The sequence below is a fragment of the Typopeltis vanoorti genome, chromosome 15, assembly GCF_054136105.1.
Source record: "Typopeltis vanoorti isolate ZY-2024b chromosome 15, IOZ_Tvanoo_1.0, whole genome shotgun sequence".
NCBI classification, from domain to species: domain Eukaryota; kingdom Metazoa; phylum Arthropoda; class Arachnida; order Uropygi; family Thelyphonidae; genus Typopeltis; species Typopeltis vanoorti.
This window is the reverse complement of record NC_143563.1, coordinates 31,300,439-31,422,334: the sequence shown is the minus strand read 5'-3', so window position 1 is coordinate 31,422,334 and position 121,896 is coordinate 31,300,439. Positions and strand designations below refer to the sequence as shown.

At 35.6% G+C, this 121,896-nt stretch overlaps 1 protein-coding gene and 1 long non-coding RNA gene across 2 annotated transcripts; one reads left to right on the top strand and one right to left on the bottom strand.

Annotated features, from left to right (window-relative positions):
* Nucleotides 1-2,238: 2,238 nt before the first annotated feature.
* On the bottom strand, nt 2,239-59,965 carry LOC150098565 (locomotion-related protein Hikaru genki-like). Its single transcript, XM_090405081.1, has 9 exons — nt 59,605-59,965; nt 39,398-39,604; nt 21,722-21,979; nt 21,444-21,603; nt 18,613-18,761; nt 8,311-8,487; nt 3,844-4,020; nt 3,407-3,577; nt 2,239-3,195 (listed from the first exon to the last, which is right to left on the bottom strand). The coding sequence occupies exons 1-9, from the start codon at nt 59,708-59,710 to the stop codon at nt 2,996-2,998; spliced, it is 1,605 nt and encodes a 534-aa protein (XP_090261207.1). The 5' UTR covers nt 59,711-59,965; the 3' UTR covers nt 2,239-2,995.
* Nucleotides 59,966-71,847: 11,882 nt separating this feature from the next.
* Nucleotides 71,848-102,441, top strand: LOC150098564 (uncharacterized). The gene is made up of 3 exons (XR_016549441.1): nt 71,848-71,982; nt 88,139-88,264; nt 102,124-102,441. It is a non-coding gene; the product is annotated as an uncharacterized LOC150098564 (long non-coding RNA).
* The last annotated feature ends 19,455 nt before the right edge of the window (nt 102,442-121,896 follow it).

The window sequence follows — 121,896 nt, the reverse complement described above, 5'->3', positions numbered from 1 at the left end:
TTAGCCAATTGCTACAATTGACTTCAAAGTCACAAAGTCATATTATTATTATTATTATTATTATTATTATTATTATTATTATTATTATTATTATAAATATACAAACCTAATGAAACCCAATATAGTTCTTTCAGCAACGCGTCAAGACATTCCAAATTATCCTGTGTGTGTGTGTGTGTGTGTGTGTGTGTGTGTGTGTGTGTGTGTGTGTGTGTGTGTGTGTGTGTGTGTGTGTGTGTGTGTGTGTGTGTGTGTGTGTGTGTGTGTGTGTGTGTGTGTGTGTGTGTGTGTGTGTGTGTGTGTGTGTGTGTGTGTGTGTGTGTGTGTGTGTGTGTGTGTGTGTGTGTGTGTGTGTGTGTGTGTGTGAATTTCTCAACCTACGGCTGTTGTGGTCATCAGACCTATCACACATCAAACACCAGCCTACTTCCAACTCAGCGATCAAACCAATAAATAATAAGTAACTGGTGTCATCCTCAGATAAGCTTAATCAAAAAGCTTCGAGCATGGAAGCTGAGAAATTACATCTCAACCAAGATCAACAAAAAAGGGGGAAAAAATCCATTTATTACATTTAAGTGCTATAGTTATAGCGCTTAAATACTATAAATAAAAAACTGTGTGTATAAATGCTGTAAAAACCAATGTTATTTAACCACAGCCATAAATTACCAACTACAGTAACTATTATTAATACATTATACAAAAAAAAAAAGGAAAATTTGTACGAATTTCATTGTTACAAAAAAAAAAAAGAAAAGAAATTAACTATATCTGTTGTAAATATGTAATTACAATATTATTATTATTATTATTATTATTATTACGTGACACCTCCATGGAGTCCAAGGACTCATCGTGGGATGGCACTCTACTGTACTTCGCTAATACATCTCATCCTCTCCACTACTAATTAATCCTCCAATTATGACACTACTACCATCAGCACCATCTATCGCCCATCATCACCAGCAACGGTATTTTTTGTCTGTAAATTGAGTGTGTTTCTGAAGGCCGATTTGTCTATATGCGGGATTTCTTCCGGAAACTCGAGTTTTCCGGGGATAAAAATTATATATATATATAATTGTTATTTGACATTTGGAAAAAAAAAAATCCTCTGTTTCATAAGTGGCGTGTTAGCCTAAATATATATATTTTTAAATATTTATTTTAGATATCCCGAATAATATATACTGCATATTTAATCTATTTTATATATATATATATATCTCTCTCTCTCTCTCTCTCTCTATATATATATATATATATAGATATAGATATATATATATAAAATAGATTAAATCTATATATCTATATCTATATCTATCTATCTATCTATCTATCTATCTATATATATATATATAGAGAGAGAGAGAGATATAGATATATATATATATAATAGATTAAATATGCAGTATATATTATTCGGGATATCTAAAATAAATATTTAAAAATATATATATTTAGGCTAACACGCCACTTATGAAACAGAGGATTTTTTTTTTTCCAAATGTCAAATAACAATTATATATATATATAATTTTTTATCCCCGGAAAACTCGAGTTTCCGGAAGAAATTTATATATATATATATATATATATATATATATATATATATATATATATATATATATATATATATATATATATATATATATATATATATATATATATATATATATATATATATATATATATATATATATATATATATATTATTATTATTATTATTCCCCGTGTCACTAAAATTCCCTGTTACAATTTTACAAACTTTTATCCTTTGTGTTTGGATAAAATTAAATGGTAGAGGTCGCTAGTGTTTGTTTAGTCCTATCATTAAACTTAGTCGTTTCTGTATCGAAAAGAAGCTTTTGAGAAAATTGTTCAGTTTGCAAGATACGCGCTAACTTTGGTTATAAATTATGTGCCAAACGATTGTTGTGTGGCTTGGAGAAATAAATACACACACACGCACAGGCTAAATGATAACAAACATACTAAAACGACAGTGGAAAGAAAGAACCAGAAGCAGCTAAACTAAAATCAATCATGTTTGTTCACAAGTTCCGAACCATTTATCACAAAAGTGATAAGTTTTTTGTTTTTTTTTTGCGTTGTCGTTTTACGCTACTTGAACAATTAACCACGTTCGTGGCTCGATAATGGGAACTACATTTAACTGGGTTTACGAAGCGTGAAAAGAATTTCTGGTAATAGGAAAATAATTGACTTGAACATAGTTGAAGTTTATTTTATTATAAACAAAAAACATAAGATAAAAAATATACAACAGGGGGAGGAATCCTATGGAAAAAAGTCAAAAAAATTTCAAATTTAGTATCAGATCGTTCCACACGGTAAAGATAGTAGATTATACACATCATTCAATTACAGATTTATTTTCACCCTGACGTCACTAACGCATGCGCTCCTCTTCATTTTGGTCATCCAGGTAGAAATAATGAGAATGAAATACTTTGAGTGCTTTTGATAAGTTTTAGCCACACCGTGACTAATTAATAGGCGTTTTTCTTCCTTTTACTGGTCAACCGGACTACAGATATGCTTATGGTAGCTGAGAAAATATTATAGAATTTTTTCCTTCCATTTTTTTTTTTTTTTTGCATAGAACTGGGTAGGATTGATATCTGTCCTGTATTACGAAATTAGGACGGGGAAACCACATTTATTGTCGGAAATATCCGCGGGATTTAAAGATCGAACTTGCCAATGAGAGGAATCACCGAAGACAACAATCACAGTAAAGATCTTTTTTTTTTTTTTTAGATTTCTTTACCACAATTAAGTTCCACAGTTTTTCCATCCTTCCCATTCTTACACCTTCTCATGGACAACTTGGAACAGTGGAACAGGTTACTTTCCTGGCGATATTTTTGTTTCCTGTTGGGAATATGACCACCCACCATCTATCCATTATAGTGGACTTTACACGGGATTGTTTCATTGGTGGAAAAAAGGATTCAAGTTCCAATCACGGAATGATATAAGGGCGGCAGTGAGGAAGAGGATTTGACCAATGACCATTGGATGTGCAACGCAGACGTTGAGAACCAAGCAGACGATAACCACTTGAACACTCCACAGCCACCATTTCTCCGATGTCATAGTGAAACTTTGTAGGGATCACGTGACCGTTAGCCGGTTCTCCAGGAAATTCGCAGGCTGGCTTACCTAGAATAAAATTCACGCAATGAATTGGATATCATAGGTCAAATACTTTATGAATCAAAATAAATGTGAAGCCCTTAAATGTTTAATAGATGAAAAAAAAAAAAAAAAAAACTATCGCATTACTAAATTTCTGATAGAGTCTCGTATATTTGCAATTTTTTTTTTTTGAAAATATAGATTTTTTTTTTTTTTAGGTCCTCAGCATACTTACAAGTAGGAGGAAGTTGGGACCATTCGCCATGATCGTTGCACACGGATACAGATTCTCCTACGATAACGTAACCCGCGTTGCAAGTATACTGTACAAAATCTCCAGTCAAATAACGACCAGTATCAAGGATGCGCCCATTCGGTGGTACAATTGGAGGTTTGCACTGGATGGCTATATGAAGATTAAGAGAGAAAAAAAAAATTATTAATAAATTTTTTTATTCTTATTAATATTTATTTCTATTTTATTATTTTATTTATTTTATTACCGTTTATCTATCTCTATCAGTTCCATCATCTACATATCGTATTATGTATACGTTGTCTTTGACTAAGAACGAGTTAGTTTTTCGTAATAACTACATTTTTCCTCGCGACATTATTGGAATGCAACGCTAGACAAAATAACAAATGGTTCGATTAGATCTGGTAGCTTACCTTCACAGAATGGTGAAACGTCTGACCAGGTCTGGTTTTTCAGGCAAACCACCGCTAACGGGCCAACCAATCGATATCCTGTCGGGCAAGTAAAAGATACTCTTGATCCGTATGTTCTGTTATGAGAACCTAGTCGGAGGTGGGAATCTTCGGCTGCTAAAGGTGGACACTGAATTACTGCAAAACGTGTATAAATATAAAATGAATACAAGCCAGACAGTTACTAACCTTTCTATATTTATATATGCACATAAAGCTTCAAAACTATAAAATAAATCGCTGTCTTATTCATAATAATATTGATTTACAAATATAAAGTAGAATATAATTGTGTTATTAAATTATTCCTAATAATAATCACAATAATAATTTACAGTGCAAATTTACACGAAGTAAATACTATTATTACATTATTAATAATAATAATTTTTGAGAATCAGAGAGTTTATTACTATACATAATATTGACATATATACAATATTAAACATTATTTCTTTTGCTATCTGTGCAAAGATTCAATATAAAGTGTTGGGTACATTTAATATTTCAATAAATGTATGCAATTCTTTTTAAAATTTTATTCAAAATTAATCATTAAAATTACTAATAATCAATTATATTAATATAATTATTAATTATATTAAATTTTATGATAAATTTTACATAAAAGATTCGTACACCCTTTTTTCAATAATCATAATTTTTATTAAAAATGAAAACTTTGAAGATAACTTTAGTTCTTTAGTTGGAATCATTCTATGGTATAAGATTATTTACTTGATTTAACTGAATTATTAATTTTTAAGGTGTCAAACGTGAATTTCCACGATATTCATTCAACCAATTAAACTCACAATATAATTGCAATTAAAAATACCGAAAGAGAAAGTTAAATACTTTTCATTAATATTTATTCCATATTAAATTTAAATATAGTTATATGTTTAATTTAATTTCAATAAAATGACCAATTTTTTTTTATAATTTGTTTATTTGTTCAGTGTATAAACCATTACCTATATTTGTTGTATTAAATGGATTTTAAAATATTGTTTGCAGAACTTTTTTAATACCGTTTATAGATTTAAAAGAATAATATTATTATTCCTTGAAATTAATATGAAATTTATAATATTAAATATTTTAATATTTTTTGTTTTCTATTTTTATATTAAAATATTAACTATTTTAATATTCGTTAATATTTATTTTTATATTCTCTCTTATTAAATTGAATATTTGATCATTTTGTTTCCTCCCATGGAAGCGGAAATGGCCTGCTTATTTGAGCATTGCTAATACCGGAAGAAAAAGTGCGGCTGTGAAAGAAAGCTACTTAAATTTTGATTTAATTTGACAGGCTCCTTGTAGAACTACTTATTTTGTTAGCTTAATTCAAAATTGTTTTCAAAGTTGCTAAGAGTTAATTTACCCGTTTCTCGATATCATTTTACTTTAAGAAATGTACAAAAATATTGATTAAAGGAAAACAGAGCGAGCAATAAAATGAAATAAATACCCACCATCACAGAAAAGACAAGCCAACAAAACTTAAAGAGATACAATTCAAAACTTAAAGAGATACAATTGTGCTGCCATCTAGTGCTGTTGCGCAAATATTTTTCTTCAAATTAAAATTAAATAGAACAAATAGTATAATTTTTATGCAGGTATTTTTAGTTATTCGTAAACTGCACTTAATTTACTAGATGACTTATGTTTACCGTTGCGATTACTGCAGTTACGATGACTTTTACCGTTGCACAGAGTGACAATAACATAAAGATTTGCCAAACATCAGTATGAAATTGTTACAACTCAGTCCATTGTAATGATAAATCAAATACATGGATTTCTAATTATTGCTAAGAATATCGAGATTCTATAATAAACAGGTATCTTGTTTAAAAGTGGCTTCGCTTTTGCAATGCCATTACACTTTTATCTTTTTATAGTACAAAGTATTATATCGATAGCCGATAACTAAACTTTCTATATTTTTTAAATTTATTTATTTCTCCTTCACGAAGGAGAACACAAAATTTAAGCTGTATCAATTCTGCATTTCTATAAAAATCTCTTTATTATACGTCATGCGCCACCTAGAATATTTATAATCATTACTTATATTTTTATGTATTATTATTTCTATCCTATTTTATAATATTGAATTTCTATTCTATTTTTATTTTTCATTGTCTCGCCATAAAGGATAAATTATATTTAATTACATTTTAAGTATAATTTATCCTTTATGTCGAGAAAATGAAAAATAAAAATGGCAACGAGAGTAGCTATTATTGTTTCAGTTCCTTCTCACCTGGCTAACATAAAAATAAATAATAAAATAAAAAGCAAAAAAAAAAAAAAAAATGAAAAGCAAAAAAAAAAAAAACTTCTAAATTTGTTTGAGCAATAATGTGTAGGTTTGATTTCTCGTATTAATTAATAAAACACAATAGAAATAATTTCAGAATAAATATCCCCTTAAAATCTGAATAGTTTGCATAAAATATTTCTTGCGGTAAATTCTACGCATGACCACTGACAAAGCAAACGATAGGAATGGGAGTGGGATATTTACACGTGTCACATTAAAATGGTGTCAGTTACATGAATGTAATTTAAAAAATGCCAGTTTAAAAATATTTGAAAAGGTGTCAACTTTTTTTTCGGTCAGCCATTTTTCGATGGCCTTGATCACGAAACTGTGGGTGGAAAAGGTTTCGATTTGAATTATATTGATCAGTTTTCGTTTCTGGAAATTGATGTGGTCGAAGATTTCGGCGGATGGGGAAATGATAGTTGACAGGAAACCGAATTCCAGAGGCCATATTGCAAAAATTTGAAAAACATTACAGTGGATCACTTTAACATATTGAACTAGAAGAAATGAAGACGTTATATCCTTTATAAGGCTTTGATACGCTCTACATCTGGACTACTGTGTTCATTGGTCCCCTGAGTTTCCCTTAGGGATCTAGAAATGGATGAGAGGATTCAGAGGCGGGTGACCAAGGTAGTTTGAGGTCTGTGGAATGCTTCATATGAGGATTAGATTGAAGACATATGGGTTACAAAAATTGATTGATAGACGGAAGAGAGAGAGAGAGAAAGAGAGAGAGAGAGAATATGAAAACATATAAGCAGCTAAAAGGGTTTTCTAGGCTGGATGAGGGAGAAAATGGCATGAAGGGAATGAATAAGGGGTCATCATTGCATATTGAGTAAAATTGTAGTAGGATTTAGATTTTTTTTTAATATATATTTTGCTACAAGGGTAGCATGAGTTGCCTACAATGGTTGTCTGTGGATTGTCGACCAATCAGTTTTTAAGGAGAGATATTGTGTGAATAATTTTGAGTCTTTTGGCGTATTGATAATAATAACTAATAATGATTTACTCGGAAACTGGCAATTATAACTGTTCATTTAAAATATGACACGAGATTGCAACATTATACACTGGTGTCCAAAAGCTAAGGACGAATTATTACCTGTACATGAAAAAATTTTCATGATTATAGCCAAATGTGGACATAAATTTATTGCCAGCATTTACACAAAAAATGTGTTATAAATTTCGTACAAATTAAATTGCAATACGTTTTTGGCAAAAGTTATAAATTTTCTAAAGTTGTTAAGGAATTAATGTGCAGCTTACAGAAAACTATGCGGAGAAAAATTTCAGTATGGAATATGTCCAACCCCAACTGCGATGCAGCTCTCACGACGTCGTACCATGCTTACTCCAAGTGATTCGGGAGTTCTTGAGGCAAACTGGCCCATTCCTCCTTCAGAGGAAGGATAAGGCTCTGCTCGAAATTCTGGAGGGGAATTTCGAGCAGCAATGAGTCACCCTACTGCATCCCAACTATAGGGTTCAGATCTAGGGAGCATTCTCGCCACTGAATTCGATTAATATCCTCGTTCTCCAGAAGTATCTCCACTGCGCGTGTATGATGCGGTGTAGTGTAACAGTCATCCATAAAAATGAATTCTTTGGCTACAGCACCACGGAACGATCGAGTATGGCCTTCAAAAACTTCGTTGTGACATTGTTCACCAGTCATAGTCCCTTTTTCCAGTACTTGTAGTTCAGTGCGTCCATTAAGCATAATGCCTCCTCGCACCATCACCCAAGCACCTCCTCGCACCATCACCTAAGCACCACTGCTTGGGTGATGGTGCGAGGAGGTGCTATCTATGATGATGTTGCTATCCATGATGATGAATATGATGCAGTCAATAATGATTTTATTATAAAATTATTAATATAAAATATATTTATTATTATCTATGCTCCAAATAATTTCCCATCTCTCTCTCTCTTTTTTTTTTTTTTTTAATATATTCATGACTAAAGTTTGGCTGGAAAGTTTACTATAAAAATCACGGTATATACAATCTCGTCACAAGTAATGCATTTTTTTTTGTTAATTTTTACAATTCGAACTCCTAAAATACCTGTGCAGTGGGGTGGATCATCAGACCAAGTTCCAGAAGCAGTGCATGTAATTTCTTCTGGACCGATAAGATTGTATCCTTCCATGCAAGCGAATTGGGCCTGGTTATGCATCTTATTTCCTTCAATGGTCATCACTCGATTAGTGTCCAGTGATTCCACAGGGGGACACTGAATATCTGAAAAAAAATAAAAAATAAAATAAATATATATATAAACTTTTTCTTTGTTTTGTATTTTATAATAATTTTAATTATCATTTTATAATTATTTTTATTGTATATTTTTAGCATATTGTTTTTTTGTTTATTTCTATCCATTCCTTCTACAAAAAAAGTTTCTGCGAACCACTCTTCTGTCCTCTTCCTTTTATTTTTTAAATTTTTTTTTATTAACTTGTTATACAGATTTTTTTTTTTTTTTTTTTTTCTGTGTGTGTTACGCATACTGAACTAATCGTGAGCTGGAACATGTTCATACTAGCGAACTCTGCGACCTCTTGCGAGTAAGTGGTAATTATTTATAGAAATGAAAAAATAATAAATACCTGCAGAAGGAGTGAAACAGAAAGCTCTGCAATCATTTTTTAAATGAATCGTAAAAAATATATATAATTTCCAAATGACTAAATTGAACGAGAGAAATGTCGAAAATTGAGACTAGTCAATTAAAATTAAGTGCGCTGTTTACAGACACTCGCTCACTTAAGCCTAAAAAAAAAAAAAAAAAAAGTACCAATTCCACGAAGGTGCCAAAAATAATTAACAAATTCTAAAGAAAAAAAAATATAGGAGCAACTTCATTTTAACTTTAATTGAGCTACGTATGTGAACTTAACGAACAAATTATGTTTTTGTACCACGTATTAAAACAGTTTTTGCTCACAATTAGAACTGCGTGTGCCTCGAGCAGACGATTTTTACGTTATACTGTATGCTAATGACGTCATCAGTGTATACGAAATTTCATGTTTATAATTAATGATGGAAAGAACTGCTGCTGATGTTAGTAAACTCGCAGGTATTTTTAAACTCCGTATTTAAATAATAAAAAAGAGCTCGATGTGATAATAATTGCAATAAATATTTTTACCTTCACGCTCGTGTAACAGTTGAAGTTTAACAATCTTTCATCCAATTAAAGATAAATAAAAATGTACTTACGATCAATAAGAAGAAAATAACGAGAGAATGACTGCACAGCACTGGTTAAAAATAAACAATCCCAATATGCCATTTTGTAAGCGATATAAAAAATACATTAAAGTAGGTGGCACTACTGTAATATAAATCTTTATTAATGACATCTTTTTAATATTTTTGTTGTACAGAGTACTGTCACCATTTTTTTGAGAGTGAAAGGCATTTTGTTATCTATCTACTTCACTAGTTGTTTAAAATCAAGCCAAAGTAATCAAAACACTGCGACAAGTATCTCCTGCCTGATAATTGCATGCATTCGCTTGCTTGTTTATTCATTTTGTGTGGGTGGGAAAGGGGCAAAATCCAGTTTTATGGAGAAAAAAACGTTGTTACCTCCGAGGAAACATATCAGCAATGCTTAAGATCTTTGATACTACGAAGAATTCAGGCTTTTTAAAGTAAATAATCTATAGACGACGGGAATTATTTAAAAATAACAATCAGTTTTACAAAAATTGTAATAATCAGTATTCAATTATTCAAAGTAATCAATTCTTTTTTTTTTTTCCTTCTTATTTGGGGAAAGTGTTTCGTGCACTCTTGGAAGCTTCTGCTCCCTCTTTTATATTAATCCCATACACAAGAGGCCGAAAAACCTATAAGCACATCACCACCGTCAGTTGCACTAAAAAGGGATGTTGGTTGTTTGGTTATTTTTAGTTGTTTGCTATTTGGTTGTTTAAAACTAAGCCAAAGTAATCAAGACACTGCGACAAGTATCTCCTGCCTGATAATTGCATGTGGAACCGGGGAGAAGTTTACTATCCGAAAAAACAAAAATATCATCATCATCAAATTCCTGCCATGTACCCTCAAGGGGTGTACAGGATATGACAGTACTACATGAAAAAATTACATCATTACCAACTTCCTATCTACAATTTTCCTCCAAATAACTTGTCAAGACTCCAACATTATCAGATCTTATATTTCTATCGTCTAAGGCACTTTGTACCGTATCAATCCACCTATATCTTGGTCTTCCTCTGGGTCGTTTTCCTGCCAACCTGGCAGACAACACTTGTTTTGCTAATCTTTCCTCTCCCATTCTATTTAAGTGACCATACCACCTGAGATTAGCTCTGCTAATGCATTCCTGGATGCTGACAATGTCAAGTTCTTTCCTAATATCCTCATTTTTAATATGATATTGCCATTGATGCCATCTGTTCATGCCTCTAATCTTTCTCAGGACTCTCCTACGTGTATCTGCGGTCTCTAGTCTTTGGTCAAGTGTTTTACTTCTGACCCAGCTCTCAGATCCATAAGTTAAAACTGGTTTGAACACTGTCTTGTATGCTAATTTAGTGTTCCGACTAATTTCTCTCTTATTCCATATGAATTTATTCAATTGACTTCCCACCATACCAGCTTTGTTGATTCTGTTGTCTATTTCTATATTTAATTTACCATCTTCAGTAAAAATCGTGCCTAAGTAACTGAAATGTTTTACTTGTTCCACAGGTTGACATTTTCAATGATTCTGCCTATTTTCATTGTCTTTGTCTTTTTATTACTGACCTTCATACCACATCTATTACAACAGCTATTCAATTTAGTCAGAGAATCTTGCAGACTGGTAACTGATTTATTTAGGAGTATAACATCATCCACATAAAGCAAAGAGCTGACATGAACATCTCCAATTTTGATATCAGGTTTAATACCACTTTCCTTCATAATGTGATCCATATAGATAATGAATAACAGAGGGGATAATGTACATCCTTGTCTCAGAACAGATTTAACATTAAACCATCTTCCTGTACTTCCTTCAATTCTAACTGCTGACTTACAACTCAAATAAAGGCTAAGTATTGCTTGATATAATGCCCCATTGACACCATATAACTGCAGCGTATTGAATAGCTTCTCTATTGGAACCTTGTCATATGCCTTTTCCAAATCGACAAAACTTAAATACAGATCTTTGTTATATTCCCATGCTTTCTCGACTATTTGTCGTAAAGTGAAGATCTGATCCTGACAGCCTCTATTTGGCCTGAATCCAGCTTGTTCTCCACCAAGCTTTTCTTCCACAATTCTTCTCAACCGTTTCTCAAGTATACTTGCATAGATCTTGCCAGGAACACTCAGTAAGGAAATACCTCTGTAATTCTCACATTCAGTTTTATTTCCCTTTTTATATATGGGTACTATGAGAGCTCTACTCCACTCATCGGGAATTCGTCCCTCAGTCCAGGCTTTCTGAACTATGCAGTGCAGCCACTGTAAGACTCTTATACCACCATACTTCAGCATTTCTGGTCGAATATCATCTACTCCTGCTGCCTTTCCACATTTCAAGCCTTTGATGGCTTTTTCTACTTCAAGTATGGATATGTATTCCTGACTGCATGCCTGGACAGTGTTTTTTATCACTGTGCTGTCATCACTGCTTGTTTCATTTAGCAGTTTTTCAAAGTAATTACTCCATACTTCAAGAATATCTTTTTCTCCTGTTTTCAGGTCACCTTTATCATCTCTAACTCCTTTTACAGCACTCTTTCCTCCATTCCTAAGCTTCTACAACAACCTTCAGAATATTTTGCCACCTTCTTGATATTTATTTTCTATATTCTTGCCAAAGTCCTCCCATGACTTTTGTTTAGCTAGTTTTACACAGTGTTTCGCTTTCTTACATTTGTCTCTGTATTCTCTAAGAGCACAATCTGAATTATTTGCCAGGACTTTTGATATGGTTTCTTCTTTTCCTTCACTGCCTCTTTAACTTCCTGTGTCCACCAGGGAGTTCTGGTTTTTTTATCTTTGCACACAACCTCACCACATGCCTCTCTGGCTGAATCAATCAATGTTTTCTTCAGAGTTTGCCACTGAATCTCCAAGGTTTGATTCCTGTTCTCGAACTCTTTCATTTTCTTTTCAATAATCTTTCTGTATTTTAGTCTACAGTTCACATCTGAGAGCTGCTCAACTTTTATTCGCTTTAAAACTTTCTTACATGTTATTCTTTTCAATATGAAATTCAATTTTATCCTGCTCAAGACTAAATAGTGATCGCTTCCAATTTCAAATCCTCTGTACACTCTGGGGTGGTTTAGGACTTGATGCATGTGTTAATGGGATGGCCCTCATTTCAAACACTTGTATTCAGCTCTACATAACTTTTGAGCATGTCTATATTTCTAACGTCTGTGACATTGACTAGACGAAGCTTTTTTCCTAAAATGTTCAGATGTGATCCTGAGCTCACCGATTAATGTTATATGGTAAATATTTTTGTAGGAGTTGTGAATCTCTACAAGGACTAGTGGCATCGGGCTCTTGTTAGCTCTTAACATTCTGCTAACTTTAACTGGAGGTAAATCGTGGTACAAAAGATCTGCTGCTATCTCCTCCGTGGTGATATCCTCTGACACACCTCGGAGTACCACCTTTAGATTTTTCTGAGAGTTAAGGGAGGATGTGTGATATTGTATACCCATCCATCCAGCGTTTTGGTTAATTTATGGTAGTCTTTTACTATGGCGGGCTGCCGTCATCCATATTTTTAACCCCTGAGTCAATAATGGGACCGTCTTCCTAAATCCCGTCGTCCCTGTGTTTCTGTTGTTTTACGCTTCTTGCGCACACGAACATCTCTACAATCTGTGGGCGCGGAAACCACAAAATCTAACTTTTCTTTCCCTGGAGTTGTGTCTTCACCCTCCGTGTCATGGAATACAAATTCAGGAAACCAGGCCACCCAAGTTCGTACTTTTTCAGTAGTTTTAATGCCAGTTTCTTATCAAATGTTTTTATGAAATTGTGGGGATTAATTTCACCCCTATTTATTGAATTATCTGAGATTTAGTGGAATACAAGAGTGTTGCTCCGTGAATAATCCTATAGACCCGAGAGCCTACTAGCAAAATCTCGTAAATCGAAAGACCTACCTGCAAAAATCCTGTAGATCCGAAAGTCTACTAGCAAATGTCCATGGATCAGACAACGCGTAGCGTAGAAGTGGGAATGTCGTGTTCCCATTTTGGTCTCAACTCAAATTTCCTACCTCCCTATGAAACCAAGTATCCATCACTGGCCCTCTTAGCGGGTGGGGCCTACACAGCCATTTGACCTCATGCACTTTTCGTGCAGAGGGGGAGAAAGTAGGTTTCGAGTTGGGTCGTAGCCAGTGCAATGTGAGGATCAATCACTAAGCATCTCTGAACATAAAAACGTGAATTGGATCCGCATGATCCAATTCCCAACCAATCTTTAGAAATCGCACAATCGACTCTTTCCAAATTCCCACCTCCGTGAATTTTTTTTTTTTTTTTTTTTTATGTGGGAGATGCATTTCATTGCCCGGTGTGCGAACACTTCCTCGCTTATAGGAGGCCTGAAGTGACTTGAAGAAGTCCCATGTTTGATCAGCGTTTCCGAATTATGTAATAAGTAAATAAATACAATAAAAATAATTACGGAAACCCTTGACCTATTGATGGTGCAATCAGAAAGTTATAGGGTCACCGCTAGGCGACACTGCTGCATTTAATAGCTCGCAACTGAGAAGCCATACTTCGTGAAGTATTGTACGCCCACAGTTCATAGAACCGGGGCTGGTAGATTGTAAGAATAGTCGATTCATGCTGAAGGGGAGAAAGAAATAAAGAATGTACGAATTGGTCACCAACACGCGAAATCACGTGCTTCATACGTAAAATTTTCCAACTGTTATACAAGCAACATAGTTAACTACAATGATCATAAAAGAGAAGTTAATTTTCCGACGTGGAATAATAAACAATTCATCCCACAAGACGGATTGATTACCCTATTATCGGAATGGATTCTCCTTCTTCTGACATGCGCACAAGTGTCAAAGGATTTCGCATTTGTAGGCGTACAGTACGTTTTGTGTTATTTGATTTTTTTTTTTTTTCCACAATCAAAATTTGACATTCAAAGAACAGAAAGAAACCTCTCAGATAATAATAATAGAAACCTGTAAGATAATAATAATCACTATTATAATTAATTAATTAATTAAAAAGTGACATCTATTCACATTTTTCTCCTTGTGTGTTGAGTTTACTGTAAGATGTATACAAAATACGTTCCGAGAAGCTTATGTGTTGTATGTGTTACCTGGTTGCAGGAGAAAACCTTTCACAACTGGCTGAGACTGATTAAACTTAACCGGTCAAAATGAAATGAAAATCAGACCGAATATGTCAATTTTCGGCAACCATTTTGAAAATTTTTATACCTACAATTTTTTTTCAAATTATCAAAGTTCATTTTTTCCCCGTTTCATTTAACTTTGAATAATGTTTATTGGTTTCGTTTTTTTTTTTCTCTTTCTACTGGAAATTATTATTAAACAATTTACACGCTCCGAATAATGCTTTTTAATTTTTATCATATATTCTCATTCAGTACATATGCGTGTAACAGTTGAAATATATTAAAAATAAGAATAAATAATAAATAAATATACTGTAAATTAAAAATAAATTGTATATTTTTAAAATTATCCAAGCAAAATCCTAATCTTAAATAGTTTATAAAAAATATGCAACACATAAAACATTTAATTAGAATAGGACAAACGTAATGTCATTTTGTATATTATCTTCATCTGCAAGATAACAATGCATGGTTGTACTTTTACCATTTAATTTATTATTTTCAGACGTCTGCGTTTTTGTTGAGAGTTACAGCAAGACTCTTTCGCTGTTTTTATTCTTACTTCATAGTTTCATACCCCCACCCCCACCATCGAATTAATTTCTTTCATACTTGGCACAAATGCACTTGGAAGTTTCCCAGAAAGAGACACATCGGTATACAGTATGTTTGCTAGAAAAACAGGCATTAGATAAAATCCTTTTTCTTTCTTTTCTTTCTCTTACTTTTTTTTTCTTATCAACATTTTAAATTGCAAATTAAAGTAAACAACAACATTCTTCAAAACGAGTCCTGTTTGATCTCGAATATATGCTGATTTTATTTTAAAATGTAAATCCTACGTAATGAATTTCTGGTTCTAAATTCTTTTCATGGAATCAACTACTTTTAATTCAAATACCGAATTTATTTCAAAACATATTTCGATTCCACATCGTGTTTAGCGATTTTTTTTGGTTCCAGTCCTGAGGAATAATAATAATAATAATAATAATAATAATAATAATAAAAATAATAATAATAATAAAATTAAAGAAAATATTTTAAAAATGTAATGTAACTATTTTTTATAAAATAACGTAGATTTTATAATTATATCTAGATTGATCAAATGGGGTACCTAAACTGGGTACCTTGTCCCTTGAAATGGATAAAATTCAGTATCGTGCAGTTATAAAATTCTTTGTAAAAGAACATTTAACGCCAAAAGAAATTCATTCAAAGTTCATAAAAGTTTATGGACACTCTTCTCCTTCGTTTTCGACAATTAAGAAATGGACTACAGAGTTTAAACGTGGCCGTACCAGCCTTGAAGATGATCCACGTGAAAGACGTCCAAAAATTGTAACAACACAAGAAATCATTGATCAAGTGCACGATGTGGTATTGAATGACCGAGAGTCAAAGTGCGTGAAATTGCTGAGACTATACGCATTTCAAAATAACGTGTAAGATATATTTTGCATGAAGTATTGCAAATGAAAAAGTTTTGCGCAAGATGGGTGCCGCGTTTGCTCACAGTAGATCAAAAACGCCCTTGCAAGAAAATCTCTGAACAGTGCTTAGACTGTTTTAACAAGAATAAAACTGATTTTGTGAGTCGATTTATCACTATGGATGAGATTTTGAATCACCATTACACACCAGATTCCAAACAGCAGTCAAAACAGTGGACAGAAATCGGTTTCAGCACCAAAGAAGACAAAGTTGATTCCATCAGAAGGAAAGGTCATGGCATCGGTGTTTTGGGATGCTAAAGGCATTTGGTTTATTAATTATCTTGAAAAGGGTAAAACAATAATCGGGGAATATCCGATCTTTTAACCAGACTAGACGAAAAAAAATTGTAAGGAAAGACCCAGTTTGCAGTAGTAAAAAATCATCTTTCTTCAGGACAGTGCACCTGCCAACAAAGGTATTTTGGAAATGGAAAAATTAAGGGATGTGCACTATAAATTGTTAGAACATCCACCCTATTCCCCAGATTTGGCTCCCTCTGACTTCTATCTCTTCCCAAAACTACAACTCTTCCTCGCTGGTCAGCGTTTTTCTTCTAATCAAGAGGTGATTGCGGCTGAAGAGGGGTATTTTGCTTATCTTACTAAGAACCACTACAGGAACGGGATAATGGCGCTGGAGCATCGCTAGTATAAATGTATTAGTCTTAAGGGAGATTATGTTGAAAAATAAAAATAATTTTGAAGTTATAGATTTGTTTTTTCATTGGTAGGCCGAGACCTTTTCAGATCACCCTCGTATAACTATTGGCAAATAGTTTGGCTACGTACAATTTACTTAGAAGGCAAAAAAATCTGTTGAAACGAAAAATCAAAATTGCGTTGATTATAGTTTAGTAGATGTGTTTCCATCGTTCAAATGGAACGACCACCCTGCTAAAGGGTTTTCGTTCTTGTATTATGTCTTGAATCGATGATATATGTGTTACTTAATATATTTTGGCTTGTTATTTGACCGGTTCGGTAAAATTCCTAAAAGGTTGCTCATGATTTTGATGAGATTGAGATTCGACCCAGGTCTTTCCAACGAAGGACATGCATCGTGCCTACTTCTCCAAGTTTGATTTAATTGTATTATATTTCGAGACTCAAAGAGTGAATTTATTTCTAGTGTGGACCATAAATTAAACTAGTTGTTATGTATATATATATATATATTTTTTATTTATTTATTTTATTTTATTTTTTTTTAATTTGAAACTTTTCTCTTCCATTATAATTCAAAAGTTTCTACGAGAAAACGTTTTTCAATTCAAATTATACTAAGGATTCCTTAATACACCATAAATGATCATAAATAATGAAAAAAGTAACTGTGTGTTTTGCATTTGTATATAGAAATTAATAGAAATTAACATTAACAAAGCTGTAGCTTTGGTTAATGTAGTACGGTTTTGTTCTTCTAGAAGTTTTTTTTTTTTTTTTTTTTTTTTTAACTTTAGAAATCAGAAAAATCAACCATGAAACTCCAGCGATTTCACATAAAAATAGCACAAAGAATGAGGAACACACAGTGGAAGTTATCTGCTGTTCTCTTGGGTCTATACACGCAGGACTATAAACATCGTAGCAATCTTTCAGCTATGATGAAAGTGGAGACTGTTACTAACCGCTTTATTTCCAAATAACTTACGGTTAGAGAGCGCTGCCGATTCCCTTTGGTAAATAGAAGGCAATAAGATACGATTATATAAAAAAATAAAGCCTGAAGTATAATTTACTGAATTTTTAAAATAAAAATACAACCAATGTATTTATTGTTATAAAGGCGCTATTTATAATATTTATTAATGAAATTATAAAGGATTTCTGTATTATTTTATGTTATAATTAATAATAAAATATTCCCTGTTATTTAGATCATATTCCAGTTTGTATTGGTTTAGAAAAATATATAAGAAACTGTATGTTCGACGCCTCTGTTGTTAGACGCAATATTTACATTTACACACTTTAACAAACGTAATGTTTACTTGTCATGCGCACTGATAATTTCGCGCATGCGTACTTTCTTGTAATGACGTGTGTTAACAGTTGGGTAATATTAAATTTCAAGGACTCGTTTTGCTTACTAAGAGGCCTTGATAATGCAGTATGCATAGATTACTTTCCATATTGCTTGTCATTTGATATGTTTGTTTTTTTTGTCCACTTCCTGTCTATAAAAAGTCAGAATAAAATAAAACAAGCAATATGATTGAAATAAATTTCAGTAATGTTTAAATGTCAGTTCGTTTCTTGTAAGAATATTTTAAATTTATATTTATATCCCTTTACATACTTCGTTTCATTAAGTTCTTCGTGCAGTATGTTTTCATTTATTTATATCAGCAACCACAATAATAGACTGTTTTTCCTGAGGGAATAGGCTTAAAAAACTCGCTGATTAATGGTTGTAATTTTGACAATAAATGGATTAGCTCTCTCTTTATTATAAATTAAGGCAACTTACTTCTTACTATCAGCCTGACGTCATTGTGTAGTCCTCGTGGAGTTGTACATGTGAATGAGCCCGTATCGTGCTCTTTAGCATAATAGACCGAAAGGCGATATTTCCAATTGTGTTCTTCAACAGCAATGGACCATCCACTGGGATATTGCCTGAATAGATAAATTATAACATCGTTTAACACTTGCGAATTACAAGAATAATAACAAGCATAATTACAGTGACGTGCATAAAAAATCACACCACAAAAATAAATAAAAAAAGAGGGAGAAGAAACATGAAGAAAATGCGAAAGAAGCGAATATTTACACAAGACTTATAAGCCATTCTAAATTGATAATTTATTTATATTATCATCATCATCTGTTCGCGCTATTGACTACACCGTATAGACTTTTTCAGGGCTTTCAAAAAAGAAATATAGTAAAAATATTTTCAATTTTATTACTATATTGTTTTTTCAATATTTTCAAATCAATTTTCAATAAAGAAAAAATTTCGCTTTTGTAAAGAAGACAAAAAATCTCATTTGTAAATAAAACAAATCAGTTTTCTTTACAGTTTTTTTTTTTAAAGATGGGATAAGGTGCTGTTAATCCATATTCTACCTAAGATTATATCTATACATGCAGGTCACTGAATTAAAAAACATTTGCAGATGCACGTAAAACGCCATTTACGCCATTTGCATATACGCCACATTTTGCAGCGTTTATGCAAAATGCTTAGTCACGTGTTTTAGGCAATGTTTAAGAACGCTACTGGTCAGCAATCGTCAGTAGCGTTGATCAATGGGAAAAACAAAGGATCTTTTCGGGGTTCGAAAAAGGGTTTATTGTGCCCATCTGTTGGAGCCACGATTTTTAAAACAGCAGAGTTGACTGATTTTTCAAAAGGTGAGATATCCCGGGTGTTTAATCAGTAGAAAAATAACCCGCATTGTTTGTATAAAAAAAAGCGTAACTGTGTTCCTAAGTCAGTCTGTCAGGAACGAAATCGCTATCGTCTGAGAAGGCTTGTATGGACAAACAGAACTTCCTGCGTGCAGCATTTGACTGAAGCATTTAATGAAGGCTGTTCTCGATTCATCTCAACAAATGATGCGCAGGGAATTGAAGAGTATTAGCAGTCGCATGCCTATACGGAAACCACTGATTTTTGCGACAACTAGAAAGTTCGTCTACAGTGGTGTCAGGAACACCGAAAGACTTTAAAAAAAAAAAAAAAAACTTATGTGGTTCAACGAGTCATGGTATAGACCTTATTTTGTACCTACTGTAGGCACTAAGTTTGGCGGGAGCCCCGTGAAGCAAAGAACCCAGCTTGTCTTGTAAACACGACTCAAGGTTGTGGTGTCATGGTGTGGAGAATGTTCTTTTGGTACGGAACGGGTCCCCTGATATTGGTGGAAGTTCGGGTATCCTCCAAGGAATATCTAAACATTGTTGTCAGTCAAGTCCATCCTGCAATGTTGATTTTTTTATCCAGCAGGTGACGATTGTTTCATGGACTACTGCTCCTGTCGCACAAGAATCGTTCAGCAGTGGTTTAGAGAACATAAATCCCGGATCTTAACCCCATTGAGAATGTATGGGATACGTTAGAAAAACAGATCCTGGAGCAAAGTCATTTCCCGTCAAATCTGAGCTAATTAAGGGACTATCTGGTGAACGCTTGGTATTCTGTAGATGTAGATGCACTCCAACACCTTGTGGAATCTATACCAAACTGCATCTGTGCTGTAATTCGGGCTAAACGTGGTCCAACATGATATTGAATGAAGGTTCTAATTGGTATGTGAATGGAAGTGGCGATATTAGGATCTTTTGCATTTAAATGGAAAAATATTCTCTTTTGACTTAATATGGAGTAAAATTCATGCTCATGCGCACAAAATCATTTCTTTTTATTAGACTTACTTCTAAAGAATTAATTAAAAATAACTGTTTTAAAAAATTAATTAAATAAAAAAGCAGCCATTCTGCTTATTCATGTATGCTGTTAAAAATCGCCTCAATAGAATACTTTTGGATTTACATGAGCATTATCGTCATGTATCACAAGAATTAAGTTTGTTGTACTCCGTTCCCTCTTCTAAATAAGTCATCGGCAAGTCAATCACCTTTTTTCCGATTGGTTTATATTTGTTTGGACAAAGTTTCTATTTGCATGTTGGGATCATCGGCTATTTCTTTTAGGTTTAAAATAACTTTTTTATGAATTTTGTTTTCCGAATCAGTAATTATCACCTTCCCCCCCCCACCCCCCGAAATGACCATTTGGTGGGTAGCGTTTGAATTCACACTAGAGGAATTCAATATCCTTAAGATTATTTCTATTTCATTTAAATATAATGTACATTAAATAGAGTGGCATCCCCGTCTAACTCACTGTTTTCAGATAATTTCTTCAATGTCAATTCAGAGTATTCAATATTCAGAATTCAATAAAGATACTAATTCAATTCCATCAAATTAGTATCTATATAGCATTATGAACCAAGGCAACTCTTTCATAAGCTTTTCTGGTAATTTTTTTAAACTTTTTTTTAAGTGTTTTATTATAGTTGGTTAAAAAACATGCCTGATCCATAATATCCTTGATTTTAATTTCGTACTGTATTTATGTTTTAATTAAATAATAAGTGAGAGATCGAGTCTATGACTAGTTCTGTAAGTTAACGAGGGTTATCGGGTTTACTAGACATTATTTTTTTTTTGGGGGGGGGGGATGTTTCACTGCTAAAATTTTGACGTCGACTGGAAAGAAAAAAAACTTTTTTTTTAAAAAAAAGTTATTATAACTGTTATAAAATTTTTCGATAATAATTTAACCTTTTCGTAGCTGTCCACGTCCACTGAGGATTTCCGTTTTGTCGCTGATATAGGCAGTCAAAATCGACGATGCTTCCTGGAAGAATGACCACTTCCCCGGATGTAGTAACTCCAGCATCTCCTGATACAATGTTGTATATTATAGTGGGCGGAGCATCAGCTAAATATATGAGAGACAAACTTCCTTAATTAACATAATCTACTGATTAAAAGATTATTGATATAACTATTTTAAGTCGAAAATTTATATTTTCTAAAAGCCTCCACGAAATACTTACTTGAAAAATTTCGTTGCAGCGTGGTAGGGACACATTGAGGCATAGCTGCACTCCATTGTCCATTCCTACATTTGATGGTAGAATTCCCAATAAATTTATACATTCCTACTTCCACACATCTTAGTTCTAACACACTACCGTGAGGAAGAGACATGTCGGATTCAAAAGACAGCAACTTTCCTTCGTACGATATTATGACTTCGGGATCTGGAGGTTTTAAAATGCAGTGACGGAGCATGGGTTGAAACCTTCCACTATCTGAAACACGAACGTTATAATTACACATCGATCGACATTAAACACAAGTGGAGAATTTATCATTTGCATATTGATTCAAAGTTAAGCTATAATTTTCAAAGAAACAGGTGTGTACGCATTGATGAGAAAAGAGCTGACGTATCAGACTGTGGTTTAAAGTTCCTCCGAAAACTGACACTCACTATGATCAAAGTTTGAAAATAAAAGTGAAGGAAGCGGTTTTAAACGTACTCCAGCTGACACAACAAACGTTTATTCATGATTGATGGAACACTTCGATGTCAGAAATGCATTCAATCTTCCCTCAACGTTGGATTACAAAAGAAGGTACAAAATAGCAGTCAGGATATTCCATACCGCTTTGAATGCCCTTTTTCTCAGAGATAACAGCCGTGCACGAAAGACGTATTTTATTAATGACTATTTTTGTTGTTCACATTATCAGCTTGTTTTTTTTTGTGTGTGCGTGTAATTTTTAGAACTACAGGCAAATACATATTTGTAGAGCATGAAAATATACTATCATAACTTAGCGAAAAATTTTCACTACATATTGTTGTATTTAATTCGCGTTCATACACTAATTATTAGTCATTTGTATTATTTATTTATTTAGTTATTCATTTTTTTACTCTCACAACTACCTATGGCAATCCGTTCCCCTCATTCACCACTCTCCAGGAAAAAAGTCTAGTCGTAACATCCTTACTAACGACACTCTTACACAACTTTCTAGGGTGACCCTTTTCCTCTACCTACTCTCCATGTATTGGAAAATAACTTTCACGTCAACTAAACTTTGCAACCCACACGCCATCAATCTATCCTCATAAGGAGCATGTCACCAGCTTGGTCATTCGCTTCAACCTTATTAAGAAGGATAATAATCTCTCTATCTTTACTTGTCAATGTATTCTTCAATATCCATTTAATCCTTTGAGCTATTTTGCCAACTTTTGCAATACGTCCTCTGAACTTCAAATTTCTGTCCACCATCATTCTCCCCCCCCCCCATTAGATGCCTAGCTTCATCAATTCTCTGTAATCTAATACCATCAATACAATACAAAGCATGTAATATTTTCATCCCGAAGTGGATTACCTTATATTTTGCAACACCAAGCTGATTACCATTGTCCTTTATCCATTCTACCAATTAATTTAAATCATCCTGCAGGATATCTACATTGCCTTTATCAAGTTTTGCACCGTCAGCAAACAAATGAATATCCCCCATCCCTTAAATCTTTCCCTATATTATTAATATACAAATTAAATAGTGGTCCGAGTAAGCCCTGGGTAGATTTCTCGCAAAATTGTTCTCAGAACACTTTTATATAAATCTAGGAACATGATAAGTGACATACGTTATATAGTTTTGCAATCATTACATTAATGCAGAGAGCATAACAGAAGCCTGCAACGTTTTAGCAATCACAGGCAACGTTTTGTTTATTTGTTTCGTACATGACTGTATGAACTCTCTGATATTACATGGCACCGCGATCGAACTTGAAAAGACAAGAAAAAAAGTAAAATAAGATCTCAATCTTAACAGAAATAAGTCATTCATATAGAATATAAGATTAAATATGCGGAATAATACTTTTTAAAAATTAAATGAATGCAAAAATTTTAAGAGATAAAAATAAGTTTTATAAGTAATTTTTTTTTTGTAAAATATTACTAGTAAATTATGCATTGCTATTTTGTAATTTAGAGGTTTTCTTACTGGTTTATTATCATTTCTGGTTTCGATTGAGAGTAATATTGTATCTAAATAATATTTATAATATTATTTCAGCTTAAAAAAAAAAAAAAAAACGTTTAGACAGAGCATTCCACTATAACACCTTAAACAGATTTCTTTACGATTTTTCCCTAAATTATTTTTCGGTTTATATGATCATTCTGCGAAAACTAAGCTAACACATAAATAAAACAACACACTACATATTTATTTAACTGCAACGCTTTTTTTTTTTTTTTTTTGGAAAAAAAAATAATCAGATTAGCGTAGATTCTTTTAGATTGCAGCGAACAGATTTTAGATTACAAAGATGTGTTTCGTTATATATAAAATTAAAATTTCCCTCACAGATTGAAATAAAAATAAAAATAATACAGATTAAGGAAAACAACAAATTCTAATTCAGGTATAGGGTCCAAAAGTCATCGTTTCTAATAATAAATATTTAACGGAAAAAAAAAAAAAACGCGAGGGTCGAATGTGACCTACATTTTCCGAAAGATGGCAGTGGAAGCACTAGATTTACTAAGATTAATTATAGTGCGCTCAGATGGGATTTAAAACGAATTTTTGGATGTCACTGAGAAATTAGTCTTACGAGCTTATTTCAAAGGGAATAAGAAATAAAAATGCGATAAAATACAATAATTTCGTGGGGTAAACGGGAAATCCAAGACTAAAGTTTCGAAAAGCACGTGATGTGTGATATTAAGGAAGATGTGTATATATGTGAGAAATGTAAACGTTGAAGATGTGATACATGAAAGCATAAGGTAGAATATGCATGAAAGTGACAATGATTGAGAAGGGCGTTGATGAAATGGTAGCTAGGATGTGTAGGAAGGGAGGATTTGAGTACGTCGATGTATGGGATGAGTCTGATGGGAGAAAAGGAATATATGTTGAAGATGGGCTGCTTTTAAAGCATGAGAGAAAGTTACTGTTTAAAGGCAAGGTATGATAGATACTGTGAGAATGTCGTATAGTTGTGTGGACATGAGGGCCTCCCTCGATGAGTCTAAGGACTCGGTGGAGTCGCCCGAAATAATAATAATAATAATAATAATAATAATAATAATAATAATAATAATAATAATAATAATAATAATAATAATAATGAAAATATGTGCGTATTAGATCAGGGAAGCGGACGTTATTAGGATGGCTGTTAGAAATAACATTGACAGAGAGGAGAGAAAAATGAAAAATTAAGGGGGGAAGTTTAAAAATACCGGCCTCTGTTTATACACCAATTCTAAAAGTATAAGGAATAAGTCAGAAAAGTTTATAGCATTGGTTATTACAGTCCAACCTCAGATAATAGGGTGGTTAACTTTTAATATGTTGATTGAAATTGAAGTTAATGGTTATAGCATTTTTAGAGAAGATAGAAATTATACAAAAGAGGGAGTGTATTAATGATGATAGCAAACGAGTTGTGTCCATGTAAGCTTGAGGAACTAGAGGATAATAGTGAGAGTGATTTTTAAAGTGCTTGATGTGAAATAAACATAACTAGAGAGAGATAGAAATAGAGATTTAGTTGGGTCTCTTACATACCTAGAAAAAATGAACAATGTGAGAATGAAATGTTTAGGCAACTTAGTTTAGCTAGCGTAAAAAACGTTATAATAATGGGGAATTTCAATTTTCGAAAAATAAATTAAAAAGAAGAAATGGGAGAAAGGACGGAGAATTTCTTGAGTTCTTAAGGGATTACTATCTCATGGAAGGAACCCTTGGATAAAATGTACTGGATTTAGTGATAGCGTCGGATAACGTAATTGTTAACAGCATATCAACATTGCCACCAGTTGGTGACAGTGATCATGTAGTCCTGAACTGGAAGGTCCGAAAGCATGCAGAGGCATCTAGAAAGCACATGTGGAACTATAGGGCAGGATATTATGGAAAACTCAGAAAACTACTTGAAGGAAAAGAGATTAATATGGCGTGGGTCATAGTTAAGGAAGTATTTGATGAATGCAATAACAGACTGTGTGCCTAAATTAAAAAGGATTAACAAAATAAGTGCTAAATGAATGAGGTAACAAGAAGAGTGACAAGCATAACAAGAAGGGCGAAGTTAGATTATGAGAGGAGATTAGTGAGTCAGGCTAAGAAAAATCCCAAGGAGTTTTTCCGTTATACAACTATCAAGAGAATGAATGACTATGGGAAGATAACTCTGCTGAATGGAGACGACGCCAAAGTGACCAAAGCAGTTACGATGAAATTTGCCGTTGATTGTATCAATTGGAAACGACAGGACATTGTGCCCCCCCACCCCTCGATCTAAGTTCAGTTATCGTCGTGAAGGGAATCGAAGTTATGATGTCCCATGATGAAAGCAATCTTTTCGTGGACTCTATCAATTGAAAAAGTTAACCCTTCTCATATGGCGGTAACAAATTTTTCTCCCCTCGCGGAAACTCGCGTTTTTCATCCGGCATGTCGACCAATCGACTCTAATACACACGCAGTTTACGGACAAAAGATAGATGGCGCTGTGTAAATTTTAAAGTAGTGTAGACCAGCGCTTCCCAAATTGTGGGCCGCGGCCCCCTTGGGGGCCATAGGTTTTGTTGAGGGGGGCCGTGAAATAATGAAAACAAATTTAAAATGTTTTAAGACTAAGTAGATTTTTTTTATTTTAAAAGAAACGTATTTAACTTTTATTATTTCTTTTTGTTATTTTTTATATTTTAATGGAAAAATTCACACATTAGTGTTGGTTCACAAACTTTGCTTCCTGCGTATTTCGGCGTTTAACGAATATTAGTAAATATTGCTTATTCATATGTTTCATTTCAAAGCAGTGGTTAATTGTATTTACTTCGAATGCTCTCCAGGGAAGCTCCAAATCTTCCTGTCCCTTTCATCACGGGGACTGTTGATATTGACTTTATATACATATCAAAACTCGTTTTATATTATCACTGTCATCCGAGCTAGTTTTCTGTTACCAATAAAAGTTTCGCATACTTCATACATGAAAAAAAGCTTAAACAAGTTCATGTGGGGAGATAGTAACTCGCTTGCAGTGGTAAACAACACGCGCTCCCTAACAGCAACTATACTGCAGAGGCAATAAAAACAAGTACTTTTATTATGCCAGTGAATAAGGTATGAGGAGTCTGTGTAATGTATTTCTCAACAAATAGTGCAATTAGAGACAACTGGGTTAAAAACACACTAATTAATGAATCACATGTCCCCTCATACAGAAACTATGCTGTATAGACTGAAACAAAACCATATGTTGCGTGGGCAAACACAGTAGCTAACTAAAAACTATTGTTATTAATTAGATGTGTGTGAGTTCGATTTCCCAAGGCAGCAATAAAATTCAACCGAACGTGTTAAAATTCGTAAAAGTGTTAAAACTAAGTAATATATATATATATATATATATATATATATATATATATATATATATATATATATATATATATATATATATATATATATATATATATATATATATATATATATATATATATATAATGAATGTTATGGCAGTTTCACATATGGAATTCGGTTGAAGAAAGTTAGCATTTCAACTCAACTGTCAGCTATGCTTTTATCTTTCGGTTGCGCGATCTTTTGTTAATACCGCACCAATCATATGCACGTTTTAATAACCTGCCTTTGCTGTCTGTTTCGCGTTAGGCTTAATTACCTTAAAGGGAGAAAAGTCACAAAAGAGAAAAATGTTCCTGGTCCGTAATATTCACTAATTGCATGTTATCAGTCTGTGGTGTGCCAGTATCGGTAAGTGGTGATATTATTTGATCTATTCTACGTTAAAAAATTTAACCCTGAGATGGATAAGTGGCTGATAAAAAAATAATAAAAAATCCCGCGAACAATCAGAAGAAGCAGAAACAGACTCAAAAAAAGGACAGTATTTCATATTTTACCAGAACAGCCCTCATCGTCTTCAGAACCAAACGGTAAGAGGCAACAAAATGTACTATATGCATTTGATTTTTGCAATACTCGCTGTGTATGTTTTATATTGAATATAAATACAATAAATATTATAATAATATATCTCTCTATTACTATTTTTTTTCGAGGGGGGCCGTGAAATATTTTAATTTTTGCAAAGGGGACCCTGACATCTAGAAGTTTGGGAAGCACTGGTGTAGACAATAGGTTGTACAAAGTGCCCTTCAGTGATGAGTCCTTGAACTCTTTACGTAATAATAATAAGTATACATGAGTAATGATATTATTAAATATGTTGTTTTATATATATGTTATGGTATGTTAAGTTATATATTTGTTTTAAATAATGGCATTATTATATGTTACGTTATATTCTTAATAATAATGATATTATTATATTAATTACATACGCCATATATACACATTATTATTATTGGCTTTCCACCAGGAGACTTAAGTCCATCTAGAGTGGGAACGTCATGATCCCTACAAAATACCCAAATTCATATATTTACCACTAAGGACACTTAACCAAAATCAAAATGCGTTTCCAGTCGGTTTTATGTTTCACAGTCCAAGACCGACTAACTCAACATTAAAAAGACAAAAGGTGGCCAGCAGGTGAGCCATATAACGACTGATCACTACTGTAGCCAAACTGATACGTGTATTACGAATTTCACCAGCCCCCCCCCTCCCGTGCAGAATGATTTGTGCATATTCACTCATCTATTGCTCTAGTACTCATTCATTCTCTCAAGTTATTTATTTGTTATTTTTGTACATATTTATATACAAAAATAACAATACTGACATATTCACTAATACATAGATAGTCAATACTTTAATTTTTATTAACATATCTTATAATCATTACACCTGTCTAATGTTGTCTGTAACGTTACATAAACCTCACAATCCGGTGTTGAAGTCTATTCCACATATAAAAGCTTTTAATTAATCCCACAATCTGCTGAGCTTTTCTAGTTGCCTAATAATACAGATTTTTGAACTTAAATTCCTTATCAACCCCAAACACTGAAATCTTTTTATTCATTAATGTTTTTACGAAGTCTGGTTATTCAACTTTTATCCATCTAATGTTATCTTTTTATAGGATATACTCTCATTCGTTCACATTAAATTTTAAACTCTACTTTCCCATCTACACTCCCATACATTTGAAACTCTCATCATGGAAAGAAGTTACATCATCACTGATGAGAACAATTAAATACGCTGTCCAACTTTAAATCATTAGCAAAAGGAAAAATTTTAGCACTGACTCTTGGGAGACTCCACTCCATAACCTGGCGCGGACGACTCTAGGTGATCATCAGTAGCTATTTAATACATTGTAACGCTATCAAAGTCTTTGCTTAAATTCAAACAAATAACATCGAAGACATTTAGCCAAGAACTATTTAATATATACAGTAGGAAACAAATTAATCCGAACAAGCCAAATTTTCCTGAAGTTTTTTGTTTGGTTTATGTTTCAGTAATTTTGGTTTTGGATTTAGTTTACTATTTTGGTTGAGTGCTGTATGTATGTGTTTTTAACTGTCTTGACGATGTTTATTAATAGTGTTGTGCGTTTTTAATAGTGCAAATAAGTTGACATTTGTAGTGTTTTATTCATTTTGTGTGGCTATAAAATATGTCGTCTTTCTCAGCACGCATCCATGACTCAAAGATAAATTGCCAATGAATGTGGTGTTGGTTTGGGTACTATAAATGCGATTTTAAACAGGTTTAGGGAGACAGTACTTTTTCTACTGAGAGAAAAGGCAAATGTGGGCGTAAAAGGGAAACTGCAATTACTCAAGATCGTTTACTAGTTAGGAAAAGCAACATGAATCCAAGATTGTCTGCTGTAGACTTAAATAGAGACTTGGCAGCTGGGATTCATGTTTCTGACATGACAGTACATCGAAGATTTTTGGAAGCAGGGAGGACTGTCCACAGACCCAAAAAGAAACTTTTTCTGGACTATAGTGAAAAAGAAACTTGGAAAATTAAATTATTATACAAACAATAACTTAATACAATCCGTTATAAAAATATAGTTTCGAGATGAGAAATAAGAAAAATGTGTTCTACCTTGGTAGAGTCCATGACTAAGCGAATTAATGAACTTACTAGGAACAGAGGAGTACACAGTGGCGCACCCAGAGTGGGTGGGCCAAGGGGTCCGGGCATCCCCCAAAGAAAAAGGAAAAAACACTAGAAGAATTTCCTAAAATCTTTTCCTGATGAATAAAATAAATTTTTTTATTTATGTTGTGTCGTGTCTTCTATTTCTGTACTACTTACGAATTAGCGATCATTGCAGATGCTCAGTCCTAGGTCGTATGCCCCCCCCCCTCTCAAGATTAAATCCTGAGTGCGCTACTGGGAACACATAAAAATGATTACGTAAAGTTGGAGTTTAATTTTTGTACTTGTTTTTTTTTCTTTAAAATGTGAGTGTTCGTATTAATTTGTTCGCTTTACCAGGCCCAGAGGTGGTATCTCCACCTCTGGGCATAGTAAAGATGACCTGCCATTGCTTCTGCCCGGTATCTCCACCTCTGGACCTGGCTCCCACTGAAGAGACCTCAATAAAGGTCAAAGCTAGTCTGGGTAGTGGCCCTTCCCTTAATGCATAACATTAGACATATCCGCAAGGAGATGTGTTTTGCATTATGGGAGATACTGAGATAGGAGTGTTGGTTGCTTGTTCCACCTTTGCAAGGAGTTGCCCGGTGTTGTACCACTTTACCCCAGTCCCGAAGATACTTTCAAGCGCAAACTTTGTTTGCACACACTTGGATAAAGGATTAAACTAAATTTATTATATTATAAAATGATATTCGGGAATAAAGTAATGTATTATATATTCCAATATATATACTGTATACAGAATGCAAAATGTATTAAAATAACTTTCGTACATCAGAATCAAGTAATGCGTGCATGTATTCATGAGAACATTGTCAGAATTCATTATTGAACATTTAAGTTAGAGAATAATTAGTTTTAGTGGGCTGTCTGTTGTTTCAAAAGAGTGATAAGCCAGAGTTGATAATAATCGGAAGCTGGTATTAACTCCGAAAATGATTAGTGCAGCAAAATAGGTACGTCTGTTCGCTGATGAAAATGGTTAGGTCATCCTAATGGAATACACCAATCACAATAAGTGTCCTTAACAGTTTATGTGGTAGTTGATGCTAATCATATCATCAACTATGTTTTCCACATGATGGGAGAATAAAACTGATGAATGAAATAAATTTAAAAAAAAAAGCGTTTTAAACCCAATAGGAGTTCAACTTGGAATAATAGCTAATGTTGAATTTGAAATATTTTTTCATAATTCTACGTGTGCTAAATGCATTGAATTTATTCAATAATTATATATTTGTAAATACTTTATGAAAGTAATTTTTTAAATAATTAAGAGTAAATATATTGTTCCGCGTTAAAATAGATTTGATGCTCAAAGTGAGTTAACTTAAATCTACTATTTGCGTTGCAAAAATAAGGAATTAGTAATGTAGAATGTAGGAAAGTCCGACAGGATTAAAATAACATCCTTTCTTTGAATTATCTAGGTTATTATAGAGTTTATATCGTTGTCTTATTCGTTAAAATAATAATAAAAATTAGAATAATATTAAATGTTAATAACGAATACTGGCAGGAGAAATTTCTTGGAATGTCACCAAATTGAAATCATTGCTTCGCCAAGGATCCAGTGTAAGGAATCTTTTTGTTTTTAAAATCTCCTTATTTAATACACATAAAAGTAAAGAAAGAAAAAAGAGAGGTTGATTGAGCAAAACTAAAAATACTAGTTCTAAAGATCATGACGTGACATGTGGAAGAGTTAAGTATTTTACATATAAATACTTTATATGTAAAACACAATTGCGCTCTAATGGTTTCAAAAAATTAAAAAAAAAAAATCAGCTAACGCCTTTTTTATTCCCGTATACGGGGAGTAGGCGAGGCCATTTAGCCCTATCTAACTTTTGGAGACTGAGTGGGCAGTTCAATCTCCACTGGTACCAATCAGAGATAGATGGCCCAAGGCTATCACTAGTTAAGCGGTACACAGTGAAGAGAGACGGCTCAAATGTGCCGCCATCTCGTGGTCCCTAACCCTAATACAATATATTTAATGTCTGAAATAATGTGGGTTCTACGGTCGATTTTCTTGAGTTTAAAGGACGAAAAACCCGAGTTTCCGGGAGGAAAAACCCACTTGCCCGTGCCAGAGATCGACTAACTCGGGAACCGGTCGAAAAAAGGCTTAGAAAAATTTCCTCTAGTCGCCGACTAGACTCGAAACCAAGTCTTCCTTCGTGCGGCCTAGCGCGGTGGGGTGCAAACGCCACATCCACTGAGCTACACATTCAAAAAATTAGGAAGTAGAAATTTTAGCTAATTCTAATTTTTAATTCCTAATAATATATCAATCAATAATCTCTTAACAAAACAAGTTTATTTTTAATTTCTCAATTGTTTCAAAAATGGCTTTATTAAAAATATCTTTTTTTTTTTAACCTGACAATATAATCTTGCACACGGTTTCATTACTCGTCGATAGAATCTCTTTCTATAACAATAATTAAAACAAAATCATAACTCAGTTATGTGCAATATACAATATGTACATAATAATTTTAGAATTAATTATATTATGATTTAAGAGGCGACTAAAATGGGGCGCAGAGTTTCGCTCTCTCAGGTTTCTCCCCGAATTTTTCTCCCGGTGAGGGAGGGGGGGGGCTTAGATTTCGGGGGATTTGCCCTGAGAGAGCATTTTGAGTCTCTGGGGAGGATTTTCTCCACCGATAGGGCCAGTTGCTTGGCCCTATCGGTGGATGCTTTTCCCTGGAATAGGAGTGGTTCTTCTCAGTAGTGGGGGGGGGGACTTCACTGAATGGAACCAACTCTGAATTGGATGATCTTTCGGACGCTTGTGAGGAGTTGAAATCCCGAAGGAGATTTCAACTGCCAGTCTACACTTGGTGGAAGGAAGGGACAAGGCAGGTCCTGAACCACTCAAACCCCCCCCCCCAATCAACACCTACGAGACTTAACAATGAACGGAATAGACACCGACGTCCTGATAGAAACGCTGGACAGAGAACTGGCGCTAAGCCTACTTAAAAAACTACTAAAAAATGTTTGATGTGGAATGGCCATGCCCCTTGAACCTGTACTCCACAACGAGAGGGATGCCGATGAAAGCGAGGATACCGCCATCACAGAGGAAAAATTTGTTTTGGTGGTCCCCCCCACCTAGGTGAGACCCACACGCGGAAAAAGCGCAAAACACAGACTACAGAACCATCCAAAGATGAAGGTATGAGCGAAGACTGACACAACTCTGACTCCCCTGCCTTCACTAAAGAGAAAGTTCCCCCAAGCATCCTAAGAGAAAACAGCAGGTGGACGACACTAAGGGTCACCATGGCTGGCCTGCAGATAGCGTACAAAACAGCTAAGAATCTAGACGACGGCATCAAAATCCAGCCCGCCACTATATTCGACTAACGAATACTCACGAAGGAGCTAGACACCAAAGGTGCACAATACCACACCTTCACCCTCGACTCGGAGAGGAGAGGAGCCTGAAGGTGGTTTTATTTTTATTTATTTTATTGTGGAGTATCAGAGGACATACCTACAGAAGACATAGCCGCCAATCTCTGCTAGCAAGACCTACCACCCATCAAGGTCAGCAGAATGACCAGGTCGGACAAAAGTCCGATGCCACTCGTCTTGGTAGAGATTCACCACGCATACAAAATCATATACGACTTAACACCAATTTGCGAGCTAAAAATCAGACCAGAACGACTAAGAAAAAGAACCTCATCAGGATAGTGCCACAGGTGCCAAAAGTTTGGTCATGCCCAGGCATTGTGTAAAGCAAAATATAAGTGCTTAAAATGCGATGAGAGCCACCCAACAAACACCTGCACCAAGCTGAAAACCACCCCAGGATAAATGTGCAAACTGCGGTAGCCCCTCACCCAACAAACTACAAATGATGTATGCAACACCCAAAAAACAGACAATCTTCCTCCTCTACCGATCTACAACACCCCCAGAGGTCGATAAAATACGACAGAGGACAAACTGCTGCAACCTGAAGCCCCGATCGGACCAAATCACAAACGGCAGACGAAGACCTACGCCATCATTACAATCTCTCTCGCAAATATACTGCAGGACTTTAGCAAATCCAACTTCTCGTTGGACTCCAGAAAAGATTTCTATAAGAAACCCAATCCATCCTAACAGCTCTCATAAATGCATAGAAGCAAAATCACCCCAGGTTCTCTACAGATCATCGCGTGGAACGCGAATAGACTTAGAAACAAGGTTCTGGAACTCCAGGAATTCACTGTGAGATACAACCCAGACATCATCCTAATAAACGAATCCCACTTAAGACCAGCAGACAACCCCAAAGTTAGAGGATACCTCCTCCACAGAAATGACAGAATAAACTACAGAGGAGGTGGCACCGCCATTTTCATAAACAACCACATCGATCACCATTCTGTAACCAGCCCCTCAACCAAAAATCTAGAGCTCACAGGAATAGTAGTACCCACTACCTCAGCTGGGAAACTAAAACTTTATGCAGCCTACAACCTACCATCAAAAAATCTGCTGCATTCAGATCTGGATGGCGTCCTGAACAATAGAGAGCAAGTCATCATTGCCGGTGACCTAAATACGAAACACCCTGCATGGAACAGTAAACCACCAATAGAAACAGCCACATCCTCTTCAGCTAATCCAGTTCAAACTACGCAGTGGTGGCAGGCCCCACCGAACCCACACATCGCAGTACGTACGGCACAGTTAACATACTTGACATAGCTATCCTGCAAAATATTAAGCTACATAATAGCCTAGACTCTTTAAACGAGCGGACATCTGATCACAACCCAATCCTGTTCCAGCTGTGAAAGCAAGAACAACTGCCGCCTCCCATCCACTCTTTCATCTCATGGAAAAAACTATCAAAAGTACTACCAGAACACATTAAACCTGTTCCTCACATCAGCTCCAAAAAAAAAAAGAAATTGGAAATGCAGTCAAAAATCTGACCCAACAAATCAACACAGCCTTAAAGGCTGCAACCGGTACTACAATCACCTTTAAGCCGAATCGACTACCTGAAGACATCATGAATTTAATTAGGGACAAAACCAAAGCAAGGAAAAGGTACCATAACGCTCGGGCACCTCAAGACAAAAAGATCCTCAACAAGCTAAACGATGAAGTTAGAGAAGCACTTAAAGCTCACAGGAACGAAACATGGGAAACCAAGCTAGCCTCTACATCACCTGTCGAACACTCCATCTGGAATATATTAAGAAACCTCAGAAACAAAAGCAAATCTCTTCCCCCACTCAAGTCAGAGCGGGGCCTCATACACACGGACTCAGAAAAAGCGAAAGAGATATCAAGAATTTTAGAAAAACAGTGTAGCCCTGCATACGACAACTTGGACTTCAAGCATGTCTATAAAATCCACCTCCATGTCAGACATGCACTGAAAGTCACCGATACCTGCAACAACATACCTCCAAACACCTCACCAGCGGAAATCTATGAAGTTCTAAAGAAGCTAAAGAATAAAAAAGCTCCTGGCCCAGATGGCATATCAAATAGAATAATTAAACTGCTGCCCCGAAGAGCTGTCGTATATCTCACCACCATAATCAACGCCATGTTCCGATTTAACTATTTCCCCAGCTATTGGAAAGTCGCAGCTGTGGTCCCAGTGCATAAACCAGGTAAAGAGCCACACCTGCCCGAAAGCTATCGACCCATCAGCCTAATCTCAAACTTAGGCAAAATTGCCGAAAAAATCATTCTCTCCAAACTCCAAGCGTAAACGAGTTAAATATCCTTCCAAAGGAACAGTTCGGCTTTTGACAACATCACAGTACTACTCGACAAATTCATAGACTCATTAAGTACATCACCACCGGCTATAATTGGCATCAACACACTGGAGCAGTATTCCTCGACATAGCAAAGGCTTTTGATAAAATATGGCACTTCGGATTACTACATAAATTCATCGCAGCGGACCATCAGGAATAGTCCACCTAATTAAATCATACCTCCAGGGCAGACACATACAAGTCAAAATAAATGGAACAGTTTCAAATCAACGACGGATCTCAGTGGGAGTTCGCCAAGGGTTTCTACTGGCACCGATCTTATTCTCGATATATATGGCAGACATCCCGAACAACCAGTGACGGCTCGTGGCTTGAAATTTTACCATAATTTGAATAAAATATCAAAATTATGGTAAAATTATCCATAAAATTATACAGTTTAGTATAATTCAAAATGTCTTAAAAATTAAATCCATTCTTCTTGTTTTGTTTCGAGCGAAAAAGTCAATAACTTTTTCCTTCATGTTTGTGTGACTTGAAGATTTTTTTTTCTCCGTTGAAATCATCGCAAGTGCATTTAATCTATCCTGATTCATAGTGCTCCTCAGAAATGGTTTTATTCTCTTTAATGTTGAAAAACAACGTTCAGGCTCTGATGTAATCATAGGAATTGTCAAGAGAATTTTTATCAATACAGTAATTTCACTAAGAACACATTCTAAATTATTTTCTGTTATAAATTTTAACAAGTCAATTAACTTACAATAATCATGCATGTCGGGTCTACTGTAGAATACTCGAAGTTCAGCTACAATGATCATAAAAGAGAAGTTAATTTTCCAACGTATAATAATGAACAACTCATCCCAGAAGACGGATTGTTTACCCTATTATCAGAATGGATTTTCCTTTTTGTGACATGCGCAGAAGTGTCCAAGGGTGTCGAATCCGTGGGCGTACTATACCAGAATCAAAGTACTCCTCTAGCAGCTGACGATCCGCCCCCATAGTAACATACGCATCGCCAGCTTGGAGTCACACATCCAACACCAACATCCTGAAGCTACAGAGAGTGCAAAACAAGTGTTCGCGCATGATCCTACAAGCACCATGGTTTGTAAGAAACGTCCAACTGTATACAGATACAAATATCCCTTACATCTACTCCTTCCGTCAATCTACTGCGGCAAAATTCTTCTTAACGATCTCTACACACCCGAACGATCTAGTGAAACATGCTCCAAGCTATGACGAAACAGACCTCTTCAAACACAAGAGGCCAAAAGCCACCCTAAATATAGAGTGTCCCAAAATTCACGCAAGAAGTAATTCGATAGAAAACACAGGTTTTTAATTAAAAATTGTAATTTTTTATTGATTCATAAAGTATACAGTATAGGGTTTTGCATGGAATAGCATATCGGGTAAATGGCCTCCACGGCTTTGCTGGCACATACGCACTCTTTTGTCGAAATTTTCCATGACCGTTTTGCATAAATGTGGCTGAATTTCGTTGATACAGCGCTCAATTTCTTCCTTCAAGTCCTGGGTGGTCGTGGGCTTGTTGGCATAAACCTTAGACTTCAAAAAACCCCAAAGAAAAAAGTCCAACCGCGTTAAGTCACATGATCTGGGCGGCCAATTCTGATCACCAAAACGGGAAATTACACGACCAGGAAATGACTCATGCAGTAATTGAATTGTTTCTCGGGTTGTATGGCATGTGGCACCGTCTTGTTGAAACCACATGTCATCCACATTCATACCTTGCAATTTAGGCACAAAAAACTGGATTATCATGTCGCGATAGCGAGCACCATTAACTGTTATTGCCTTACCAGCCGCATTTTCGAAGAAGAATGGACCGATGATGCCTCCAGCCCAAAATCCGCACCAAACAGTGACACGTTGTGGATGCATTTGTTTCTCAACAATCACTCGTGGATTTTCTGAACCCCAAACGCGACAATTTTGTCGATTAACGAAGCCATCAAGATGAAAATGAGCCTCATCGCTGAAGATGATTTTGTTCGAAAAATAAGCATCCACTTGTTGTTGTTCCATAATCCATTCAACGAACTCTCTTCGCTGTGTGTGATCAGGTGATCAGTAGGCTTCAGTTCTTGAGTCAATTGAACTTTGTAAGCATAACGATGCAAATCTTTCGTGAGAATACGCTGTAGAGTGCTTCTCGAAATGCCCAATTCAAGACCACGGTGCCGAATTGATGTTCCTGGACTCTCAGCAACACTCTCACGAACTGCTTCGATGTTTTCTGTTGAACGACTTGTTGAAGGACGGCCAGAGTGTATAAGATCACTAATTGATCCAGTTTCCTTGAATTTTTAAATTAATCTTTTCACAGTTGAAGTTAAATCACTATTCCGACCATATTTTGTACTAAAATTGCGAACTGTAGCTGCCAAACCTTCATTATTTTTAAAATGTTGCTCAACAATGAAAATGCGTTGTTCTTTCGTGTAGCGCTCCATTTTTAATAACCCTGAACTGTCAGCTGTCACGCTGTCTTTTTTTTTCTCGTTGGCAACACTTCACCGCACAAATGGCGCTAAATTTAAATCTTGCATGAATTTTGGGACACCCTTTACTAGCAACGACGAGTAATCTCTGTGCCCCCCCCCCTCCCTCCAGGGCGAGCTTACAACTCATAAATTTTTCCTCTTCATTTCGTCCTTATCAGACAACGGGAAATAAAAAAAATGCATCTTGCTTCACCCTCCTGGCCATTGATGTTATGGTTATGGTTATAGAATTCGTGTGTTGGTTTCCTGTTCCAAGGAATTTAGAGTCCTAGACTCTAAGAACCTTTCTTCACCTTCTGAGAATTATTTCTTCACCTTCAGAAGATTTAATTCTCATAAAGGTCCCTCAAATCCTAGTTGGGATTAGAATCTAGATCTTTCCAAGGGCTTCGTAGATACCGAACACGATACAAAGGCTCAGTGATCAAACATGCGCATTTCGAGAATGAAAAAAAAAAAAAAAAAAAAAAAATTCGATACAAGCTATTTGGGAAAAGACTTTATTCTTAATTTTCAACAAACGTGGAACATTTCAGAGAAAGAAAAAAAACCACGCAAGTTGAAAATTGGGTGGAGAAAGAAACATTTGATCGCCATGAACTATTTCCGTGATGGGATTACAAAGTGTTTGGTCTTTAATTAATACAAATAACGGATAGTCTCCAAATGAGGATTATTTTCCCGCTCTGTGGAGAGACGTGATTAGCTTCCTCACTAGGATTATCGTTGACGAATGGACTGAAATGTTGGGAAAGTAGTTAAGCTATGGGTATTATGGTCGTTTTTTTTTACAATTTGGATGTCTTTCGCTGTGTTTTTCCTAATCGGATCATTCATTTGAATAGTGGATTTAGTTACAATACTCGTGGAAAGATTCTGAATTAAAAATTTCCAGGAATTCTACGTTAAAAGTCTAATATGGAATATCGTACTGAAGCTATATATATACTGAATTCAAGTCAGAACAAATAATATAGCGGATCGTGGAAAATAGATGGCTTTTCGAACTACAATTAAAATGATTAAAATTAAAATTAAAATTAAAATAATTAAGATTATTAAAAAGCCTATTAAAGTTAGTGGGTCAGAAAAAACGCAGCGTGGATTGTTATAAGTTTATAACAATTCGGTGAGATTTAGGCTTCACACACACACACACACACACACACACACAAAAAAAAAACCTTTGGTTTTAAAGTTATTAGATTCACTGAAGAAAAAAAATAAACGTTTAGCATAAACTTACCTTCGTCCACAGTGCACAGGGGTCCCACCCACACTCCATTTAGGCATTTTATTTTGCACATGCGTTTCTGTTCAAGAGGACCAATGACCCCAAGAAATTGGACCTCTTGAACACTTGCAAAATCGGTACCTCCAGCACTTGGCAGGGCAGTGCCGTTTACTATAACCTCCGGAGGGGAACATCCTTTACGGCTAGTGGTGTCTCGGGCTGCAAACAAAGCACAATTTAATTATTATCACATCTGCTACTATTCTTAAATTAAAATACAAATTCAAATACTATATATGTAAACCTTCCATCAAATGTATTACCAAGTTCAGAGTAAACTCCGGGATGGATACTTTTATCCACTCTTCCTCCTACATATAAACGACTTTACCATATAAACGATCTCAAATCCCATCCATAGTTTCTGATGACAGTACAGTTCATACCTTTGCGTCCTTTGCTTCGATGTTCCAAGGTTCAAAATCCTTCATAACCAATGTCTTGATCTCATTACAGTTCTTCAGTAGGGTCAAGGCAAGTGTAAACTTTAGTGCCACTAATTTTCGTCTTTATAAGCAAGACTGAGAACACAAGGCTCTTCCATCTCTTCCATCCTCCATTATAATTTGTAAGGGTCGTATTACTTAGTTACATTTTTGAAAGATTTCGAAGCGTTTTATGTTCTTATACTAGGACATTTGTTTTCTTATTCACATCACAGTTTTAGTTCATAACCGTTATCATCAATTCAACAGTCATAGCAGCCATGACATCACAGTCAGTAAGAATCTCAGTAATTGCTGTATTAACATCAATAGAAACATCCCGAAAAAAATTAACCAATGTTTCATATAACTATGTTAAATATAACAATGTATTTCAAAAGAGTTTTTCCAATATGTCACGTTGTATTTAATAAATTTATTTAGTAAATTTCAAAATATCTCTTTATGACTATTATTTGAGTTTTATTATTTGCATTTGTTCACCCTGAGCTACTATTTTTCGAGTTTTCTATATTTTTGTCTGCATTTGTTTACTGATTCTAAATTTTAATATTTGGTAGTTAGTTTCCAAAATATATTAGCATTCGACATAAATAGTTTAATAAATAAATAAACGTTATTGATAAAAACATTAAATTAAAAAAAAAAATCGTTAACCGGAATTCGTATCAACAGAGACCACTGTAACGAAGTCGATCGCACTTTCTAATGAGATGGATATAAAGAAATAAAAATAAAGCATAACAAATGGCAGTGAATAGCAATGCAATGTCATTTATTATCGCAAAATAAATAAGAAATGCTAAGTGGTTCACCTGAGCTACAAAAGCGAGCCCCCAATCCCACTAGAGACTGTTTTAATTCTCTAGTAGAAAACGCAAGCTATTACTTACGTTACCGAAGTGCGATTGCTCATGATTAATGTTCAGTGTTAACTAAAATATCCACAATGCATTTGCAACTCTGCTGAATCTAAGACAGCGCCATTGCATTAGTTTATTCCGCTAATTAGCAAGATTAGAAGTTGCATTAAATCATCTGCTTTTGTTTGTAGTTGTTCTACGTTGTTTCCTGTAAGCCGTTAAGTCATTGTGTCTTTCACATTCCATTGTTGTTGGTTTACTGGTTTCGTAGCTAGTGAATACTCTCGATTCAGAAAAACAAAGCCACGTTTAAGCCTCTCTCTTTTTATCTGCTGCCACTTTTCGCATAGTTTGGTTGCAGACATTAATCAATAAGATTATTATTACGAGAACTGCGGCTTAGTCTCTACGAATCCCATTAACGATTGGGTTGTCTGTTTGCGATGGAATTTATATTACTTTGTTGATGATGTTTACGATTTTTGTCGATGTGCCAGCTGGCTACTGTTGCCTTGCTTTACCAAAACTCAACTGGAGGGCAAATAGCGCAGTCATTTTTTAAGTTACTTCTATTTGTTTCTAGCAGAATTCTAGATCCGTTTGAGACAGGAAAACAGCGTTTGTTTTGTTTTGTAATTATCTTTTGCAGGTGTTCTCGTAATTCGGGATTTAGCTGCCCTTCAACATCGTATGACGTCTCGCATTTTCTATTGATAGCATGTATACAACAAGCACAAAGAGAGAAAGAATAAAACAACAATTTCTCGCTATTGACAGGCAATTATTCCTCTTCTATCTATTTAATTCTTTCATTTTTTCCTCTTCTAAATTTTTCTTATTAAATCTTTTTTTATTCTTTTATTATTTTTTACTAAATTTACCGTTTTGTATATTTTTTTCTGATTTTATATTTACGATTTTTTTTAATTTTTATTTTTATTTTTTAATTCTCTCTTTCTATCCTGATAAATATTTTCTTTTGGTTCTATTTAATTTCCTCTAAATATTTCTCCCTAAATTTTATTTTTTATCATAATTTTTTTTTTCTTCAAACCCTTTTCTTTTGTTTAATTTTTTTCGGTACCTTTTTAATCTTTTATTTTATAATATTTTAATTTTTAAGATTTCTTAAATATTTTACTTTTTTAATAAAATTCTTTCTTTCTCTAAATATTTATTTTGATCTCTCTTTCTCCCTCGTTCTCTCTTTTGCTCCCCCCCACATATTCTATTTAACAGAGCAATGCAAGGAAGTGCTTTTTGCAGACAGAAAATGACCTCCACACACACACAAGTTCTCCTCCGGTACAACAAGTGTTTCAACCCACACTGATGACTTACAGATGGTGTATTTGACGGCTTGTAAATTGAATATCGATATTTTAGATGGACTTTAAACTGTGCATCATCGCTGCTTTCTTTACGTATAAGTGACTCAGCAGTTTCCATCACTAAATATATTCTAGAAGCTGAACCTATTAGGGCCACATACATCGCATGGTCAATAGCCGAGCACTTTGCCATTACAAAGCATTTTACCGATAAGGACAATTTTATATCATTTCTAGATCCTTGAAAATGTCCCCAATGGACTCGAAAAGTATACTAAAACGACATGGGATTACTTAGTTTTGTAAAATGTTTTGTAAAATTACTTAGTTTTGTAAAATTCTCAAATGTGGTTCACAGAGTTGATCGTAACCTTTTGCTTCAGGAATTTAAGTAACAACTTTACTATTGATGACTCCATTGGTGTATGAAAGAGCCCCCAAGCGTGAAAAGATACAATTTTTTTTTTTGCTAAAGAAAACAATAAAAACTGATTAGAAGTTAGTGGCCAAATGAATCTGAATTTAAAAAAAAAAATAATAATAATAAAAAAACTAAACGAAAGAGAAAGAAATCTTACATTTCTTTGGGTAATCAGAAAATGTATTGATTGGTCTCCTGGAAGAATTCTGGTTAATCTGTAGCAAACGTGTGCTACAGCGACTCTAGAAAAATGCCCCGACAGCATTTTTTAAACTGCAATAAACGTTAGCTAATAACTTTTTTTTTTTTCTATTCAGCGGTTAGTGCAAATCAAGTTATCATCGCTGGCTATTTCTCAGAGATTGTTTTTATTTACACCACTGAAATCAATCACACATATTCTCTGCTTGCAGTTGAATTGTAATTGTAGTAACATCCTTATAGTCCTTATAAGGACTGGCTTATAAGGGCGAAGCAAGAATGCTTTTCATCTTCCGCGTTATCTGTAGAGGACAGTGTAAGGATAAGGTGATATTGAGCTACATAACGCTCTGCTCATGGCAGGAGGGTAACAGCAATAGCCGAGCCTCAGTTAGAACTTCATTGGCTACAGCATTGTCATCAATTTTAAAGAACAAAATTTCAAAAAAGATGTTTTCCATGCTATCACCTTTCGTTCACTCCGGATACTTTCAATATGAGAAGAAAATCTACAAACAAAATAAAGGATTGGCAATGGGAAGCCCCCTGTCTCCTATATTAGCTAACACCTTTTTTGAAGATTTCGAACAAAAGGCAATCTCCTCAGCTACTCTTAAACCAAAAATTTGGCTAAGATTTGTAGATGACATATTTCTTATCTGGGACCATGGCAACGATAACCTTCAGTCTTTTTTAAATCATTTAAACGACTTCCACCAAGATATCAAATTAACAATGGAGGTTGAAGAAAATGGATCTCTTCCCTTCCTGGACGTAAGACTTGCTAAGTCATTTGATTTTATTAAAATATCAATCTTTAGAAAATCTACTCACACAGATCGATACCTGCATGCGTCCTCACATCACTGTCCTGCACAGAAAATGGGTATCATCTCAACCCTAGCACATCGTGCTAGATCTATACTGTCAGATGATGAAGATCTAAAAAATGAACTACAACATCTACAAAGAACCTTCACAAGTAATGGCTACTCGTCGAAAACTATTAATAAGCATCTATACCACCACCATCACAACAACAACTCAGAAACACAAGACAATCCAAAAGGTTATATCTCCTTACCATACATCAGCTCGCTCTCCACGAAACTAAGAAGAATTTTAAGAAAGTTCAACATAAAAACCTGTTTCTCTACTCTTCCTAAACCAAGATCGATTTTAAGCAAATACAAACAAGCTCACAACCATCTACAGTTCCCAGGAGTGTACAAAATCACGTGTGACTGAGGGAAGCAATACTATGGCTAAACTGAAAAATCCATCCTCCTACGTCTAGAAGAACACCAGAGAGACATTGCCTACAAAAGAACTAAAGCAAGGGCCCTGTCAAGCCATGTACTGTTTTCAGTAAACACAAATGATGAAGGCCGTCAACATGAGATAAACTGGACAACAACCTCAAACCTTCATATATGCCGTGACGAGGTGGAGCGACGCATAGTCGAGTCTAAGGAAATTGTTATGGACCCTCATCACATAAATAATAACCTCAGCTATAATCTACCGGACTCTTTCAGTTCTGCTATCCGATATTGGCACACGCGCGAAATCAGACGCGCGCAGCTACTTAACAATAGAACTTCAACACGGACTGTAGCTACTGTTCAAAGCTAACTGATTTTATTAATAGTCGTTTTATAGTGATACGATGTTTCTTATAGTGTTTACTTGCTTTCTATGTTTCCACGCCTGAAGAAGTCGGACAATCCGATGAAATATGTTGCGTTTCATTTGCTTCCTCAGTCTTAAGTAAAAGGCTGGTTATATTCCACTAATTCGAGCCCTACCCAAGGGCCTATTGAGTTGTGGAAATACTTTCTGAAAATGAAAGCTGTGCCGAACAAAGTGGCCTTTTTGCAGCTGCCCAATTTTTAAGTCATCTAACTCGAGTGCTTCTAGATGTTTTTTCAATGTTTTAGGGATGGCGCCTAAAGCACCTATTATTATAGGAACAACTTTCGTTTTCTTTTGCCAGATTCGTTCAACTTCGATTTGCAAATCGCGATATTTTGTAATTTTTTCATTTTCTTTGTCGTCAATCCGACTATCTCCTGGTACTGATATTTTGATAAACTAAACACCCTTGTTTTCACTTTTTTCAACCACTGTGATATCGGATGTATTATATTTCAAGCTTTTGTCAGTCTGGATTCTGAAATCCCAGAGTATTTTAGCTTTTTCATTCTCAACCACTTTCTGGTGGACTTTATACTTCCAATAATCTTTAGACACTTTAAACCATACTTTCTTCATAAATGCCAGTGAATTATATATCTTGGCTACGTTATCATGCCTTTTACGGTACTCAATTTGTGCGATTTTGCTGCACCCACTTATAATGTGGTCTACCGTTTCTTCCTTTTCTTTGCACAATCTACATTTACTGTCTTCTTGAATTGTTTTGTATTTTGCCTTCATAACGTTGGTTTTAATTGCCTGTTCTTGTGCTGCAAAAATTACCGATTCTGTTTCTTTCTTTAGTGCTCCATTTCTCAATCATTGCCAGGTCAAGTTGCTGTCAGCGCTGTCCTCTATGCTGTGAAGGTATTTTCCATGCAATGTCTTATTTTTCCATCTTTCAGTTCTCACTTTTACTTGGTTGGTTTTGTATTCCAATTTTGTCCCCATAGGTTTAAATAAATCCTCTTTCCTTACCTCAATTAGAAATTTTTCCGTTGTTTGCTGCAGATAATCATTCAAATTTCGTTTTTATTCTTCAATAACTTGCTTCACTTGTAATAATCCTCTGCCTCCTTTTTTGCGTGATAGATATAGCCTATCAATGTCACTGCGAGGATTGAGGACATGGTGCATTGTCATTAATTTTCGAGTTTTTCGGCCTAAATCTTCTATCTCTAGCTGGGTCCATTCAACAATGCCTGCTGAATATCTCAGAACAGGTTTGGCCCAGGTATTAATTGCTTTTATCAAATTTCCAGCATTAAGCATTGACTTAAGGAGTTTTCTTAGTCAACTTATGTATTCTGCCCTAGTTCTTTCTTTGATCTTATTGTGCAAAATTTCTGATGCTTCTAAAATCCCCAAATATTTGAAGCTATCTTCGTATTTTATTGCCTTGATTATTTCACCACTGAACAGTTCGATTTCGTTCAGATCTTCAAACTTTCCTCTTGTTACTCCAGCAATTGCACATTTGTCGAAGCCAAACTCCATTGATATATCTTGACTGAATATGTGCACAGTGTTAAGCAACGATCCGAGTTCATTCTCTGATTTTGCATACAACTTCAGATCGTCCACGTATAAAAGGTGAGGTATCTTTGCACTCTTTTGCGCAGTTTGATAACCATGAGCAGTTTTATTTAAAATTCTGGTTAAGGGGGATCAATGACAAGATAAATAATAGAGAAGATAATGAGTCTCCTTGAAAGATACCCCTTTTGATGTTTATCTCTACAATTTCTTCTCTATTTATAACCAACGTTGTTTTCCAGTTTTTCATGCTGGATTGCAAAACTTTTTGTACGTTTTCGCTAATACCGAATAGTTGTGTGCATTTTAAAATCCATGAGGAATCGAATCGAAAGTTTTTTATAATCTATCCAAGCCATATGAAGGTTGGTTTTTCTACGTTTGCAGTTTTTCAGAATCATTTTATCAATCAGCAATTGGTCTTTTGTGCCTCTCGAATTTTTGCTGCTACCGTTTTGTTAAATTGGGAAAAGAGAACTTTCTTTAAGATAGCTGCATATTCTGTCAGCTAGTATGCCTGTGAGTAGCTTAAAAGTTGTTGATAGGCAGGTTGTTGGTCGGAGGTTTTCTGGCTTTGGAATTTTCCTTATCCTTTATGATCCAAAACATCTTCAGCGAGCCACTCTTCTTTGCTTTGTCCTTCTAAAACATCGTTAAATTGGTTAGCAAGTCTTTCGTGTAAGCCTGTCAGATATTTCAATCAGTAGTCATGTAATGCATCCTTCCCGGGTGTTGACCAATTATTTCTTCTTTTAGTTTGCTTTTAAACCATTCCATTTGTTATTTTCAGTTGATCCATTTTTCGTTCTTGAGATTCGTTCGTAATTTGTTCAATCCACTTTGCCTTGTTATTGTGCCTCTTAGGGTCGTCCCATAGGTTTTTCCAAAAGTTTAGTGTATTTTCTTTGTCTCTGGTATTTATATTTATATTTTTTTTTAAGATTATCATTCCTGCAGCAATCAGTTTTCTTGTAAAATTGGTGCTGATTAGCGCGAAACATCGAATTTTGCTTGTACTGTTCAATGCGTGTACTGTATCTTCTTATTTTAGCTGCAACTGCAACTATTTTTTTTGTTTCAGTTCCTCTAATACTTCATCAATAGGTCGTGTTCCAGTATTATATCTCTTTATGAGATTATTTCGGATTTTCGGATTTTTCAGCTTCTTTTCATTAAGGTTTTTCAAATTGCTCACGTCTGCTCTGAGTTGAAGAATTTTATTCTCCAGTCGATGCTTCCATTTTGGTTCCTGAGCCTTACTGCTTTTGGGTTCACTAATCTTATATCCTAATTCAGATGTTACGACGTAGGCTATTGAGTACATAAGTTGATTCGTTTGTCCAATAGTTCCGGTAGGAATATCCCTTGCAGCTTTATTGGCCTCTTGTAGGAGTTCCTTCAGTTTTTGTTGAGGTACATTTGCTCAATAATTTTTCTTGCGAGTTCTTGTTCCTTCTCTTATAGCTTCCTTTCAGCTATTTGTATATTTTCAAGATTTTCAGTAATCTGCACGTTGGAATCTGGTTCTGCTCCATTCATATTCTTGGTCACTTCGGGGTTAGTACAGTCTCTTTTTACAGCTTGAGGTTTCAGTGCTTCCAGCTCAAGTTCACTAAATATCTTGCGTTTGATGATGAAGTGGCGTTGCTGAATCAGCCTTTCGAATGAAATTTCCGAATTTGGGTGTCGTTCAAGCCAAAGTTGGAACATTCGTTTCTGAAATCCTCTAAATGAGGGGTTTGAAGTGTAGAAGCACTGCATGACCTGTCGATTTTCGGCAATGCTCCACTTTTTCCTAGTAATTACTTTCGAGTTCTGTGAATCTTGCTCTTGTAGCCCATTTGTCACTGGATGTCCAGGAAGGCTAACATCCAGTGCGGTCCTTGGTAACCCGCGCGACGATCGATGGGGGTATAGAGTTCTGATTTATCTTCACCATTTTTAACTGGGAATGAGCAGGTGCATGAGATGAAAAATAGGAAAATAAGAAAGAATCACCCCTAGCCCTCGAATACTCTAATAGCATTGGGGAAGGAGCAAGATGAAAAGTGATACAGATGGAAAGAAGAGTAGGGACCAGTCTACAGATAATATAACAGGTGTATATTACATGAGGTAAGACGTCATCCAGCTTCAGGTGCCTCGGGTTCGCCGTGCCCGTATTGACTAGAGTGAGCCCTTGAGGTATATATAATATATATATATATATATATATATATATATATATATATATATATATATATATATATATATATATATATATTATATATATATATATATATATATATATATATATATATATATATCAATATCCACTCGAACCTATGTACGATAGGATCGTAATTTTTTGTGGCAGATTCAAGAAAGGATCATTTTAATTGTTCCACATTTCTTTTAATAAAAGAATTACAGAAATAACAGAGGATATTATGGATCCAGTCATATTTTATAGCGAAATATAGAAAAAACTTAAAAAAGTTGCAAAATTTACTAGATTATACAAAATTTCCAAATTGAAGCTTTTTGTGTCTATAATTCGTATAAAATTAATGTTTTGAATAAGTATTACAAAATAATTATTTTTAGAACGTTATTTAAAGCATTGATTACTACTTAATTAAAATAATTATAGTTTTTCTTTTAAAAAGTATTATATATACGGTGTGAATTACTTTTTACTTATTATTGGTACAATTAATACTCGCCAATAAAGTGTCATCGTGGAGTGTTCGTTTCATTTTAAATAAATCAAATACCGAAATCTGTTATTGCATAAAAACTAACTCAAAAATATAGTTATTATTAGATAGAGCAAGTAACACATGAAATTAGTGTAAAAATAAATATAAAATCGTGTATAAATAATTTAAAAACTGGTTTTGACATTTAATTTTAGGATCGAATTGGGAAGTCTCTTGATTTATCGTTGCTGCTTTTCTTATCACGTTTCGACGTTTATTTGGGATTCTAAAAGAGGTGTTTTAAAACCATAATGTATGCACGCATGTAAGCATAGTTTTCTAGCGAAAATGACCTCATCGAGAAGGGTCATTAAGTACAAATCTAATAAAACACATTGTTCTGCGTGAAGATTACGTTCGTCTCGATTTCAGCGACACAAAAGAGAACTTCAATTCATTAAGTAGATTCTTCGATCCAAGGGGAGGAGGTAAGGGGGGGGGAGAAAAGAGAAGTTCATTTATTATAATGGTTCGGGCACCAACTGAAATGATAAGTGGTTGCGTTCATCTTTAGACACCCTCTTAATGTAGGCAAATTCACCGAGAGAGAGAGAGAGAGAGAGAGAGAGAGAGAGAGAGAGAATAGTTGGCATTTTTCTTTTTATTAGTTTCCCAACGAAGCAGTTTTGTTTCGTCTCTTGTTTTCAAAACGCGGTTAGTTGACTGTATCAGCTTTGTTTAACACGAGAAAAAATTAAAAATAAATAGAATAAATGAATGCAATAAAGAATTAAGCTAAACAGTTAGGATTAATAGGATGCCGCCTACAGCCTTTAGGGAATGAAAAAGTATCGGTAATTTTTTTTTATTTATTTTATAATAAAACAAAAATAAACTAAAATAATCAAAATATATTATACTAATATAATACAAGATATGATAATGAAATTATTGGGGAAGAAACTATTTATTCGTACGATCAGCTTTGTTTAACACGAGTAAAACTAGATGTATAAAATAAGAATAAATAATTAGAATAATTGATACGATAAATAAACAGTTAGAGCTATTAAAGGAGGAAGGAGAGACAGAATAAGGAACTCAATCCCATCTAAATCAAAAGAGAATAATGCTAGCTTTTGTCTTTTAAGTCTAGAGGTTCTAGAAGTCGGGTGAAATTCTTCTTTACGAATTATAGAACTCATATGATTGTGGAGGTTATAGTAGTACTATGATATTAGCAGTGTGTGATGCTAAAGAAGAGTTATTTATTGAATTGCTTGGGAATTTACGTTTATTTAATATTAATGATTTTACAGGCTTTCAATATAATATCCATTCTGGCTTATCATTGCTGTCCAACATCTGAATAAGTCATATTCCTGTTAGCAAATCTTTCTTGTTGATGTGTATTATTTTTGATAAGTAGTTGAGTCGCTTCAGTGTTAGTAAGGCGTCCCCAACATGAAACATGTGGACTCGTATTGCAAGATATCTAACTTTGGCGTAAACCAGATTGAAATGGAAGCGAATGAATAATGAACTAAGGTATAAATGGGAAGTAATAAGATATTTTAATCAGTATAAAGTGTAAGCTAGAAAACTAGCAAGTATAATAATAAGGAGAAATTAAAATATGAGAGAAATTGGGAACATACATAGTATATGAGGGTGGTCTGAAAAGTTCTTGGCCTTACAATGAAAAAAAAAATGAATTTATAATCTCAAAATTATTTTTATTTTTCAACATAATCTCTCTTAAGACTGATACATTTATTCCAGCGATGCTCCAGTGCCATTATCCCGTCCCTGTAGTGGTTCTCAGTAAGGTCTGCAAAATATCCCTCTACAGCTGCATTCGCCTCTTGATTCGAAGAAAAACGCTGACCAGCGAGGAAGAGTTTTAGTTTTGGGAAGAGATAGAAGTCAGAGGGAGCCAAATCTGAGGAATAGGGTGGATGTTCCAACAATTAATAGTGCAGATCCCTTAATTTCCCATTGCCAAAACCCCTTTGCGGGTAGGTGCATTGTCCTGATGAAAGATGATTTTTTTCTTCTGCAAACCAGGTCTTTTCTCACGAATTTTTTCGTCCAGTCTGGTTAAAAAATCGGAATAATATTCCCCGGTTATTGTTTTACCCTTTTCTAGATAATTAATAAACAAAATGCCTTTAGCATCCCAAAACACCGATGTCATGACCTTTCCTGCTGATGGAACCGACTTTGTCTTCTTTGGCGCTGAACAACCAGTTTCTCTCCACTGTTTTGACTGCTGTTTGGATTCTGGTGGGTAATGATGAATCCAAGTCTCATCCGTAGTAATAAATCGACGCACTAAATCAATTTTAATCTTGTTAAAATTCTCCAAGCACTGTTCAGAGATTTTCATGCGAGTGCGCTTTTGATCTGCTGTGAGCAAACAAGGCACCCATCTTGCGCAAAGCAAAAATATGCAATTCTTCATGCAAAATATATCCTACACGTTCTTTTTAAATACCTATAGTCTCAGCAATTTCACGCACTTTGACTCGCCGGTCATCCAATACCATATCGTGCATTTCATCGATGATATCTGGTCTTGTTACACTTTTTGGACGTCCTTCACATGGATCATCTTCAAGGCTGGTGCGGCCACGTTTAAACTTGGAAACCCATTGCTTAATTGTCGAAAACGAAGGAAAAGAGTGCCCATAAACTTTTATGAACATCGAATGAATTTCTTTAGGCGTTAAACCTTCTTTTACAAAGAATTTTATAATTGTACGATACTCGATTTTATCCATTTCAAGGGATGCAGACAACACTTTTGCTTCAGACAGCTGTATATGTATGTATATATATATATATATATATATATATATATATATAATATCAAATCAAATTATATGGGTGTACAGAATTACCCGCCGTGAAGTTTGAAATTATTATTATTTATATGGCACTCCATGGAGTGAAAAGACTCATTGAGAGATCCACTCTATCCATTAACACAACACCTATCATACATCTCCTTAAAACTATTCCCTGTTGGGGCGCTCACAATCATCTCTGGCAGTCTATTCCACTCATTCACCACTCTTCAAGGAAAGAACCTAGTCCACACACCCTTACTAACCACACTCTTAAACAGTTTCCAAGTGTGACTCCTTGTTTCCCCCCAACTCCCCATGTATTGATAATTTTCTTCTGTAATAACTTATAAAATCCGTTTAGTAACTTATAAGTTTCTATCATATCCTTTCTCCTCCGCCTATTAGCTAAACTCTGCAACCCCACACACCCACAATTTATCCCCATAGGGAATTTTCCACGGAACTGTCAGCATGCTTGTTCACTCGTCTCTGAATCTTCTCTACCACCTTCCGATCTCCAAGAAACGCAGTGATCAAATCTGTGCACAGCAGTCAACTGTGGCTGAATCATAACCTTATAAAGAGGGGTAATGATCCTCCGAGCTATTTTGCGAACTTTTTTAATACGTCCTCTGAATTTCCAATCTCTATCCATCACCACCCCCAAATCGCTAGCCTCATCAGTTTCCAGTAAGCTAGTAGCATCAACATGATACAGAGTGTAGGATATTTTTTATCCCGAAATGCATTACCTTATATTTTACAACATGTAAGGTAATGAAAAAAACTATTTAATAGATTAAATATAATCTATTAATTAACGTTTTTGTAGAAATTTACAGTTTTAGATCTTTATTCACAAGCTTTTTTAAATTTACAAATGATATTTATGCTTATGTATAACATATGAACTAAAAATATACTTTTTGTCGTAATAAACTGGAAGTAATTTACATTGGATACTAAAATTTCAACATATTAATTAATTAAAGCCTTAATTAGCAATAGGAATGGAATCGGTAAAAATTGTTATATAAAATTTAAATATTTCTTTCTTATAATTTTCCTTATATTTAAAATTTTATATAACAATTTTTACCGATTCCAGTTTATTATTTTATTATTTATTATTTATGCAGTTTATTACGACAAAAAGTATATTTTTAGTTCATATGTTATATATAAACATAAATATCATTTGTAAATTTAAAAAAACTTGTGAATAAAGATCTAAAACTGTAAATTTCTACAAAAACATTATTTAATAGATTATATTTAATCTATTAAATAGTTTTTTCATTACCTTACATGTTGTAAAATGTAAGGTAATGCATTTGAACCAATCAACATTCGCATTATTAACAAAAAATCACAAAATAAAACTCAAATATTTAAGAAAAATAAAATTAAAAAAAAAAAAACATATGCTGAATCAACATAACTGCATAACTTACGACATGTAAACGACACAGTACTAATCACCGAGAATGAAGATCTGCAAAATATACTTAATAAACTAACGGAGAGCTGTGATAAATTTGGATTAAAAACACACAGAAAACAAAAGTAATAATATGATGGATGGCAATGCTGTAGCCAATGAAGTTCTAGCTGAGGCTTTGCTATTGCTTTTATCCTCCTGCCATGATCAGAACTTTAATAGCTCAATAACACCTTATCCCTACACTGTCCTCTACAGATAACGGGGAAGATGAAAAGCATTCTTGCTTCGCCCCTTTAAGCCAGTCCTTATAAGGATAAGTAATAATATGAATAAGTAGAAGAATATAAATAACCCAGACAGCCTTTCTTGACATGAATCAAATATTCTACTTAACAACAGAATAGTCAATATAAGTACAAGAGTACAATTACTGACTTGCTATGTATGTTCTACGTATTCAGAAAGATAGGCTTTCGGAAAAATAAATTTAAAAAGATTGATGGCCTAAAGATGTGGTTGAATGAATGAAGCTATCGATGCTATTATTAACTATCAGGAATCGGGAGGAAATAATTATATGCAATTTAAATATTTTCTTATGTAATTTTTCATATATTTAACATTTTTTTCATACAAATATGTTATAGAAAAATCAGTACTGATGTAAAAACCAACACTTGTATAAAAATCAATATTTGTATTACATAAAAAATCACAATTCTCGTACTGAAATTAACATATGTTAAGTTTATGTGGAATTTTTATTCACAAGTTCTGTTTTTATTTATTCTATTTTAATAAAATGAATGTGTTATGTTATTTAAATAGGTTCAAATATATTTCAGTATCTAAGTGTGTTATTTAATAGAATAAGAAAGTAAAAAATAGCAACCTTTTGTCACAGTGTAATTCTTTTAGTGTGTGCGCATATTGATAATTTTGGATATCCGCAGTAAAATTAATGTTTCTAACTAATGCATTTTTTGTTCACTTAGCTGAAATCGGCAGACGAATTGATTAATACACGTGCATTGCACCTAGTGGTCGGTTATGGAAATAAATTAAGTGTGTAAAGTGAAAAAAAAATGCAAAAGGATGAAAGACAACTATTACAAATGCATGTATTTCCAGAGTTTTTATTATTTTTTATTTTATTATAATATATATTATTAACTTATTTGCTAACTCATTATGTTAGCTGAATAATTTCCTTGACTTCTGAACCTCTTCGGAGAGTTTTCGTTAGATGTCATTTACAATATGTAAAATTAATATTTCAAAATTCAAATTCTAACTTTGGTTATCGTTTGGAAGACTAAGCCTTTTCACTATTTTTAATGATATTTTTCAGTTGGAAGGATCAGAAAATTGCACGATTAAGGTATCAATAATTATTTCGCATTGAATTACGCTATAAATACATGGAAACAGTGATAAACGAGCCTGTCAAAACTGAACAATTCGAGGTATAAATTTGAACTATTCTCTGTCTTGTTACCGTAGACAAATTTAATTAAATATGGGATAATACTGTTAAAGTGAAACGCGGGGACGAATTATACAAATTAATTCGCGTGATTTGTTCTCGGCAGGCAGACAACTGACCTACTTGGTTGATTTCCTAGTGCGGGAGTTTGCAAACATTTGCAAGGTGAAATTAAGCAATTGAAATGCGGATTCGGAGAAGGATTTGAAATTACAGGATAATTTATTCCAAAAAAGGAAATTAAAAATTCATTTAAAAATATTAATATGGATATAAATAATAAATAAGAATATTAAATAGATAGTCATTTAAAATAATAATAATAATTAAACGCAGATTGTTTAATTTATTGTGCTTGTTATTTTCGTGTTTTCAGATCTGATGAAAAAAATTCTCGCAAACTTGATTTTTACCTGAAATATACGAAATTTTTATCTGAAAAATACTTATAAATAATTTAAAACAAACAGAATCACTTGCTCAGAGGAGACTTGATTCAGAGTAGAAACCTGATTTTCTACAAGACTTAGATCGAAGCCATTCTTAAAATTAAAAAAATAAATAAATAATAATAATAATAAATTCAGAAATTTACATAACAAATTTATGGATGAAACTGCATTCATTTCTGGCGTGGATTGGACATTTTCTATACCTAAATCCAATAGAAAAATGTCTAGAATATCTATAAGAAGACTCAAAGAATGGAGTGTTAAAGACGTTGGTATTCGTGTCATTCTGGGATGTAAAAAAAAACTGCATAAAAATAATCTAGACGCATTTCCACGGTTAAAAAGGCTATCAAGGATAAGTAAATAAAGGGACGTATACAACCCTAAACAGTGAAATAAAACTAGATTTATATACTTCTAAAAACGAAACAGTATTTCTGGAAAATGTACTTGCCTTACCATTAACGTTCGCAATGGTGTATGTCAGTTATAATTTAGGATCCGCTCAAGAATTGTAGCTATGGAGCTCCACCGCGTCTGATAATTTTGTGCGTGTGCGTGTGACTTTTTTGCTTATTTATTTAAACATTAAATAGATTTAAATAAATATGCATGAAGTGTACGGATAGGAAGAATTGATGCAACATAGAAATCAAACAAATATCAATTTAGATCATTTGTTTTTCAACTAAAAGATCAAATGTTGTGTATGAACAAGAACAAATTAAAATGGATAAAAGATTTTTCTAAAAAAAAATAATAATAATAATGTTCCGATGATGACCACGAATAGTCGAAACGGTCCACACCCCGTCAACCACCTTTCCCCTTCCCCCTCCTTATTTTAAAAAATTAACCCTTTCACTTTTTCCCCACCCTATATAAAAGTATATGTTTCTATATATTACGAAAAAAACCCGGGTTTTTTCTAACTTATTCTACCAAACTGCCTACCCCCCCCACACCACACACACACTCTGCAGTTCTCGACATCGCAGACAGAGGAAAAGCCACAACACCCAGAAAAAGGTATGTGCAATTTCTATTCCTTAAGCTACATATACTTTTTAGTACATCTACACTCATAATGCCCTAAGAACCCATGAGTAAATAGCCAATGACATTTAAACAGGGGCACTCCTAAACTGAAGCAGGCAATATAGCTGTATTATAATAATAATAATAATAAGCCCAAGAAAAAAAGAAAGCACAGCACCCATGGATAAAGCTAAAGTTAGACCGAAACTCGATTGATCAGACTAACAAAGTTAGCGCTTGTTTCCCTTTAAAAGGTGTCCGTAGGCTATTAATTTTAACTCGCATATTAGACTGCGGTGGTTGGTCTTTTGAGTGATGCAATCAAGTTGAGTGAACATGCTCTTTATTCTGGGGTTCCCGGAAGACTGCACATACCCTTTTTCTTGTGCTACCTCATTCAAAATAAATGAGTGGGAGCAACAAAAGATGGTAAACAAGTTTAGATTCAAGCAATAGCAAACCTTTTGGTTGATAGTTAACCACAGTATGGTGTTTGGAATGGATCGCTGTTAATGGCAGGCGGATGACACCTCTTCAAACCTTTTGAGGATAAAGATTTCATATCAGTGATAAAGAAATGATGCAGAGAACCCAACATTTGAATAATGGATATCCTCCACTGCTATTTGTTAGTCTCCAAAGTTTTTTTTTTCCTTAAGGATTTCCACATATATTTCAGCTCAACAAGAGCAAATATAAACAATTTGTTTTTCTGGTTGAATGGGGATGGAAATTATAATATAGAAGACCTGAAAATGGAGCACCTGTGGCGTGATACTCCAATCCAAATAGATCATTAAAATCTTTCCCAAATGCGACTGGCAAGCATGCAATATTTCCATATCCAATTATTCATGCAACTGAGATGTCTGTAATGCAGCATTACTAGTGCTGGTTTTACTATACAGCATATATAGAATTCTTGATTAAGAATTGGGATAAAAGGTTTATTAGCTCACGCTAGTATTCGCCGATACTTTTATAGTTTTTTATACTATATTCGGCATGAAACTCTCTGATTCCAATCTTTGAGTTTCTTATTCGGTTTTAAAACAATGTGGGATCTAATATCCCCTTAATTTAATTAAGGGATAAAAGGTACTGTACTAATGCCTTAGTAAAGCACTTTTTTGGTCATAAATCCAGCCATCAGCCTCTAATGCGAGTAATAACATAGGATGTAGTTAGAGGAGTAGAATCACTTCATAGTCAAGCATGTATAGTATTCGTCCTACAACCCACAGGGCATTTGCCATCTGTTACCCTGGGAATCTCATCTTACATCCTACTACATCCTTATCCTTATAAGGACTGGCTTAAAGGGGCGCAGCAAGAATGCTTTTCATCTTGCCCGTTATCTGTAGAGGATAGTGTAGGGATAAGGTGTTATTGAACTATTAAAGCTCTGATCATGGCAGGAGGGTAACAGCAATAGCCGAGCCTCAGTTATAATTTCATTGGCTACAGCATTGCCATCCATTACCCTCCAAGGGTATTAATCACCGCACCTCACGGTCGATTAACACTTTTTCCTCCTACTATACTATACTACATCTTAAAAGAACTGGGCGATGGACTGAGTCCTTGACTCTTTATCCCGTCATCTGAATGAAGGAAATCTGTGTGGATGGGGTGTTATGTTATTAAGCTAAAAGCTCTAGTCATGGCTGGGTAGCCGAACCTCAGTTAAAACTTCATTGGCTACAGCATTGCCATTTGTTCTGTTACCCAGGAAGTCCTAAAAAGGACTTTTCTTCCTCATCCTTACCTACTATACTACATTGAGCTATTAAAAGCGCTGATCATGGCAGGAGGGTAACAGCAATAGCCGCGCCTCAGTTAGAACTTCACTGGCTACAGCATTGCCATCCATTACCCTCCAAGGGTATTAATCACCGCATCACCTTATCCTTATAAGGATAAGGACTAGCTTAAAGGGGCGAAGCAAGAATGCTTTCATCTTCCCCGTTATCTGTAGAGGACAGTGTAGGGATAAGGTGTTATTGGGCTATTAAAGCTCTGATCATGGCAGAAGGGTAACAGCAATAACCAAGCCTTAGTTAAAAATTCATTGGCTACAACATTGCCATCCATTACCCTCCAAGGGTATTAATCTTAATCCCCGCATCTCACGGTCGATTAACTCCACTTCACCCTTCTCACCGCATCTCACATATATACTGTATATATATGTATGGCTTAAAGGGGCGAAGCAAGAATGCTTTTCATCTTCCCCGTTATCCGTAGAGGACAGTGTAAGGATAAGGTGTTATTGAGCAAGTAAAGCTCTGATCATGGCAGGTGGGTAACAGCAATAGCCGAGCCTCAGTTAGAACTTCATTGGCTACAGCATTGCTATCCATTACCCTCCAAAGGTTTTAATGGCATTTTTTTTTATACCTCACGAAATATTTCATTATTTTAACGTATCTTATTAAAATAATCGAATGGTTTATTAAAGTAATTATTATTTGAAGAAGAAGTTTGAGAGAGACTGACTCTAACTTAAAATTTTAGCTTATTTTATTAATGTACATTATTATTAATAATATTAAATAAATTTATACAAAACCAATTTAAACTATAAGATAAGTATTTATATCGAGCAATGTAAACAATAAGCACCAATTAAGTAATTAGCAAATATCAAGTTACTATTTACTTCAATATTTTCAACCTTGATTAATCGAGAAATCAAAAACACCTGGTAAAGAGAGTGGACATTTCTTTTTAGTGTTCCGTAGCATTCTTATGATCTTTTGGGTTTGTTTTTCTATTTAAAACTGATAACAATTTACTTTCGCTTTTGCATTTTGCATGAAACGATCTTACATCATATAAAACAAACGATTATTTAAAATTGTCGTTATATAATTTTTCCGTAATAAATGATTTTTCTAAAAAAAAATTGCATGATTTATAAGAATTAAAAAATCGGATTTTAAATTTTCAAGACTTTAAAAATAATTATTATGAATTTATAAATTTTAAACACCCTTTTAAAGAATGTATAATTATAATTGAATATACAGGTATTTAACGACTGGTTGGGTGAGATGCGGTGATTATTATACTTGGAGAGTAAAGTAATGTCCTTGGAGGGTAATGGATAGCAATGCTGTATAGCCAATGAAGTTCCAACTGAGGCTCGGCTATTGCTGTTACCCTCCTGCAATGATCAGAGCTTTAATAGTTCAATAACACCTTATCCCTACACTGTCCTCTACAGATAACGGGGAAGATGAAAAGCATTCTTGCTTCGCCCTTTTAAGCCAGTCCTTATATAAGGATTTAATGACTAATTTTCCTATTTCTAGAAAATAATACAGTAGATGCACAAAAAAGGAAAGGGGAAAAAAAAAGAAATTGCTGATATGTGAGTTGTAGATAGAAACAAAAAGAGGAAAAGAAATAACCAAGAGTTAATGACCTGGTAATCAGAGTTCAGCATACTTCTTGCAAACTCATCACTACGTCTATGCTCATACACGCTATATACAAAAGGGAGACGTAACAATTTCAGAAAACCAAATAATTTCTCATGTAAACAAGTACATTTACATTATACCTGGATATATAAAACTATTATGCTAATAGTTCTAAATTTCAAGACTCGATATCCTAGTTCTACAGCGCCCTCTGTCGGACGAGACATCAAATTAATCTTAACTTTAAGCACCAATCATATAAGCAGAGACAAAAATACTCACCGCTCGGCGATGCTGTACATCGACACAGCAGGTGCCTGAAAGTCATCCATATAACCACCCACACACAAGAATGTGACAGCCAGGACACTCGAGCAAGCACCGTCATGAGGGGTTCCTCTCTCTCTACGGATGTCTTAGTCCCATGCGTCAGATGCCGTCTGAAGTTGTGATACCACTGCAGTAAGGCACGTCGTTAAAGTGTAGCGTGCTAGCTAGCGCCTTGCTATCCACCAAGCACCAGCAACCACACTCTTCTCTCTCTCTCTCTCTCTCGCTGGTGCTTCGCTCTCTCTGAGCTGATCTGCGCCCCTGACATTTCGGAGATGGATAGTTGATGACGTAATCGATCCACGTTACCCCAGCAACACTTCCTGTCAGTGGCCGCACACACACACACACACACACACACACACATAGAGAGAGAGAGAAAGAGGGAGAGAGTTCGGGTGAAGAAAGTGATTTAGTTTGGTGGTTCGCTGTTTTTGATCGATCCTAACACAGCTGGGAGACAACGCCTTAATGAAAACTTCGCCTTCACACTCTGGCTAGCGGCCAAGCGTGCACTCAGCCGAAGATGAAAGAAATACACGCACGCAGTGTGTGTGCGTGTGTGTGAGAGAGAGAGAGTATTGGGGGTATATCAGCAATTAAGATCTTATCAGCAAGAAAGTGGATTGTCTCATCATCTTTTGACACACTGTTTGTAAAGACAATGAACTTTAGCGAGAAATGTAGCAGACAATTGGCCTTCTTTATTAACTTATCGCCTTTAGGTAGAAAATAAAGAAACCCATTACTTATAAGAAGTTTCCAGATGTCCCATTAAGTGACACTATACGCATATTTTACACAGGTTGGTTGGCTAATTAACAGATTATGTTGGTAATAATATAAAAATATTGCACTTATAAAAAGAAAAATTCAGTATGTGCGAAATATCCCTCATCGCAAGGATTGAATATTAATCCCATCTTCTAACTAAAACTGAATTTTATTTATTGTATATTAGAGGTTTTAAGGAAAAATCTATAAATATTCTCTTAAACCAATAGAAAATCTCAAACTCATACATTAAGAAATGTGTAGCAATAATATTCTTTTTCATCAGCTATTTTCTGTGAACTTTTGACGATCTTCACCCCACCAGTCTATTCTTTCTTGAACTTTTCTGTATCGCTAATTCCATAGCTAAAAGCAGGGATGAGCAAACTGCGGCTCGTGAGCCGCATGCGGCTCCCAAAGCTACTCTGTGTGGCTCCCGAGACAATATTGGTTTTCATTGCCATTTTTTCTAAACTTTTATATTAATAATCCATAGTAGTATAGTATAGTCTGTACCAATATTACAATATTTTATTTCGTAAATGCTTTAAAGATAAGTAAAAAACATATATTTTGAAACTTTACATTTTTAGCTTTTAAATGGTACTGGCCAAAAGGATTGTTCACGTGGTTTTTATTATCGTATTTGGTTAGTAAAAAGTGTTTTGACATTTTATGGCCTGTGTTGCTCCAGCCAAAATTAGTTCCAAAAGTGACTACTGGGATCGCTGCATTACCCACAGCCTCTGTTGCCTGGACTCTGCGTCATCACTCTTCATGCAGTACACACAAGTTACCTGCTTGTGGTGGTAGCGGAACATAACTAGTGAATCTTAGTGAAGATAAGTACTTTTCTGATTAATAAATAATTAAGATTGATTTTAGTGAAAGTTATAAAACCTTTGTTTAAAATGACTGAGCAACAGAAGAGTATAAAACGGAAATACGAACGACAAATGAGAGTGTTTAACCAATGGGAGGACGATTTCAACTGAAACAATACGAAGGAAACTTAGAAATGCTTTATAATGATTTTGAGAATAGGTTTGAGAAACTGAAAAAAGTTAAAGCCATGTTTTGAATTTCTTGTGAATCCTTTTGTGATTGATGTCATCAACGATGGATGTCCTGTTGTTGCACCTTTTACCGCGGTTGTTGCTTCAATAGAGACAAGCTTATTGAACTGCAGGAAGATGTGGGTTTGAAGCTAGTACATAAAAGCTCTTCTGTAACTGACTTTTGGAAGCAAATCTCAGAAGCAAAATATCCCAATATTCAGAAAACTGGTTTCCGACTATTCTCTATTTTTGGGACAACTTACTGCTGTGAATCTCTCTTCCTTGTAATGAAGTTTGTCAAGTCAAAACATCGTGCTATCCTCACTAACAGCCGCCTCACCGAGCTTCTTAGAACAGTTTTGACATCCTACCAGCCAGATTTTAAACTATTAACTGCACAAATGAAGACTCAGTCAAAGCCTTCAACCAATAGAGATTAAACATATGCTTCTTTGGTGAATAGACTACTATATAGTTGTATTTTTTATTATTTATAACTACCATTTCAAAATAATATTTTCTGCGGCTCTTGAACATTCAAAAATGTATTATGTGCTTACCTTCACTGGCCAGTTATCGTTTAAGAGTTTTCCTAATCTTAGGAACTCTCTGTAAACTTCTTCGAACGTTAGGGGCTTTTCCATGGTCTTGTTATTGCTAAGTTAAATAGAGAATTGGTTGCTACTTACCTTAGTAAGTTTTTCTGAGTTCTGGCACTCAAAAACGCTCCTGTAGTCCTTTTTGTAATAAGGTTCCAATACTTGGAGAATAATCCGTAATCCTGAGATACGAAAATACACTATTTTCATCAATAAATCACTAAATCAATGAAAACTCACTCGGTGTCACTTAATCACTCTTAGATCAATAATTTCAGCATAGAATCATCACTACTCCGTAACCCATGATCAAAAAAACTCCAAACTCACTCTTTGACCCGTGGTATATGGTATCAAAACTCAACACGAATTTCTTATAGTCCTTATAATAAGGACTGGCTTAAAGGGGTGAAGCAAGAATGCTTTTCATCTTCCCCGTTATCTGTGGAGGACAGTGTACGGATAAGGTGTTATTGAGCTATTAAAGCTCTGATCATGGCAGGAGGGTAACAGCAATAGCCGAGCCTCAGTTAGAACTTCATTAGCTACAGCATTGCCATCCATTACCCTCCAAGTATATTGGATTGAATGAATCAATCACCGCATCTCACGGTCGATTGATTCACCCAGCCTCCCCCAACACGAATTTCGTTAATTTGATATATTATTTATAATTTTATTATTGAATTATAAAAAGGTGTATGTTAAAATTATAGTTTTTAAAAGATTAGTTTAAATTTAAAAAAAAATAAATCATTTTGTTATCATTGTTTTTATCGAACATAAAGTTTAATAATATATAACGAATTTATACTTTCATAAATAACTGTTTATTTTGTTATTGTTAACAATTCAGTTAAAATCCTTTTGTTTTTAGTACTATGGTAAGTATATAGACAGGTAATTCCTCTAAGTGAATTAAAAATGAGTGTCGATATCTACTATAATGAATCCTTTATAATCAAGGATTTAATAATTCTGTATACTTGGTATTATTTCAATTTATTTTAAAAGTGCTTTCAAGCATTTGAAATGAAAACAAATCTGAAAAATACAGCAGGTTTATTCAGGCTGTTTTGCGATATTGAGAAAACATTAACATTTCGAATATGATGCATTTTAACTGTCACATGTATTGATCTACGTGTTATATTAGCTTCGCAACCATATGACTGGTGACAGATTGTCCGGGGTTCGATTCCAGTCGAAGACGTGAGGAATTTGAGGATCTTCCTCAGTCATAGCCAAGTTAGCCGGTCTTGGGCGCGGGCAGTAGGGTTTTTTCAGCCAGTTTATCTGGCTTTATTCATCCCGCAAGCAGACAAACCGGCCCCGTGAACACACACTGATCTACAGTCATAAATACTTAACCCCCATGAGGGGAATGAACTCGCCCCAATAGGGACGAGGGAGTCCTTATAGTCCTTATAAGGACTGGCTTAAAGGGGCGAAGCAAGAATGCTTTTCATCTTCCCCGTTATCTGTAGAGGACAGTGTATGGATAGAGTGTTATTGAGCATTTAAACTCTGATCATGGCAGGAGGGTAACAGCAATATATATTTATATTGAGCATTTAAACTCTGATCATGGCAGGAGGGTAACAGCAATATATAGCCGAGCCTCAGTTAGAACTTCATTGGCTACAGCATTGCCATCCATTAAAAAAAAATTTTGTGAGTTCAACGTATCTCATCATTGGCCTGTGGAGTAAGATAGGCTGAGATTCAGCAGATAGTAGGAGAGGAAATAAAGATAGAGTGCATAGTAGTAGAGTAGATGAAAGAGGCCTCAGCTGACCTGTTTTAGCTGTTGACCCCCCAGGGGTGCTTCTAAAACGGTCGTTGATTTTTCACTTTTAAAAAGGAAAAATCCTGAAAAGGAAAAAAAAGGAGAGACTAAGCAAATTTAACAAGTGTAAATAAATCTAAAGACTATGTGGAAGACAATTCTATAGAGGAATGAGTTTGCCGAGCAAACCCAGAACAGTATAACCAGGAAAAGAAGGGAGATGACCTGGCCCGGAAGACCCCGCCCTGAAAAGGGCTTGGGACCACCTCGATGTTGGCCTTCGCAGTCCGGGTTTGTTCAGGTCAACCCCAACCTGGGGACAGAAAAACTTTCAACTGTGAAAGGACTAGACCTACCTGTGGGTTAAATGCTGATCAGGAAGGAAGATCGAGACAGCGTCAACACCTACAACTTGAAGGTGTTATAGGTGCAGACACAACCGGATTCCCCCCTGTATGATCTGGCAGATGGTTGGTGGATCACACCATCTCCTCAGGAACCGCTCTTCTCCCCGTAAGTACCTTTCCTGCTCCAGGAAGCGGCGGAGGTAGGCTGAGAGGCAGTTCTTAACACGGAGATAGATGCGATCCCCCTCGTTAAGAAGGTGTTTTTTCCTGGTTTTCCAAATGTGGTGCTTAATCACATTTATTAGGAAAATCAGGTGTTTCTTGTTTTTGGTTACTGGGGGAGAAAACTGTAGAAAGACTATTTCGGGGAATGTGAGCGCTGGGATCGCAAGCACCTCAGCCAGTCTGTGCCAAACACGCTGTGCTGGCGGGCAGTGAAAGAAGAGGTGCCCTACGGTTTCTATCGCACCGCAGACGTCGCAGAAGGGGTTGCATGGTCGCGGGTTGTAAGCTGATTTTACAAGTTTCACCGGGAGTCTGCCGTAGGCGATTCTCCAGGCTAAGTCCCGGTGAAATGGTTGCCCCCAGCTGTTTTTTATGTTGGTGAACAGCACCTCTTCGTTTGTGCCCAGATCGGGTTTTTCCCAGTCAAAGCTGTCAAAAATTTTCCAGTACAGCTTGTTTGGGCTGAGCTGAAGCACTCGAACTCCATCCGTTGCCAATTTTTTAAAAAGTTTACATATTGTGTAGTACCACTCAGGCACCGTCTCTGCACATGGTCCGGCGTGGCCAGTGATCCCGAAGTAGGGTAGGAAAAATCCTAAGAAGTATTTCATCAGATTGCCGGAAGGGTGATTTGATGCCAGTGCTTTCCGTATGGTCTGAGCAGCGTTGGTTAGGTGGCAGTATTTGAGGATTGGCAGGGCGAATCCCCCTTGTGTGGGGGGAAGATGGAGAAATGCCCTGCGCACCTCGTGTTTCCTGTTGTTCCAGAAAAAATTAGTGATATGTTTGTGAATGGCGTTGTCTTGTGTGTCTGTTATGTTTGTGAGGTTAATAGTGTGCAGTAACATCGGTTTTAGGACTGTTTTGATAACTGTTACTCTACCTTCGAATGATAAGTAGTTGGGACTGAAGGGTTTTAGTTTTTCGCAACACATTTCTATTAAGTGTTGTGTTTGCAACACTGGGGTCTCTAGGAAGGGAATTCCTAGTATTATTAATGGGCCGGTTGTGGGTTTCAGACCATACGGAAGACTGGCAGGGTCGAATTTCCCATAAATTTTGATTCTTGTTTTTTCTGGGTTGGTGTGAAGACCACTGAGCACGCTGAACTCTCGCAGTATGCCGAAGAAGATGTAAATCGATTCGGAATCCCTAAGGGTTCCGACAATGTCATCGGCATATGCGACAGTTTTGCTCTGTTTGGAGCCTAAGGGTAGCGGTATTCCTCTTACTGCGCGCGTCTCATCAATTTTTTTTAGAAGAGGCTCTAGTACTAAAGAGAAAAGAAGGGGGCTAAGGGGGCAGCCTTGCCGAACCCCTCTGCGTATGGGAATGGGTTCTGAAAGAAACCCGTTAATCGCAATGTGCGTTGTTGTTTTACCGTACATGCTTTTGATTGCTTCCCTTACGCAGGCCGCCACTCCGACTTTCTCTAGGATATAGTGCAGGAAGTTGTGCTTTGCACTATCGAACGCTTTATCTAAGTCTACTGATACGAGTGCAAGTGGGAGTTCCTTGTTCGTCACAAAGCGAAGAAGGTCTCTTATCAGGAAGAGGTTGAGTGCCATCGATCTTCCCGGAACTCCGTATACTTGAGTGCTGGTTAGCACATTCCCAATGCCCAACTTCAGACGGTTACAAATCACTCTTGCGAATAATTTGTAGTCTGTGTTAGTCAAGGAAATGGGCCTCCAGCTACCCATGCTATTTAGGTCTCTCCCTTTCTTGGGGATGAAAATTGTGTACCCGCTAACGAAGTCAGCGGGCACGTCACCAGTGAATAGGAAGCTGTTGAATAGTGAGACCAGGATAGGCAAGATGAAGTTCCAGGCTGAGCGATAGAGCTCAACGCCTAGCCCATCCAGGCCAGGGGTTTTCCGTAGCTTAAGCTGTTTATAGGCTCGAGTAACCTCTTCCGAAGTGATTGGTCTCTTTTGAAGAGTTCTGAGGTGTTCAGGCATGTTGTCAATGTTCCACACTCCGAAGTCGCCTGTCTCCTCAGCTTCGTCGGAATAGGTTCTCGTGTAATGCTGGGAAAATTGCCGCAGGATGTCTCCCGTGGTTGTGAGTGTTTGCCCGTTAGCATGAATTTGCCGAACCGCTTTCTCATCTTGTGCTGCTATGCGCTGCCGGTTATAAAAAGCGGCCGAAGGTGTTTCCGCCTGCCGGAGAAACAATCTGGTGCGAAAATCGAGCTCGGCGACTTTTTTTCGTCGAAGTGCCTCGAGTTCGATTTCCACGGCTTTAATAAGCGAATCGCTAGGAATACCGTTTCTCTGGTTAGCCCGGTACCACCCTAGCTCTCGGTACAGCTCTCTCATTTTTTTCCTTTGCGCGTGAGCTCTTTCTCTGGAGATGTTCTGGAAGAGCTCTTTTGCCTCGGTTTTGAACTGGGCCCACGCGTCCCAGTCCCAGTGGGCCCTTTTCCTTCCTTCGCATAGCAGCTGCAAATCCTTGCTATAAATTTTGGGGAAGCTTGGAGGCATTTTCCAGGGTCCTGTCGATGTTTCTACGACCTCGGGTAGTTCGATGTTCATCAGAACCATTTCATGGTCTGTTATCGAGCTACCAACCGCTATATGCCTGACCGAGATAACTTGTGGCCCAAGGTTCCTGGAAATATAAAGGCGGTCTAGTCGAGTTGCGACTCCTCCTCTCGCCCATGTGGTACCCACTGTGTCTGGATTATGTTCCCTCCAGATGTCGATGAGGTCGACATTATCACAGCAGAGTTGCAGTTCCCTTGAGCCACCAGTACCGGAGTTGATGTTGCCACCAACTTTGTCAAGTCTTACGTCAGCGATGCAGTTCCAGTCCCCCCCGGCGATGATATACTGAGCCCCGTGTAAATAGGGTTCTAGGGACATGAAGAACCCGCTTCGCTGGTGGGCGTTGTTGGGGGCATATACATTAAGGAAGCGGATGACTCTACCTCCAAACTTCCAGTCTATAGAGACTAGACGTCCTGCGGCATCTTTCTGTACATTGAAAAACCCGCCTAGAATAGGCTGACGGATAAGGATTCCCACCCCCCTCGCACAGCGCTCTCCGAAACACCAGAAGCTCTGAACGGGGAAGCTTCTGGAGAAGTTTTCTATGTCCCAGTACTGATAAAAATGCGTCTCCTGAAGAAAGAGTACATGAACCTCATGCAGTAAGATTAGGCTCCAAACAGCGCCTTGTGCGTTGACGGAGCGCATACCGTTAATGTTGAGAGTGGCGACGCGAAAGGTGTTGTTCATTTTAGTGGTGTAGTTATAGGGAGGGACAATTAGAATTTTAGTGTCTCTTCGGTAACTATTTTGATTAGTGCTTGGTATAGCGCTGTGATGTCGCTGTCGTGTAAGCCCATATTGGCGGCTAGAATGGAGTTCCTAAAGGAGTTTTGTTCCTCATTTAGAATATCTGGCACGGCAAGTTTGTCCCATTCCAAGCCAACACAGGGTTTTGATGAACCCTTTGTGTAGTGGGCATAGAAGTGTGGCTCGCCGCTTTTCTCTATGGCATTGTGGATTCTTTCGAACCCGTCCTGGTCTTTTTGGACGTGGTGGAGAATAGTAGCTCCCCCTGGAATTATTTTAGGGAATGGTGCTGGGGTGGGTTCTGTTCCTGTCGTGGGGAGGGTAGTAGGGTTTCCGCCCATAGGCAACCTTTTAAACGAAGCTTGTTCGTCTTCTACCTGTTCCCTTTGACGTTTTGCTGTAGAGGTGTCCATTTCCTCTATGGCAGATGCTGTGGTTGTATCTGCGTTCGTGGTGGTGGGGGGAACGCTGGCTGTTGAATTTTGGCTTCTGTACTTTTTGGTTTTACCCAGCGATACTTGTTTGAACCCCTCTTGTTTGCCACGTTTGGGTTGGGCTGTTGATATCGGTGGCGGGGTCGGGGTGGGTATTTTTGGTGGTTCTGTGTTGTCAGAGCTAAGGGGGGGAGGAACGGGAAGTGGTTGTATCGCACCCCCCATTCGTTCTGCTGCTGTTCTGTGTTGACACACATTGTAACTGTGGTCTTTTTGGTGGCATTTCTTGCAGGGGTTGGTGCAATGTGGTAGGGAATGGCCAGATTCGCCACAATTGCTGCACTTGGCCTTGGCACACTCTGCTCCCAGGTGTTCGTGGGAGCCACACCTGTAGCATTGCTTTGTGACACCTGGGTAGTTTACCATGACTTTTTCGGAGCCGATGGTGACAAAGTTCGGAACAGGAGTTTTCATCTCCATTGTGAAGATGACCACTCCTGATTTCCAATCCGGGTAGTCGACATCAGTGCCTCGTTTAATGTTCTTAATTGTGCCCCATTTAGCGAATGTCTTGTGAATGACGTCGTCGCTATTTTCTATATATTCGAGGGGGAACCTGTCAATTTTTACCGTTCTTAATAGGCTTCCCACTAAGAACGGAGTGATTTCTACGTCATTACATTTAAAACCCTCCAGCAGTTTGTCCCTAGTTGTGGTGTTTTTTACCACTACCTGGTATCTCCCTGCCCCAAAGGGGGTAAACCCGTAAATGTTTTCGGAACCTACTGCCTCACAAAGTGCTTTGCAGATATGTCTTTTGTTTAGGGATGGGTCAGTTTGAAAACCGACCGTTCTCACCCTAGGAAGTAGTGAAGACATGTCAGTCTTAGGTTTGGCCACGGCCAAAAAAAAAAAAAAAGATATAGGATCTAGGGAAGAGGTAGATTAGTAAAAATACCGTAGGACAGAAAAAGTCATCCATTACCCTCCAAGGGTATTGGATTGAATGTATCCTGCAATTCAAACCAGGGACGAGGGAGAAAAATGGAGGAAACTCCATATGAATGAATTAAATATATTATTTAATGGTGTAGGAAATGTTTTTGATTTTCTGAAAGAAAGAAAGAAATGTTTATTACTGTTAATAACAGAAACAATATATATATATATAGGATAACAATGAATATTATATTTTTTATTAGAAATATTAGATCCTTTATTTGAAATTTCGTACCATAATTGTGTTTTCATAGACATTTTTTTTCCCATTTTCTGCAGTCTATAATAATAAAACTGATTTAAGTTATAAACTGGCTTTTATGGAGGTGTAGACTACATCACGAAATCTGCGTTAATAGCCATTACAAGCTCTGAGTAATTATTAATCGAACAATTAATTAAAAGTACAATATATCAGCACAATAAGAGCAAAGTCATTACTAATTACAAGACGATTAAACTTATCGAAAACATAAATAATTAGCAGCACATCTAATGATTAGAATGCTAATATTAGGTTTCATAGGTAACGTGAGAGTTTGTTTAGTACGTTTTTTTTTTTTTTTTTTTGGCTAGATGGGTGAAGCAAAAGTGCTTTTCATATTCCCCGTTATCTGTAGAAGAAAATGTATGGCTGGAGTAATATAGGGATATAAGCTCTGATCATGGCAAGATGGTAACAGCAATTGGCAAGATGGTAACAGCAATTGCCTAGCTTCAGTTAAAACTTGATTGGCTCAGCATTGCCATCCATTACCCTCCCTTGGTACTCGTTTTAGTCGCTTTGTACGACATGCATGGGCTACGGTGGGGCTATTCTTATCCCGGCCACCACACGGGGATGTTTACTACATCGCAGAACGTTACTGGTTTGGTGGGTGAAGCATAAATGCTTTTCATATTCCCTTTGTCTGAGAGGGAAGTTTTTTGAGTGGAGAATTATTGAGCTTTAAGCTCGCCCTGGAAGGGCAGTGAGATTAGCTGTGTTCAGCTTAGCATAGAATTGACTTGGGTCTTTTAAATTTGTAGAATTCTGTTTCATTGTAATTTGAAGCTTGCATGATCAGCGGATTTGGATGATTGCTTGTCTTGGTGAAGAACTTTTCTGCTAGATCATAAAGGAGGGATGTGATGTAGGGAATATTGACTTCTCTGTGAATCTAGGAGTTTCTAATGAACCATGGGGCGTCCAGAATCATTCTCAGGCATTTATTCTGTATCCTCTGCAGTTTTTGAATGCTTGTATCCGAGGTATGGCTCCATGCAGGAGATGCGTAAGTGATGACTGGGCGTATTACCATCCTGTATACGAATAGTTTGTTCCGGGTATCCAGTTTGCTTCTTCTGTTGATCATGGGGTAGAGTTGCGCGATTACTTTGGATGTCTTCGAGCTTGTGTGTTTTATATGACTGGTGAATTGGAGTTTTTTGTCAAGCACCACGCCGAGATATTTGACCGCAGTCTGCCATGGAATCTTGACTCCTAGCAGGTGTATGTCCTCCTTGGTGTGGACCTTGTTTTTGGAGAATAGCATGGCTGAACTCTTCTGGGGATTTGCTTGGATCCTCCAGTCCATCAGTCACTTCTCCAGTGTATGAATACTGCTTTGGATTCTTCTGATAGCCAGTTTAGGGCTGAGATATCTTTCTAATAAAGCAGTATCATCTACATATAATGCAGTGATTGTTGAACTTGGGTTTTGAGGGATATCAGCTATGTAGATAGAAAATAGCAGGGGGGGGGGGGCAGAAGTGAGCCCTACCGCACACCTACTAAGGTTTTGCGTCTGGTTGATACAGTTTCGTTTATTTTGACCTGCATGTATCTATCTTTGAGGTATGTGTCAATTATTTTTGTTAGACTAATTGGTAGAATTTGATGAGAAGACCCTGATGCCACACCTTTTCAAAAGCCTTCATAGCATCTATTCATAGTATCTATAAAGATCGCAGCTGTTATATTTACCACAGTCCTTATAAGGACTGGCTTAAAAGGGCGAAGCAAGAATGCTTTTCATCTTCCCCGTTATCTGTAGAGGACAGTGTAGGGATAAGGTGTTATTGAGCAATTAAAGCTCTGATCATGGCAGGAGGGTAAGAGCAATAGCCGAGCCTCAGTTAGAGCTTCACTGGCTACAGCATTGCCATCCATTACCCTCCAAGGATATTGGCGGTCGGGTCAGCAGCAAAGAATCATTTTATATTGTAATCAGTTATAGGCAAGCAGAAGGTGTTTCTTACAGTGGGCAATAAAATTACTATGTAATAAAATAATATTAAAATATTATATAATAAAATAATATTACAATATTATATAATAAAATTACTACGTAATAATATAATATTAAAATTCTTTTTTTATTAAGCCTTTGTTAAATCATATCTCTGGTTCCACATATAAAAATACACCTGTATTAAAGCTATAGTGTTAATGCATTAATAAAATTAACGAAAAATTATCTGTTGGTAATTCAATCTCATAATTCATTGTATGATGGGAGAAGAAAGTTCAAAATAGTTTATCTCGTGATTTATTGGTGAGAAATTTGCATAGCAGTGATGATATCCACGTAACAACAACATGCGTTTACATTATAGCCGCTGAATTAAACTTGATAGGAGTGGTTGCACGATGAATATTTGTTTACTAAGATGAAAATATTAAGAAAGAAAAGTAAGACAGAGATTTATTCCATGCAAAAGGAATTTAAAAAAAAAAAAAAAAAATTAAGAATTTAAAAAAATTTCCCGATGAAGAAATATTTAACAAAATGAGACGGAGACCTAGAAGATAATAATGAAGGTAAACAATCTTTTTTGTATTCATCTATCGTGTTTAGTTATTTCCAGAGCCTAAACTTTGTCCTCATATTTTTCTGTCTTACTAAACCAAAGCTACGCTCTAAAAGGCACAAGAAAGGATAACTGTTTAAAAGCTGAAGCTGTTTTTATGCGTCCCCACCCGCCCCTCCCAAGCTCACGAAGGCAGTAATCCTATAATGCATCAGTATGGTAGGCGGACTAAAATAATTCTTTAAAAATTGTTATTGTTATTTTTTTAAAATATTTTTATTTATTTTTACATAGCTTGCAAACCTGCTCTGGAGACCAATAAGCAGAGCGTTATTTATGATATGTTGATATTTATTTTATATATTATTATATGATGGAAAACTATGTTATTATGGTTCTTCATCACTTAAATACTTAGAATTATTTAGTCCGTTTTTGTTTTCCTGGTAATCTTAGATTCCTTTTCTTTCTTTCTTTTTTTTTTTTTTTTTGATAAATCAATAAAAAGTAACTATTACACTTCATAAAGTACTGTAGACTGGAAATTCTGCAAATTCAAATTTTCGAATCGCGAGCAAAGGGGTCACGTGGTAGCACTGAACAGGATAAAATGCAAAAGGCTGAGTTAAGCGAATTGTGTTTGAAGGAAACTCTTATTGTGAAGGAATAAAGTGGCACACTTGGATGTCTTGCAGGGGCGGCTCGTGCATAGGCACAGCGGAACTGCAGCACTCCCAATTTTTCTCGCTGTATAAATATATTTATTAATTTATTTATATTTGCTTGTAATATTTAATTTTATCATCAACAATCCTATACAATTCTCTTATTCTGTATAAAAAGTAATAAAAATCCATCTTGTAGCACTTAGGAGGGCGAAGGAAAGGACACTAGCAGCACGGTGTTTACCACAGTGTCATATTGCTACGCGCGCAAGCACATGAACGTCATAGTGAGATGCGAGCTATTAGCGTAAGGCGGCACTGTCCTTCGCGCAGTTCCACTGTTGTTTATATGCAGTTTGCGCCAGTTGTAGAGTGTTCGTAGTGCTTATCGTGTTTACTCCGTCTCTTTAAATATTTGGACATTACAATTAAAAACATAACATTTGTTAGAGTTTTTATTTTAGAACATTATTGGGGTTATAATAATGGATTTTATTTTTAAGTAATTTTGAATTATACTAAACTGTATAATTTTATTGATAATAAACAATATTTTTTCATATTTTTTTTTTTTTTTTTACCATAATTTTGATATTTTATCCAAACACGTATACACTGTACTTATAGTGTGTGTGTGTGTGTGTGTGTATATATATATATATATTTCGAAAGCTGCAGCATCCCCACGATTTCAAGCCACGAGCCGCCACTGATGTAATGTCTCAAACACATCACTAGATGATTTCATGCGCGTAAGAATTATTGGAAAGCTTGAAGAAGGCCGCAAAATTACGGATGTTGCCAGAGAGTTTGAAATCTCACACAGCGTTGTATCCAGACTCTGGGCAGCGTTTCAAACTAATGGAATGCGTTCTAGACGTTTGCTAAGAGATCGCCCTCTATGTACCACGGATCACGAAGACAGATTTTTGGTTATAAACCACAAAAAAAAAAAAACAATCGACCCACCACGGTAGATCAGCTTGCAAGTCGGCTCCATTCAAGCACAAGATACCAATGGGCTAATAATGTATTCTTTATACGTAGATGAGAGTCGATTTAGTCTTTTCTCCGATTCTGGACAATACTTGATCTGGCGTGAAAGCAGTATTGCTTACCATCGCGAGAATGTTCTTGAAAGGGATAGATACGGCGGGGCTGAGGTTATGGTGTATGGCGGCAATGTGCTTAATAGACGCACCGAGCGACGTGCTGGAAAAAGGGACTATGATTGGTGAACGATATTACAACGAGTGTTCTTCAACATCATGTTCGATTGTTCCGTGCCAAAGAATTCTGGAGACCAAGGATATTATTCGAATCGGGTGGCCAGAACGCTCCCCAGATCTCAACTTCATAAAAGGTTTAGGACACAAAAGAGAGACGTATTGCTGCTCGAAATTCCCCTCCAGAAAACAAACAAGGTCTCATCCTTGCTCTGAAGGAGGAGACCAACTCTGACGAACTCTTGAATCATTTGGTGCTAAGCATGGTACGACGTTGTGAAAGCTGCATCGCATTTCGGGGCGGACATATTCCATATTGAAATATCTCTCCGCATAGTTTTCTGTAAGCACTGTACATTAATTCCTAAATTTTGCCAAAAACGCATTGCAATTTAATTTGTAAAAAAATTATAACACTTTTTTTGTATAATATAATTTATTGGTATGCTGGCAATAAATTTATGTCCACATTTGGTTGTAATCATGAAACGTTTTTGATATGCAGGGAAAAATGTAGTCCATCCTTAGTTTTTGGACACCAGTGTACCTAGTTTCTCCTCCGGTTTCATTTTATATACATGGTTAACACGTATGGTAATTTTTGGTTTGAAGGATCACTTCTTGGCAAAAGAATATTAACATGCCATTTGGTTGGAAAGACTTGGGTTACAATCTTGGTAAGGACGAGACTCCCGCTCCAGTGAAACTTAGTATGAGTTGAAAGTCTCATTTATTTAGGCATTTCAAATTTAACTGGTCTTTAATGGGCATTTTATTTTTGGCAGCCACCTCTATTATGGTCTTCTACACGCAGTCGTAAGGGTTTGTGCTTTGTGTCATAGATATATGTATTTTTTTGGTTATCTAAATCCAATATATTTCATCCTTTGTTGCAAGAACATCATCAGGGAGATCAGAAAAAATTAGGTTGATAGCATTCAAAATATGAGTCACGTAACATGTGCTTACTTATGTCTAACTGTTAGCTTTTTTGTAATTCAAATATAAGGATACATAACTTATTCGTTATTACTAAAAATATGAACAGCTAATCGCGATTACTTCCCAAAACTTAGAGACAGAAATACAATATAGAAATTTAGATTCCATGTATCTAGGACTAAACAGGATGAAGAAAGGCACTTGTACAGATTTTGGTTAAATATTTATACAAAGACAAACTGCAGATCGAAACTGCATGTACGTATTCATGTCTGCTGTGATGGTCCGTCCTGTTTTAACTAACATTTGCAACTTGTTTCGTATTATCATCCGTTTTTCTTGTCGATACAACCCTATCTTTAACGTGTTATACGTGGGCGTATCATCAATATTGTTTTCCAAATGTAAATACATTAACATCCCTAAGTTTTCTGCACCTCCAAGCCTATTAGTTGCAGAGCAGGTACAACGGCTCAACAAGACCTCCAGTTTTACGATCAAAATGTAGTAAGTGTTCAGCTCGATGCTGGAATTGTAAGAAAATAATAATAATATTTATTTTTACTGCTTCATATATATATATATATATATATATATATAAAAGGTTTAATGACTATTACCGAGAGAAAAGATGACAAGATATATTTAAAAAAGATACTACTAGTTTACTAGTTTCGTTACATGAACATCCTCAGGTATCACAATCAAAGAAGTATATAAAAAATTACAGAGACTTAAAATTATGCTAACAGAACAAGTATAAAAAACAGTAGCGTTTTTTATTATTATTTATTCATCATCATCATCATCAGTAACACGCTACTGTTTTTTATACTTGTTCTGTTAGCACAATTTTAAGTCTCTGTAATTTTTTATATACTTCTTTGATTGTGATACCTGAGGATGTTCATGTAACGAAACTAGTAAACTAGTAGTATCTTTTTTAAATATATCTTGTCATCTTTTCTCTCGGTAATAGTCATTAAACCTTTTTTATAATATTCCAACCGAATAAAAATGAATTTTGAAAAAAAAAAAAAAAAAAAAATATATATATATATATATATATATATATATAATATTAAAATTTCCATGATTACTATTGCTATTTTACATGTTTTTATCGAAAACAACTGCCTAGTTTTAAGTATTTTAAATAAATAAATAAATAAAAAGTATAGCTGGTCAGTTCTTTATTTTCTTTCTTTCTTTTTTATTCTTTTTTTTTTTTGGCGACGTCAACAAATTTACTTTTTGCTGAAAGTGCATCTTAAGATGAATTTATTAAAGGAAATGGGGGTGAGCGGAATTAAAGATTAAATTTCGAAGGCTCGATACGTCATTTTGAAATATTTTCTCAGCAGGAAGTTGTTGAAAATCTGGTCATTTGCCAAAATCGAAAAAAAAAAAAAAAAGTTTTTGACATGTCGAGTTGCTATGCCAACCAATTTAATGGCATTTATCCAAACTGCTTATATTTGAAGAAATAATTATTCTAATAGACCAAACTGCAGTTGTTAAAAAATAAAATAAATAAATAAAAAAATTTTAAAAAAAACTTAATTTATTCTAATTCTTAGTAACTCACAATATGCACTTTTTTTGCAACACTTCATTTATAACGTTCGCTTCAAGCGTTTTTATTAAGTAATAAATATAATAATATTTATTACTTAATAAATATTAAGTAATAAATATTATTATATTTATTACTTAATCGTGACTAGCAACTTGGCCACCTGTCGTCAACAAATGAAAAAAAAAAAAAAACTTCGAAAACATTAACAATAGCAGACGATTCAAGTAATTCTGATAAATATAGTATTTTACACACTTGTATAAATTAGAAATATATACAAATATCTATTCTGAGAATAAATTAAATAAAATAAAATAAAAACGTTTAATACCGAAGAAAACATCATAAAATTATAACACTAACATATTATTTAGGTTCTAGTGCTGCGTGTTCACGTGCACATTCTGCTCCTAACGTAGTAGAACTTGTACAAAGAAACAAGCATCACGTTACAAGCCTTTATATAAGAAAGCTAACAAAGATGTTTTGATAAACATTGACATAGGATTAGCAAACACACTTCTCGAATTACAATCGGTTATGTAGTTAAGCTGTTGGAAAACGTTCTAATACTAGATGAAATGTAGTGTAAAATGTCTTAAGTAAACAGAAGTATTGGGTTGCATTAGTGCATTACGATTATGTAAATGACTAGCAACTTGGCCACCTGTCGTCACCAAATGAAAAAAAACAAAACTTCGAAAATATTAACAACAATAGCAGACGATTCACGTAAATTTTTAATCCGTTATAAAGAAATTTTTAAAAAAAAACGTAATTAAAACTGTTTCTAGCAAAGCAGAATAATTAAAAATAAAATTAGTACGAGTACATAGAGGTTTAAAATTCTATGCGAAATGCAAATCTGGAAGTATTTATTCGAAACATTTACTTGCTACACCTCTAATTGTTCCCGTTTGAGTTTTATTCTTGATTTATTTTAGACGAAAGAGGGCACGCTAATTACAATAAAAGCTTACAGCGCTGTTTATGATAGCCTGGAAAATAATAACAGTTAAATTTTTATAGTAATTCATGTCTCCATCGTAATTAATATTTGTTTGCTCTTGTTGAATTTATTGCGCTCATTTTTAAAACTTTAAATTTCTTTTTGGAACTAGAGGGAATAATAATGTACCATTTTCAGTTATCGCCAATGTTGATTTTCCGTGACTATGCATAAATTTAACATCACGTAACTGCAACGATTACGGATTTTAAGGTTTAATATTTCGTGTGCTATTGTAATAAACAAGAAAATGGGATATTTACTTGTTCTGTATTAGTCAAGAATTCTGTAGTTGGAATATAAAAAATAAATGCTTTGATTTTATAGTAGACTTTTATATTCTGCTGCAAAGCAGTGCGAGATTCTCCCCGTATGCCAAAAAACATTCTAATAAAATAATATGAAAGTAATAAAAGATGATTGCTTTTACGGAATTAGTTGAACGATTTTTTTTAACTTATGGTTGTTGTCCGTGTTTTCCAAGACAGCCTCCAACGTTCTCTTAACTGTAATAATATCGATTGGCAGCGCGATTCTAAACTGCCAACTCACATAGAATTCCATGCAGTATCTTCGTATAATTCCGTTCACATACAGGCAGTCAGTTATTTCATGATCCATTACGTTTAAATTCCCTCTTATTCGGATCACAGCAGCTGCGTGAAGTTCCTTTACCCAGAAAATCACCATGTCCAACCCCTGACAACCTCAATTAATCTTGACTTCCTCTTGTTACCACAGAAAAAGTATTTCTGATAAATGAAAGAAGTTTTATTTAATACTTATATAAAAAGTTAATGGCAACATTAATTTAAAAAACCATATTAAAAATATTTTAGTTTTCTTTTTTATTATAACTTTTAATTCCTATTAAATTTTCCTAAACTATAAATAAAATTGCTTTTATTCTATTTAATAAAAGTACAAGAGGTTTGGTTCTGTGACTTGAAATAATTTGGAGTCGAATTAAGTCAAGTTGAGGAAGCAGAGTAAAGAAATTCATTATATAAAAATTCATTACAATGATTTTTTTTTTCTCCTAAGAACTAGAAATACGCTCGGTGACATAGATATTTTTTAGGTTATACATTTGAACGTTCCTCATAAATGAAGTCAATGAATATCTGACATTCTAAACATAAGAAGAGATATTTATATTCTTGGTACTTCTTTTGCAGATTATTGAACTGGTGACATTACTGCTAGGCCGAAATCATATCTACGATGTGATTATTCTCTTCAAGACTACTATTGCTCTTGCTTGAATTCAGTTAATAACACTGGGCCATGGTTAAATAATTTAGGCAGTTTATTCATTCAGAAGGATGTACCTCCTACCAGAGAACTTTTCTTCAGGAGAAACTACATTAGTCGGTCTTAGAGGATTGAGTCAGAATGTGCGGAAGTATGAAGGAAGCAACTGAGGCTCTGGTGCTAGAGTATTATGTGTATTAACTTTTATGGCTGGTTTGTTTCTTTTTGCATGGTGGAAAACTTCACCATGGGTGTGCATGGTGTTCGAAGACAGCAATGCCATTTGTTAGAAAGAAAATGCTAAATGTTCTTTAACATATTCTTTTAACACTTTAGCTGCCGTCTTCGAACACCGTGCTATAGGCACACCCATGGTGAATTTTTTTTGTTTTATTTAATGTGTCAAGTTGCCACTACTGCAATAGGATGTTAGCATTTTCTCTTCAAAAATATATATAATTGTTGATACATTTTTTTTTATTTGGCCACTGTAAATAATACAAACATTTCTTTAGTGTGAAAATTTTCGGAGATTGTGGGATTATATTGCTGATTAAAAGTTTCTAGTCCCTCGGGTCTAATAAGCTAGCCACTTCTTACCCTGGGGTAGGAAGCGGCCAACCTTTTAATATCTAGAGACACCAATGTTGCATTAACATCAATCGCGCAGCTAGTTGATAAGCCAGTTATCAACTTGCCACCTCTGCCAAAATATTTTAAGTATTTTCTCTTCAATGATAGAATCGAAATATCTCATAGTTGGCGTATGGATAAAGACTTCTTTTATATACACCTTGTATTTGTATCTGAAGATCTCTATAAAAAGAACGAACGTAGCTACATTTTCGCCAGCGACCATGTAGTTTTAGTCTTGGAGGTGATTACAGTAACATGTGGAATTACAGATTTGGTAATTATGACAAACTCAGGTGCTTGGAGGGGGGAGGGGGGGCTACGGGACAATAAACTACAAGGGAATGATGTTAGTAATGCATAGGAAATGGTCAAGGACCACTTGAAGGAAGGAATATTAGAAAGCATACCTAGTCAAGAGGATAAATAAAGTAAGAATTAAATAGATAAGTAACAGCATTAAACATGAATTACTAAAAAAGAAATGCTTGTGGAGGATTTCTAATAAAGGATATCAGCTCGCATATTACGAAGACATTTAAAGAGAAAGGCGATCAACACTTTCATCAGCAGTATAAAGCACAGGCAAGAAGAGTGACTGGTATGGTAAAGAAAAAAAAAGTGTACGAGATGAATTTAGCTGAGCGAGCCTAAGATAATCCGAAGAAATTTTTCGGTATGTGGTAAACAAAAGGAGGAATGACCATGGTAGAATAATTTTGATGAATACTGATGGTAGGGAGGTGACAGAAGCAGATAACATAGTTGAATGAGTGGGTAATCACTTTGCACACTCCATCATCCAGGTGGAGATATTGCAGTAATAACAGATTTGACAAGGGTTGATATTGAAACAGAGTTAGATGAAGCAAAGATATATACGATATTACAGAACATTGATGTACATACAGCTCTGGGATTAGATAAGATATCAGCTCATATATTACGGGAAAATCGTAGTGTCTTTGACCAGCTTGAGTCTCGGCTCTATTAGGATCCCAAAGGAGAGGAAAGAAGACAAAATAGTTCCGTTCCATAAAGGAGACTCCAAGACAGAAGTAGAAATGCTCAACCTATCAACATCTCAAGATTCCAGAATCGATGAATGGGAATCGGATACTATATGCGGGTCAGCATGGTTTTGTCAATGATAAATCATGCCTCATTGATTTACTCGTTTTTTATAATAATGTAACAACTGAATTGGATCAGGGGAATAGCCTGCTAGATTTTTCAAAAGCATTTGACAAAATACAGAAAAATATCGCTTAACGCGATTAATTAATCTATCAAATAATTCGCGCTAAGCGAAATCGCATTAGTCGAATACAATAAACAATAGGAATAATTTTAACTCATCCATCAGTTAGCGTAAATGTGGAAAAAAATTGCAGTATAAGCTATATTAGAGGATAAAATCATTAAAGTTAATAAAAATCAATTGCTTCAATTTTTATTGAATGTCTAAACATTTAATCGAGCTACTTTTTTACAAATAAATAAGTAAATATGTTTGAATAGTGCTCGACTTTGTCTTCTTTTCATGCAATTTGTGATAGCTGGCGATTGCTTTATCAAGATTTCATCGGATTTGAAGCTTCATTCCATAATCAGAATCAGCATCAAACAAAATTTCCTTTAGCCTACTCAATGTGATTGAGTATGCTAAGTCATAACATTCTTGAAACCCCTGGAGAACAGGGAATGAATGGGAATCGAGGAAGATCCAGTTCGTTAACTCCAAGTTTTTGTTTTTTTTCCTATTATGCTGATTTCTTCAATTGTTAGATCTTGGATTTTATGCACAATAAACTAACATAGACTTCAGTTTAAAAGTTGCCTCCTAATAAAAGCGTAAGACGCTCTTTAGATACTTATCCTAGTTGAGATGCTTCCGTTTTAGCCAGGAAAGTTTTTGTTCGCATACACTTCCAAAAGATACCAGTTTCGTCGACGTTGAATATTTGCCGATCGCCATAATCACCCTCCTGAATTATCCTTTGCAATTCTTCAGGAAACTTGGCCACAGAATCTTTATCAACACTGGAAAATTCTTCAGTTATTCTTACGTTATGCAGTCCAGTTCGATTTTTAAAACGGTCAAACCATCCTAAATTCGCAGCAAAGCTTTCACATTCCTCTTGAAATTTGGCCTCTTTCGATGAGGTAAAAATATTGAGAGCTTTTGTCTGACTAGTCCCTATACTAAGAGGTATTCTTTATTGGTGATAATCCTCAATCGAGAGTGATAGAAAACCCATCTCGATCATTAAATGGCTTCTATTTCGGATGATCTGCATGCTTAAAGAAGCAGTGGCAACCTTTCCTTGTTCTTTGTATTCTTTGCTCTTATTTAATATAGTCCAAACTGTAGACTCGCTGTATGCCAGGTCTCACACAATTATTGTATTGCTAGCGCCCCTGTCATGTTTCTTAATGATTCCCAGCTTTTCCGCTCGCTGCAGATTGGCGACAAAAAGTTTAGAATAACGTAAAAAAATCGCGTTTACTGATATTAATCACTCGCTTAAAGCGGGAAATAGGATCATTTCACTCGATCGTGCTAACTGATTATCGTGCATATCAAATTCGCGTTAAGCGAGGTTTTTCTGTACCTCGCAGAAGTGTGTTATATAAATTGGAGCAAATGGGTTTCGATATAAAGCTGGTGAGGTGAATAAAAGAGTGGTTAATGGGTAGACATCAAAGAGTGTATGGTGGAGTGGAATTCAGGATTAGACGCATGACTGGCGATGTGGCACAGGGCACTTTACTGGAGAAAATGCTATTTAACTTGTATATTAATGATATAAAAATAATTTTAGGGGAAATATTTAGTTACTTGTTGATGATGTGCAACTGGCTATAGCAATAGATAAGGATGATGTGAAGATTTTGCAGGACGACAGATATAGACTGGCAGTATGGTCAGAGGAGAATGGTTATCTGTGGCAAAGTGCAAAGCTATGCATTCTGGGATGAAAAGATCACTAGCTGTGTGCTACATTAATAGAAATGAACTGCATGAAATTACGGAGGCTAAGGATTTGGGTGTGCTAGTGGACTCCGGCGGGCGGCCATATTGCGAAAGGGACTAAAGTATCTCGTAAAATTATCTGGTTATTGAAGAACACACCAACAAACATAGATAAGGAGGCCATCGAGTCTCTTCATAAGTTTTTATATAGCCCAATCTTGAATATTGTGAGCAAATCTGGATCTGATGACCTGCGTTACTTCAAGATGTAGAAGAGGTGGAAAAGATCCAGTAGCGAGTGATCAAGATGGTGGCAGGTCTACGGAAAGCTCCTTATGAGGAGAGATTGAAGATTTGTGACAAAACTTGGATGATAGGAGAAAAAGGAGGATACGAGAGACACATACGTTGCTAAAAGGTTGTTATAAGATTGATTCAGATGAACGTTTTCTGTACACGTCTGGTGTGGGGAGAACTAGGGGGTCATTTTTGGAAATTAAGAAAGAGTATAATTAGCAAATGGCTAGATGTCTTGTATGGGCAGTGGTGAATGATTCAATAGGTTTCCAGAGTCAATTGTAGGTGCAGATTGGGTGAATGAGTTCAAAAAAAAGCATGACACGTATTGTGTAAAAGATGGTTACTACAGTATTTGGTTTTCGGAATGTTAGTGGACCTCCTGCGATGAGTCTACAGACTCTATGGAGGTGTCCGTAAGAATAATAATATACGCCATCTACGATATATCTCGTCCAAAGTTGTGTACGGGTTTCTGAAAACAAAAATTCGATCAAACCTAAAAAAATAAATAAACGACTTATGTTATATGCTTGTTTATGTTAGTAGGATCTTGATGCTGCTCGCTTCTAATAGACTAGATGCTTCCTTTCCCAGTGGGTCTAGAAACTTTGAACCAGACATGTAAACACAAGCTCTAAAACATGTCAGAACATTTCCGGCGTTGCAATTTTTGTATTTAATTAATATATATGTATATATATATATCGTAGTGAAAGGGAAGAATTATGTTACGACTGTGTGAGAATAAAATGTGGGATGATGTCTGAACTAAAGCATTTTACATAACCGGAAGATTTTTCTGCTCTTTTCCAAATTTAAAGATTCTTTCTCTTATTTTTAAATTCCAAGGATATATTAAAGCAATATAAGTCAGCGAATGGATCATTAGCGTTTTTCTTTTAAAAATAAATGGATATTATTTGATGAATACTAGCTTATCTTTCATTGATTAGAATTTAATTTGACACTTGACAGCCCCGACTAGATTAATTTTTCATAAATTTTCTAAGTCTAGGATTTCAGATTCTTATGATAGTGACAGTTTAAAGACTGGATACTTGTAGGATGATGTCCCGTAATTTAAAAAAAGTGTACTCTAGTACCAAATAAAAATAGGAATATAAGTTTGATAAAGAAAAGCCGCCTGGTTAACAGCGGTTAGCTTATCAGCTCTCCAGCCAAAAGGTTGCGGGTTTGAATCCTGCCATTAGCATGGATGTTTTTGATTGTCTGTGAATATATACTAGTGGTGGTCGGTGGTAGATGGCGTTGGTATAGATGATGAATGTAGTTGGTGGAGACGGAGAGTTGTGGATTAGGTACCCTCCCTGGAGGAGTCTTTGGACTCCCTGGAAGTGCTATGTAATAATATATAATTTTATAATAAATAACAAAGCTATATTAACATTTGAACACAATTTACACTATCTGAAACTCACAAAAACATAAGAAATGTATAATATTTACTTCACAAGCACTATTTAAAAGGCACTAATGTTTTTAAAATAAAAGAATCATCTGAATCAACTTGATAATTTTGAGACAAATCATGCAATAGCTTAACGCTACTTTTACAGTTTATTATAAATACTGATGGGGTGCTTAAGGTTCAAAGCTCTATAACGGAGTGGAGACCTCCACATAGCGTTTAAAGGAATGCAGAGAACCGACCAGGACTTCTGACCTAATGTCTAATCCTCACCTTCTCGTGGTGCACCCTGTTAGGTATCTACCTGGATAGTGAACGAACTAGGATGGGCTGGCAATTTGGGATTTAGCCAACCAAATTGTATTCTTATTAGCTTAAACCATAATATCAAATGATGGTTATATATATATATATATATCCTGACTTGTAAGTTGCTTTGATTCTCTGGTTAGTTTATTTGTTTTAAGGGATGGAACTCCGAACAGAGGAAAAGCCCTCCACTTTAATTTCAAACCTGTTAAATAATTACCGGCCTTATTGGCTGAGTGGATGCCATACTCATTCTCCAACAATCAGGCTGTGGAGGTAGAATCCTGCTATAGGCATAGATGTTTGCGATTGTCTTATTAATTATCTGTGGAAAATACGTATCCATACCCATACGGCATCCAGGAGATGGCAATGTGATCCCTCCTTCCTCCAAAATATACGAGACAGGAGGAGATTAGAACATGACAACTAAATTAAATGATTTTTATAAATTAGTATGCATTACTATGATAACATCCTTCGCATTCTAGACGCCGTTTGAATTTAGGTCCCTCCAACCCAAGGGAACGTTCTTTACCAAAGGCGTTTCTGGAGAAGTTTACCGTGATGGTTGGTGACAAAAAAGAGTTGAGAAGAATTTCAAATTAGAAAAATGGTTCTGTGTACTTTATAAATTCAGAATAATGGAGCAGTCTGTTTTATAAATCCTAAATTATATATTTTATTATTCATTTATTTTCTATTTTATTATTATTTCAGAGTGAACATGGAGTCCCTCAATCTCCAATTCACAATCCCTCATTTCACAATCTCCCCATATAAAGCGAAATATTCCTATATTTTTAATCCATAATTTTGATTTATTGTCTTTTATCGTTTTAATTTATTTATATTTTAGTCCTGCCATCTTAGCTTCTAAAATATTTGTTGGTTCCATGCCTTTAGATAATTTTCAATCTTAATAGTACTATTTCGGTGTCATTTTCAAATTCAATATCAAATGTAGCATCATCTTTGCCTCCGAAAATTCAATTATGTTCTATCTTTCCACTTTTCCCTAATATTAAAATTCAAACGAATAACTATTTCATTTTAGTAATTTCGATTTTATAAATCCTTTTATTCTAGCTAAATAAGTTGTACTATATTTTTATATCGAAATTATGCAGTGATTTTTGCCTCATATATCCACAAATAAATATTGTACATCAAGAATTGGAGAAAGAAAAAAAATTAAATAAAATCTTCTTTAAGCAAATTGTATATTTCTATATATAGTTCGCCCACCATTAGAGGTCCTTCGACACTTCTGCGCATGTCAGAAAAAGGAGAATCCATTCCAATAATAGGTAATCAGTCTGTCTTCTGGGATGTGTTTGTTTATTATTACAGGTCGGAAAATTTAGCTTTTCTTTTACGAACATTGTAGATTTTAAAGTGTAACTATTTTGCTTGTATAACAGTTGGAAAAATGTACGTAGAGTATTAACAAAATTAAAAAAGGTATAGCATAAAACAGAAATTTAACTAAGTTTATTTTTAAGAAAGTTTTCTATAAAATAAAAATAATTATACAGAAAAACAGGAATTTTTTTCAAATGAACTTAGATATTCTAAACTTACAGTTGAGAGAACTGAGTCACTTTAATGTCCTAAACCGATTAATTATTTATGACTTGTTGTGACTCTTTTAACAAACCCATGCAAAAAAAAGGTTGGAAAAAAATACCATTATCATATCCTTTTAATCTTCATAGTCATCTGAATCGGTGTCCGAACCGCCATCACTTTCACTTAAACTGATCACCAAAGGTTCGCATAATTCTTCGATAATTCCGTCTCTGTCCCAATACATATTTTCCAATGAGGTGACATGAGAGCAATATTTTCCCAAGTTTTGAACTGTAACACTTTCAATCGCCTGTTCTGATATGGTGGTAGCCTCAAAGCTAGAAATCCATACTCTTTGAGCATCTTGTCGAATTTAAATAGTTTAGTTGTGCGAGTTTCTTTTGACCAAATTAAGCAATTCAATTTTTCGCATATCTGGGGAATGAGAAATGTTATTTGCAGAGAGCCAATCCATAAGAACTTTCTTCTTATTAGACCAATTTGGAACTTTGTTTGATAGAATAGAGTGATATGAAGCGTTATCAATTATAACAACAGCATTTTTAGGAAGGTTTGGAATCAGTTTTTCTTCTGCCCACTTTTCGAAGATCGTAGAATTCATTTGCCTATGGTAATTGGCTTTGTATAGTAAGTTTGAATTCTGTAAAAAACCCATTTCTCCACCCGCACACAAAATTATTATGCGCCGCGAGGCATTTCCGGTTTGTAGTACTGCACATTCTTCTTTAGACTGCCAACATTTTCCATGAGTTAAATTACTATCAATCCAAGTTTCATCTAGATACACAATCGGTCTTTTCTCCTCCCTGAAACGTCTCATTGCTCTCAAATACTGCGTTCTACATAAAACAATGTCACTTCGCTCCATGATAAGTTTCCTTTTATTCTGGGACTTTTAAAAACAAAATCCGATTTCATGAAGTATTTTCCTTAAAGTTTCTCTTTCTAAGGAAAATTAATTTTTTCTTTAAGCACAGAAATCAATTTCGGAACAGTTGGCACTCTTTTCTCGACCACGTAAAATTCGTGAATAGTTCTTCTTATAACGTCTACATCAAAATCATTCAAAGCTACGGTTTCGATGGTTTTCTTTACTCTGGCGCTTTTTTTTTTTTAAGGAGATTTAAATTTTGGCTTACCTTCACCTTTAGATTCCCTACGAATTCTTTTAACAGTCGATCCCGATACCCCCGCAATTGCACTTGCACGTTTTATGATTTGAGAAAGGGGAACAAGGAGACGATTCTTTTTTCGCAGAATGTCAGCACATTATTCAGTATTCTTTTGCAAGAGCTAGTGAAACGTTTAACAACAGACCTTGTTGACTGTACTGGATCCATCATACAAATTAATAATAAAAAAAAATGCAAAAAAGCGACAACAGAAATCAAGCTAGTACTAGTACAGTGACAACAAGAAAGCACGTGATTTCGCATGTTGGCGATCAATTCGTACATCCTTCATTTCTTTCTCCCCTTCAGCATGAATCGACTATTCTTGGCAAAATGCCAAGGAGAGATCTACAAATGGTGGGAGAACTATAACTATATTTATATAGTTATATAGAAATTTTAACTATATTTCGCTATAGCTACAATTCCATCTTATTTTAAAATCGATGCACATTTCTGCTCATAGAGGACGCTGCGTTGCGTTGAGATCATAAAAGGCTCAGTGCACGTTACTGTATCGCTTTTGATTGACAGCTAATGGTTTTATATGGTCCGATTCAATACAGTAAGACTTTTAATCACATCATCTCCATTATATTGTAAACCATACAATAATGGAATCTTTGTACAGAGCTTTATATTACCAGAACATCTGTTTGTTTAAATCTAGAGAATCTAGTTGCATTTGTTTCTAGAAGTTGTGTAAACATGTTATGCTATTCGAACACATGTACCTGTTTAGATAGCAAACAGCACACGACGTTCGTATAACAGATGTTTCCATAAAAGATGTTGTCAAAGGATTTGAGTGGACAAACATAACATGATTGACGTCTGAGTTTCAATATCTACGATCCATCTCACTGAACTGACTGCTTATAACAGTTCGCGTATTTTGCGAAGAAAACAAAGAAAACTTTCGCTATAATATTAGAAATAATAACATTGTAATCTGTGTTGACAAACGTTTTATATAGTTTATTTCTGTTCGTGAAATAATCTGCCTAATTTAAAACTTTATATAGTTAGATTTTAAATAAAAGAGTTACCACTAATTACAGATAGTTTGTTATTGCAGAAAGAAGCTGGATTTAGAAGGGTCGAAATTGCATTGATGATGTATTCGCACCAGGGCCGGTTTTATCATTAGGAGAACCTCGGCAATCGCCTAGGGGCGCTAAGACTTCGGTGTACTTGTGCTTGTGTGAGTATAGCAAATATATATAGATAGACAATAGGGGAGCCCTAAATTTTCTTTGCCTAGGGGTATCAGATACTCCCGGACCGGCTCTGATTCGCACTAAAAGTAATCATAGACAAAAGACGTGAATTTAATTTTTGGACTCACTGGCATTTATAGGGTATCCGGAGAGTTCATCGGAAAGACAATTAATCGAAAGACAATTCATCGAAAAGGCAATTAATCGAATGATCAATTCATCAAACGATAATTCGTCGAAAATGCAAATACCGAAAATCAAATACCGAATCTGATTCAGATTCGCTATTTGAAACAAGAAAATGTTCGACTTTTACAAGAAAATGTCGAACCGTTCCAGTTTTCAGTTCAGCTATATTCGGGGCAACAAAGAAATCACGTGTCCAAATTGTGTTTTACAATAACTCTCTGATTTAGCGGAATTCGTAGAAGTTGTTGGTACAAGAAGCTGTCTGCACGGTTCAGTTTTTGTTCTAAATGGATCACTTTTATCATAACATTTTCGAAAAAAAGTTTCGAAATGTTATTAGCAATTCCACTTGGTTGGATCAGTTTAATGAAATTTTACTTAAAATTTTCGATGAATTGCATTATCGACGAATTGTCGTTCGATTAATTGTCTTTCGATTAACTGTTTTTTCGATGAATTTTCATGGAAAACCCATTTATAGATTATGAAAAAGCCTTTGACTGAGTTAACAGACAAAAATTATGGAATACGATAGAAGACCCAGGCTATTCAAAAACAGTTGTTAAATGCACTTATGAGCCTGTTTAGCAATACAACTGCAAGTCTATATATCAACGAATTCATAACAGAAAAAATAGAAACTAATCACGGAGTTCAACAAGGATGTAGCCTTTCTCCTACCTTATTTAACATTGTGATATAAGATTTGATAGAGATAATAAATTACCCTTTTTACAAATTCGGGGATGGGATGATTTTGAGCTTTAAGCTATCCCTTTGTGGGCAGTGAGGTTGGCTGTGTTCAGTTGGGAAAGTCGCAGAACGCAAAACATTGCTGGTTTGATGGGTGAAGCACTGATGCTTTTCATATTCCCCTTTGTCTGTGAGGGAGGTTCTTTGAGTGGAGTGTTATTAGCTCTAGGTTCGTCCTGTGAGGGCATTGAGATTAGCTGCATTCAGCTGAGCGTAAGATTGATTTGGGTCTTTTGTATTTGCAGAAATCTGCTTCATTCTAGTCTGAAGCTTGTTTGATCAGTAGATTTGGATGATTACCTGCCTTGATGAAGAACTTTTCTGCTAGATCGTGGTGAAGCGAGGAGATATAAGGAATGTTGACTTCTCTGTGAATCTGGGAGTTTCTTATGAACCATGGGGCATCCAGAATCATCCTCAGGCATTTGTTCTGTATCCTCTGCAGTTTTTGAATATTGGTATTCGAGGTATGGCTCCAAGGAGATGCGTAAGTGATGACTGGGAGTATTACCATCTTATATAAGTAGTTTGTTACGTACATCCAGCTTGCTTCTGCTGTTGATCATGGGGTAGAGTTGCGCGATATCTTCGAGCCAATGTGTTTTATGTGATTGCTGAATTGAAGTTTTTTGTCAAGTATTACGCCTAGGTATTTAACTTCGGTCTGCCAGGAAGCATGACTCCTAATAGGAGTATGTCCTTTTTGTTCCGGACCTTCTTTTTGGAAAACATTATAGCTGAACTTTTTAGAGGGTTTACTTGAATCCTCCAGTCCATCATCCACTTTTCTAGTATGTGAATACTGCTTTGGAGTCTATTGATTTCCAGTCGGGGATTGAGTGATCTTGATTTCGGGGGATATCAACTATGTAGATTGAAAATAAAAGGGGGGCCAAGAGAGAGCCCTGAGGCATATCAGTCAGGATTTTGTGTCTAGTTGACGCAATTTCATTTATTTTGACTTGCATAAATCTGTCTTTGAAGTATGCATCTATTATATTTATTAGCTTAATTGGTAGGTTGAATTCTATAAGTTTATATAGCAGACCCTGATGTCTCACCTTGTCAAAAGCCTTTGCAACATCTATGAAGACTGCAGCCTGATGGAAGTTCCAGTTGTAGCCTTTTGTGGGGGTTTAGCTCAACCAGTCTGTGTATCTGTTTTATAATGTTATGGTCTTTACCGAATTGCAAATTGCTCATTTGGAATGATTCCAAATTTGTCCCTTTCGGATTGAAGCCTTGTGAGTGTAACTTTTTCAGCGACCTTACCAAACAGGGTAGAAGACTGATAGGTCTGTAGCTTTCTGGGAGTTGGGGGTTCTTTCCAATATTTTTGATAGGGATGATGTCGGCAGTCTTCCAGGTTGTGCGAAAGTGCTGAAATCTGAAAGTAGCATTCATTATGTTGAGTAAACGAATTATAGCTTTTCTGGGTAGTAATTTGATTATTGTGTTGGTGATGTCATCTGGATCTGGAGCCTTTTTGTTGTTCAGATGGGCTATAATACTTGCTTTTTCTGCTGGAGAAGTAGGTGTGATAGGTTCTGAATTATCCTTTTGTTGTCTTAAGACTTACTTGACACGGCGGTGAATTTTGTAGATAACATTGATGTTTAAATTTTCATAAGAGGGGTTACATTGTGTTTCCAAGTTGTCTATTAGAGCTTCAGCCTTTTCTTTTTCTGTGTGGGCTATTCTTGGTCTGTATTGGGGATATAAGTTACCTTTTAGTGCGAAAAGATCTCAAGAATTTCCAGATGGAGTCGTCCTCTGGGTTTAAATTGGTCAGTCTGGTTTCCTAATCAAGGTTTCGGTGCTTTTGAAGAGCTTCACGGACTTGCCGATTTAATCTCTTCAGTATTGTTTTATCTTGTGGGGCTCTTGTATTGTGGTATCTATTTCGAGCTCATTTGAGTTCATTTCTTGACCCGTGAAATTTTTTTAACATTCTAAAATACGACCTTTTTTTCCTATTTCTCTCCAAACTATTAATATAAGCATACAGCACATAAAAATTATTAAACAAACAATTATTTTTGAATTTTAAGAATTGAAGAAATTTAAATAATACTAATAAATATATTTATGTAATCTTTCTAGCTTTAATGCTTCGTCCCTTCATTAGAATAGGTTCTGAACCTTTCGTCGGTGATAGACTGGAAATGCTAAGAAACCAAACTATAATAATGATTTCTCCTCTTCAGCACAACTAAAAAGAAATTCAAAACTGCGTTGTATTAAGTTCAGAAACTTTGAATCTGTCATAGTTCAACAACTATATTTTCAACATCATTCATGTGCAACCACTTGAAATAAACCTTTAAAAAGATAATAAATAGACCGAAATACAAATGCGCTAACAAACTTTCAATATTGGGGTGGAAAAAAGAAATATCAAAGAAACGTAATATCAGAGAAACGAATTTGAAGTAGAAAAAAAAAAAGAGAAATAATGAGCAAAGATGAAGAATGTTTAAGAGTATAAAAAAATTAAAAAAAAGTGAAAATAATTCTACTAAGAACATAAGAAAGGTAGAAGAAATAGGTTAGGACCTGGTTATGGAACTAATTAATTAATATTAGGAACTAATTGCAAAAAGAAAGTAGAAAAATGAAATAACCTAGAGGCATGCTGATAGGGATATCTTGAAAGAAATTTTACTATATTGGAAGTATATTATTAAGTTATATTCTTAAGAATAGATTTTAACAAAAAAGAGATAAACTAACAGCAGAGTCAGTATTAATTTAAGAACGAAAACCCACTTTTACAAACTTCAGGAAAAAAAAAAAAAACACCTCCAGCGCTAAGTGAATTACTTATGTAGAAATTCAATAAACTTAAAATTTCCGAGATTGTCCAAATATTAAAGAAATCAGTAGTTTTAATCGTTTTAATCAAAATTATTATTACTTTGGTATCTCTATGTTGTCTGGAGTTGGCCTGACAGAATCGTGAGCCGACTTTGTATATATAATGTCATCATATGCTAAATAACGCAGTTCTTTTCTGTATTATAGTATGATATGCTAGTATATAATATAGGAAAGAAAAAGAATTACATACTATCAAATTTCATCAAATTAAAAAAAAAAAAAAAAAAAAATATTAATAGATAAATTTTAAAAGAAACAAAGATAAAAAAAACTATAGAAATAAACACACCATTTTAGAGTATAGATAAAGAAATTATAAAAGATATGAGCGAGGTGTCGAAGTGCTATAGATTGAATTTTCATAATTTCTTTCTGTAAGATTTTTATAAGATTGTTTGGTGCATGAAGATAAATATTAAGTAGCCTTAGCGGGGCTATAACAGTAACGAGGAGGAACACAAAGTTTTGGCAATTTGATGGTAGTCGGATTCTGAATTATGGACTTTTGTGATACTTGTTGCAGATGAGTTCTGAAGATCTCGCCATTTAATGCCAGTGCTTTTATCCAAATAATTCCTAGTTTTGCAGAAGTGCCGGCCAGGCTACAACTGCACGGTAATCGTTTTTTCTTTCTTTTTTTTTTTTTCAGCTTCTGACACTTCACATTGATAGACAAAGAAAAGCAAATCGATGAAACGATATTTGAGGAAGTATATCGTGAATTCATCAGACTGGGCGAGCTGTTTAATCACAACTGGCCGGGAAAGGTTAAACTTTATGATACGCCCCCCCCCTCCGCAAGCGTCACAGGCAATGACGCCACTAACATGGAGGAACGGTTGGAATCGGTGGTGATCTCTACTCCCTCAGATTTCGAAGAGGCCCGCGCATGCAAGAAGCGCAAAACAACCGTAGAATCACCCAAACATAAAGAAATGGAACAAGATGGTCCAGTTTCGGACTCCACTGCTTCCTCCAAAGAAAAGGTGCCTCCGATCATACTAAGAGAAAAACAACGATGGTTCAGCTCTAAGATCAACGATGTCCAGTTTACAAATTGAAAGTGGTCCTCCGTGGTGTCTCTCAAGACATTAATCCAAAAGAGATAACTACTGATCTTAACTTACAGGATCTGCCTCCTATAAAGGTCAGTAGAATGTATAGATCTGACAAGACTTTGATGCCGTTAGTCCTCGTAGAGATCAATAACATATACAAAAATATTTACAAATTAAAATCAATCTGCGGGATCATCACACCAGAGCCACTTCGGAAAAGGACATCTTCTGGGCAATGTCACAGGTGCCAAAAGTTTGGCAACGCCCAAAAACTGTGCAAAGCTGTGACAAATATGGTGACAGCCATCCAATCAATATCTGTACAAAGCCGAAAACCAGCTTGGCTAATAATGTCAATTGCGGTGGCCCTCATCCTGCCAACTATAAGGGATGTACTCAGCACTCGAAGAGCAGATGGTTGGAGACAGCTAAACAGTCCTCCTCCTCTAGTACAAGAATACCAGAGGCCCCGGCATCACAGCCGGAGGCTCGGCGGCCTTCAAAGATAGAGGGTGCCAAAGGCAAACAAGAAGTTATGCAGGTGTGGCCCGTGCAAACAAGTCAACGCCAGACCAGAATCAGCCAAAAGCACTTAAAAAAAAACCTGACTGCTGTTATTATGACCTCTCTAGCAAACATGCTACAAGACTGTCAAACCCTTCAGCAACATCTACTAAAGGATTCCTACGCGAAACACAGGCCATCCTCACAGCATATATAGATGAATAGAAACAAACTAATTCCAGCCTCTCTTCAGATCGTTGCATGGAATGCAAATGGCCTCAGAAACAAAAGTTTGGAGCTCCAAAATTTTACCCATAGATATCAACCAGATGTTGATATCTATGGGTAAATAAATCTATGGGTAAGCGAGACACATCTAAGACCATCAGACAACCCTAAAATATGGAGTTATCTCCTATACAGAACCGACAGGTTAAACTATAGAGGTGGCGACACTTCAATCTTCATTAAAAATTATATCAAACACCATTCTGTAAACAACCCTCCAACCACTAACCTTGAGGTCACAGGCGTGGAAGTATTCACTAGCTCGGCCGGCAGACTGAAAATCTACTCATCTTAAAACCCACCTTAAAAACTACTGCGTTCTGATCTAAATGCCATCTTAGGCGTCAGAGAATCCACCATTATTGCCGGAGACTTCAAACACTTTGCCTGGAATTGTAGAACCACCAACAAGAATGGCTGCATCCTTTCCAACTATATAGGATCAAACTATGCTGTTGTGGCAGGCTCCACCGAACCAACTCATCTCAGTACGTTTGGCACCGCTGACATCCTGGATGTAGCTATCCTGCAAGATATTAAACTTCAGTACAGCCTAAAATCATTGAACGAGTTGTCATCTGATCATAACCCAATTCTACTACAGCTGGGAAAACAAGAATACCTGTCTCCTCCCTCTCACTCATTTATATTGTGGGAAAGATTGTCAAAAGTACTTCTGGATTACATTCGACCAGTTCCTCATATAAGTGCAAAAGATGTCGAAACTGCAGCCACAAGCCTCAGCCACCGCCTACAAATCTGTCCCCCAAGCCTGGTAGTCTGCCCGAAGACATTATTAACTTGATCAGAGAAAAAAAAAGAGCAAGGAAAAGATTTCACAACACTCGCCCTCCACAAGACAAAACAGTTCCTATTAGATTAAATGGGGTAGTGAGAGATGCACTCATAGCTCACAGAGACCAAGTAAGGGAAGAAACGTTAGCCTCTGTCTCTCCTATTGACAGGGCCAGTTTTATCATTAGGCGAACCTAGGCAATCGCCTAGGGGCATCAGATTTTGCTACATATTTCGGGAAAAAATTACCGTCTTCGAAAAAAATTAGTATATCTACCCTATATATATAAAATGATAAGCCTTTTTTATGTAATGTTTTCATGTCCCGTTTTTTGTCAAGTTATTTTAACCGTTTTGAAAGTCTTCAAAATTCAAGTCATCAGAATTCAAGGAGAACCGCCTACCAGTTTGAAACTCGGGGGTTGGGCGCTAGGGGATCGTATCCCCCTAGTATATATATATATATTAGTATACCAGTATATAAAAAAAAAATTTCTTTGCCTAGGGGCATCAGATACTCTCGGATCGGCCCTGCCTACTGATCACTCAATCTGAGGAGTACTAAGAAATATCAGAAACAAAGGCAAATCCCTTCTCCCTATATTTTCTGACCAGGCCCTTGTTCACACAGACGTAAAAAAGGTAAAAGCCAAAAAGCCATAGCAAAAAATTTAGAAGAGCAGTGCAAATCTTCATATAAAAACTCAGACTTCGATCGCTTGTATAAAATCCACAGACAGGTCAGACACTCATTAAAACTTCCTGATACCGATGCTGACCATACTGCACCCACATCACCTGCTGAAATATATGGTATTATAAAAAATTTAAAGAATAAAAAAAAGCTCCTGGTCCAGATGGCATCACAAATAAAGTGATCAATCTGTCCCTGAAAAGCTGTAGTGCACCTGACCATAATAATAAATGCAATCTTAAGGTTTCACCAGTTTCCTCCCACCTGGAAACAGGCTGATGTAATCTCAGTTCATAAACCAGGCAAGACCCGCATCCTCACAATTATCGTCCTGTCAGCCTCGTCTCCAACTTGAGTACAATTGCAGAGAAAGTCATCCTTTCACGACTTCAATCTTCAGTAAATGAACTAAACATCCTTCCAAAAGAGCAATTCGATTTTTCATAACACCATGGTACTACCCAGCAAATCCTCTGGATAGCTGAATATATTACCACCAGCTACAACTGGCGTCAATACATTGGAGCTATTTTTCTTGACCTATCCAAAACATTTCACAAAATATGGCACTTCGGATTGCTACATAAACTTATCTCAGTTGGTATCTCACTGAAAATCTGAAGTACCACAGGGATCCCCGCTGGCTCCATTACTATTCTCTATATACATGTCAAACATTCCTCGCAACCCATTGTCATCCATCATGGCGCTATATGCAGATGATACAGCATTATTAGCCAGATATTCTCGGGCCACACTTTGTTACTAAAAAGCTTCAAGAAAGAAAACTTTCTAAAGTTAGAGAAATGGTTCTCGAAATGAAGACTACAAGTAAATCCCCAAAAGAGCTCAGCCATTCTCTTCACGAAAAGATAGATGTCTCCTGCAGGAGACGTCTTACTGTTCAATATTAAAATCCCTTGGCAGAGAGAAACAAAATACCTTGGTGTTGTGCTCGACAAAAATTTAACTTTTAACCTGCACATCAAGACTACGTGTGCAAAGGCAGCTAAAGCCATTGCCCAGATCTACCGCCTAATTAACAGAAATAGCAAGCTAAACATCAGAATCAAATTGCTTTTATACCAGCTGACGATTCCTCCCATAGTCACTTATGCTTCTCCATCCTGGAGCCACACCTCCAATACTAACATTCTCAAACTGCAACGTGTACAAAACAAATGCCTGCGAATGATTCTAAACGCTTCATGGTTGGTTAAAAACAATCAACTTCATCGAGAAATAAATATTCCTTATCTCTTCTCTTTCCTGCAATCTTCAGCAACAAAGTTTTTCCTAAAAACGTCCATACATCCCAACGATCTAGTTCAGCAAGTTGTAGCCTACGAGGCAACGGATATATTCAAACATAAAAGGTAAAAAGCCATTTTAACTTCCTGTAGCGATGCATAATCTCCATGCCCATTCAGGGAGAGCAAACTGCTTTTAAAATTACCCTCACTGTAGTCGTAACAGATAGCGGAAAACGTGAAAAGCATCTGCTTCACCCCTAAAGCCATTAATGTCAATTGTCAAAAAAAAAAAGTCAATTGAAGTGCGACGAATTAAACAAAACATGCCCTTCACCATCTTCCAGAAGAGATTCCTGCAAATCACTCAAACCATTATAACAGCCATCTCTCATAAGTAAAAAATTTAAACCAAAGTCACTCATGATAGTAGCATGGAATGCAAATGGATTGATAAAGAAGGTCCTGGAACTTCAAGAATTTGCGACTCGTCTCAGTGCTAATATCATCTTGATTGGTGGAACATACATAAGACCAACTAATAACCCTAAAATCCGTTATAACCCTAAAGTAACCCTAAAGAGCAAACTGCTTTTAAAATTACCCTCACTGTAGTCGTAACAGATAGCGGAAAACGTGAAAAGCATCTGCTTCACCCCTAAAGCCATTAATGTCAATTGTCAAAAAAAAAAAGTCAATTGAAGTGCGACGAATTAAACAAAACATGCCCTTCACCATCTTCCAGAAGAGATTCCTGCAAATCACTCAAACCATTATAACAGCCATCTCTCATAAGTAAAAAATTTAAACCAAAGTCACTCATGATAGTAGCATGGAATGCAAATGGATTGATAAAGAAGGTCCTGGAACTTCAAGAATTTGCGACTCGTCTCAGTGCTAATATCATCTTGATTGGTGGAACATACATAAGACCAACTAATAACCCTAAAATCCGTTATAACCCTAAAGTAACCCTAAAGAGCAAACTGCTTTTAAAATTACCCTCACTGTAGTCGTAACAGATAGCGGAAAACGTGAAAAGCATCTGCTTCACCCCTAAAGCCATTAATGTCAATTGTCAAAAAAAAAAAGTCAATTGAAGTGCGACGAATTAAACAAAACATGCCCTTCACCATCTTCCAGAAGAGATTCCTGCAAATCACTCAAACCATTATAACAGCCATCTCTCATAAGTAAAAAATTTAAACCAAAGTCACTCATGATAGTAGCATGGAATGCAAATGGATTGATAAAGAAGGTCCTGGAACTTCAAGAATTTGCGACTCGTCTCAGTGCTAATATCATCTTGATTGGTGGAACATACATAAGACCAACTAATAACCCTAAAATCCGTGGGTACACTATGTACAGAAATGATAGACTTGGCGCAAGAGGTAGAGGTACAGCCATATACGTAGGCTGTTCAATAAGTATACAGATTAAAGATAATCTGTATACATAAAACAGATTACCTTTAATTGTCATCATTTACATGGTCTTTTTCGAAGTAACTACTGTGAGACGCGATGCATTTGTCCCAACGTTGCGTCCACTTCTTAAACACATGTGAAAGTCCGTTTTTTGAGAGTTCTTTCAAAACCGCCTCCGCAGCTTTTACACATGCTTTGTTAGTTTCGAAATGGTGGCCTCTTAGTGGTTTCGTGAGCTGAGGAAACAGCCAGAAATCGCACGGTGCGAGATCAGGACTGTATGGAGGATGTGGTAGGATATCTGTGTTGTTCTTCTGCAAAACGTCCACTACACAACCAGCAATATGTGGCCTTGCATTATCGTGGTGCAATAAGAAGCCATTCTTCAGCAATGGACGCTTCCTTTTGACGTGCTTGATGATAATCGCTGCTGTGTTGATCATTGTCTCTGTGATGGACGTTGAAGGTCTTCCCTCACGTTCAAAATCTTCCACATTTTGCCTTCCTTCCTTATTCCTTAAATGTTTTATGCCAGCTAAAAATACTTGCCCTCGACATTGCTTCATCGTGGAAAGCTTCGCGTATCATGTTAAAAGTGGTCCGATGCTGATTTTTGCAAACGCACACAAAATTTAATTGCATAACGCTGTTCCAAGGACGCTTCCATTTCGAAGACTGGTCGCACCTCGTAGGCGCGCCGATGAGCACTTGCGTCTAGTCACATCAACCCGTATACGTCATCTATCAACCTCTTTTGTTAATACAGACAGCAACATTCCACAGAAATTAATTATTCCACGGAAATTAATATTGTGATGAGTGGTTTCGCCACAGTAAAATTAGTCATTACTTATTGAACAGCCCACGTATATTAAGAGTTACCTAAATCATAATACAATACCCAACCCCCAAACCGTGAACCTGGAGGTGACCGGCATGGAGACATATCAGAAACGCTAGCAGTCTCAAGATCTGTGCTGCGTATAATCCTCCGAGCATTCCTCTGCTGACAACAGATCTGGACTCCATACTCGAATCCAATTACTCCATAATAATAGCAGGAGACCTCAAAATACACAGGTTGGTACAGCTCTTCAATTAACACCAAAGGCTACACGCTATTCAACTGCGCAATGCTCAATTCTACTGTTGTGGCAGGACCTACAGAGCCTACCCACTTCAGCCCATAAGGCAGCTCGGATGTGCTAGACATCGTTATTTTTAAAAATATAAGGTACCAATACAAATTGGAAACAGTTAATGAATTATCTTCTGGCCACAGTCCCATAGTGCTTAATCTAGGTTCATCAGATTAATTCTCTCCCCCGAACACATTCATACCACGGGACAATTTAGCCAAGGTACTTCCTTATTATATTGGTTCTGTGCCTAACATTCGTATAAAGGAAGAGATAGACTCAGCAGTAAATAACTTAACGATCCAAATTCAGAAAGCAACAGAACCAGTCAGGCAAACCAGTGTCTTCCACCCAACCAACCATATCCCAGAGGAAATCATCGATCTAATTAGAACAAAAAACAGAACCAAAAAGAGATTCCATAATACAAGAGCCCCACAAGACAAAAAGTACTGAACAACCTAAACATACAAGTTCGTGAAGCTCTTCAAAAACACAGAAACCATCAATGGGAAGCCAAATTGGCTAACATCAATGCTGAAGATCACTCCATCTGGAAATTCTTAAGAACCATCCCCACCAAAAAGCAACTCATACGCCCTATACAAACCAAGAAAGGGATTGTTCATACAGATAAAGAGAAAACTGAAGCACTGATAGATAATCTTCAATCACAGTACAATCCATCTTATGCAAATCTAAATATTAACCTTGTATGCAAGACTCACCGTCATGTTAGGACAACTTTACGACAGCATAGCGATAATTCAGAACATATCACTCCCACTACTCCGGCAGAAATAATAAATATCTTAACTAATCCTATAAATATCTTAACTGATTCAGTTGGTTATGCCAGATGGCATAACGAACCGAATAATAAAACTACTTCCAAGAAAGGCCATAGTCCATCTCGTCAACATTACCGACTCACCAACAAAGCCTGTCAGCGATTCGCTCAGAAGACTCTGAGTATACGGAAGGAATTAACAGATTTTTAAAGAGAAACGATGCTCCACTGTCATTTGGAGAAAAACTTGTGCATGTTCTTTCAGAGATATTAAGCGCTTACAAATCCAAAGTTAGCAACGTGTTGAAGAAATGACGCCTACAGTGGATATTTACGAGATCTCTTGTAGCTCAAGATGTAACTAAATAAGCCTAAAATACAATACTTGGAAAGAAGTCAACAGTCACTCCCAATACGGGTTTCCATGGTAGGACAGCAATATGCAAGCCTCGCATTACTTGAATCGACATGCAGCATCGTCTTCAGTGGTGCAAAAAGCGTGTACAGTGGGACGTGGAAGCTTGGAAAGATGTATTATGAAGCGACGAATCATGCTACACCCTCCAGCGAGCAGATGAATGGGTGTGCGAGTGACAGACGCCTCTTATCAGTACGTAACCCCAACTATGAAATTAGGGGATGGCCGTGTGATGGTGTGGTCCTGTTGTTCCTAGTTTAGCCTGACACCTGTGTTTGTGGTGCCCCGAACATCGAACTCCGAGAAGTATCTAAATAATCTGGATGCAACGCTTCCCACTTTTTAGCGTTTCTACGGAACTGACCATTGTCTTTCAGCAAGACGATGCACCGTATCATGAAGCTACTGTTGTAACTGCGTGGTTTGTGAACATGAACGTTTCCACACTTTACTGGCCTCCACATAGCCCTGTCCTCCCCCAGGGCGGAAGTCCCACAACAGTCCATCACATGACTACAGGAAGAATGGTTCAAAATTACCATTCATCGGTATGGTACTCTTAAGGAACGTGGGCCCTATAGGATTGCTGCAGTCATCGCAGCGAAAAGAGGTCCTACATGTTTCCACAGTACAAATAGAGAACTATATGTAATGATCTTTTTTAAGGAATACATGAAAGACACACGTTTCTGTTTACAACAAAAAATATGCATCGTTGATTGGTTATGGACCAAAATATACGAAACAGGAACTGTGAGATTCGATCTTGTGGAGCGATGGCATGTTTTGAGTAGGAAGAACCTTTTACCTGAGTGTTTGGTCCCAACGTTAAATGTTTAAGGTACACGTCGTGAACTTGGTTGCTTCTCTTGGTGTAGATTACGTTAACTAGTGTTCGTGCATGGAACCTATAAGTGCTCAGTACTAAATAGATGTTCTGAGCAATCGTTCGTACTTGTGCTTGTTTTATGGTGTTGAAGAGTGTCAGGTATGGTACCATGAATACTACTGTACTGCATGACACAATAATGAATTGAAACACGTGATTTCTAGAGAATAATGAACAGAACTCAACGGTACATCTAGGATTAAACGCAAAATTAGTGCAGAACTAAAAGGACCTCTTGATAGTTGGGACCTTTCTTTCTTTACGTTTTAACATGTGAGTACTATTTCTCTTTGCGCCTTTCTCTGATTTACAAATACAGTATAATAATTATTTAGTCATACTATTTAACAAAATTAATTATTGATTACTTATTTTAATTAAATCTAAAAGTATTATATCGTATGAAATTTATATTATTCGCAAGAAAATTTGAATGTTTGACCCCTTTCATAATTTGACAGCGTATATTAACTACTTTTTTTTTAAATATAGCACTTGAATAATATTAGGAAAAAGGTACGAGTGTTAAAACAGTGTGTTTGAAACCAGCGATTCGCAATAAAAGTCGGGGATCGCTATTAGACCAAACTGTGGAAATGCAGATGTTTTGTGTCCAGTTATCCTCCATACAATTCATACATCAGTCCTTTGGGGCATTACATGGTGTTTGGTCATTGAAACGTGGTTTAAAAGGCAGTCATTTTGGCAGCGAAGAGTTTAAAAGAAGGAACTGTTTGTTAATAAGTTGACTTTTTTTCTTTTGTAGATTTACACCATCTTGTTACCTGCAGAACAAAATGTATTCAAAACCAAGTGTCAAGTAATGATATAAATGGATTTCGACACCTACTGTGGCTTGGAGTACCCTATAGTTTGAGTTCTAGAGAGTTTCCAAATCCTTAGCCTATTCTTGGACTGATGTATTACAGATTTGCAGTCTTTCGTGATTGGAATTCGTATTAAAAAAAAAAGAGTATTAATTTCAGAGCAATTTTGTGATGATTTAAAATTTTCTTTTATTTATTTTAAATTTCTGTATCAATAAAACCCAAGTAAGGTTAATAAAAAAATCTTCAAAAACTAATGTTATATAAAATATCAAAAATATGTCTTTTTTAAGTTATGAAATAAATAAATAATTCCGCTAATGCCTTTCATTCTCACAAGGAGTATGAGAGGCCGTTTTAACCCTATTCAACTTTTGGAGCCTGAGGAATAATCAAACTGCACCATTAGCTGAAGACTGTCACTAATTTTTTAAACAACATCCAGTGAAGAGACTGCAGGCAAGTGCCGCCATTTCGTTCTTGGTCGCTACCCCTAACAGCACTTATTATTATTACCTGAAATAGTGTGGGTTCTACGTTGATTTTCTTGAATTTAAGGGACGAAAAATTCGAGTTTCCGGTAGGAAAATCCACCAGAGATCGTCTAACTGGCTGTCAAAGAAAGGCTTCGAAATAAATTCCTCCATTTGGCGACTGGAATCACTATCGGTTTAGCAAAAGGGTAATAAATAAATACTACCTTTCAGTGTGTGTGTGTGTGTGTGTGTGTGTGCGCGCGCGCGTTCGTTCTGTGCTTAACCATGTCTATATTTTATTAATTTCGGATTACTTTTAGAATGATATTAATTTAAAAATAATAATAATAAAAATCGGTACTATTAAATCATTTAATAAAACTGAGCATACAAAAATCGGCAGAATATTAAAATAAATTGCTAAATTCCTAATAGGTTTGGAAATTACACATTACAAACTTGCTTAATCTAGTTTTTCGTAGCGAACTTCAAAAAAAAAATGTTAATTTTTATTACGTTTACTGAATCATTTTATTCTTTTATAATTCTTTTATTACTATGTTATGAAATTCACATCAATATTTTTCTGGAAATCATGAAATCTTACGCAAACTTTATTTATGTCAAATTTATTATAGACGTCTTTTTAGCACTGAATTATTAATGTAATGATTTTCTGTCACGCGTTCTTACCACTCCGAACAAACTATTGTTGAAGATATCTATGAATAAACGCAGAGAACTGTAGTGATCTCAAAAAAAAAAAAAAATAAAATAAAATAAAAAGCGACATGGCTAGGCTTCTTCATTTATGCCAACTTTTATCGAGTACAAAATGAAGGAGAACGAAACTGCTGGCTAGGCAATACGGTGCCCATTGGCTGCGTGAAATTGCCTATTTACCTGGCAAACAACGACCAGTAATTGTCGTAGCGAGAAAGAAGAGATGAAAGACACAGAGCAGCTACATCTTTTAAGAATATGAAAGAGTTTTTCGGCCATTCTGCTGTCAGATAAAGCTGTCTTTTATGTCATGAAATGTCGTCATCATTTATTGAAGATGCTATCGACAAAAGTGTGTTTTTTTTTGTTATTTTTCATTCTTTGTTGTTGCTTAGATTATTTTTCTTTTAGGAAGGCAGGGGGAGAATAATTCAAACAGTAACTTCTAAATAAATACCTAAATAATGAAAACAAATCATATATGGAAGCATGGATAACATAATTAATTTGCTAATTGTTGCCTGCCATGCTAAGCTGTTGTGCTAGCAGATTATTTATCGTTTGGCTACTTCATTTAGCAGTTAACAAGCTTATCTCAATACTCGGTTGCCTGTTAGATTTCTTTTGTTCTTCCCTAACAGATTGAAGAAAGATTTAGGATGTTGCTGAGTATAAGAATTAATGGGGTTCTTCACAGAGTCGGTCCTTAAGCTATTTTTATTCCGGAAAAAGAATCTCAGCTTTTTTTTTTTTGTTGGTATTTTTCTCCATCTGCTAACTTATACCTCGATTTTAGTTCTCTTTTCTTTTCTTTTTTTGAATTCGTTTTTATTCCCCATCATTCTTATCATCGTTTTTATTTTCATTCTAACGTTTCCGCTTGCCTCTTTCTCAATGTTCATACATCTACCCTATCTTGCGTAGCATTGCTCGCCGTTTAGCTGGCTAACTTCTTTTTTTTTTTTTTCTTTCTTTCTATCTTTCTTTATCTTTGCATGTGGTCACTAAGCACTTAAACTGCTAACTTACTTTTCCTTTTTTTTTCTTTTTTTTCTCTCTTCTTCAAAGCTAGTTTTTTTTCCCTTGTTTTTTACGCATCATATTCTAGACTCTTTCTCTTCTTTCTCTCTCTCTCTCTCTCTCTCTCTCTCTCTACCAGCCTCAAATATTAACCTTTTTAGATTTTCTCCGGTATGCTATGTATTCTTGTTATCTACAGTAATATTTATAGCTTATTCTTGCTATTTATTTAATTTACTTCACTAAATCAGCCCAATTTCGATTCCAGATATTGAGTTTAATGTTTTGTACAACGAATGATCACTGTTTTTTTAATTACCAAACTTATATGGTAAATATCTTTGCATTAAATTCATTTATATCGGAATTTATATTTGCTTACTATTTTAAATAAATAGAAAGAAAATAAATATCCACAGTAATCGTGAAAACCTCTAATCATATATCAACAAAAAAATGCTACTTTTATTGTAATTTATGAAATCATAAAATGTCTTACAAGGAAATTATATTCCAATAATATTCTTAATTACACCGGAATTTGTAAACATTTTAATCCTAGCGCCATCTACAGAATAATCCTTTTATATAACGCTTCAGAAGATATTTAACGAAATAAACAATTAAAGATAAAAGAACCTTTCAAAAGATATCAAAACGGAAGTCAATTATTAATAACGCTTCAGAAGATATTTAACGAAATAAACAATTGAAGATAAAAGAACCTTTCAAAAGATATTAAAACGGAAGGCACTCATTAATATGCATTTTACAAGTAAGATAACTAAGCAGCCTTTAATATATTTCTCGCACTATTGCGTAGTCCAATAACAACCATTATAAATCACACATATCGTTTAAATTGCTTAGTTTAAGAAAATTGTATTATCCTGTAAAATTCATCGCACCGCCAGGCGTCAGTCGTGCTTCGTTAAGATGCTTGTTACGAGACTATTTTTGCTACTTTATGGGTACAATGACATTTCGATGAATATTATAAGAAATCACGGCGAAGCAGTCATGGTATGAGACGAATTAAGATTATTTCGGTCAGTAATCACTAGGCATGACAAGAAATTATAACTGCAACTCCTGCTTTACGTTCTCTGTCTCATTTTTAAATAATGATATCATTTTCAGTAAATTGGTACTTATCCAAACGGCTGTGGGAAGAAAATGCTTTTGGTGATGTAAGATATTGCTGTATACAGTAACAGGATTGTCGAACTGTCATAAATAAATAATAATAATGATCATAATACTACTATCCCATAGAATAAGAGGAATGTTAGCCATTTAGAAATTGTCAGATGCAGTATTTAAGTTAAGGGATATTACATCCCATAGTTTTCTTCTATATTATGGGTGGAGTTTCTAGGCAGTTAACAAAGAAGCGACATCTAGTAGTCGATGTATAAGTTTTCGGTGTGTTTAAAATATTTATTTTTATTATATTATTTGCTTCTGTTTTTGTCATTTAGTTGTGGGATATCTCTATTTTTAGCGTATAAAACATTATAGGGTTACTGCTGCGATTATTATCGCAGATAACTGTCATAAGATCGTGTAAAATTATTTATTATTTACTATTCATTCTACCACTTATTATTATTTATTATTGTTGTTCTAGCATACCGAAGATTCTCGAACTTCAGCTATAATTCATTACAGCAATTCAGTTGTAATAAACTTGCAGGAGGCAATGGCTGAGATTCTGTGTGTGTGTGTGGGGGGGGGGGGGTATTGCCTCCTTTGATACTTAATTGATCAGTTAATTGACTTAATTCAAATTTATTTAATTGCTTGTTTATTTACTTGATTACTTAATTGTTTATTCGTTTGCTTTCTTAGACTCTTACCTGATTATTTACTTTCTTAATCGTTTGTTTAGTCGTAAACAAATAGTATTTGTTTATTGAACTGTTTAACTGTTTATATATTTACTGATTTTAAAACACGCATTTCACTTGCATAAAACAATATCCTTGGGTACTTTTATATTTGCATGTTTCTTAATTATTTATGTCTTTTCTTATATTACATTTACGTGTGTAAATGCTTACGTATTTTTTAACCTGATTTATTTGTTTTTAGTATGTTGAATGTAGTATTTCAATTTCTAAGAACCAGTATATAGAGGGCTCTCTGAATGCATAAATCCATATCCGTCTCAAACAAACAGATAAACGATACTCATTACATTAGTTTAAATAAATTTAATTTGTTTAAACTAATGTTTAAACAAATTAAATTTGTTTGAACGTTAATTTTAAAAATAAAATTAATTTAATTTGATAAAATTAATTTTATCAAATTAAATTTTATCAAAATAAAATTAATTTGAAAACGTAGTAGTAATAGCTTGGAGAGTAAATAACTTAAAAGCCTTCCACTGTTCCTACGTGGCTTCAAAAAATATGGCGTAGGTTCTGTAGATTGCAGATCGTTCAAGGATATCACAGAGCTTTTTCAGCGAAGTCTATTTTCACAGAAAATATTTTGCATTTCACAGAAATGTAAGCATTTTCTGAATAAAAACCACACTGAAGGATACAGCGAAGTCTTAGCATCGTAAGTTCATTTTTACAATCGTGTGAAGGCTGAAAAAAAAACAAAAAAAAAAAATCCTCTGATCCCATCCAAGAAAAGCACAAATAAACGGATGTGACGTCACTCATCATCGCTTTGCGTTGGAAAGAAATCTAGATACTATTTCACCTATAATTGAATTGATTTTCTATCGCTTTTTTATATCACAGAAAGAGGCAAACAAAAATGTTTCGCTTCTTTCTGCCACTGCAAACAGTCATTTGAAACATTAAAAAAAAAAAAAAGAATAGAAAATAACTTAGCATTGTTTGGAAGGTTTTCCGATAACACATTTCTGTGAAATCCTTGTAGCCAACAGTTGCGGAATAAATTGGTGGTTGCACCTTTTTTCGAACTGCATCTAAAATGATTTCTTAGTTAAAAAGAAGTTGATACTGTGAAAATACCGAAATAAGAGAGTGGTCTGAAAAGTTGTCGGCGTAACAATGAAAAAACTAATTTATAATTTCAAAATTATTTTAATTTTTGAACATAATCTCCCTTAAGATTAATACACTTATTCCAGCATTGCTCCAGCGCCATTATCCCGTCCCTGTAGTGGTTCTCCGGTCGTCGTTTTACCCTTTTAAGATAATTAATAAACCAAATGCCTTTAGAATCGCAAAACACCGATGTCATGACCTTTCCTACTGATGGAACCGACTTTGTCTTCTTTGACGCTGAACAACCGGCTTCTGTCCACTGTTTTGACTGCTTTTTGGATTCTGGTGTGTACTGGTGAATCCAAGTCTCATCCATAGGAATAAATCGACGCACAAAATCTGTTTTATTCTTGTTAAAACGCTCCAAGCACTCTTCAGAGATTTTCATGCGAGTGCGTTTTTAATCTGCTGCGGGCAAACGCGGCACTCATCTTGCGCAAAGCTTTTTCATTTACAATCCTTCATGCAAAATATATCCTACAGCCCATAAATTTTTATGAACTTCGAATGAATTTCTTTTGGCATTAAACCTTCTTTTACTTTATAACCGCCGATACTCAATTTTATCCATTTCAAGGGATACAGACAACACTTTTGCTTCAGACAGTTGTATAAAACAAACTACTTGATAGAATGACTTGCAATTTCACATGGATGCTCAAGACAGATATACCAACTTAAAAAAAAAAAAAAAACCTTGCCGATAGTGTCGCCATCTATGGTCGAGGCGGAGAATGATTCACACCACCCTCGTACTTATGCAGTATTTCATTCTGATGAAAGAACATAATAGCTTTAGTAAGTATATATATATATATATATAGCAAATGAGTTGGCATCTTTCTGATGTATATCAGAACATCGAACCACTAAGGCGCATTCGTATATCGTATGATATACGCATGCGCCATAGTTTGTGATGAGACATTTTTGAGATATGAAGATTTCCATTATTTATTTTTATGCATTTAGATTACTATAATACACCTTTCAATCTTTTATATATGAAACAATAATATTTCAAAACGTATAATTTTTTCATAGATTCCTCCTTATCAGACAACGGGGAATAAAAGCATCTTGCTTCACCCTTCTGGCCAATGATGTTATGTTAAGTGCAGGCTATGCCATGTGGTTACTTCGATGTAAAAAAAAGATTTTTCATAGATTTATTTATTTATTTTTTCATAAAAAATGATTTTTCTCCACACGTGACATGGGATAGGACTTCGATCGTCTCTAAGCATGGAAATCTATTATTTTGGATCGTATTTGTAGGCAGATGCTTATGAGGATTAATCGAATACATCTACCGACAAGCCACTAGTAGTGAGAAATGATTTTTCTTCGACCCTATTAGTCTTAAAAGCAAAAAGTACTGAGGGGGTTTGAGTATCAGGTGCTATACCTCGCGTTTCATTTTCTATTCATCAAAACAATGAATTGTTCATTTTATCTTAACGAACTGAAATATCATCAACGGAAAATCAAAGAAGAAATATTTTGGAAACCAATTAAAGGCAATAGGCATCTTTTACTCGATTGCCAATTCTCAAAGTAGTATCTTTTCTTTTTCTTTCTAATTGAAACTACGCATCTAGGAAATATCTTCATCCAGAGATGGTGTTGCAGTCCTATTGTGCGTAGGCTAGTTTGACTGTCAGCTGCCGAGCTGTTTTGGAATCTTTTAGATCTCTATTGGTCTACAAATTTTTTTACGAGTTCATTGAATCAATGGAAGAAAAGAAAGAGAATTGATTAAGCCGGCCTTCCGACAAACTGGCAGGAAGGATAAAATGTTTGATTTGTATTTATTAAAGCAGATATGGCGTACGGATCTCTTTTGGAGATTTTAGAGAACAAGTGCTGCCATCCTTCGTTGGAAACAGTTCCTACAGTCGGCGACTAGACTTGAAGTGGCGTTTGTGTCCTCTGTGCTTGGTCACTCGAAATTAGACTTAAGTTCAAGTCTAGTCGCCGACTGTAGGAACTTTTTCTAAGCCTTTCTTAGACCGGTTCCCGAGTTAGTCGATCTTTGGCACGGGCAAGCGGATTTTTCATCCTGTAAACTCAAGAAAATCGACCGTAGTACTCACATTATTTCAGACATATCTTGTTCGGATTAGCTACTAAGAGATGGCAGCACTTGTTTTCCAGCCTCTTCATCGGTGGCTGCTATAATTAGTGATAGACATGGGCCAGCTATCTCCGATTGGCTACCGGTGGAGATTGAACTGCTCATTCAGTCTCCAAAAGCTAGATAGGGTATAATGGCCTTGCCTACTTCCTATAAGGGATATTCACCCCATATATATATATATATATATATATGGTGTTCCTCAGCCATCCCTTAGGACTGGTTGAAGGATTCAGTATGTATTTTAGGACTGTAAATCCACGGGCCGGTTTATCTGTTTTGAGGGATGAAAATCCCGAGTTTCCGAGTGAGAAAAAAAAAAAACCTCTACCTCCGTATGAGATCAGCATCGGTTTGTTAAAGGGAGGTCTTGTTTTAGAAATTTGTTTACATTTCATAATAAGGTGACTATCGTTCTGGATAGGAGTGATTCATATACAGGGTTACTTCTGGATTTTACAAAGGCATTTGACAGGCTACCACATAATAAACTGGTGTGTACGTTACGGCAAATGGGATTGGAAAATCAGTTGATTGTTTGGATAGCAAACTGGCTTTTGATATTAAACAGTTGTGTATAGAGGTATCATCTCTCAGGAGGAGAGTTACCAGTGGAGTCTCACAGGTTTCTACTTTTAAGGCCACTCTTGTTTGCAGATGATGCAGAGGTAGTACTGGTGCTTCAATACGATTTGAATCATATTGGTGGATAAAGAATTGAAATTCAAAGGACATATTGCAAAAATAATAAAAACAGCACAAAGAAATGCCAGTATACTAAGAAGAACATTGACAAGTAGAGATAGGGACACGGTCATTCCAATGTATAAGGCTTTGATTAGACCACATCTAGACTATTGCGCATTGATTTTGGTCGTTCAGAGGCGAATAACAAAAGCAATATCGGGATTGTGGAATATTATTTATGAAGACAGGCTGAGAGAATGTGGATTACAGACGCTAGTCAATAGGAGGAAGAGGGGCGTTATAATTGAGACATATAAACTGCTAAGGGGTGCTTGTCAAAATAGATACCCAAGATATTTTTCAAAGGGTTGAAGGAGGGAAGGGAATAGAGACAAGAGGTCATTCTTGGAAGTTGTATAAAGGTGTGGTACGTAAGAGAGTGCAGAATGACTTTTTTTGCATGGAGAGTGGTTGGTGAGTGGAATTTATTGCTAAATGAAATTGTGAGTGCGCAAACATTGAACCAATTTAAGATGAGGTATGATGAACATTAGCTCTGTTAGAGTACATCTTGCTATTGCCTCCCTTGATGAGTCTTGACTCCAGGAGGTGTGTGTATAATAATACTGTAATAATAATAATAATAATAATAATAATAATAATAATTTGTTAACACTTTATTATGTCTTGCATAATACATACACCTAGAAATTACAAAATTTAAAAATTACATATAATAATTTTTTAATTCAATGCTTTTTATTATTAAAATTATGATTATATAGTATGTATTTACAAAACGTGTTCTTTTTTTCAACAAGGAATTTCATACAAATTTTCTTTTCTTTTTTTTTTTAAACAGTATTTATAGTAGTATAACAATAATTTATATACAGTATACAGTATTTTACAATTTTTGTTTTAATGTATTTAAACGCTGTAACTTCAGCACTTCAATCTGATAAATGGATTTTTTTTTCCTTTCTGTTGATCTGGATTGAGATGTAATGTCTCAGCTTACATCCTCGAAGCTTTTCAGTAAGCTTATCTGAGGATGACACCGGTTAGTTATTTTTTTTATTGATTTGTTTGCTGTGTTGGAAGTAGGCTGATGTTTGAGAGGTCAAATGAATGATCTGAAAGGTCTGATCAAAATGAAATTGCCGATATATTCTGGTGTTATTACATCTGTCTGATGCTTCAATTCGTTTGTATTGTGGTCTTCTTTTTGAACTAATTAGGATACTTTTTTTCCCACTGTGGCAGCCTTTCTATGTCTTCTGAGCGTTTGATTTGTATTGGCTTTGAAATTTGTGACTTCCTCAAGAATACGTTGGCATCTCTGATCCACAAAAATTGGTAATTTTCTGCTGTTTTTGCTTTTCTTGCTTGCTACAACAGATTCTGGTTGAATGGTGTTAAATATTCGGATAGGAAGATTGGTGTATTGTCTTGCAATAATAATAATAATAATAATTCAGCTTTTGAGCTTTGACAGTTACGTAAATTTAGCTGGTAAATAGTTTGTTACGTAATATAGTATTTATAAAGGGTTTTTAGAATTTGTAATTATTATTTTCATTTTTCTCACCATGGATAGGAAACCCAATAATAAATGGATGTAGTTAATTTCAGAAAAATAGAATTTGGACGTGAAAGTCTGACTACATAAGATAATTGTGACAAGCGACGTTGTATCGACAATACTGTGAAGTGCAAAGGTGTGGCGATGTTAATACTAGATTTATTTGCAAGTACTAATTATAAATTGCTGAATTAAAGCAAGTGTAGATGGTATTAAATAATTCTGGAATAATACAGTTCACACCCCCCCCCCCAAAAAAAAAAGCTTCAGGGAAATTCTTGGCGCTTTTTTTGGTATCAAGAACGACTTCGACATAATGCCGAAGGAAATTTATAACATTTGGGTGATTCCTTACCCGAAGTTTTTGCCTAACCTTTTATCTATGGCATAGCTGGAAACAGTCATCCCAGAAGGCAAATTTATATCTTCAGTGGTCCAATGACGTCATCCAAATGCATCCAATGATGACACCAGAACATCATACATCATGAATTTATGAAGTGTTAAGATACTTCCGTATATCATATATATAATGCACCTGATTCACAACCTTGTGCCGTTTTAGTGGCAGCCACGTTTGGGGAAATGCTAATTGAATTCAGCAAGACCAAACCCACTCAACACTTCAACTATTTATAAGGAACGCTCCAACGATCTTATCAACACTCATGGGCAATTTCAACAGAAAGCCTAAATCTTTACAGATAATCATTTGGAATTCCAACAGATTGGTAAATAAATTACTCATTGCAAGAATTTACCACACATTGCCATGTGGAATTCATCCTCGTTAATAGAAGTCATCTCCGTCCTGCTGATGAACCAAAAGTTGGGAATAACACCTTTAATCGTAATGATAAACGAGATATCAGAGGAAGGGGTGCTGCCATCTCTAACAGGCGTAATATAGAACACCACAAATTTATTAACCTTCATATTACCAGGGTCGAAATCATTCAGGTCAACGCCGACAGTCTAAAGGTCTACTCTGTTTGTAATCCTATTTTCCTAATAAACGATTACCTCATTCTCATCTAGAAGAGGATGTCTTAAACAATTTAGACAGTATTAATCACACGAGAATTAAATGCTAAGCACTCTGCACGGAACCTGCTAGAACTCGCACAGTTCATTGAAACCGTATAAGTTCTAGCAGATTCTGTATTTTTTCACTGCTCTTCAAAAGAGACTATTTCCCAATCATAAACTCGACGGAAAAAAACACAGCTCAGTGTCAGATCTAGAAAAGCAGATATCAATCGCTGCGATTTCGGTTACTCGAACCAAGTGCATTTCTTGATTGTCTCCTGGAAGTAGTTAAATACCTCATCCTTAAGGGAAAAAATAGAGTAAGATGGTTCTATCAGAGATTGGTCTGAAAAAAAGCACATTAGTATCGTTCCATAACACACTTTGCAAGCCTCCACGTCCCACTGTACACACTATATTTCCAGCATTGAAGATTGAGGAATATTCTTCGGTTTTAAGCCTCAGTTCTGAATGTTTTTTTTTTTTTTTTTTTTTCAGATTCGTGTTCCATTTGATGCCGGGAATTCAGTTTTCAACGTGTCCGCCAACGAATGACGGTTTTTACGTATTTTGTTACGTAGCCGACACACTTCGTCAGTCTTTTCTGAATCCCCTCGATTTTTTTGCCATTCATTATTATTTTTATTTTATTTTATTTTATTTATTTTTGGCGATTAAAGCTGGGAGCCATGATCCAATATTGGTCAGACTTGTGTAGCGATATCATAACTTCCTGTCTCCTGAGTGAAAAGCTTTTTTTTTTTTTTAATTAAATTGTGCCGAATACAGCTTCTGCAATCTCTTGTTACTGGAGTTAACAAAAACTCAAATAGAATCTTGTTAAAAAGACAATGAGTTTTTTTTAAAAAAAGTAAAAAACTTAAAACTCGGATATAACGCGGATCTTGATCCATCTTTACCACGAGTTACCTCGATATTTACTATTTTGAAGCAGATCATACAACCAATCGAAAAAAAAAAAAAAAAATCAAACAATGGAAATACTCCGTTATTTTACACATTAATCTTTATTAATTTTTTGATGAAGCGAAACAAAATAAATTGTGATGGAATTGTAATTATTTAATTTCATTTTTAAATAAAAAATAAAAATAAAGAGAGGATATTTAATATTCAATAATTAATATTTATTTATTTATTTAATAATTAAAACTTCACAATTAACATTAATTAAAATTTAATAATTAATATTAATTTAATTAATTAATAATTACTAGTTAATGATTAATATTTCTATACGACTGTGAAAATTTGGAGACAGTAATAAGTAAAGAGTAATAAGATTGTTTTTAGCGTACAAAAAAAAAAAAAAGATTTATTAGAATTGTTCTGAATTGAAATTCGAGGTAAAGTTGTCTCGAAGCTTATTCAAATATTCGTTTGCCTCCTTTTCGTTTTAAAACATGATCGTTATCCATTCTTTATCTCACACACACAATAACTTATTTCTTGATCAACTAGTTGCAACATAGCAACATCTATTTGCTGGTTGCCTCTTCAGAAGGGAAAAAATAATTATTTTAGAACATTTTAAAAAATATTAAAATTTTAACAACAAAAATTTTAAAAACAAATTGTTATTTTTTTTTATTAGAAAAACATATAGAATGGTTGCCCTTGCAATTTTTTTTTTTAATTACAAGATAGTAAAAGATTGTTTTCTTTTGTGAGATGTCGTTCACAAAGGAAAGTAATCAAAAATGTTTCCAGCCGTAAGCAAAAATTATTTACGAACAGATTTGCCCGTTAAATACTAAGATTTTTTTTACAACATGCTTATAAACTAATCGTAAACAGTATTTTTTATTTTTATTTTTTTATGGAAACATAAAATAACAAAAAAGTACTGTATATTCGGTTTTAAGTCAGTTTTCCACTTTTCGTCCCGGCTTAGCTAAAGGGAAATCGATATAAAATTCTTAACAATTCTCTATAAAATCTATAAGAAAAAGGCTCAGAAATCTGATAGTATTACCAAATGTTAAGAATCAAGAAATGCTGTTTGTATCGGAAATCTGAAAATAAATGAAAATTCTTCGAGTTAGTTCACTTTTGACTCTGCAGATGGCAGCACATATTTTACAATAGTTCCCCTCTCATCCGCGGGGGGGATACATTCCTAGACATCCCGCGTATACCTGAAACGGCGAATTGTTTTTTTTCTAAACATACATACCTATGACAAAGTTTAATTTACAAATTAGACACAGTAAGAGATTCACAACAATAACTAATAATAAAATGGAACAATTACAACAACATACGGTAATAAAAGTTATCTGAATTGAATCTTACAACCTCAGCACACGTTTTTTTTTGTTTGTTTTTTTAATTTTTAATTTTAAATATACAGATTTATTTAGGTTTCTGTTTGACATTCCGAACTGCCAGCATCACTACTCTCGCGCTTTGGGTGCATTATTAATCTAGAACAGTGATGGCGAACCTTTTTACCCGGGTGTGTCAAACATATTTTATTTTTAAATATTGACGTTGTTGATGTGCCACTTGCATACATGCATTATAAATTTAACTACATAATCATAGATGGTGACTTATACATATCATATTAGGCTATTTATTTAATAGGACATTGATATAAAATCGATGAATTCATATTACACAATTAATTTAATAAAGTTAAATTACAAACTTACATTACATATAATGACTTTTCTGTTGCCGAGTGCTGGTAGAAAGGTTGCTTTATAGAAAGGCTATAGTGTGTACATATTAATGCTAACACAGGCAGCGCATGATACAAGCATGATACAAGCGGTATCATGCAGACGTTCCCGCTCAAGTTCTTCTAATTCATTTCTAAGAGCAGTAAACTTTCTTTTCCAGATAGGATTACACTGGAAGTCGGCTAGTTTTTTTCTTTTTTAATATAATCACCATCACTAAGTGGTTTCCCATGTTCAACAATAATATGTGAAATACTGTAACTTGCGGCTACTAAATTTGAAGGTCCTGAAAGAAATTTAATTAAAGTCCCTGATTGTGATTCTGCTAGTTTTAGATATTGCGAAATGTATTCTTTGCGTTCTTCAAAAGTTTTTTTTCTAGGAGCCATTTATGCTTAGTTTCAAAATGTCTTCTTACATTCCAAGTTCTACTCACAGATAGCTCACCACACAATTTACAGAGAACTTTATCGCCTCTATCAATAACACCATATTGTTCAGTCCAGGCATCTTGGAAATTTCTTTCACTTCCTTTCTGTGATAATTTTAGTTTCTTATCAGTGCTAGCTGCCATTATAAAAGGGTTCACAAATTAAAAAAAAAAAGATCACAATTATATACAGCGGTAATTAAACAGTAATAATTAATAAGAAATAACAATTACCTGGAAATGAATTATATACCGGCAACTCAAATTACTTAAGTCCAGACCATGCAAGACTACCACTACTTCTTTCAGCAGGGTTGCCAGATTTATTACCGGTACGTTCGTAGCAACCTTCTTACGTTTTACTCTCTATCATGCTACTAAATAGCAGCAATTTAGTAGGTTTTGTTGAGACGTCATCGCAAGTTGTTACCATTTGCATTACTTAACAAAATTTACTGAATTTATTGCAACTATAAAAATGTTTTCATTATTTACTCAGATAAATTCAATATTTAATGCTGCGAGTTATATTTTCTGTTAAAGTGGTTTTAAATATGATTAGAACTTGTATTACTCAATCGAGAGACTTGGAATGCATACATGAACGAATTTCACACAGAAGTCAAATGACAACTTTAAGTTTATAATATATAAAACACGTATTTATAAGTTTGTATCGTATATTATTGATAATATTTTTTTATAAGTTTGTATCATATAATAGTGATAATAATTTTATAAGTTTTTATAATATCATGACTATGCAGAAATTATAATGATTAAGAAAGAAAACGTAAACTTAAAACGCTGGTTGTTTATAGGCTAGTTAGAAAATAAAATTGAAATAAGCTAACTACAAAATTAAATAGAAATAGGCTAACTATAAAATATAATTCTTTCAATGAACTAAAACCTACCTTCGCCTTAACTAAGAGCGATCTTACACGATTTATCGCAGTTTTTTCATCAGAATACCAATATTTTTCAACGTCCAAGGTGTGTCACCTGAAACCCTCAAGTGTGTCAGTGCTAACAAGCGTGTCATAGGTTCGCCATCACTGATCTAGAACCACTCAGAACGCGTAACCAGATATTCTTGATTTCCAAAAGACTGCAAGATACGTGTAGCTTTCTCCACCTTTGCAAGGAGTTGCCGTGGTGTTGGACTACCTCTGGGATCAGCTGAATTGTCTATTACTAAACAAAGAGTCATACGGCTTATATTTCGGCGATGTAAAATTACCCTAAATATAAGATGACAACTTTAACAGCCGGTTGTTTACGTTGGAATAATTCCTTGTCTCTCCCACCCTTCAAACAAACAAACAGAAAAGATGGGGGGGTGGGGGGGGGGGGGGGTGGGGGGGGGGGGGGGTGGGGGGGGGGGGGGGTGGGGGGGGGGGGGGGTGGGGGGGGGGGGGGGTGGGGGGGGGGGGGGGTGGGGGGGGGGGGGGGTGGGGGGGGGGGGGGGTGGGGGGGGGGGGGGGTGGGGGGGGGGGGGGGTGGGGGGGGGGGGGGGTGGGGGGGGGGGGGGGTGGGGGGGGGGGGGGGTGGGGGGGGGGGGGGGTGGGGGGGGGGGGGGGTGGGGGGGGGGGGGGGTGGGGGGGGGGGGGGGTGGGGGGGGGGGGGGGTGGGGGGGGGGGGGGGTGGGGGGGGGGGGGGGTGGGGGGGGGGGGGGGTGGGGGGGGGGGGGGGTGGGGGGGGGGGGGGGTGGGGGGGGGGGGGGGTGGGGGGGGGGGGGGGTGGGGGGGGGGGGGGGTGGGGGGGGGGGGGGGTGGGGGGGGGGGGGGGTGGGGGGGGGGGGGGGTGGGGGGGGGGGGGGGTGGGGGGGGGGGGTGCAACCGTAGTCTTGGATCCTCCTTTATGCAGTGGAATTATTTTCCCCTCTTTCCACACCTTCGGGACTAAACCAGACCCGAGACTCAGATTAAACAACCTGGTCAAGGGCACTGATAATTCTTTAGCCGCTTCACGCAAGACCCGTGCTGGTATACCATCCAATCCCACATAGGTATTCATATTATTAAGGTTCTGTAATAGACTATTCACCTCCACTTCATTCATCACAATTCCCGTATAAACTAATGGTTCCTTCATTTTTTCAATGTCGCCACCTGGATGATATAGTTTTGCAAAGTGCTCGCTCAGTAACTCCACTATATCGACTGATTCAGTGACCTCGTTACCATCGTTATTCCTTAAAATAATTCTGCCGTGTACAGTTTTTTCTTGCTTGCAGCATATTGAAAGAACTGTTTGGGATTCTCTTTAGCTTGCAAAGCTAGTTTCCTTTCATAATCCGTTTTTGCTTTTTTTACCACACTCGTTACCCTTCTGGCCTGCACTTTATACCGTTCGTGTTCCTGCAGGTCACCCCTTTCTTTAAATTCCCTCCACAGTTGTTTCTTTTTTTGAAGCTCAGACTTAATGGTGTTATTCATCCATTTAACCCCTACTTGCTTTACTATTCGGACCCTAGGTATACAATCAGCCATAACCTCCTGCAAATGCTCCTTGACCACTTCGCATGCTCTATCGACATCCAGCCTTTGCAGTTGTACATGCCATGGCACTGATCCAAGCAATCTCCTAAGCTTGTCATACTTGCCAACACGGTAATTCCACATATGCCCTGTCTTAATCGAAAATTCACACCTTTAGCCACCTCCTAGGTCAAGATCTTATGATCACTCTCACCAATAGGTGGCAATATGGTCATATTCATTACAGTCAAATTCTCAGATGCTATTACCAGGTCAAGCACTCTCACACCCCTAGTATTTTCAATTACATGCTGTCTCAGGTAGTTGTCCCTTAATAATTGAATCAAATCCATTTCCTTCCTCACATGTGTCCTCTCCTCCTTCCAATCAATGTTACCATAGTTGAAATCCTCCATAATAATTACCCTCCTTCCACTCATTTCATCAATTTCCCTATGCATACTATCTCCACCATCTATTCCATCACCTGGTCTACAGCAGCACCCAACTATATATTTCGTTCTGCCAGTCTCAATCTCACACCAAAGAGCCTCAAATGAGCTCTTTTCACTATCCTGCAATACAACTTCAATTCTATTTGGCTGCAGTTCATCAGCTATCATCAATAACACCCCTCCCCCCATTTTATTCTCTCTGTCCCCTTCGAAACACACCATACCCCTCACATTCAATCCCACTAGCTGTGTCATTTTCTGTCAGCCATGTTTCACTAATGCCAATAACCTGTGGCCAGGAAGAGCCAATCAAGGCCAAAAATTCTTCCTTCTTGTTCCTAATACTCCTGGCATTAGTATACATGAAATGCAGTGATCCCTTTGTCCCACCCCTATCTTGATGCATTATTCTAAATGTCCCATTCCCATTTTTTGTCCTTAGTACTGGCTCAGGTACATTATATACATTCTTACACTCAACTATCTCACTAATGTTCGCATATCCACCCCCCCCCTCCTTGGTAGTTCTAGTTTCCCTCGTTCTGCACATCCATTTTCACTTCATTCAGCAACACTTTTCCAGTCTACGCACACCAAATCCATTGAAATGCAGGCCATCCATCTTGTATAAGTCCTTTCGCCCATCAAACTCATTCCACACGTCCACGAATTCCACACCACACCGTCTGCATAACCTGCGCATAATGTCAATTGCGATTATAGCCCTCTTTCTAAACTCGTCTCTGTCGTACCGCGGAAACAGACTCACCATTCTAACTCTGTCACTCTTTTCTTTCGCTACCTTCAACAATACTTTCAAGTTCTCTCTCATAAAAACATTATCACCTTTCAATTCATTCGTACCCGCCACAACTATTAATTCTTTCATCCTCTGTTTTTGCGCTCTAATACTTTCACTTACATCTTTAAATTTCGCACCCGGTAAGTACGATTTAGTTAAACTCCCATCTATCACTCCTATTAATAACGAGTCACCATACAACACTCTTTCCTTCATTTCAGAAACTGTCCCACTCTTACGCTTATTTTTCCTTTCAAACACTTGTTTTTTTACGTTAGCCGAATCACTCTGGAAAGAGTTTTGCAGGTGCTCTAATTGCTGCTGCGCATTTTGTATCACTGCGCGCAACCTAGCGATCTCACTTCCTACAAATAATTCCTTATTTTTTTCATCATTTAAACCATTTTCTCTCTCTGTATAGTTGCTTTCACTCTTTCTTTGATCACCGCTCTCATTGCCATCTTGTACATCGCAATTCCTTATCAAGCCACTATTGTCACTCACATTCTGTCTTTCTTCAACCATAACTTGTCTCACAACCTGACACATACTTCAACTCCTCACTTTACGTTCACTTTCTGCACATTCTCCCACCATTGTCACTTTCAATCCAAATTCCAGCCTCCTTCGGGAATGCATACATCCCACACACATCACATTGGACAAACTCTCTCACATTATAGTTTTTGAACAATGGCGTCGTATTTTTGGACGCCATTACCTTACTTCGCATTAGTGTCATATGTTAATCTATGAAACGTATCGTTAAAAACTAAATTAAATAAAACGAAATTCACACCAAAATCACACAGACACAACAAGCTACCAAAATTATACAATATTACGTTATGATTTATACCTATATTCTAATTTCACTAAAAATTACACTTAGCTTTCGGGAGCTCTCTGAAAACACTACTTTGTACGAGATTGTTCTTCTGCATATTACTGATCCTCACTTCCCAATGAATGCACCTTGATCTGAGGACTGTTTCGGACCACATGCTGCCTGACATAGTAAAAGGTCCGCTGGATGTGAACTCTCTTCCAACAATTCGAATTGTGCAAGAGAGGTTTGAAGAACATATGCAAACATTCCATGTTTTACTGACTGTCTGATTTTCTTTTGATTTAAATCCCGTTAAACATTGGTGGGATCATATGGAGGCCTCAACAGCCGGTTGATGTCAGTGCCTTGTCCATTCGGATCTTCGGAACGTTATTTTGTTTAGCCCGTCCGGAACACTTCAGAACACTTTCCGTACTCTAGTGAAGTCATTCTTTTTCAAATAATTTACGTAAACCCGTCGACTGGGGATGGTTGTTTGCTAAAAAGTATTCGTAGAGCGGCATAGAAATAGCAGATGATCTAGAATGTTTTATGAGTAATGCAAGCGTTAAAAAAATTCGTACATTCCATCAATTTTCTTTCCCTCTGATGAAAGAAAATCCGTGGAAATATCCGTAAAATGGTGACTGAAGACGCTTCACTTGTCGGAAGATATCTTGACACATTCTATAAAATCAGATCTTGCGGAAAATTTCTATCACATAGACAAAATGCGCACTCTTCTTGTAATTATAAGCATAAGCTATAAACTTAAATCATAATATAAACATAAAATATAAAAACATAAAACATAATCATTATAATCAACTAACAATTATAAATCATAATTTTCTCTCCTTCCGATTAATTAAAAATTGTTTAGGGTTACATGAAATAAATTTGAAACACTGTCAGCCAGGAAAGACGAATTTATAATTGGAATCATCAATAACAGGATTCGATGAAAGTCAATTGAAAATATAGGTTACTGAGGTAGCAGAATCTTCTCAGATTTCGCGATGAAATATATCTTGTTTGATTTCAAATAAAGCACGAGACAATTTGTGTCAGCGATGACTGTTGAAATGCATATCAGTTTCAGGATATGCATCACGTTGGTCCCTCAGTTAGTTTCATGTACAAATACATATTGATACGTTTTGATGAATTACGATAATAAAAAATACATATTATTAATACGTTTTGATGAATTACAATAATAAATGGTAGCACCAACAAACACCCTCTCTGCGCAAAAGCATTCAAAATGTCTCTTTTATACAAGTGATACAAGTGAACATGACCATTAACTAGTA

Coding starts and splice junctions, on each gene's coding strand:
- LOC150098565 (XM_090405081.1), bottom strand. CDS start 59,710: ATGACGGTGCTTGCTCGAGTGTCCTGGCTGTCACATTCTTGTGTGTGG. Junction 21,980..39,397: donor CCTGTGCACTGTGGACGAAG/GTAAGTTTATGC, acceptor TTCGTGTTTCAG/ATAGTGGAAGGTTTCAACCC. Junction 21,604..21,721: donor GCTGCAACGAAATTTTTCAA/GTAAGTATTTCG, acceptor TCATATATTTAG/CTGATGCTCCGCCCACTATA.